Source organism: Bactrocera tryoni, unplaced genomic scaffold (assembly GCF_016617805.1).
Source record: "Bactrocera tryoni isolate S06 unplaced genomic scaffold, CSIRO_BtryS06_freeze2 scaffold_11, whole genome shotgun sequence".
NCBI lineage: Eukaryota > Metazoa > Arthropoda > Insecta > Diptera > Tephritidae > Bactrocera > Bactrocera tryoni.
This window is the reverse complement of record NW_024395824.1, coordinates 12450693-12594871: the sequence shown is the minus strand read 5'-3', so window position 1 is coordinate 12594871 and position 144179 is coordinate 12450693. Positions and strand designations below refer to the sequence as shown.

Sequence of the window (144179 nt, the reverse complement as noted above, 5' to 3'; positions counted from 1 at the left end):
ATCCGCTATTGGATCAGATGGTCTTTTGCCAACTTCAAAGCGAGGTCGGTTCATGTGATTGACCATTTTCGTTTGTTTACTGCGGTCCACGTCCATAGGTTCTGGACGAGGCAGTGGTTTTTGAGCCGTAAGCTTAGGTGGGGTCTGGTATTGGTATTGTCTATTTGAGACTGGTTGTCGAGGTGCGCCAGTAGGTTGGAAATTGTTAAAGTTCTGTCTTGGTTGTGCGATTGGTGGTTGTAGTCCATATTGTTGATATTGGTAAAGTTTTGGTGGGACTGGAGGTTGTTGTCCATTTTGTTGGTATTGGTAGGGTCTTGGTGGGACTGATTGTTGTCTATTTGTAAATTGTATGTTGCGTGCAGCAGCTATAGGTTTGGAATTCGAATTCCTGAAGTTGCTTGTTTGTCCTTTGTTTGCTGCGTGGTTTGCACGAAATGGTTTGTTCTATTGGTTCTTTAATTCCTAATAGGCGAGGTAAGTCACCTCGCAACCCTCGTACAAAAGTGTCTAGAGCTTTGTCTCTGTACGTTTTTGTCATTAGTTGTCCTGCTTCTCTACCTAACCCCATACAACTAATTTTATTCAAAATTAGGGATAAGTGCTTGTAAACTGTCTGGTAGAATTCCTCTACTGATTGATTAGAGTCTTGGACTAACAGAGCCATTCGGTATTCTAAAGTATTTATGTCGCGTTTGTCCGCATAATGTAATGTCAGACATTTGGAAATGGCTAACCAATTAAGTGGGGTATTATAGGATTCCAATGCCATATCGGCATGTCCTATTATCTTATTCCATATGGTGTGCAAGATGCCATAGTATTTTGGTGTACCTTGATAAGCACTATATGCTTCTAGGATACGATCTACTCCCTTTTTCCATGAACTGAGTTCTGATGGGTCACCTAAAAACTCACGTATTGTTTTCACTATGTCCGGTACCCTATCTAAGTCACCTAGACTCCTGACATGTTCTGGGGCGATCACATGATCGGCTACATTGACGAATTCCTCCGGTGAACTCTGTCGCCTTAATAATTCCGGTAATTGCTGCGCTATAATTTCACTAATCGTGGCTGCAAGTACAGCTCGGTCAACGTTTTCAACCATAATTCTGTTTTGTGTTGTGGATGCGTTAAGTCTTGAAGGCCTGACTAGGTTGTTTGCATTGGCCATAAAATAATCACGCAAATGTCAATTTAATTACGGTTCAGAAAATGAGTAAATTGTTTAAAAGTAATAACAAATCTCAATTTAATTACGGTTTAGAAAATGAGTAAATGGTTTCAAAGCACTAACAAATTTTATGCAAATTTCGGAAATAGTGCCCTAATTTTTTTGTTGAAATCATGCAATTTTCGAGTTTAATTATAACCAGTTGGCTGTTTACAAAAATCGTAACGTTTGAATTTTTTTTTTATATCAATTTCCAATTGATTTCAATAATAATTAATAATTTAATTAATTTTTTAATAATAATAATAATAATAATAATAATAATAATAGTTTGTAGTAATAAATTTAATTAACATTAATGCTACAATACTAGAGTTAATGGTGCGCCTCCTCCCTTCGACGATCCGGATTTCTTCTCTTTTATAACCTTCCTGTTATTACTGAGGCTCCTGCGATGCGTACCTTCTTGGGGGTGTCCTGCGGCTTTGCCTACAAGACTTGGAGACCGTGATCGTAGTTTTAAATCGATTAAAACTCTTAAGGGTTTTTACTTTGTGTTTTATTTATTGTTGTAAAACTGTTACTTATTTATAAAACATTTATAAAACATATTGGTATACAACATTTTTGGTTTTTCCACCTGGCGCGTAAATGAACAAGCACCTTGGTGTTGCCACTCTCGAGCATGCGACAAACAATTGGCCGTGGGAGAAGCACGGTTCTTCCAAATTGACGCCGCACACTTGAAACGTTTGGCCTTGCGATTTGTTGATGGCCATCGCAAAGGCAAGACGTACTGGGAACTGCAAGCGCTTAAATACAAACGGCATGTCCGTTGGAATCATGGGAATGCGTGGTAAGAGTACAACTTCACCTGCAGCCTTGCCATTTATTATTGTTGCTTCAATCAAATTTGGCCACAATTTTGTGCCATTACACAAAGTCGGTGGCTTCAGATTTCGTAGAAGTATAATGGGTGAACCGACTTTCAGGACCAAACGATGCGGTGGCAGACCGGGGGATCCAAAGAATTCAAGAATTCAGTTGGATAATTGACTACTTCATCTTGATTTAAAACGCTATCAATCGATGTACATATATGTTGTAGCTTCTCCGGGCAGTTTTTCTTGAATGGCAAAATTGATTTCGTTGACGTGTACATTTTTCTGTGCCAATATTGCGTGTTCGCTTAAATAATCATGGCGTTGATAGTGTTGAACAATATTCGGAAATACACTTTCAATCAATTTTTCTTTCGATTGTAAAAGTGTACAAAAGTCGTTCGGCAATGTGATCAAACCAGTATCATCGATTGGTATTTTGCCTTCGCCAATGTCCAACAACTGCATCGAAAACGCCGCTGCGGATCGATCATTTTGCAATTGGACTCGCATGTTGATGGTAAGAGTCAGCCTTTGAACATGTCTCCACAAAACTGACGATTTTAAACATATGTTTATTTCGTCGGCAGGAGTTGATCGAGGAATGACTGACAAAGGTTGCCGAAAATAGCCGGATAATAAGACTAATGTTCCGCCAAAAATTTGTTGCTTTTGGCGTAAATCTTGCATTGTTCTATTGAATGCTTCTAATAACTTTTTGTTAGCCATTGGGCACTCATCCCATAGAACTATTCCAGCTCCTCGCAAAACTTTTGCCATAGTTGAATTCCTCGATATGTTGCACGTTTGTGTTTCAACGACTTGGTTGTTAAACGGTAATTTCAACGCAGAATGTGCTGTTCGGCCGCCATCAAGTAGAGTAGCAGCGATGCCTGACGAAGCAATTGCCAGCGCAATTTTCTGCTGTGACCGTATAGTAGCAAGAATCAAAGAGATCAGAAACCTTTTCCCTGTACCACCGGGCGCATCCAGAAAGTAGAATCCACCGGCGTTATTGTCAACGGCTCGTATAATCTTATCATAAGCATTTTTCTGCTGAATATTCAATTTGGTAATGTTAGCTTGTATGAAAGCACGCAATTCATTGCAATCGTATTGTTGTTCACGTTGAAGCTCATGGTCAATGACTGGGCGCAGTAATGCCAAGTTGCGCTAATGCCTTATTCGCAGTTGTAAGACACAGATCTTCAACCAATATCAAAGCAGAATTATACATTTGTAATGTATATAGCAAGTCTGCGTCCGATGCTCGATTACGCGCCAAAATTAATAAGTCCTCGGTCATGCAGTCTGTGTACTTATTCCACAGTTATTGCGGATTTGACGGAAGGCATGTAGATATTATTATGGCGAATAGTACGCGTATTTGTTTTGGATGAGATGTGAGTGATGTGTCATGAAGTGCGGTGTCCCAATGCATATCATCTTCTAACAAATGCAATCGCTGACATGCTTCACGATACGTCGCACACAACTGACCGTCAACAGTTTTCATATCATCAAATGATCTTGGTCCGCGCACGTTGACTAATAGCAACGTGACTAATAGCAGACGCAAATAAAAACATTCGGCGTTGTTCGGATGGATGCTGTAAATGCGTCTTATGGCATCGGTTTTACGGGCATTTGGATAACCGTCAACACGCTCCCCTTGCTTTCGTCGTTGAAATGTTTTCGATGATGGATTCCAAGTGAAATATTGTGGTATTTCGGAATATAGCAATGTTCTTCCAAATTCATCGTTTTCAGACAACTCGAAAAAGGTAGTTAGTGTTGTCCCCGGTGGTCGTGCTAGAGTATGCATATTTGAAGTACATAAATAAAAATGGAAAAATTAACCTAAAACTACATCTTAAAGTATGTATTTTACCCACACACGCATATGCAAAAAGACCCACCAACAGTGTATTTGCGAACCGCATGGAAGCACTTACGAAACAATAACAATACTAACTTGCTTTGTCTGTGTTGCACGGTCAGCAGAAAACACAAAATCGGTTCGAATAAATGTAGCAAATCGATGGAATTAAATCTGGAAAAAACACACAATGTTGAAACACTTTTTTTTACACACACCGCGCATTTTCAAGCTACAATCGAACAGCATGGCATCACATATGAAACAACAACAATACTCACTTGCTTTGTATTGTACGCAGAATGTTAATCACGTTGAAATCTGAGAAAAATGCACACAATGTTGAAACATTTTTTTTGATACACTCATGCATTCGGAACACTTACGTTCTGTATGTCTTGTTAGCTTGACAGTCATCCATAGAAAGAACGAATGACAGGCAAAAACGATCAACATGCGATGTCAATGTTTTTTATTAATTGTAAACATCCGCCAGTTGTTTCGTTTTTTGTTTTTTTTTTTTTGCACAACGTGCAATGATACATACATTAAATTTCTTATGTGCACCCTCCAAACAGACCCCAATCACCCCTGAAAATTTCATTGAAATCGGGCAAGCCGTCTAGGAGGAGTATGCGAACAGGAAGTTTTGCCACTTAATTTTATATATATAGATATAGATTTAATTTTAGCGAGTTGTGCCTTTTTTTTTTACACTCGCGATTTGACCGGTTGCTGCAAATTTTATTGCAAGCCGCGAACTTACTGAAACGTTTAGACGTATTGTTCCGCGCACCGGTCCCTGCTCGGGCGCCAGTTATTTTTTAACAAACTTTATTTATATAACTAATTGATAATAAAATAATTAAATTTTATTTATAATTTCAAATTCAATTTTGTAAGGCACAATTGAAGAAAAAATGGCGTTAGCTGTTCTGTAGCACTCGAACTGTACAAGCGAAGCCTTCCGAAAATGAATGTCTCGAAAAAATGAGCTTTACCCGACATTCCGTAATTCAGCTTGGGTAATCCACAGGGGATGTCCGAAAAGGGGTATTTTACAACACCGAATTGGTGTTGCCTGATTTGGTGTGTCCCCACAGTTGAATACAATGTTTTATTTTTTAATTTAAATGTACGTTGCTTCAAGATAAAGTTCATCAAACTTCGTAACTGTTGTTTGAAAAGTCGTGCTGTGACATCGTGACGATTGCTTGCTGACTGACCGCTATCCATAATTCCGCACGTATGTCATCGCGTCCTGGGAGTACTCGGTCATGGCCTTGGGCTGCCAATGTATGTTGATGCCAAAAAGAACGCCGACGGATATTAGCGCGTCCTCTTCGTGGCATCGTAAGAAATTTCAATCTGTAATTGATCACTTTGTGTGAAACACACATAACGTTTTCACTGAAAAATTTTTAATAACCTATGTTTTGAATTGCCGGAATAAAGAAAGCAAACGAGAAGTTTGAACGATTCAAATAATTGATAAACAAAACAAAAAAAAAATGGAAAAAAAATGTTGTATGAAAAAATGTTACTTTTTGGAATTGTCCAATTTTCCGCCTTTTCCTCACGGAAAGCATACGGTTATTTTTATATCTAAACCAAGATTCGCACCCGCCTCTGTGCAGCAAAAAAGGCACGACAACAAACACAGGTTCGACGTCGAGAAGCTGCAATCACAACAGACAGCCGAACGATTTTCTTCTCGGCTTGCACTCCTGTTCTCCAAGAGCACTCATCAACAACTCGGTATAAGGGAACTGTTGGATGGTATTTCAAGCTCTTACGTATATCTCCAATCGAAACCATTGGTTTTCAGAAAATGCAAAAGAACAGCTGGTACGACGAGGAGTGTCGTATCGCAGCGGAAAGAAAACAGACTGCCTACAATGCAACGGGATCGGATAGATACCGAGAGTTGAAGAGAGAAGCGAGACGCATTTACAGACAGAAAAAGAAAGCCGCCGAAATGCGTGGGTATGAATAGCTTGACAAGCTGGCCGACAGGAGTAATCTTCGAAAATTATAAGAATAAATACGGCGGCTAACAGAAGATTTCAAGACCGGAGCAAACTCTTGTAGAACTCCCAAAGGTGACCGATGTCCAGAGCATACTACGAGGTGCGTTCGAAAGTAAATACGACTTAAAAAAAAACACAGAACAAAAAGGTTTTCGGCAAAATCAATTTATTTTATTCAAAATAGTCTCCTTCTGCTTTATCACAGGTTTTTGCACGCTCCAAAAGTATGTCGAAGGACTGTCACAAGCGCCGATCGATGAGACAAGTTTTTGGTCGTCAGTCAATTTGTGCGGAACAACCCGTGCACCCACCTTTCGTAAGCCCAAATTTTTTGTCAAAATGAGATAACTCGATGTGTTGGAGATTTTCAATTGCATTTCCATGAATTTCAATAATTATTTCGGCTGATTTTTGATGAATTCACGCACAGTTTCGATGGAGTTTTCGGTGATGACAGATTTTGATTGGCCTACATGTTGATCATCATTTATGTCCTCACGACCACTTTGAAAACGTTGAAATCATTCATGCACTCTACTACGGGATAGGCAATCATCCCCATAAACTTGTTTCATCAATTGAAACGTTTCAGTAAAAGTTTTACCAATTTTAAAACAAAATTTAATGTTGGCTCTTTGTTCGAAGCTCATTTTCGCACCGATAACACAAACGTGCTGACACTTAAAACACTATAGCTTCACTTTCTATTGATGAAATGTCATGAAATTCTCACTGAACAATCGATAAAGATAGCAGATTTTAACGTACCAGTCGACATATAGATGGTACTGCCAGGAGGCGCTAGATTCAAAAAGTGCTGTTTACTTTGGAACGCACCTTGTAAAATTATGGAGGGAATAGTGAAAGTATAACGTCAGGAGAAGGCGAACCAGATTCCCCAATCGATGACGATGGAGCAGATGTTCCATTTCCCGACCACGAAGAAGTTCGAATAGCAATTACCCGTCTGAAGAAAAACGAAGCGGCGGGGGTCGATGGATTGCCGGGCGAGCTTTTCAAACACGGCGGCGAAGAACTGATAAGGAGTATGCATCAGCTTCTTTGTAAACTATGCTCGGACAAAAGCATGCCCAACGATTGGAATTTAAGTGTGCTCTTCCCAATGCACAAAAAGGGAGACCCCACAATCTGGGCCAACTACCGTGGGATAAGTCTCCTCAACATCGCGTATAAGGTTCTATCGAGCGTATTGTGTGAAAGATTAAATCCCATCGTCAACAAACTGATTGGACCTTATCAGTGTGGCTTTAGACCTGGCAAATCAACAACCGACCAGATATTCACCATGCGCCAAATCTTGGAAAAGACCCGTGAAAGAAGAATCGACACACATCACCTCTTCGTCGATTTCAAAGCAGCTTTCGACAGTACGAAAAGGAGCTGCCTTTATGCCGCTATGTCTGAATTTGGTATCCCCACAAAACTAATACGCCTGTGTTAGTTGACGTTGAGTAACACCAAATGGATCGGGAAGGACCTCTCCGAGCCGTTCGATACCAAACGAGGTTTCAGACAAGGCGACGCACGTTCATGTCATTTCTTTAATATACTTCTGGAGAAAATAATTCGTGCTGCAGAGCTTAATCGAGCAGGTACAATCTTTTATATGAATGTACAGCTGTTGGCGTATGCCGATGATATTGATATCAAACTGTCATAACTTTGAAGTCGTAGATAATTTCGTATATCTTGGAACCAGTATAAACACTACTAACAATGTCAGCCTGGAAATCCAACGCAGAATAACTCTTGCCAACAGGTGCTACTTCGGGCTGAGTAGGCTTTTGAGAAGTAAAGTCCTCTCTTGACGAACAGAAACCAAACTCTATAAGTCACTCATAATTCCCGCCTTGTGCGAAAAGTTCTGCGAAAGATTTATGGTCCTTTGCGCGTTGGCCACGGCGAATATCGCATTCGAAGGAACGATGAGCTGTATGAGATGTACGGATATACGACGACATTGCCATAGTTCAATGAATTAAAAAATGGCGGAAACATGCCAGGTCTAAAAGTATTCGAGGCAGTACCCGCCGGGGGAAGCAGAGAAAGAGGAAGACCTCCACTTCATTGGAAGGACCAAGTGGAGAAGGACATGCCTTCGCTTGGTATATCCAATTGGCACCAGTAAAGAAGAAGATGTGCCGATTTTGGAGCTATTTTATTCTAAAAATCCTACATATGCGAAACACATAATATTTTTGTTTTAAAATGAGGTGTACTTAGGTTCTTATTGAAAAATTTAAGGGCGAAAAATATACGAATCCTAAGATATAATGTTAAATTAGCATTACTGTCGCTATTACTACAACATTTATAAGGACTGACATGCTTCATCTTATCGACTAATAACTGCCCTGCGCCTATCCTGTGACAAATGCAATCAAATTCCTTAACCCTTCTGTTACCTAAAGGTCATCTCGTGACCTTTTTATGCTATTTTTGCTTATATTTCAAAAAATACACAAAATTTTGGGATTTCCTTCGATATAACTCCTGCATAGAGTTATATCGTTTTGAAAGTGCAAAATATTTTTTATAATATAAAGTGGCAAAAGGAAGTTTCGCGCCATTTTCGCCAATTACTTTTTGTGTAAAACGACAGACATTGTAGGTATTTTATAAAATGAAACGTAACCGAGCATCGGTGAGTAATTTGGTTGATTTGAAAGGAGTATTATCTGATTCAGCAAATTTGTCGTCTGACAGAAACCCAAACAATAATGGAAGACATTGTGGATATTGATAAGTATAGTGATTTTGAGTGCGATGAGAATGTATTGGAAGAATTGCCAGATGGCGAATCTTCTGAAAAGTATGGTACATTGCTAGTGAAGAAGAAGACAGTATTGCTGAAGCTGATATAAGTAACATTCCCGTGTACTTTTCACCGACAGCAACCAATAGCACTAGAGCCAGAACAGAAAATATAATTCGACGACACCCCGGTTACAGTATATTCAGTTCACCGAATATCAAATATAAAGAAACATTTGACATGTGCTAGAGTTCACCAACATCGAGGGCACTAAAAAATTGGAGAGAAGTATAAACCAATTGATGAAATAGATTTTTAATGGATTTTTGGGTATTTTGATATTAGGAGGTACTTCAAATGGCATATTTATACAATATGTACTTGCTAAAATACATATAATTTAGAAACAGGCGTTAATCGGTCGTACGGAGAAAGTCTCTGCATTCTTTAAGATGAAGTTCATGGTCGACAAATATTTTGCGTTGTAATGTCTTTTAGAAGTAACTTGTGTGCTGAGGTTGGTTAACAGAGATAATCGCAGAGCGATAGTATATGATAAACTTTGCTACAATTCGGGATTTTTACTAGAAAAGGGGAGCTAACGTACCCCTACTGTTTGTTCCCTATGAGAACGTAACAGTCGATGAGATTTCTTTTAGAGGCATGCCAAGCAAGTCAAGTAAATACGGGATAAAGGCGTTGATAGCTGCGGATTTGCGAACAAAATTTTGCCTAAATAAAAATAAGAAATAAAATATTTTTATAATTCTAAAAAATCTGGAGTAGTCACAATTGACCAATTAGTAGAAAGATATACGTGCAAGAGACAAACCAATCGTTGGCCCTTAGCTGTCTTCTCGAATGTTGTAGATGTTTCGGAACTAAATGCCTAACTTTTATGGACAGAAATTCACTCTAATTGGAATGCCTCGAAAACATATAAGCACAAGATTTTCTCGAAAAACGTGTCCAATACCTTGTTCAGGGTGAGTTAACTCGTAGAAAACGCGTACCTAAAAAAACAGTTGTCGGCCGGTATTGTCAGGAATGTCTGGGCAGAAGCAGAATAGACAAGTACTTCGACGGATGTTGCTCTAAAAAAGAGAAAATTCATAAAATCTAAGAAATGTTAAGAACAAAATAAAATTATAACAAAACAACTGTGAAATGTTAAATTCAAACTTAATTTGTTGTCAGTAAAATTAAGAAATATTAGAAAAAAACTAAAATCATAAGGTTTTTATAGGATACCATTACAAAACTCCGACTAGGTCATTCCGTGACCTTAATCACATGTGCAACTTTTTACTAACATAACAGAAGGGTTAACAAAAATTGTTTCAATTGCCTTTAAGTAACACAAAAATCCCTGAGACAGCTTAATTAAATTGCACCTTTCCTGCGTAAAGAGGTATTCGACTGAAATGTCACATCCCACGTAGGGTAAGGGTTGAGAGCAAGAGTGTGTCCTAAATATTGTTAAATATAAATAGCCACTAAAATATGCAAATGCATTGTCTTTAAAAAAATCTACCTCGAGGTTGCTGTCTAATCCTAGCCTATTGAAGGAATGTTCAGGTCGTGGAAGCTTTTGTTGGGAGTTGTCGGTTCTCAGTTTTTGTTAGTTACCAAGTTGGCGTAACGCAACCCCCATGATTTTTCAAATAAATTGCAAAACATGTAAGGTTTTTCCCTTACACATCTAACACCGCCCCTTCTTATTTGACCAAAATAATTTTCAAGATTTTCCAGACATAACCGTTTCGTCTGTAGGTGTTGAAAACCTGAGCGTGACAAGAATCACCACAATCGTTTTAAACTATTTATATTAAGGATCCAATCCTGAAGGTAGTTGAAAGATGAAGTGATGTCAGCCCCGATGTCATCGTTAACCCTAATCGCCTTTAAAAGTTTAAGAGCGTCGTCAAAAAGTTGCAACTGTTTGAATGTTGCCGAAAAAACTTTTTTGTTAGACAAAATAGCTTCAAAATTACGAATGCGATTTTCATTGCCGTATTCCTCAACTCCTACAATTTTATCAAATTTAGCTACTGCTATTACATCCTGGATCGTGGGGCCATTCCGAAATAAACTCGTCCAGAGTCTTCTCATCTCATCATAAGCTAAAGGTGATAAGAAGTATTCACCTAAAGCCAGTGTTTTAAAATAATTGTCGTATCTACGACCTTTGGGATTTAGGCGCTTATCTGTTGAGGAAAATTACTATAAAAGTGGCCTATTAAATCGAAACCTTCCTCTTTCTCTTTTAATTCCTTCTTTATTCTTTTATATTCCAGTACTAAATCTTCTATCTAATATTTTAAGTAATTAATTTCCCTTTCCTTTTCTTCTAATTTATTTTTCAAACACAAATTTTCCTCCACCAATTTCTGTTCCCTAAGAGCTCCTGATACCAAAATTAAATTTGTTTGACTTTATATTTCCCTGGAATAAGCTATCCCTAAAAAACCCTATAAGAAAAATCTTCTGTACCCATTTCAATGGTTGAATTTGGGCAAAAAAATTTTTTATAATTAAAACTGGGTTCCGGTGCATTTGGTAAATGTGTGTCCGGAACAGCATAAAACCTTAACTTTTTTCCCACTTAATTTTTAAGGAAAATACCGATCACAGGCAAACAGACTTTTTATATTGGTTTGTCCTACACCCAACCGACTCAGCCAAATTAAATATCTAATAAAAATACAAATAAAGAAACCCTACACTTTATAACCAAAATCTTATTTATATTTCTTTTAATTGAAGCAAATACTCTTATAGCTACACTTTTCTACTAAATAATTAAATTATCATGAAATTTTAAATTTTTTAAAAAGTTGGCGTAGCCGCCCTCCAAATGAGTTTAATGTACATGTATACACCAAATGAGTTTAATGTACATGAATAACGTTTACAAATTGTTAAACTTTAATACGAAAACTCACGTTCTGTAAAGAATGTGTTTTGCGCGCTTCCCTCAACTTATGATCAACATAATCGGTCTACTAGACCCAGCATTCAGTATTGGATAATATTCGACCAACTAGACCACGTCCACCATGCAATGAAGAAAATATAACAAGTGTAGCTGAGAGTGTACACTAAGACCGTGGAGAACCGATTCGGGGACGTTCGCAGCAACTCGGACTGACGCATGGAACAACTAGGCGCATTTTATGTCGTGATCTTAAATTGAAATCATACAAAATACAGCTTGTGCAAGATTTGAAGTCGCTCTACCTTCCCAAGCAACATCGTTTCGCTCTATGGTTCCTGAAAAGTTCCAAGAAGATCAGACGTTTTGGAGCAAAATTATGTTCAGCAAGGCTGATTTCTGGCTCAATGAACGAAGAAGAACCCGAAGAGATTCAAGAGCTGCCATCCTGCAGAAAAAACAACGGTTTGGTGAAGTTTGTAGACCGGTGGAACCTTCTTCAAAAAAGGATGACACATGAAATTGAAGTTCGTGATGTCGGCGACATTTGGTATTAACAAGACGGCACTTCTTCCCTCGCATCGCATCAATCATAGGATTTATTGATAAAACATTTCGGTGAGCAGATAATTTCACGTTTTAGGTCGGTCGATTGGCCACCAAGATCGTGTGATATCACATCGCTAGACTTTTTCCTGTTGGAAAATTTAATGTCTAAAGCCTATACGAACAATTCCGCTTCGATTCAGATCTTGGACCAAAGCATCAAGCGAATCATTCGCCGTAAATTGAGTTCGGATGGATCATCTGAGTCGTAGCCGCAGCCAAGACTTCAAAGATCTGGTCTACAAAAAATAAATGCCAAAGAATAATGCCAGGAATAAACATTCCGCATTAAATTTGAAGTTTCTGTGTTTTTCCTTAAAAAAGTATGGAAACTCGAAATTAATCACCCTTTTTATTTCGGGATTAGAGAACAACAACAAATTTTAATCATCGAAAATCGATATATATATTTTTTTTTATATTCTCCATTAAGATCTATGTACTTTTGCATGCGCTGGAACCAATTATAAAATAATTTCTGTCATTCTGACTGAGGTATCTGAATGGTTCTGAAGACATCAACCGCCTCTTCCGGTGTCGAAAAATGTTGACCTCTTTACGTGGAGGAATTCATTCGGTGCCAAGTCAGGGCTATACGTTGGATGTCACATCAATACGATGTTTTAAGTACTCAAAAATGCAGTTGTTACAACCGATGTCAGAATTTTTTTTTTCCAAAACACAGGCGATCATTTGTTAGGAAGTGCTTTGTTCGTGAACAACTTTTATTGGATTCGTCCTATCTTGATATTTACTTGAAACATGGATATTATTATATTAAATTTAGTAGTCTATATACAGTTTAGTATGATGGTGGAAAAATTTCAAATCAACCTTCATATCAAATCCTATCAAATAAATCTATCCAATATTTCTCTAAAAATGCGCGTTTTAAAATCTTTGCCAATTGGATCTAACAGAGAAAATATCACCCATTTCCTCCTCTGAATTCGACACTGAACTAATATATTCGAGTCTCACTGTTCGACTCTGATTAAGTGCTATCGTTTTTTCTGTAGGGGAATTTATCACATTATCACAGCTGATTTAGGTACTAAAAACTGTCAAAGCGAAAAAAAATTATATAAACTTATAAAATAGTTAAAAAAAAAAATTAAATCAGTATCAAATAAACAAATGAAAATGGTAAAAAATAATATCAGAAACTAACGAAGCCGATCTAATAGAGTAGTGGCGAGAAAAAATGTCACCCCTTCGATCGGCTAATCAAACCCTATTTTATAAATCTCCAAGATCTTTTTAGTTTTTAATATTAATCAGTGTACAAATTAAGCCTTTAAACTAAAACGTATGTACATATATCTTAAAAAGTATTCGATCAGCTTCAAACAAATTTCGTTCATAACATTATCCTGATCCATTTATGCTACACAATTAAAAGTCTTATATTATAATAATAAATTCCTATTCACGATTCCTTCACAATAAAGCTTAGTACGCAGCTCTCAAGAAACGTAAAAACTTCATATAAAAAAACGCTTAAGAAACGGTCAAGAAACTTTCCTGCGATAAATTTACTTGTGCTAGTACGCAGCTCTCAAGAAATCTAGTACTAATTTTTGACACTTTTTTCAGTAAAATGTGAATATGGCAAACCTGGTTTTGCGAAGAAACATCAAATCAACAATTGTTTCTTGAAGGAAATTCGAAGTAATCGTCAAATTCATCCTAAATTAGTTGAAATCATTATTATGAAGCATATTCCATTTTGAAATGTTGTATAAAACCTACCAATCATCAACAACATTTCTTAAATCTCAATGAAAATATTTATGTTACTATACACATACACACATACATATTACGCACAAAGTTTGTTTTCTTTTTTTATTCTCTCTTGCTCTTCTAATGTAGATCATGCCAAAATTACTTGAGGAATAATGTATTTTTTTTCTTGAGCAATTACTTGAGAGCTGCGTACCAACCTTAAAGCAGCAATGAAGTTATCGGAATTTTGCACAAGAAGTTACTTTAAATCAGTACTCGTCAATTCAATGTGAAGTGCAAGTGATCAACTAACCGGCATTTGCGCTATTAAAGCGCTAATTTATATCCATTTACAATACAAAATAAAAAACTTATTTATTACATTAATTCTTAATCGAACAGAAAAAGAGTTGAAACTAGAATACAGCTCTGTGAGTTGTTGGCCACACTCAGTGGCGTAGCTACAACTTCGGGCGCCAAGGATGTTCTGCCGCCCCCCTTTATCTACCTACCTACAAGTTCCATGCGGTGGTTCGAACAAAAGTGAATTTTTACAAAATATCTTCGATAATACGTATATAAAATTTTGGAACTAGAAGCCACGCAAATTCTGAAGTTCCAAAATTCTCACAATACGGTTTTTGAGGACATTGATAGTAAATTTACAAGACATCTTATTAAAAGCCGTAGAAAAAACCCATTTTCGCCCTATTTCTTGTACACTTTTGACACAATTTGCAGGAATTTTTGCCCGAATTGGAGTTTTTAAATACCATTTTTGAAAATTTGGAGAGTGTACAACTCTTTATCTTTTATAATAAATTTTGTAAAAAAATTTGTTTAAGTATTTTTCTGAATATTAAAAAACAGCGAAGATCGTTTTGCCGCCCCCAAGATGTTGCGCCCGGGGCGACAGCCCCCTTGGCCCACCATTAGCTACGCCACTGGCCACACTGTAAATTTGACTGTACTTAACTCTGCCGGTTGTTGCCCAGGTTGTAGATTTGGTAGAGTGTATTGATAAAATAGCAATGATCTGATGAATTTTATTCATTATAAAAAAACAATATGTAGAACACAGGCATATACGAAAGGCAAAAACTGGTTTCTCAATTATAAACTTAATGTGCTCATATAATTTTGCTGCACGAAAAGGCTATTATGCTCTATTTTGTTGTATTTCTTGAGTATTTTTCGGTTTCCACTCCACAGAAAAGTATAGATAGTCAACAAAATTAGTGCTTTTTATTCAGTCATCTGAATTAAATAAAAGTTTAAGCCGAGATCACAAGCTTCAATTTCATGCATAAAGTAGTTTGTTATCATGGCGCGATAACGATCGCCATTGATGGTTACGTTTTCACCGTCATCACTTTTTGAAGAAATATGGACTGAAGATTCCACCGGTCTACAAACAACACGAAACCGTTGTTCTCTCTAAAAACGAGCTTCAACGCTGAACAAAACTTTGCTCAAAAACGTCTAATCTTCTTGGGACTCTTCAGGAGAAGTAGAGCGAAGCGATGTCGCTTGGGAAGGATGATTTTTTACAGAACGTGTATTTTCGTAAAAACGTTTAACAATTAGTAAACGTCGTTGTTCACCTTCTTTACTGGCGTAGACGTAAGCGATTATAGCCGAGTTAACAACAATTGGAGATTCCAAGCGATGCCAATTCCTTCTCCACCCGGTCTTTCCAACGGAGTGAAGGTCTTCCCTTTCCTCTGCTTTCCCCGACGGGTACTGCCTCGAATACTTTCAGACTTTAAGTGTTTCCACTATTTTTTAATTCGTTGAAATATGTGCATGTCGTCGTATATCCGCATATATCATACAGCTCATCGTTCCATCGAACGCGATATTCGCCGTGGCCAACGCGCAGGACTTCAAAGTTATAACTGTCAACAGTAACGTTAGAGCCAAGTCGCGAGTACGACGACTGTTTGTTTAATGACAGATGATATATCCTCTTGGCCTCGTTCATCACCAGACCAATTTGCTTTGCCTCCTTGTCCAGTCTGCAAAAAGCAGAACTAACCGTGCGAGTGTTAAGGCCGATGCTATCAATATCATCGGCATACGCCAGCAGCTGTACACTCATATAAAAGATTGTACATGCTCGATTAAGTTCTGCAGCTCGAATTATTTTCTCCAGAAGTAGATTGAAGAAATGACATAAACGCGAGTCGCCTTGTCTGAAACCTCATTTGGTATCGAACGGCTCGGAGAGGTCTTTCCCCATCCTGGAAGAGCTTTTGGCATTGCTCAACGTCAGCTTACACATCCGTATTAGTTTTTCGTGTTGTCAAAAGCAGCTTTAAAATCAAAGAAGAGGTGGTGTGTGTCGAATCTATTCTCATGGGTCTTTTCTAAAATTTGGCTCATGGCGAATATTTGGACGGTTGTTGATTTTCCAGGTCTAAAGCCACACTGATAAGGTCCAATCAGTTTGTTGACGGTGGGCTTTAATCTTTCACACAATATGCTCGATAAAACCTTATATGCGATGTTTACGTAGTTGGCACAGATTGTGGGGTCTCCCTTTTTGTGGACTTGGAAGAGCACACTTAAATTCCAATCGTTGGGCGAGCTTTTGTCCGACCATAGTTTACGAAGAAGCTGATGCATGCACCTAATCAGTTCTTCGCCTCCGTGTTTGAATAGCTCGGCCTGTAATCCATCGACCGCCGCTTCGTTTTTCTTCAGACGGGTAACTGCTATGCGAACTTCTTTATAGTCGGGCAATAGAACGTCTGTTTCCCCGTCATCGATTAGGGAGTCGGGTTCGCTTCTCCTGGCGTTGTAAGTTCACTGCCATTCAGCATGCTGGAGAAGTGTTCCCTCCATAATTTAAGTATGCTCCGGGCATCGGTGAATAGAGCACCTTTGGGGGTTCTACAAAAATATGCTCCAGACTTGAAACCTTCTGTAAGCCGCCGCATTTTTTCATAGAATTTTCGAGCATTACCCCTGTCCGCCAGGTTATCAAGCTCTTCATTCATTTCGGCTTCTTTCTTTTTCTATCTGCAAATGCGTCTCGCTTTCTTCTTCAACTCTTCGTATCTATCCCATCCCGCTCCTGTTGTGGTTGATTGTAACGTTGCGAGGTAGGCAGTTTGCTTTCTCTCCGCTGCGACACGGCACTTCTCATCTTACCAGCTGATCTTTTGCATTTTCCGAAAACCAATGTCTGTTGTGATTGCAGCTTCTCGACGTCGCACCTGTGTTTGTTGACGTGAGTTTTTTGCTGCACAGAGGCGGATGCGAATCTTGGCTGCAACAAGGTAGTGAACCGAATCGATGTTAGGACCTCGGAGCGTACGCACGTCTAGAACACTGAAGACGTGTCTTCCGTCTATCACAACATGATCGATCTGGTTGGTGGCATTTCGATCCGTAGACAGCCAGGTAGCTTGATGTATTTTCTTGTGCTGGAATCTAGTACTCCAGATAACCATATTTTGGGCCCCGGCGAAGTCGATCAGCCTTAATCCATTTCGGGATGTTTCATCGTGGAGGCTGAATTAACCGACCGTATTGCCAAAGATACCTTCTTTGCCCACCCTGGCGTTAAAGTCGCCAAGCACGATTTTAATATCGTGGCGGGGGAAGCTCTCATAGAATCGCTTCATGCGCTCATAGAAGGCATCTTTGGTCACATCGTCCTTCTCTTCCGTCGAGGCGTGGGCGCAAATCAGCGATACGTTTAAGAACTTCGCTTTGATGTGGATTGTGGCTAGACCTTCATCCACCGGGTGAATGATAGTACTAGGCGACGGAGTCTCTCTCTCACCACGAATCCCATACCAAATTTGCGCTCCTCTATATGGCCACTGTAGTAAATGCCACAAGGACCTATTCGTCTCAGTCCTTGCCCCGTCCGTCGGATTTCTTGGACGGCAGTGATGTCAGCCTTCACTCTTCACTTCACGAGGATATCAACCAGCTGTACAGCGGCACCTTTCCAATTAAGGCACCGAACATTCCAGGTTCATGCCCTCAAAACGTATTCTTTAATTCGTTTGCCATGGTCGTAACCAAAAGGGGGGTCATTTCATCCGAGGCTTGTTGTACTTTTTCATTGGGTGCGTTTTTTACGTGGCGGGTCCCAAACCCAGCGCACAACCATACGGAGGAGATGTTTCGCCTTCTCAGTTTAGCTCGCCTTCAAACGAATGTTCTTAGGCTACCCAGAGGATATTTGGTCAAACACCCAAAGTCGTGAGCTGCTTGAGCCATATGTAAAAGAATCGTTTCTGGCCACTCCCAAGTGAATGACGATCAGAGAACTTTCCTCACGAAGAAGGCATCTTTGGCACTACGGTCGGTAAATTCAGCCTCCACGACGAAACATCCCCAAATGGGTTGAGGCTGATTGACTTCGCCGGGGCCCGAAATATGGTTATCTGTGGCACTTGATTCCAGCACAAGAAGATACCTCAAGCCTCCAGGCTGTCTCCTATCTTGTTGCAGCCAAGATTCGCACCCTCCTCTGTGCAGAAAAAAGCGCACGTCAACAAACACAAGGAAGGTTCGACGTCGAGAAGCTGCAATCACAACAGACACCAGAATGATTTGCTACTCGGCTTGCACTCCTGCTCTTTGAGAGCAGTCGTCAACAACTCGGTATAAGGAAACTGTGGGACGGCATTTCAAACTGCAAAAGAACAGCTGGTACGACGAGGAGTGCCGTGTCGCAGCGGAGGGAAAACAAACTGCCTACCTCGCACGTTACGATCGACCACAACACGTGCGGGATGGGTTAGATACCGAGAGGTGGAGAGGGAAGCGAGGCGCATTTGCAGACAGAAAAAGAAAAAGGCCGAAATGCGTGAGTACGAAGAGCTTGATAAGTTGGTCGACAGGGGTAATGCTCGAAAATTATTCGAAAAAATGCGGCGCCTTACAGAAGGTTTCAAGACCGGAGCATACTCTTATAGAAACCCCAAAGGTGATCTAGTCGCCGATGCCCAGAGCATACTTAAATTATGGAGGGAACACTTCTCCATCCTGCTGAATGCCAGTGAACGTACAACGCCGGGAGAAGGCGAACCAGATTCTCCAATCGATGAGGATGGAATAGACGTTCCATTGCCCGACCATGAAGAAGGTCGAATAGCAATTACCCGCCTGAAGAAAAACAAACCGGCAGGGGCCGATGTATTTCCGGCCGAACTATTCAAACACGGAGGCGAAGAGCTGATAAGGAGCATGCATCAGCTTCTTCGTAAAATATGGTCCGACGAAAGCATGCCCAACGATTGGAATTTAAGTGTGCTTTGCCCAATCCATACAAAAGGAGACCCCACAATCTGCGCCAACTACCGTGTGATAAGCCTCCTCACCATCGCATATAAGGTTCTATTGAGCGTATTGTGTGAAAGATTAAAGGCCACTGTCAACAAACTGATTGGATCTTATAAGTGTGGCTTTAGACCTGGCAAATAAACAACCGACCAAATATTCACCACGCGCTAAATCTTGGAAAAGACCCGTGAAAGGAGAATCGACACACACCACCTCTTCGTCGATTTCAAAGCTGCTTTCGACAGCACGAAAAAAAGCTGCCTTTATGCCGCGATGTCTGAATTTGGTATCCCCGCAAAACTAATACGGTTGTGTAAACTGACGTTGAGCAACACCAAAAGCTCCGTCAGGATCGGGAAGGACCTCTCCCAGCCGTTCGATACCAAACGAGGTTTCAAACAAGGCGACTCCCTATCGTACGACTTCTTCAACCTGCTGCTGGAGAAAATAATTCGAGCTGCAGAACTTAATAGAGAAGGTACCATCTTTTATAAGAGTGTACAGCTGCTGGCGTATGCCGATGATATTGATATCATCGGCCTCAACACCCGCGCCGTTAGTTCTGCTTTCTCCAGACTGGACAAGGAAGCAAAACAAATGGGTCTGGCAGTGAACGAGGGCAAGACGAAATATCTCCTGTCATCAAACAAACAGTCGCCGCACTCGCGACTTGGCTCTCACGTCACTGTTGACAGTTAAAACTTTGAAGTTGTAGATAATTTTGTCTATCTTGGAACCAGCGTAAACACTGGAAATTCAACGTAGGGTAACTCTTGCCAACAGGTGCTATTTCGGACTGAGTAGGCAATTAAGAAGTAAAGTCCTTTCTCGACGAACAAAAACCTTACTTGCTAATTTCAAATTCTATAAGTCACTCATAATTCCCGTCCTGCTATATGGTGCAGAGGCTTGGACGATGACAACAACTGATGAGTCGACGTTGCGAGTTTTCGAGAGAAAAGTTCTGCGAAAGATTTATGGTCCTTTGCGCGTTGGCCACGGTGAATATCGCATTCGATGGAACGATGAGCTGTATGAGATATATGACGACATTGATATAGTTCAGCGAATTAAAAGACAGCGGCTACGCTGGCTAGGTCATGTTGTCCGAATGGACGAAAACACTCCAGCTCTGAAAGTATTCGACGCAGTACCCGCCGCGGGAAGCAGAGGAAGAGGAAGACCTCCACTCCGTTGGAAGGACCAGGTGGAGAAAGACCTGGCTACACTTGGAATATCCAATTGGCGCCACGTAGCGAAAAGAAGAAACGACTGGCGCGCTGTTGTTAACTCGGCTATAATCGCGTAAGCCGTGTCTACGCCAATTAAGAAGAAGAAGAAGTAGGATAATCTACTCAACAGCCGAAATCGTGTGATTATGTGTCGGTCTGAACATGGCATTAGGGTGCTTCCTTGGCTTTGATTCTTCCAAGTTGCAAGAGTACAAAATGTTTGGTTGCCCCCTAGCTTAGCTTTTCCGTACTTGTTAAAATTGATTTTGATATAAAAAAGGTTAAATTTTTAACATTTTGTTGGGTTTAATTATTGAAAACTTATATTTCCAACTAAAAATTCGCAACCCTGAATAACACTAATAAATTGACCGATTTGTTTGGGGTCTATTATATGTATATTGTGAATTTAATAAAATATATTGTAAATAATTCTCATTAAACGTGTCGAACTTTGTGGGCACAACGCTGTTAACGCTTAATAGCGGTATTGCCATAACCAAAACAATAGCTATTAACTAAAATTTAGTTTTCAAACACAACTAAAAATAAATTGTTGTTGAGTTTTTGCATTCGCAACAAATGTGTTCTATTTTGTGCACTAATTTTTTTTTACACTTTTTCGTTAATCATATATTTGAATGGTTGACTAATCTGCTCTGCTAACACTGCGAATGAACCGATAACGAATGAATGCATACATACTATATGTGAAAGTTACGCAATGAACACTAAATTAGCGCACTTCCACCCTTGCAATACAGCAACCATGTTCACGCATATCCGTAGTACTTAGGCAATCAGTCAACGTTTGAAACAAGTAGTAAAATAACTAACATTATACCGATTCAGTGAAACAAGGAGTAGGCTTGGTAAAAACAAATCAAATTGATGTGATAGTATTTATTAGTCAGTGAGCAATATCCAAGCAATGCTGTTGTTATTGTGGTATTTTTGTGAATTCATATAAAAGTATAGTATACTACTTGCTAATCGCCGATGCAGTGCTATATTTTCTAAATATAAAATAAAAGTATGAAACAAAAGTAATTCAACAAATCTTAATTGCTGATTCGTATTTATTTTGAAACCTTAAATAGTGACACTGAATATATTTCTTCTGCTTATATATGTCGGGAATATTGTTAATTTTTTGAGGCACCAAAAACAAACGTGTATATTTCATAATACAACAAATCCATGCAATGGTGATTAGCAAACAAAAAAAACAATTTATACGACAACGAGGAAGAGACCTATAAAAGCCTTAATATTAATTGACCAAATGCACAATGCTTATTAGCCAAAAAAAATTTAAATATATACAGCTGTATACACACGGAATAATGTACACGGGTAAACCGGCGCATGCGCTATTTCTACGTTCATTCAGGCAATCCTGAATAGGAGATTGTCACGTAAAAACGGAGCTGCCATGTCTAAAATGAATAATGTTATATATATAATGTTTACTTGAATGTAAACGTTTTGAATAATTTAATAATTAAAATAAATTAATTTAATTAATCGCACTATTGCTTTCCCCGTATAAAAACAATTTTTAAAGTAATCTATTTTTTCATTTATATTTCTAAATGCAATTTTATTGAAAATATTTTAAACGGTTAATATCAAATTTGATACAATATACCATACACCATCAAATTGCATTAATTTTTCCTTAATTATCGAATATCTCCGTGAACCAAGAGTCAGTTCAATAGTGGTAGTCTTGGTTCTGTTGTTATCATAAATTACACAGCTATACAAAAAAAAAATATTTTTCTTGTTGTCCTGAATATTTTAGCAGATGTTGTAGTTTTCAAATGTCTAAGTTACGGATTTATTCATCAAAGTGTTGAATATGTTGTTGATTGTTAAATATCTCATATTTTAATCAATTATCGGCTTATTATCAATAAAAATTAAAATTTTCAGTCATGATTAGAGTTCTCAGCACCTCAGGCTGCTTACAGAAAATATACGAAAAATTATGCAAAAAATCTTAAGGTTTTAATAAAAATCAAACGTGAAGCTATCAATACTTACAGTCAACAAAATGTAATTTTTACCCAAAGAATATCTCGTGGTCGTTGCAAACGTAATTCACATGCTCTCAGAAGCAATGATGTGGCGAAATTCTTAGAAATCGGTGAAGTATACCAGTAGAAGTGAATGGAAGGCTAAAACATCTACTTACATTTACTAACACAAAGATTTTCTAACTTCCGACTGACTTTAAACCGCTTATATCGGTCAATAAGTAGTAATCTTAATGAAATTCAAATAATATATCTTTCCGGTAACAGTGTTTCTTTAGAAACTGAGTCTAGTACAAAAGAAGCTTCTCCGTTCTTCGAAGTGCCTTCAAAGTTCGAAAATGAGTTTATTTTAAACACCAATGTTAATTATAGTATTTAAATGACTAAAAAATCGAAAAAATGTAAACATAGTCTACCTTATGAGAGACGCTTTAAGAATTCATAGTTGGATCTTCGAAAAAGTAAAAACTTAATATTTCGAATTATTATTCATATCGTTGTAAAAGTGATGGAGTGGATTAATACTTTGGTTTTTCTTCATATTTTGTAAGCTCCAGATTTGCAGTTTTTTTATTTAAATAAACGCAGTTTTTAAATTGTTTATAGTTGTCACCGTTAGCCATTTCAGTTGATTTGAAAAATATTTGCCTTTAGTGTTAGGTGTAGTCCCTTATCACCTTTTCAAGGGCAAGCTTGAATAGTGGGTACGAAAACTCATCCCCTTGTGGTAGGCGGGTTTTTAAAATAAATTCAGTTAATATGGAGTCTCAAATTCGTACCAAAACTCTCTTTCGTCAGTGTGGCTTTAATAAGATTTATTTTTTATGTCGGCCAAACTCATATAAGCTCTCATCCGCCTAGAAATCTATTAACAGATGAAATGTCGTTATACTATTTTCCTGAATTTTTTTTCAAGAATTTATGTTACTATAAATATCTGTTCGATGGTGCCTCTTCCAGTTATAAATCATGATCGTTAGTCACCCATAATTTGGTTTATGAATGGGTGTAACCGTTCTTGCAGAATCATCAGATGTACATAATTGCAAAATCGACCGCTAAAACTTAGATAGTAGTAGACATTAGAAAACACAAACTAGATCGGTGCCGTTTACCAAAAATATTGCATTGTTCTGTGAAATGCTTCGAGAATATTTGTTAGCTATTGTGTACTCATTTCAAATTATGATTCGACTGTTGTTCCGTAACAACAATTAGTATAATCCATATATGCACATGCGTAAACAAAAATTACTGTACCCTGGCAGTGGATGTGTGATGTTGTTTTGTTTTTTCAAGTAAAAAAAAATATTCAAATGATTCTTACATGAATATTGAATACAGCTAATGATAAGAAATATAATATTTTATACATGAATTGTTTTGACTTCTAACAAAAAACGATGAAAAGTAGCCTATGCCTGTCCCGAGGATCTAACCTGACCAATTCGGTTTTTCTTGAGTTATAAATGTATACATATATTGCAAAATCGACGCTGACCTACGTTAGGAGCTTCTGCAGGACTAAAAGAATAACTTTTCACATCTTTCTGTGTCAAGGTTCGGACGCAATGCGGGCACATAACGAAATTGCGTTTCATTTTTATAAATTGAATATGTAGCGATGTAATCGGTCTATAGTGTTTTTCATTGGAGTTTGTCTACTTTTTTGAACAGTAGGCGTATTATTCCGATTTCCCATTGCTATGGCATGCTTAATTGTTGCCACACCTGTTGAACAACATAAAAATATGACGGAGGGAAAAATGGTCCATGTGCTTATACAGTTGTGCAGGCATCTCATTACATGAGCTTCATCGAACCGTGTTTTTCTGTATTTGCATTTTGCCTAGTACATCAAGGGATGTTTTTTGAATAATATTCTCTGTATAGCCCAGATCTTCGTCAGATTTCGCACTCATCCAAGTAATTCAGTTTTTTGTTTAATTGCGTTTGGAAAGCCTTTTCGGCGATTGGCTCGTTTAGCTTTATTATTTATTATTCCATTTTATTATCAAAATAATCCTTCTCCAATTGCAACTTTTCGTGCGCTTTTACCATTTTAAGGTCGTAATAATCGCCCACCTGTGCTGTGACTAATTTTTGATGGCCGCAATTGGAAGAAGTTGATCTTGACAACATCCAACAAGACGGGGCTACGTGCTACACAGCACGTGCAAAAAACCAAATTATTGCGAGAAAAGTTTGGAGATTCGATTATTTCAAAAAATTGTGACGTTGTGAGTTCTGATTTAACACCATTAGACTACTTCTTGTGGGGTTATTTGTTGTCATTGGCCTTTAGCAATAAACCAGACTCTCTATAATATTGAATGTGATATTCAGCCTTACGACAACATTTAGTGGAAAAAGTACTCGAAAATTGGGTAAATCGAATTCGTTCTTGCAAAAAAAGTTTTGAGGCCATTTGAATGATATTATATTCATAACTTAATTGTTTTTCACATTAAATAAAAATTTCCTTAAGGGGTTATATACAGGAAAATTTCATATCGCTTCGGTAAGTATTTTCGAAGGTACACCCAAATTTTAAAAGACGTTTCAGAATGCTTGGAAGCACTAAGTCGAAGATTTTTTCTCACCGATATATATTTTTATAAACAATTTAAGGCCGAAATTTCAGTAAAAATCAATTTTTGTTTAAGAAGCCGCCATTTTATCAAAAATTTTGTTGTGCTTATTCCTTCGACTTGCTGTACTAGATTTAACATTACTTTCATGAAATTTATTTGGCCTTCTAACTTCCAGGTCAGAGATATAGTGGTCACCGCAAAACGTCTTTTTTGAGAGGAGCTCCAAATAAATATGTTTACTAATACTAATACCAGTTCTGAAAAACTCGCCTTTTTTGGGCTTCTAACTGTATATGACCCCTTAAAAACTAGTGTATTTTTTCCTAAAGAAATGATATCAGTCTTATTGCAAAGCCTTGTACTTAATTGACTAATAGAGCGGACATTGTATTGGGAATGATGGCAAAGCATATTATTACTACATGTTGCAGTGGCTTTTGTGTTCATTTGCAAGCTCACAAGGATTCAATCTTGTATCCTTTCAAAAACATTTATTCAGTACTAGTCTAAACCTGTGGCTCCGCTCGCTCCTTGTTGTCAAGGATATCATTTATCGTGATAACAATATAACGGAACAGTTAAATTGGTAATCTACATTATTTATTGATTTCATACATATGTAGGATGTAACAACATCTTCACAGTCTCTGTAACTTCATCGTATATCATTACACATATATGGGCCATTCCTTCAATTGGCGACATGGTTTTGTACCCGTATTCCGATTAAACAAAAAAATTACAATTTCTTTTATCTTTTAACGACCTGAAAATTGAGTGCAAAAAATTTTGATGTTATACAATTTTATGTAGAAAACTCGCAGCTTTCAGATAAAAATATTTTCTAAATCCAAAAAAAATTCAAAATCCAAAAAAATCATTTTTTTTTCCAAAAAAACAGTGTTTTTGTGTTTTTCCACCAACTTTTTTTCACCGTGTTTTTGCCGTGAGGACCTTCTTCAGGACTAAAGGAATACCCGTGCAAATTTTCACGTCTTTCCGTGCTGTGGTTCGGGCGTAATGCGTGAACATACAAAAAAGGCGTTTCATTTTTATATATAAGATTTCCCATAATATTGAGTGGAACTGTCTTCTGCTTAATATTTTTGTGTTTTCTTCTAAAGAGTTATGAAAAATATGTCACAAAATGTATAAAGCTTTCATTATCAATCATATTTCATACGTTAAGTTAGTTTAAGTAATCCGATATTCGTAAAGCCATTAATGATCCGACATAGGCAGCTAGAAACACGCATACGCAACAAAGCACCTCGAGGCTGAAAAAAATTTGTTTACGCAGCAAATATCAAATTCAACTTCTGAGTCTGGTCCATTTGGACAGTGGAAGATGTATTCGTAGGACCGAATGAACCCATAGTTTTTTACTTTTATTTATTAAATCGCTTATATCACTGAATGGTTTGTATAATCCTGCAACATGTTGCTAAAAAGTATATGGTTTTTTTCATCTAACGGTTATACGTGTCACCTAAAACTAAGCGAGAAGTATAGGATTATGTTATAGGTATACAACGACAATAAATGCTCAGGATGACGAGAAAAGTTGAAATCCAGGTGACTGTCTGTCTGTCCGTCCGTCCGTGCAAGCTGAATAAAATTTGAGATATCTTGATGAAACTTGTCACATATGTTCCTTGACAAAAATGTAAGCCATAGTAGAAGGGAGTGATCCGGCCACTGCCACGCCCGCAGCGCTCTTAAGGGAAAACTCATAAAGTGCCATAACTAGGTACTAAAATAAGATATAGAACTGTAATTTTTTTAATGTACATATCTTCTAGACCACTACAGCTACAAAAGCCCAATTCACTAAGAACAATTCCTATAATATTTAACTACTACTAACGGTATTGATGAAATCGGATTATAACTCTGGCCACTCCCCATAAAACGGTTCTGTTGAAAACTACTTAAGGCGCGATAAATCAATAACTAAATACAACAGGGACATTAAACTTCACCCCCAAGGTCATATAATAGGGCTTTAAAGGAGCCGGTGTAAAAAGGGACAACTGTTAGGTAAAATCACACCGATAGATAATGTAAGAGAGATAATGTAAGAGATCTTTAAAGGAGCTGGTGTAAAAGTTTGACAACTGTTAGGTAAACTCATATATTACATGATCTGCTCTACCGATTTCAACCAATTTCGGTAAATAAAATATTTCTAACATTCCTGCTTAACACAACCACTTCCTATATAACTTAATTTTAAATTTCTAGTATTCCATCTTAAGACCAAAAATTGTTCAAATTCAACAAAAACTGTTAAAGCCCTTAGGTACCGAATATTTGTACCCCAGTACCTGTAGTTGACTTTTTACCGCAAATATCGGTCAAGGTGTGAGATATATAATTTAAATTCAGGGAAATTTTTTCCTTACAATGATATGCCTGTGTGTCGAAAATGGGTTGAACTGTGTCAATACTTCCTTTAGCTCCTTAACACAAGGACCTATTCCCAGGTGCTTTTATACCGCTATCTCAGTGTTGTTTCTAAATGATACTTTAGATTCTCTAAGGGATTTAAATCTGAACTTTGACTTTAATTACCTCAATTGTATAAAAGTCAAAACTTTGTATTTAGTGCGGGAGAACCGTGGCATTTGTTTTGGCGGTCGACCACAGAACAATTTATGGCAATTTATAGTAGTATATAGTTTTAAAAAGTGCCGCATGTAGACTTTTCTGTGTTTTGAAATACATATTTTTACAATATTAGATGGCCCGGTAAACTTCTAATCACATATCCTAACTTTTTTGTTTAAACTGTATTTAGTTTATTTCATATTACACACATTTTTGTTCCATTTTACATAAACCGACACACACACTTACACATTCAGCATACATTCTTCTGCTTATTAAACAAAGCTTGCTAGCAATTCAAATGAATACAAAACTTAAATACATATATCTATGTGGAAGGGTATGACGAAAAGCACCTTGTAACAGAGCAATGGCTTCTCCAAAAATGCATTTGAATGAATGTATTTGTAGATTCCTCGCCATTGCGATGTTATTGGTTAGGAACGTTGAACATGCCAACCCTATAGTTCATCCGGAATTCTTTCGGATTTGAAAGAAAACATGTCGATATTACATTTGCAAACAATGTGCTCAAATTTGTTTGAGTGATGATTAAAATATAAACATTCGACAACCAACTGGCGACCGAATTTTTTTCAAGAGATATATTTCAATTAGAGAGATACATATTGAGTGTGCTCGCGCCTTGTAGCGGTTGCGGGAGAACTCTATTTTAAAATAAATTTGTAAGGCGTTATAAATGATGTAATGTATAAATATAAATATTTATGACAACATAATTTTGTTTCAATAATGTTATTTTACCGATAATAATTAGATAGTTCGAAAGAGAAAATCCGTCTGGCGTCTACCGTGTACTTTCAACTTATGTTTTGTTTTTGTTATGTAATATTGTTTATCTTGTTACAAAAAATATATTTACAAAGGATATACTTTATAATAATTGACCCATAAGAAATTATGATGAAAAGATGACTGTTTGAATGTACAAATACGTTTTCTACAAGAGATCTCAAATTCATTTCATTTACAAACGTTTATACCTTTGTTTTTCTATAGTTTCCAAATGAGTTCGAAAAAACTAGTGCCATTGTTTAGTTTTGTATTTCATCCACAATACGTAGCTTTTTGAAACATGTAAATATTGTTTCTCGTTTGGTTTTTAAAAGCATTTTTCCGAAAAATGTAAAACTGTGAAATTCGGACGGTTTTTTCGCATAGGCACCTTTATTTGGCCCGGCACTGAAAGGGTTAACAACAATGACAACCTTTAAAAATATTATTATTATGTATTTTTTTTTTTTTTGATTTATGTTACCAACTCAAATAAAAGTTTTATATTCTTATATGCCTCTCAGTTTTTCCATATATTTTTGAAGCCTTTCTAGGCTTATATATCATAAACATTTCAAATCACTTATAGATGGTCCAGCTTTTTTCGCGTTTTAGCGAGAAAAACGAATGACAGTTAATTTTATAATACATATACTATATTTTTAAAAATATTTAAAAGATACATACATGTAACACTGAGTAAATTGGTAGACGAGCAATCTTAGGATACTTAGTTAACCTTTTCTTAATTCCGATATATAACAAAAATAAAAATCCAGGACATGGCAGTGTTCGTTTCTGTGCGTTACATTAAAATAATACATTAATAATAAACAAGAAATTGCTGTGTTCATATTGTGGTGATATAACAATTTAAAGTGGTTTTTGAATTAAAATTTTGAAGACTAAAAGAAGTTTTTGGAAACCTCTAAAGTGCTCCAGTTTTAGATTAAGTATAATTTTACAAATACGGCACTTCGCAAAAGAAAGTGGTGACGTAATAATATGGAAATGGACTCTGTGGGATTTATGGTACACAGCAAATACCTTCACACATGCTAAGGCGTATAGATGCATATAAATATAATGGCGTTTTCTTTTCTCTAAAAATAGTTGCATTTATTCTGCCCTATTCTTGGGCCTTATTCTTGGGCTGTCATTTGCATTTTACTTTGTTAACTTTTCTCGTTTTTTATAGTTATTTTTTTAAATCCAAACTTTTTACTAATTATAATGAAAAAGCCAACATTTTCGTTGAGAAGAGAAAACGCTATAAGTGTTCGGTGAAATTAAATTAAAGTTGACTAATTATAGTTTGCTAAGGCTCCATTCAAATTTTAAAAAGTAAGACTATAAGTACTTAGAAGTAGGAACCGTTTTGTCATGTCTCTAATCAATTCAACTACAAAAACAGCAAATGATGAAAACATTGGTAATGATGAACATTATAATATTGCCGAAGACAAAAATCCACAACAAGATCAGCAGCAGAAATGCGAAGTACAACTAAAGACGCCCAATCGTTATCCGGAGCAGCGTCAAAAGCTTAGAGTTTATAACAACGTAGCGTCAGATTACATTGTACCAACAAACTTCCGTGGTGTGACATCAACAAATGTGAATGACGCTATGTCTGTCTCACATAAGCAACAGAAAAAAATGGAGCAAAAGTACGACAAAATACCGTCAATAACCCAGTCTGGACAGCAATCGCCACCATTACATAAAGAGTTACTAAAAATTAAACCATCACCACTACACCAACAGCAGGAACAAAAGTTCCAACTTTATGATACAAATGACAACTATCGCAGTTGCGACTTTAATTTTAATAGTAAAAAAAATTCCACACACATTTGCAGCACTAGCAACAATACGAACTATGATAAAAATGGTGACTGCTTTGGTATCTTAAGTGAAACCAACAAAGCTTACATTGATGAGAACTTTAGCAATAGCATCAGTGAACGACTCGATAATATCGGGATTGAATCTGTCCAAGTTGGCGCAGGGCCTAACTTAAGTGCAAATAATTTATCATTAAATGGCGTCAGTAAATCTTTGAGAGCACTCGATTCTGCACCACAAACCGATAGTATGGCATCTATCACCAGCGAGCAGCAACTTTGTCAGTTGTACAATTCACAGCAGCATTCCGATTATATAATATCAGATTATATGGAAAAGATAGCGACGCGTATTAATTTATTAGATACAGAGTTAAAATTTGCTTGGCGTGCACTCGATTTGTTATCTGGTGAGTATGGTAAAATCTGGGCGCGGTTGGAAAAACTCGAGAAGATCTCGTTTGAACAGCAGTCAGTTGTAAACAATTTAATAGGTTTAATAGCACTTAAACATGAACAGCAAGAACAAAATGAACAACAATCTGATTGTGTGACACATTTAAGCTTTCTTGATACCTCAAAATCTACCGAGAAAAAAAAGCTTACACCGTTCGATTACTTGCTGCAAGGTGAACAATTATCGATGTCTAATTTGGTTGAAGCCGAACAACAGGCAATTGTCTTGAATAATTCAGCTGCTATACTATTGCAAGATATTGATACGGAATGCACTTCCAAACAATATAATAACTTGTTACAAGAGCTGAAGAACGATACATTAGATGCGCTGGATGCCGTACGAATAAACAGCGAATTGGAAGCGCTTGACAAGTTATTGCAGCAACAAACAAATAATATATACAATTCTGGTGAAATAAATGCCATACATCAGCACTTGCGAAATGAAAACAAAATCGGCCATAATAACCATTTCCAGTTATCAGCAGTTCGGCGTGATCGCCAACGTAAATATGAGCACAAACTCGCTGTAATGGTTGATGACGCTAATTTGTCGCTGAAAAAACTATCTGATTGCAATGTAAACAGCTCGTTAGTAACGTTGAACTCATTAAACCGACAATGTCTAAAAAATCAGCAAGTATCAGATATATTATCGGAAGAAACCAAGTCACATCAAGAGCCAAGTTCCCATTTAAGCTGGCTTAACTCTACGAAAGTAACAGATTCCGATCTTTTACAATATTATCAACAACAACTGTTGGCAAACGATGCCAAAAGTGAACTGTCTCAAGAATTTCTGTGTAACCGTAAACTTTTGGGGAAACTTACACAGACAGAAAGTTTTAACAGTTTAGGTGAGTTTGAAGGCAGTTGTAATGAAGCCACTAATATAACAGGAAGTATGCAGAATTTGCCGAAGTTAGATGATGGTATATTCGCTGTGGCACTGCCGACAACAGCAATTGAGACAAATGCATCAGTATCGAATACACGCTCAACGCACATCAGCCCGGAAATTTATTGTGATTCGACTAGTAGTATACGCGAAAAGAAAGATTTTGTGACAAGAGATATGGATATGAATGATTTTATTAGGAAGGATAAGTTTTTTCAACAAGTGGCCTCTAAGCAAGGCGAACTCTTGCAAGCGGCTGTGCCAATAGAAGACACGGGTGGAACAATAATATCAGTCGATATTAGACACAATAGTGAAGTGACCGAAGACTTTTATAAAACACTTAATGAGGCGTATCGTGATGACACTCTGAATACAGAAATTTCCAATGTGGAAAATTTATTGCAACATAGTGAAGCCACAAATGAACATATACTGAGCAGTTTGGGCACGCGTAGCAATTCAGCTTTGGATATAATATGCGAAGACAATGAGGAGAGTGGTATTGGCGCTGTACTTTCAAAACATTCCGATATAGCTAAATCTCAGTTAGTTTCAAAAATAGAAGTTTCATCAGCACAAGCTTTTAAGGCTTGCACAACGACAACGGCAACAAACACAAAAACCACAACAATAGTCGCAAGAAGAACGAAAGATGCTAAAAAACATAAAAAGAAAAAGCATCACAATGACGAGATGGAAATGCTCAACAATCTGAAAAGCGCGCTTGCCCAAGCTGCTGCCGTTCATACATCCCGTCCTGTATTACCTAAAAAAACGCCAATGTATTCCAGTTTTGCGTTCACCGAAGAACAATATGTCCAAAATAACTCAAATAATGGTGAGTACTATTCAACTGCTTCATCTTCGGAGGACGAATACAGAGCTAAAAAAGTTCACGGAGCTCAGGATCATTATTGTAATCAACTGAATGAAGACAAAACCATACTCCTCGACAGCACTGGAGAGATATTGCTAATGGAAATAAATAAAATACAAGATCTTCAAGTATTAAACTCCGCACAAATTCTCACACTACGCACACTGGTTAAAAAAGAGCATAATTTTTTTGAAAAAATACACCAAGTTAATAAGAATCTTTTATTACTGCTTCTGAATCCGATAACAATGGGCGAGGAGCTTCGTACACTTGGAAATGATAAAATACGAAAGTTCGAAAGAGTTATGAAAACCTTGGAACGTAATATAGACACGCTGAAAAAATTAGTTGGCAGCTCCTTTGACGACTATACACGGATGTACTTAACCGATGATGAATTGGTGCTGATAAAAAAAACAGAAAATAATCTGGCTGATGATAATGAAGCTGTGTCGAATATCATGACAACAAAAAATAAAAAACTAAAAAATTCTAAGAAAAAACAAACAGAAAGGAAAGAAAATCTAATTGGCGATCTTGCAGATACACATCGGACACAAACAATAATTGATATAGATAAAATTACACCTGTCACAAATAGTTCCATCGATTGTGATAAGGCACACTTTGACTATAGCGCTCATTTACTTCGAAACAATTCCAATTTGGACGAACAACTAAAAATTTTAGAAACTCAAGAACATGAGATGCGTCTTAAAAAATTGCATGATTCTACCATAAGCCCTACAACCAGCAACAATGATATTATAAACAATAAAAGTGGTCTCGGACAGAAACCACAATGCAATTATTTGGCTGGCATGGATATGGAGTCGGAGCATATGCTGTTACAAACAACAAAAGCAACACCTAATAGTCAAGATAAAACATCGAGTCGCGCTACTTCGGTAGCAACACTTTACAATAATGATGAGTATATAAAGTCGCTAAAGAGAAGCCTGGAGCGACACAATAGCATGCTTTTTCTTTTACATTTACAACATCCGGAATACCAAAGCAAAACCAAAGCATATCAAGACATTTTGGCTTTGGACATTGATGGCATACTCTTAGCTGATGTTGGTGGGACTCAAAGCCCACCACCGCCAGCGCCCTACGATGACGATGATGCAAATGCAGCCATTGATAGCAATAACGATGATGCTCAAAAAAAGGCGACTTTGCAGTTGGTAAATGATGACACCGTTGCAGGTATAGCTAACCTATCGGTACCATCAATAAACGCCTTAAATCCATTTCATACACATAGCGCTTCATATGATAATGCACAATTAGAATTGTTAAATACGGGACCAAAACAAACGAAATCGAATTCTGGCCTTTCATCTAAAAACCGTTTGTCAAGCTGGGAGAAGTCCCTCAACTCTACGCTATACGGAGTTGGCGTTGTTAGTACGAACGCTGATAAAAACAATCCATTTCTTAATAAGCGTATGAGTTTGCAGATACTAATGTCTGAAGATTTGGAATCAGTAAATAGTAGTGCCACTAATTTGTGTAGTTCGAGGTTGAATTCAAAGGCTTGGATGGCGGCAGATCTGGATTCGGATAATGGTGATTTGAGTTTAAATGATACTAGCTTTACTGAAGCAGAACTGGAGATCACAACACGTGCCGTTACCATAGCGACTGCTAATTCTGTTATTCCAACGATTATTAGTACAACTAATGCCACCTTTTCCAACACTGGCGATAAAATAAAGCAAAAAAATAATTTAATGCCCATACAGCAAGCAACATTATCGACGGAAAATAATTACCTGTTGAATGAAGAAAATTTGAACTATATATGTGAGTTGTCTAAAAATATGCCCATTTGTTCCGTCTACGAGAGCAAATCCATTTTCAATAAACTCAAAGTTGGCACCATGGATGAGCATGTACGTACTGTCGATGAAGTCCTTGAGTGGGGTCATCGGCAGCGACAACGGCAGACACCAAAGAGACAGCAAAATGTAGCAAATATGTTAGGTGATCACAACCGGCGTATGCCGGATCTTTTGCGCAGACCTACATATACAACTACGCTTGGAGGGGTCGGAAGTGCCACTTCCGATAGCACAAGTATACAGTCTGAGGGTAGGTGTGAATCATCCCAAACACTAAAAGGACAACTTACTGATCGTCTCGTTTATTATCCAACATCTAATGATATTAAAGATTATAATAGCTGCAATAATCTAAATTTTTTGGGTAAGAAACATTTGGAGTACCCTTACCAACATCAACCTCATCAGCAAATGTCATATAACCATGGTTTAAGCTGCTTAGCTCCCACCAATTTTTCTAATTTGTCAATAAAAAAGGCAGTAAACACACATCACCAACATTACATGCTACATCGTTCTTCACTAGCCGACAATGAACAAAGCAATCGGATTTTAAAACAGAATAATTTTAACGGTTCTCGAAATTATGTATTTCAATCCAAACAGCACAAGAATGCAGAGTTGTCCACTCCCTATGTTTTACACGGAGCGCATTATGATGCCGAATCAGCACAAGATATTGACATAGTAGCATCTTCAACGTCTGCCGACATAGTTGGTTTATCCGGTAGTGAAACAACATCAAGCACTACATTTAAAGTTTGGAATAAGTTTACTAATTTTTTGCCGGACAATTTAAAATTGAAGCGATCTTTACGATATGGTCGTTCTCGGTCATTGCCTACGGGCTATGACAATTACTCGGAAGATAGAGCACCTTTTCAAACAAGCCAAGATGATTGTTACCCTTTAGTTGCTGGTCACTTGGCATCATTCAATGTGTCTCGTGAGAACATGGGACATAATCGTAATGTGTCATTGCATAAAGTGGCTACGGAGCCAACAACAAGATGGCAGCAACAGCAGCGTGGCAATAAACATTCGCGTAGCAGTTTTGATTTTTCGAAACGTTTCTATAAACTACCCACAAAGCTGGTGCAGCATGCTACTCATCCTGGTGCAGTCCCCGTTGCTAGCACAAGTACATCAGACATAATTGCTGCCCGCAATTTAAATTGCGGTGATACAACTAACAAGACTGTAGCTGGTAACCAAAAAAAACGTTCAAGGTTTTCAGCGACTGTAAATAATTTAATGCAGAAAGCCAAAACTGGATACAGGCGTCACAGTTTTGTAGCTCGTGGAATAACGGATTCTCGTGCTGCGGCTATAGTATATAGTGTATCAGATACAGAGGCGGATGTACCCAGTTTTAATTCTTCGGATAATGAGGGCTCTATAGTTAGTGATATTGGAAATTTTAGTACATTTTCAGTGGATACTGACGGACGTGATGATGGATGCAATACTGAAATATATGAGGCAAATAAACCTCAACTTCAATCATACGGTATAAAGTTGTTTAGTAAAGAGATTGGAGTCAGAGAAGATGATGACGGAGACAACTATAAGGGAGTTGTGTCTTCCGATGTAAAAGATAGTGGGCTGAGTGATGTTAAGGATAATGAAGAAGCTGGCCACATATTTGGGCAGAATGAAATTAAGGAAAATGAAATGCGTGATTTAACCGTCAAAGTGACTCCTTCGAATACATATATAAGTCACAAAGAAACGGTTACGGCAGATATAAAGGAAAACAAAGTTCTTGATTTACAGTCAAAAGTATTGAAACCACCAGATCAATATATAATTACGATTACGGGAGGATTTAAAAGTCTGCAAAATCAAGTTGAAACCAAATTACATAGTGCAAATAAATTAGTTTTAACAAAAAATAATTCAAAGGCGATGGATAATTTTCACGTCTTGCTGGACTGTGTAAGAACTCATAATCAAATGACTTCGTCTACTGTCGTGGATAAGGAAGAAGGGAAATATAATAATGATGGTGTTTTAAATGAAACAGAAGTACCATCAATAGCTGTGACATCAGCTGATAACTCACATCCACCACTATTACTGATAGCAGAACCGATAACAAGTGAGTTTGCTAATCGAAGTTTGGCAGCACAACAGTCGCTTGATGGCTCTCTAGGTTTAATTGAAGAAGATGACAATCGCAGTCAGCATTCTTTCCGCACGCTGTCGTCATCACGTCGTCAAAGCACTGAGGATAGCATTGATACAGATGATGAATACTTTTGTTATGAGCTAAGGCAGTTGGAAAAATTGGAACGGCAACGAAAAGCTGAATACCTAGATGAAAGTGATAAGAAGTCAACAGTAGGCATATCCCTGGTTGATAATGTACGATTGTTTTCACAAATCGATCAATTGACTCTAAGAAGTACCAATTGCTATAATAATTCCCAACATATAAATACATATGCTACATTTGATAATGACAATAAAGTTGTCAATAATACCGGGTTGCAATTTTCCGCTGAAAACGAACCAGACGAAGCTATTAAACAGCTTATGTGTGAAATCTGTAAAGAATTGAAATGTGTTGTCAAGGAAATACCAGCAATAGACAACGTGAAAGCGGAGTCACCATTTAAAGTAGTGACGACGCAATCTTCACAAAATCGCTGCTTTTCCACGAAATCAACTGTCTCAAGTAACTTTGAACGTGTGACAAAAGTTACTGATTTGCATAGCGCATGGCAAGATATTAATGGAGATGATTCGCAACATGGGTATTTTGATATGGATGCTAAGGAACATGCTCTGGAGGAAACTGGTAGCAGTGAAACTATGGATGAAGGCAGTTCGATGAATATATTCGAATGCGCTGATAATGCAGCACGCAATAAATTCGCAAAATGTCATAACCTTCATCAGCAACAACCAGAACAGAAAACACAGCATATAAGTAGTGAACGTGTAGCTCAACATAAGCGTTTTCGCAAACGACGTGATCGCCGACGAATGGCCGATAATAACAACGATAAGGATAATGAAGCAACTAATCATGATCCGCAGCATCAACATATCACTACATTTTCATATTCATCTGAAGAGGAAGTGGCCAGCGGAATCAAACTTTATAAAGAGAAGACAAAAACGAGTCAAGGGGGTGGTAGCAATAGCTGCGATAAGCATAAACAGGCAACCATATCTAGAATTATACCAAATGAAAATGAAAGTTCTAGCAAACCAACGCAAAATGACCTGTTGCTAAATTCTGCTACGAAAGAAAATGTGATGGATGAAGATATATATGTTGATTTTAACGAGGATGATGATGTAAATAATGTGAGTATGTCATCCAGTGCCACACTTGGTCCAGATACACCAGCTGAACTAAGTGAGGAACTGGAAGGCGACCAGAATATTTATAAGACCGTTCCAAGCTATCAAGCATTTAAAAGCAATCAAGAAAGTATTGAAGTATCTAACGGACGTGTGAGGGTGGAACAAAATTTTGCTGATGCTGAGGACGAAAATACCGTGTTAGAAATTAATCATAGAACCGCTCCAACTGTTCACAAGATTCATGAGCATTTAATAAAACGTGAAAAAGGAACACAAGACGACACAAAAATGGAAATACATCTATTAAGTCATGATTCTAGTGCTGAAGTTAGTGGGACGCAAGGTACAAATATCAATACATCAGTACTTGGGAGTAGCAAATGGAAACTCCTGAAAACTCTCAAAGAACGGAAAATCGAAGAAAAAAATTATCAAGTTAAAGCTAAAGACGAGGAATGTAGTAAAGATCGTGAAAAGGTAAGCATTCCAATATTAACACAGAATCTCAGCTTGTAAGACGGTTAATCTTAAACTATCATACAGCAGTCCAGTAGGTAAAAGCAATCCCTTTTGAAATCAAGAACTTCAAGTGAATGAATAAAAAGGGTAACTGATGTAATTTATCTACTTCTGGTAATCCAGCACAGTCATTTGCTTCGAATGGAGAATATTTTTTTATTCTATTTTATTTACATTAGTGAGACTTCTAACACTGCTATTTCTTGATGTTGAATCTGCTGCGCACTGAAAGTCGTAAATGAGAATCTTTGCTCTCTAGGGAATTCATCTTTTCTTTCCTCCAAAAGCCGATTTCAAGCCGTGAATTTTAGACCTTTAATTCAAATTATCTAAATAAGTTCTTTGACAGTTTACAGTAAATGCTGGGTACTGGTAGTGCGACTCAAATAAATTCTTTTCACCAACCTAACATGCTGCAACATACAAGGTCTGTCGCAAAAGCAACAGGACTGTTAAAAAAACAACAAAAAATTAATATTTTACAAAAGTTATATTTTTTTATTCAAAGTAGTTTCCTTGTGCTTCGATACAGCGTTTAGCCCGGTCAATTAGCATTTCAAATGAGTGTTTAAGGTAATTTTTCGGAATGTCCTGAAACCAGTGTCCTTTCATGGGCAAATGAAGTTTTTCAAATTGGTAAAAATCACAGGGTGCCAGATCAGGTGAGTAGGGTGAGTGATTAATGGTTAATATGGAGTTTTTTGTCAAAAAATCAGAGACAAGCGTCGACCGATGACACGGCTCATTATCGTGCAACAGGCGCCAGGACCCCGCCTCACGGTATTGTGGTCGAGCACGACGAATGCGTGACAAAAGACGCTTCATAACTCCAAGGTCAAACACAGCAATAATCGTTTGGCCAGGTGGGATGAACTCTCGGTGTACAATACCCTCGGAATCGTAAAAACAAATCAGCATTGTCTTTATTTTTGACTTCTGAAGACGACCGACTTCTGATTGTCACAGAAGTCCTCACGACCTTCTTGGAATCGCTTAAATCACTCATGCACACTACTACGGGATAGGCACTGATCACCATAAACTTTTTTCATCATTTGAAATGTTTGAGACGTTCGCGCGTACGGTCAACAGTAAAGTGTGCTCTTCAATTTCTTGTAATATACGTGAAATCCCGGCTGGGGAAATTCGTAAGCAGATTCACCGGAGGACCTTAACATCGTTGGCACCACGCGGTATATCAATTTACTCGAAATTTCTACAAAAATAGTTAAAAACATAAGTAATTTATCATATAACTTTTGGGAATTTAAAACAATAACAAAAAATAATTAAAAACACTCAATTAATTTTCGCGCAAAAATTCTCCTCCTAAAGTGGGTATCAGCTGTTTCTGTCGCACGGCAAACCAGCTGTCTACGCAGAGTTGTAGGTAGCCAGGGACACTACATTATCTGCACGTGCAGTCGGTAAAGCAGTTGATAAGGCAGTTTCTCTTACTTAACTCTGCCTCCCGGTGGGGGTACACAATGTAACCAAATAGGTATGTTGCTCGAACGCATTAAAAAAATAGAAACGTTGAATATTGAATTGGAAAACGAAAACGCGGCACTTAAACTTCAAAATGAAGACTTAAAGAAATCGCTAACCATATATGCAAATGAAACGTCTTCTTCTCCATCAAAATCGACCTTTGCAGCCGAAACAGACGAAGAAGAGATTGAAAAAGAAACAAATTGGCTATTAAAAAAGAAAAAAAGTAGGGAAAGTAAGAAACGCAAAGCAGATTCTTCACCGGATGTAACATTGAATTCTCCGATTCCTGATGGAACAGCAGCAGATAAAACAGATACAAAAGTAAGCCATCGCCCTCCGCTAATTATAATATCGGAAAATTTTAACCAACCCTTGATGCGTTCCTTGATTATCGCAGATGTAAAAAAATCTTACACACTCAAGCTCACTGGCCCAAATTCCTGTAAAGTAAATCTTTCAGATAGTTCCGACTACAGAATACTTACAAGGAAATTAAACGACTCGAAAATTCCTTGGTACTCGTACGAAGACAAACAATCGCGTGATATACGCGTAATGGTAAAAGACCTTCATCACTCATGTGAACCTGAAAGTATTATCACAGACCTTCAAAAGCAAGGGTTTAAAGTTACGAAAGTCTTAAACATACTTCAATATAAAACAAAAAACCCGTTAAATATGTTTATTGTATGTTTTGAACCAGAGGACATTAAGAAAATTTACGAAATCAAACATATTCTAAATTCTGTCGTTAAACTCGAGCCCATCAAGCCATCGAATCTTTTGCCGCAGTGTAAATCCTGTCAGGCGTTCGGTCACACTAGAAACTATTGTTGTAAACCACCGCAGTGTGTAAAGTGCGCCGGAAATCATTCAACACTAAGCTGCACAAACCTGTCGAACTACCGCCAAAATGCTGTAACTGTAGTCAAAATCACCCTTCGAACTATAGGGGATGTGAAGTGGCAAAGCAACTTCAAAAAATTAAAAACGCGACTGGGAAAAATAAAGAGCATAATTGTGAACCAAAACGCTTAAGTACAACCACTTCCACTGCTCCTCAGAAAGAAGACACTAATGTAAATCATCAATCTGGAAAGCCCTCATTTGCCAGCATAACTAAAGGTGCTAATAAAGCTCAACAATGTCTGTCTGAAAATCAAACAAATGCGAATGTCACTGGTGATATTACTGGTAATTTTTCGTTCATTCTCAACAAGCTTAATAAGCTAGAAGAGCAAAATAGACTAACCCACGAACGTCTTACTACTCGTAGACTAGAGAGACAGCACAGCGAAAATAAAGCGCAAAAATGAAACCGATGAAAACTATGACCTGGAATGCAAATGGCTTGCCCAAACGTAGTAAAGAATTAGAGACATTACTCCATGTTGAAAAAATTGATATTTGTCTTATATCAGAAACTCATTTTACAAATGAAACTTTTGTTAGATTCAAAAACTACAAGACGTATTGCTCGAACCATCCAAATAACAATGCGAGAGGGGGGAGTGCCATAATTATCAGAGATAATATTCCCCACTACGAAGAAATTAATATAAGTATCCCAAAATTCCAAACTACGCCCATACATATCGGTTGAATCTAGTTTCGGAGAAATAGGCATTACCGCAATATATAGTCCACCTAGACACAATATTAAAATGGACTTGTACACAGAACTTATTTTAAAACACCATGGGAAATTCATCATGGGTGGTGATTTTTACGCAAAACACTCACAATGGGGTTCAAGAGTTACGACACCGAAGGGGAGAGAGCTATTTAAAGCTGTTACGGCTACTGGATGCGACTTCATGTCTACTGGCAAGCCGACTTACTGGCCTTCCGACACAAGGAAATTACCTGACTTGATCGATTTTTTCATCACTCGACAAATATCCAAGACATTCATTACTATTGAAAATGGATTGGACTTAAATTCGGACCACTCGCCAGTATATCTAATCCTAAATTGCCATCTAAAAGAAATCGACAAACCGCCTTATCTCTCTAATAGACATACGGATTGGGAGTATTTCAAAGTGATGCTCGACAAAAATATTGATTTTGAAGTAAATATAACAACTCAAGATATCTTAGAAGATGAAGTTCATACGTTTACCAAAGCTATTCAGGCATCGGCTTGGAAAAATACTCCTGTTCCTAGACAAAAAAACTTTTATATTAAATATCCATCGGACATTTTAGATCTCATAAAGAAAAAGAGAAAACTACGCAAAAAATGGCAAATCACGCGATTTCCCCAATATAAAACAGAACTCAACAATGTAACCAAGCTTCTCAGTACTAAAATAAAGTTATTCACGAATCAAAATATTTCTAATTATATTGAGAAATTAACGCCAAACAAACAATCCGATTATTCTCTTTGGAAAGCAGTAAAAAATGCTAGGAAACAAATGCACCCCTCAAAAAGCCAAACGGATCCTGGGCCAAAAGCGACGAAGAAAAAGCGGAAGTTTTTTCAGAGAAACTCACTAAAACGTTTAGTCCTATTCTGTTTCATGGAACTTTACCTCAGATGGAAGGATCGCAATGCGTAGAAGAAATCCAACCAGCAACAATTAAAGAAGTGGAAAATATAATTAAAAGTAGATTTTAACCAAGAAAAGCTCCAGGTTTCGACTTGGTGACTGCTGAGGTACTGAAGAATCTAACGCGGAAAGCATTAGAAAAACTTACATCGATAATAAACGCTTGCTTAAATCTCAGATACATTCCATTGTCATGGAAGGTATCTGAAATCATTATGGTACAAAAACCCGGAAAAAGCGCACAATAAGCATCATCATATCGTCCAATCTCACTGTTGCCTATTTTGTCCAAACTACTTGGAGTTGTAATTATAAAAAGACTTCAGAACATAATTGAAGAAAATGACCTTATACCAATTCATCAACTTAGATTTAGATCGCAACATTCTACAATCGATCAAGTTCATCGAATAACAGATATAATTGAGGATGAGATGGAAAAAAAGCAAATTTGCGCGGCTGTTTTTCTTGATGTATCTCAGGCGTTTGACAGAGTATGGCACCATGGCTTACTTCATAAATTAAGACTTATCTTCACACAGCATCTAACTGAGCTACTTGCCTCTTACCTGAGCAACCGCTACTTCAGAATCAAGCAGGGACAATCATATACTAAGCTACAGCCGATAAAAACAGGCGTGCCCCAAGGAAACGTCCTGGGACCACGCTTATACATTTTGTTTACTAGCGATATGCCTACGCCGCCAAACAGTACAATCGCAACATTTGCAGATGATACGTGCATCATTACTACTGGTAAAAATGTAGTAGAGTCGTCGAACAAAATGCAGTCTTCAATCAACCTAATTGTAGAATGGGCACAAAAATGGAATATTACTCTCAACGAGTTGAAGTCAATACATATAAACTTCACTAACAAAACTGATACGTATATCCACTTATATATTGGGAATGAAGTAATTCCCTACTCCACCTCGGCGAAATATCTTGGTTTGACGTTGGATGCAAAGTTAAAGTGGAAGGAGCATATACAAAGAAAAGTTGCGGAACTCAAACTAAAATAAAACAAAATAAATTGGTTAATCGGCAAGAAATCACCTCGAACAACCTCAAATAAAATTTTAGTCTACAATCAAACGTTAAATCCCATTTGGACATACGGAATTCAGCTATAACGCTGCACCGTTATACATCGAAATGGTGCAAAGATTCCAAAATAAAGTCCTGCGAAAAATTGTAAATGCCCCGTGGTACATACGGAACTCAGATCTACATCGTGATCTTCACATAAAAATTTTTCGAGAAGTCATTCGCAAAACGGCATCGAAACATGCCAGGTTGCAACATCATGTAAACGCTGAAGCCCGACAACTAGGAGAGGCTAGAAATAGCAGGCGCAGATTGAAAAGAACAACGTTCCATGACCTTTTAAGCAAATAAAAAATATTATAATATTTAGTTTAATACAAAGTTTAGTTTTGAAAAAGTTTCTTAATAGAGCTTTTATTGTTTTAACGTATAAGTTATGAAAAATATTGCTGGTTAGTACATTTGTCACTAGTTGCAATTCGAATGAAATGTAAAACCATATCTTGTTACGTTTCAATAAAAAAAAAAATTGAAATGTTTCAGTAAACGTTTTCCCAAGTTTAAAAAAAAATTTAATATTTGCTCTTTGCACTTTACGACCGATGACCACTTTTTGATCGATACCATCGATTGTAGTTATCCAATTGTCTTAAAATTTTTATGAAATGTCAACAAGAGATCATACATTTCATTTACCCACCAATAGGTGGCCATTAGAAACAGTTATATTTAAAAAGTTCTGTTTCTTTTGCGACAGACCTTGTATTTCCCTGTTCAAGATATTTCTACCGAATTTAGATACAAAATATGAAAATTTACGATTTCATTTCCATCACCAAAAGTAATAATTGATTTAAATACATCAGATCGACAAAATTGTTGTATTTGGAAATTAATTTCGTCAACACCTACATTTGTGTCCGCTAATGTAACACGATTACGTAGTCAGGTATGATCCAAATAGTTAATTTTTTTCTTGAAAATTACTCTCAATAATTTTTTTTTCGTGAACAGCACTGATGCACAAATTTGGCAATTTATTGCGTTTCTTATTTAGTTGCAGTCTATTCTACGTTCCTAATATCTTGCAATTGTTCAGAATATGTTGGTGCTGATGAATCAATTTGAAATTGTTCGCGTATATTTATGGCGAATACAAATGTTTTAACACAAAAATAGCTATAGTTTAAATATTCGTTAATTTAATTGGCTAAAGTAATGCAAAGAATGACCGGTCTGTCGGAAATCACCCGACAGTAGTAACACAGCAAAATCGAAAAGGTAGTCATTGCCGTTTAAATCTTGAATTTTTGTGACCAATGCTTTGAGAATATTTCTGAGCCATTATGCACTCATCTCAAATTATGATTGAACTTTTTCTCAATACTGCATCTTTTCCACCATTTTTATACTCTCGCAACAAAGTTGCTAAGGAGAGTATTATAATTTTGTTCACATAACGGTTGTTTGTAAGTCCTAAAACTAAAAGAGTCAGATATAGGGTTATATATACCTAAGTGATCAGGGTGATGAGTAGAGTTGATATCCGGATGTCTGTCTGTCCGTCCGTCCGTCCGTGCAAACTGTAACTTGAGTAAAAATTGAGATATCATGCTGAAACTTGGTACACGTATTTCTTGGTTCCATTAGAAGGTTAAGTTCGAAGATGGGCAAAATCGGCCCACTGCCACGCCCACAAAATGGCGGAAACCGAAAACCTATAAAGTGTCTTAACTAAGCCATAAATAAAGATATTAAAATGAAATTTGGCACAAAGGATTGCATTAGCAAGGGGCATATTTTGACGTAATTTTTTTGGAAAAGTGGGGGTGGCCCCGCCCCCTACTAAGTTTTTTGTACATATCTCGGAAACTACTATAGCTATGTCAACCAAACTCTATAGAGTCGTTTCCTTCAGGCATTTCCATATACAGTTCAAAAATGGAAGAAAGCGGATAATAACCACGCCCACCTCCCATACAAAGGTTATGTTGCAAAAGGAAGCTGCACCCAGACTATTTTTAAAAATTGAAAATGGGCATGGCGTCGCCCACTTATGGACCAAAAACCATATCTCAGGAACTACTATACGGATTTCAATGAAATTCGGTACATAATATTTTCTTAACACCCTGATGACATGTACGAAATATGGGTGAAATCGGTTCACAACCACGCCTTCTTCCAATATAACGCTATTTTGAATTATTTCTGATAAATGACGGATAATGAAATCTCGATTATCACTTTATCATGCGAGAGTATAAAATGTTCGGTGACACCCGAACTTAGCCTTTCCTTACTTGTTTAATTACAATTTTATTAGTTTCTATGTAGCGTTTGGTTTGTCATAAGTGCTTGTGCGTTCTACACCCGTCATCTAGTAAAGTAGCCGAAACGTCTGTTGATGCAATTACCAATGCGATTTATTCTTGTGATATTAGAAATGTTTTACCGATTCCACATGGTGCGTCCAACAAAAAACCGCCTTGTTCAGCAGCAGCAATCAGTATAATCCTAATCTTACTATATATGTATCACTACATAGTATGGAATAAAGTCGTATGCCACTATGTATGCTTAAATCTTTAAAACTACGCAACGGATTTTGATGCGGGTTTTTCTTTTAGTAGATAGAGTGATTGAAGAGAAAGGTTTATATGTATTATATCATCCATTAAATAGTGGAGAAATACTGTTATTTTTAAGATTTCTAATGTGATGTCTAAAATAATTATCCGCTTACATTGAAAACGCTGGCTGAACCCTATGAGTTTATTAAAATAATGTACTAAGTATTGTACTCATTGGGAAAGTCTATAAAAAACACCCCGATGGTATATGTTCATCTCGTATGGATATCCCACAATAATTTTTTTTTGTTATTTTCTACTACAAATAATGGGTAATTTTCGAAGCGATTTTAACCAATTCAGCATTCATTCTTAACCAATTAAATATCTTAAATACATTGTTGATTCAATATAGATCTATATGGCCTTTTACAGCATATGAATATGAATAAATATTTTCGAAGATATTACAGATTTAAAAATTGCGGGACGTAGCGTTTGGGGCGGTATCGATATAAATAGCCCGTCGAATCACTTTGAATTTAGAAGCAATCGGGCGCGTTTATTATCGGAGCTCTCTAGCAAGCGCTCTATTTAAACAGAAACGATGAAGTATATGCGACGCTAAAACTCGGTTCGATTACGATTAAAGAGCACTCACTGTTGGATTCATAACCTCCGAGGCACACATTTTGGTCAGAGCTTTCGCCTCTTTAGGGCGTCATTGTCCTCCGTGCTTATTTCGCCTCTTTCCAATTTAGCAAATCTCTATTCAACGGTGGATTTCCCTGGTGAAGAATCCAAATTCAACAGTATTTTTTCACCAAAAAGCAATGCTTTATTAACACACGAAATGCTTTATGATCCATTTTTTTGTAAACTAACAAAAGTTCCTTCACAAAAATGCTACATCTAATCAAATAGATCGTAGTAGTAGTATTATCTATGTGTCAGCCACAGTAAAGCGTGGACGGGTACTCTAGTATAAAAATAAGTTGGGTTTTAGTCTGTTCGCTAAACCTGACTAAACCGTTGCATGAAATGAAAAATAGCCTGAACCACTTTGAAGGTAATCCAATGAGGATGGTTTGTATAAAAAAAATTCAGAAAATGTTAATTTTTAACCGACTTACGAGCGTAAATTAAAAAAAAAATCATTGATTACTTATAACAAATAATGTTAGATTTAGACAGGGAATGTTATTCAGCATTTACCTAAGCTGCAATTTACTGATAAGAGCGAATTATAGCGTGAATAACAACAAAACAACAGCAACAGGCACTGTCAAGACGTTTCTTGCAAATTTAATACTTGCTAAAATAAGACAATCAGGGAAGATAACGATAACAGTTGCTTCGTCAGGAATTGCAGAACTCTTCTAAGGAATGGAAAAATTGCTCATTCATTTTTTAAACTTCCGTTATCCATAAATCTTGATCAACAATCAATATGTTCTATCCGCAAAAATAGGCCTCTTGGTTAACTATCGCAAGACGCCTCATTCATTATATGGGATGAGTGCCCCATGAGCCATAAAGCACATATAGAGGATGTACAGAACATTAAAAGACCTTAGAAACTCTTCTGCTCTCATGGGTGGGATTACTTTCGTATTTGCAGGAGATTTCCGACAAACTCTACCCGTCATTAACAGAGGTACACGAGCAGATATCATCAAAGCATGCTTAATATCATCGTCCTTATGGACTTGAAAATATAAAATTGCGGGCGAAGAGCTTATCTTCATGGAATCACTGATGATGATTTTCCACAGCAAATGCTTAAACTTGGGGAAAGAATTTTTCCCACTCCAAATTTAAATGGTAATTGTAATATTCTTCTAATATTCTTTTGGATGAGTATTTAGGCCAAACACCTGTAGTAAATAGTTTAGAAACTTTATTAGATGCAGTATACATCGATAATTTGTACGAAAAGGAATTTCATTGGTTGTGTTCCAGGGCAATAGTGGAATGATAGTGTCAACGAAATAAACGATCTAATTATTCAAAAAGTTTCCGGAGAAAAAAAAATAATACAAATCGATAGACACCGTGACTAATATCGAAGACGCAGTCCATTAATCACAGGAGTTTTTGAATTCATTAAACCCTTCTGGACTGCCACCACTTGAATTAGCTTTAAAAATTGGAATTCCAATTATAGTTTTGAGTAATTTAAGTTCTCCAAACATGTGCAATCGGACAAGACTGCTTATTAAGGAATTGAAGGACAATTTAATTGTAGCAACTATTATCGCCGGCTCAGCATCTGGTCAACTAGCTCATACACCGAGGATTCCGATGATCTCAAGTGATCTGCCATTCCCATTTAAACGGCTTCAATTTCCGTTGAAAACATCTTTCGCCCAAACGAGTCCCAAGGCCAAACATTAAACATTAAAACGAGAAAGTTTGTGTGAGAGAGTGTGCGCAAAACTATAACTTTTGAAATGATTGTTTAATACTCGTGTGTAGTTGTACGTTTCCAATTGCTGTGTTGTTATTTTATTTTTGAAGTATGTAAATATCTAAATTTGAATTTTGAACTCATGTTTATTATTTGAAATTTTTATTATATTTATGAATTCATTGGACTTTTAACATAATAATCTTAACACATTGTGATAAGTGAGATGAACATAAATTCGGTTCAGTAGTTTGGGAGTTTAGCCCGGACAAACAGTTGCGTCTGTTACGTTTCGTTATACCACGAGAACGGAATAAAGATTCTATGTCCAAACGCACCGAAATGTGTTCTCTCGTTATTGAGTTATACTATAAATGGTGTAATAAACACGACTTTATTTTATATGTATACATGGATTAAATTGACAAATTGTGTAAAACTTTCTCACAAGAGTTCCTTTACTTATAAGTTTTGACTACAAAAGATCACTAAAAATTTAATAACGAATGTAATATGCGTGCGATATGTTGCTTCCGAATATCCTTTGCATTATATTACTACTGTGATATTTTCGTCCTTTCGACAAATTGCCGACGTTGGTTAGTTTTCATACCCTGAACAGGGTATAATTACTTTGCCAAGAAGTTTGTAACACCCAGAAGGAATCGTTGATGATATATAAATTATTATCGTGATGAGCTTAGTTAATATAGCCAAATCCGTCTGTCTGCATATACGAACTAGTCCCAGAGTTTTTGATCTGAAATTTTGCACACGTCCACCATCGTTATCGAACCGCTAAAGAATATAGCTGACATACGAATTAAACGATCAAAATACAGTTTTTGTATGGAAAACTTTTATATTTAACTAGATATCTCCAAAATATTTGAGGTAAATTATTATCGAATGCAATAATACGAGTACAATCTGCGAATAACTTTTTTAGATCGGACCATTTATGTACTACAATGATTTTTCGAATGTCAAGAATCGATTCTTAATCGACTTCGACTTCTGAAGATCGATTCTGAAAAATCGATTATTTTACGAGAAAACTCGATTTCCGAGTAGAATCGGAATCGAGTTTACCATCCCAACTGGCAGCCATCGCATGCACATATAATAACCTCCGCAGAATAACCACCACAAAAAAAAACGATTTTTTTTCCATGTAATTTATATGGAAAACAGAAACTTTGAAAGAGGCATCTTTTGAGTGACTTTTTTTTTACACATTTCGAAAGTTTTGAGCCTGTTTTTCAGTTGAAAAAAAAGGTTGCCTCAAAATCTCACACCCTAATGTACATGTTTGTATGGAAACCTTTTTTATTAGTGAAGTGTACTCCAGCTTCGATACTTCTTCTTCTTAATTGGCGTAGACACCTCTTACGCGATTATAGCCGAGTTAAAAATAGCGCGCCAGTCGTTTCTTCTTTTCGCTACGTGGCGCCAATTGGATATTCCAAACGTCTCCACCTGGTCCTTCCATCGGAGAAGAGGTCTTTCTCTGCTTCTCCCGCCGGGTACTGCGTCGAATACTTTCAGAGCTTGAGTGTTTTCGTCCATTCGGACAACATGACCTAGCCAGCGTAGCCGCTGTATATTAATTCGCTGATCTATGTCAATGTCGTCGTATATCTCGTACAGCTCATAGTTCCATCGAATGCGACATTCGCCGTGGCCAACGCGCAAAGGATCATAAATCTTTCGCAGAACTTTTCTCTCGAAAGCTCACAACGTCGACTCATCAGTTGTTGTCATCGTCCAAGCATCTGCACCATATAGCAGGACGGGAATTATGAGTGACTTATAGAGTTTGGTTTTTGTTCGTCGAGAGAGGATTTTGCTTCTCAATTGCCTACACAGTCCGAAGTAGAACCTGTTGGCAAGAGTTATCCTGCGTTGGATTTCCAGGCTGACATTATTGGGGGTGTTTACGCTGGTTCCAAGATAGATGAAATTATCTACAACTTCAAAGTTATGACTGTCAACAGTGACGTGAGACCCAAGTCGCGAGTGCGACGACTGTTTGTTTGATTACAGGAGATATTTTGTCTTGCCCTCTTTCCCTGCTAGACTCATTTGTTTTGCTTCCCTGTCCAGTCTGGAGAAAGCAGAACTAACGGCGCGGGTGTTGAGGCCGATGATATCAATATCATCGGCATACGCCAGCTGCTGTACACTCATATAAAAGATTGTACCTGTTCGATTAAGTTCTGCAGCTCTAATTATTTTCTCCAGCAGCAGGGAGAAGAAGTCGCACGATAGGGAGTCGCCTTGTCTGAAAAGTCGTTTGGTATCAAACGGCTCGGAGAGGTCCTTCCCGATCCTGACGGAGCTTTCGGTGTTGCTAAACGTCACTTTACACAGCCGTATTAGTTTTGCGGGGATACCAAATTCAGACATCGCGGCATAAAGGCAGCTCCTTTTCGTGCTTTCGAAAGAAGCTTTGAAATCGACGAAGAGGTGGAGTATGTCGATTCTCCTTTCACGGGTCTTTTTTAAATTTGGCGCATGGTGAATATCTGGTCGGTTCTTGATTTTCCAGGTCTAAAGCCACACTGATAAGGTCCAATCAGTCTGTTGACGGTGGGCTTTAATCTTTCACACAATGCGCTCCATAGAACCTTATACGCGATGTTAAGGAGGCTTATCCCACGGTAGTTGGCGCAGATTGTGGAGTCTCCTTTATTATGCATTGAGCAGAGCACATTTAAATTCCAATCATTGGGCATGCTCCATAGGCCCCCGCCGCTTTGTTGTTCTTCAGGCGGGTAATTGCTATTCGAACTTCTTCATGGTGGGGCAATGGAACGTCTGCTCCGTCGTCATCGATTGGAGAATCGGGATCGCCTTCTCCTGGAATTGTACGTTTACTGCCATTCAGCAGGCTGGAGAAGTGTTCCCTCCATAATTTAAGTATGCTCTGGGTAACGGTGAATAGATCACCTTTGGGGGTTCTATAAGAGTATGCTCCGGATTCTAAACCTTTTGTAAGCCGCCGCATTTCTTCGTAGAATTTTCGAGCATTACCCCTGTCGCCGAGCTTATCAAGCTCTTCATACTCACGCATTTCGGCCTCTTTCATTTTCTGTCTGCAAATGCGTCTCGCTTCCCTCTCCACCTTTAGGTATCTATCCCAACACGCACGTGTTGTGGTCGATCGTAACGTTGCGAGGTAGGCAGTCTGTTTTCTCTTCGCTGCGACACGGCACTCCTCGTCGTACCAGCTGTTCTTTTGCACTTACTGAAAACCAATGGTTTCGGTTGCAGCTGTACGTAGGGAGTTTGAAATGCCGTCCCACAGTTCCCTTATACCGAGTTGTTGATGAGTGCTCTCAGAGAGCAGAGCTTCTCGACGTCGAACCGTCGCAGCAACAAAATAGTGGTCCGAATCGATGTGAGGTAGCTTGATGTATCTTCTTGTGCTGGAATCTAGTACCACAGATAACCATATTTCGGGCCCCGGCGAAGTCAATCAGCCTCAACCCATTCGTCGTGGAGGCTGAATTTACCGACCGTAGTACCAAAGATACCTTCTTTGCCCTCCCAGGCGTTAAAGTCGCCAAGCACGGTTTTGACATCGTGGCGGGGGCAGTTCGAGGCTGGTTGCTTCTTTGCATTGGGGGTGATTTTTTTACGTGGCGGGTCCCGAACACAGCGCACAACCCTATGTAGGAGATGTTTTCCCTTCTCACTTTAGCTCGTCTTCAAACGGGTGTTCTTAGGCTACCCACAGGATACTTGGTCAAAGACCCGAAGTCGTGAGCTGCTTGAGTCATATATAAAAGGATCGTTTCTGGCCACTCCCAAGTGAATGGCGATCAGAGAACTTTCCTCACTTGTGTGAACTTCTACACATGACTCCATCCTCCAGCTTCGATACAGCTGAAGTAAAATTTGTTTCTGGCTAGAATTATTTTCTTCTGTTTTTGATAATATTGGATTGATACTAGCTTAAAGGGTTATATACCTTCTTTGTCGAAGAAAAAAAGGAAAGTTTGGATTTTTTTTTAGGTAGCAATTATTTCATTACACGAATGTTTTCATTTTTTGATAGGACACTTTATTAACAATGTTTGTGCGAAATTTCGTGGAAAAATATCAAATAGTTTTTAAGGGGTGTCTGTTTCCCTTAGAAGCCTTTTTTTGGCAGAGCCCTGCGGTGACAATTCCCCAGGTAGAACAAGTCAGCTGAAACCATAAAAGTAAACAAATTTCATTAGTTTAGTGTAATTCCTTGTGCTTGAACGATCGTTTTTATGAGTTTTTTTTTGGTGCACACGGGAACGTTTTATGCAAAAAATGAACTTTTTGGTCACTAGAAATTTGAATGAATTTTATCATATCGGCGAAAAAAAATTTTGTGCGTAAAAAGTCGATTGTTCAAGCACAGAAAAATTTAATTACGAACATTTTAAAAAAATTTGAAAAAAGTCGGTTCAGCAGTTTTCCGCCAATTCATGTCATCGCAAAGTCATTTTTCAAAAAACACCATTTCGAGTGCTGTAACTTTTTTCTACTGCTCGAATCTCTATGAAAATGTTCTCAAAGAGTTGTTCTTTAAGATAAAGCAATACAAAAATTTCGATTTTTTGAAATTTAAAAAGGTATGTAACCCCTTAATGAAACTATAATAACGAACTTCAAAAATCAAAAAATATTAAAAAAAAAAATATTTTTTTTTTACCCAACTCCTCTTAACATTTCAAAGAAACTCGCGCTTGTTTTAACTTTTTTTATGCAGCTCAATAACTACTATTTTAATACAAAACAAATGATTCTATAAACGACATGATGATATAAAAAAATTATAACAATAGTTTTCAAAATATATTGATACAATACTAAGGAAACTTCACTTATCTTCCATACAATAAAGAATGGCAGTGGACCTGGTGATATTGGCATACGGGGTAGCGGGCACCCGGGAGACAATCCATTCTACAGTAACATTGACAGCATGCCAGATATACGTCCTCGTCGGAAATCCATTCCACTCGTTTCAGAACTTGTAAGTAGTATGTTTTTACATTTAAATCATCTATACATAATAACTTCATTGTATTATACTTTTATAATAAGTATATTTATATATCTATGTACATAACATTACAGTTGTACAAATCACTAAAAACGTATGTGGGATACATATAAAAATCATTGTGCTGTGTTTTTACGTTCATATACAGACATACTCACCTATGTAGTCGAGAAATAAAAAATAATTTGTTTGGCACTTACATGTTCTTTAAATAAATAAATGAACACATATGTACATATATTTATACACTAGGGTGGGTAAAAAAACGATGGTGTTTTTCGCTTCGTTCTCTGAAAAATTGGTGAATAGGCAACTGTGTGAAAAGCTCTCCAGGTACGACCTCTTAATTGTATTGTTTTTGTTTTAATAATAAAATAATATAACAAATAAACGTTGTTCTTACGTATATCTTTCTATGATGAGATTTTAAATATTATTGGAAGATCCGATAAATAGGGCTGTATATACATAAATGTTCAGGATGACGAGACGAGTTGAAAATCGACTGACTGTCTGTCCGTCCGGAAAAAGGGGACCAGTTCGTAGATAAATATAATCGGACCACTGTCATACCCACAAAACGCCATCAAGAGAAAATCTATAAAAAGTCATAACACTATATTAAAAATAACATAACAAAAAAATAACACTTAAAATTAAGAAAAAAATAGTAGTGGTTTAATGTACATATCGCCTAAACCACTTAGAGTGAAATATCCAAATTTGGTCAGGACAAATCACTTGAGCACCCCAATCGACACTGTAAAAAGAGATGAAATCGGTGATAACCCCGCCCACTTCCCATATATCGGATCCGTCAAAAGCTACTAGAAGCGCGAAAAATCAATAAGTAAATACTTCAGATCCGAGGCAAAATTTTCTTTTAACTAATAAAATTTTAATCGTTAACGGTTAGGCTAACGAAAAAATTTTTTTCGACTACCTTTTTTAAGGACACCTACCACACATTGTCACTCAAACAAGTGTTCACATGTTTGCAATGTGGTTTCGTTGGACTGCATTTAAACTAAACTAAAAAGGAACTGGTAGGCAACTTTAATCATTCTAGTTTCCTCTGAACAGATCCATAAAAGTTTCTTGTGTTATTATATCCTATTGTTAAACTGAAGTATACTTGTATAATACAATGAAATGACGTGAAAACTTTTTGGTGTTTATTATAAACAGTCTTATTTTTAATTTCAATATTACGGCCTGAATACGACGTGGCATACTGTCAACAACAGCTTTGGATATTTTTGGTTTGATAGCTTTCTATGCAGATCACATTTTTGACCACAAATCATCAAAGTTTCCATTATCCCCTGCAATTCCTATTGTCAGAACAACCCAGAGATGTTCTATAGGATTAAGATCGAGAGATTCTGGAGGCCAAAAAATCACTTTATATCCGCTGTCATGCAGCCATTTAGTGGTACCTTTAGCCGTATATTTGGGGTCGATGTTTTGTTGGAATACAAAGCTCTCCTTATGTAAACCAAACTTATTCCGCTCAAAATGTCAATATAATATTGGGACTACCACCACCAAACTTAAGAGTTGGTTTAACATGGTGAAGCTAAATTCTGGAACCGGGTTGTTTACATGACCATTAACGGTCGCCAGACCCCACAACGATTAATTTTGGATTCATTTGGCCGAATTACATTCGCCCGTTTATTTTCGGTCCAATTCGCATGTTACTTAACAAACCACAGTTGTGTCTGGCAGTGAGCAGTGGCTCTTTTACTTTTTCTTTTCATTTTAAACTTTTGTTTTTGGTTTAACTGCGGATCTTAAAGTATTACGTGCAGTGTCAACAGAAACATTAATATTATTGTTCTCAATTCACGACATACTTATGTATTTTAAACTCCTCAAATATCACAAAAGGAACAACTGCCATAATTAACATTTGGTAGAACAGACGTGTTATTGTATACGTTGGCCACTGGTCCCACTGACGCATCCAGTTGTGAAGCAATTCCACGATATCTTTTATCTTTTTTTAAAAGTTGCCGAATTTCCGATTTACATTTTTGGCAAAAGATAGGTAATTTTAAACATCTACATGAAATACAATTTTTTTTATTGTGAATGATATTTGGAAAATGTAAGTTTAGCACTCAGATTTAATATACAAAAAATAAATACATATTTATCCCGCTAGAAATATTTCAATTTTATACCTATTTTCTTGCTCACGTGTTTCGCTGATCAAATAGAGAACAATGATAATGTTGTAAAACCATATGAACACTTGTTTGAGTAACTGTATATAGGATATACATATTATACTAAAATTAGGAACATTTCCGATATGAACGTCGTATGAAATCATATTTGTCAGAAAAAACTAAGTTTTACAAAATTATGCTACACTCCTATGCAAGAGTTAAATTAGCCAATTGTTCATTGAAAGCGAACGGTTAACAGCTGTCTTTGATTCGCCATATTGCTCGTCGTTATCTTTGCGGGCTGCTCTCTTGCCAAAGAATAATGTGTTAAACCAACAACGAGAAAAGATGAGTTCTCCACCAAAGAAAGAATCGCAACATAGTTGCAGAAGATATGTTAGCGAAGGATTCGACCACAAATGCTGTCCGTTTTTCTGAACATTTGGTTTGGTTTGTTCGGTTCACTACTCTCTATTGCTTGCCGAATCGAAGGCAGCTATTGAAAATGCGCGATGACTACATATACGAGTACATACATATACATATATGTATGTATTCACTAATGTACATATTTTTCTTTTATAAACATGAACGTTAAGACAGTCAAAAGCCATATATGTACATACATCCATGTAGTTTTAATATACTCGTAATGTACAAATAATAAGGATAAGGTTTTGTGTTTCTATATGGATTCTCTTTATTTGTTTCAAAATATTCTACTTCTCTTTTAAACACATATACATACTTATTTAGACCTAAAACTCTGTTAAATCGTAGTATATTCAATTTATATATTTATTGTTTACGATAATTACATTTGTACTTGTACAATCCATATTTGTTAATTACTTCATTTAAATAAGATTTTATTTCTTAATATCATTATTATTTTTTTTTGTATGGGTCAAGTAATAAAATACTATACTCGTAAGCAAATATGAGTTGTAATTTTTGTATTAATCCACAAATATTTCTTGCTTGCATCTTCTACTTCTAAATCAATGTTTATGTAAAAACAACTGCAACAAAAAATTTAAAATAAAACCGAAAATAAATCGACCAATATAATATCAATATGCTGTATTTGCAAATATGGATCAAAAGGTGCTCAAGGTATATGAACTAATTCAATTAACATAATGATATAATAATTCATATATATAATTTGAAGAAAGTAACTGCTTTATTTTCTGGATAAAACTATTCATTGCTATATAGTAGCGTTAATTAGAACATTTACAACCAAAAGACCTGTTAAAATTACTCTAATTAATTACACAGTTTGCACAATACTTCTGTTTAATGGTTCAATTTTCTACTTGCTAGCACTTGAATGAATGACATATACAAACAAATTATGTAGTGATGATAACGTTTTTTTTATTTCTGTGCGAAGCCAAAGTGGTATAGAATTTGTTTTGATTTTGTTTAAATGATCACTTTTTTTTCTGCCAGATGTCAAAATTACACAGAATTTCTATTTTTTATATAGCTTTATATGAAACAGGCTGTATCATTTGTATATATGTTAAAGTGTTCTTTTAATACCCCGTTAAATTTACGATTTATTCCGATATTAAATAATGGGTTGAAAAGTTGCTCATATTAGGAATGTTAGTAAGTTAAATATAAAAAGTGTCCGGCTTTAAAATTACATAGCAATAATTAGAGTTCAACACTTCTCTTTATGCTCTGGATAATCGCCAAGTTATCTTTCGTTTGCCCTTTATTGAGAACTGATAGAAACTTTCTAAATCTTAATAATTATTTGAATAATAATGTCAAAAATGCAGAACTTGTGAAGCTTATTACCAATTAAATCAAAATTAGGAAATGCTCTTTTAATCTGTAGAATATGTTGCGAAAGTATAAAAACATTCGCACTACACGCTGTTTGGAAATGATCACAATATTTTGAACTCCACCCGATTTTAATACCCTGAACATGGTATATTGACTTTTACCACGATGTTTGTAACATAACAAAGAAACGTCGGTTATCATATAATGGTTGTCAAAATAGTCTTGCGGTATTTTTATTGAATTTTTTTTTTTTTATTGAAATTGAAATGAATTTTTGATGACTCATGCCAAGCTCTTGACCGATGCTACGGCTGCTACTATGCCGGTCTCTTTCGACCAATTCAGCGATTTTATCGCAATTTTCGACGACAGGCCTTCCGGAGCGTGGCGCATCTTCGACCACCTCTACACCAGAACGAAAACGTTGAAACCATAGTTGTGCGGTGGAAATGGAAACTGTATCGCGTCCATAAACTGCACAAATTTTATTGGCGGCTTGAGATGCATTTTTGCCTTTATCGTAGTAGTACTGTAAAATATGCCGTATTTTCTCTTTATTTTGCTCCATGTTTGCGACGCTATAAATCACGAATGACTTAAAAGAAACGACAATCAATCAAACACGTATTAGCGCGTGAAATGAGCTTTCCAAAAAAGTATAGCATGACCCGATGCGATGAATAAAACTAGAACTACGCGCTTTCAGCGCCAACTAGCGAAAATACCGCAAGACTTTTTTGACAACCTATATATAATTGTTTTGTTCACCTAAAGGTTGTTTTTGTTTCTTAAAACTAATCGAGACAGATATGGAGATAAATGACATATGTATATATGTATGTATATAAATGATCGGGGTGACAAGACGAGTTGAAATCCAGGTGACTGTCTGTCCGCCCGTCTGTCTATGCAAGCGATAACTTGAGTAAAAAATGAGATACATATCTTGACGAAACTTGCTACAAATGTTCGTTGGCACACAAAAGCGTTCTAAAATCAAGATACAAAATAATTTGGTACAGGAGATTGCAATAGCGAGGAACACCTGTGGGCTAAGCTATTTTTACAAGTGGGTGTGGCCCCGCCATTTAAATGAGTAAATGTATATATCTTTCAAGAAGCAAAAGCTAACTCAACCAAGCTTGCTAAAAAGAAGTTATAGTAATTAGAACCTCTCCATATACTGTGAAAATCGCTGAGATTGGATGATAACTACGCTCATTCCCCGGTTATGTTGAAAAATATTAAAGGTGCGATAATTCACTGAGTAAGTGCGCCCTAAGCTTTAAATTGCAAAACCAAGATGGTGGCGACGGGCTTTATAGGAGCCGGTGTTTCAATTAGCGTGTCATTGCCCTCTTTTTGGTGAAATCCTATCAACCAGGTACTATTTGATATGTTTCCACCAAATTAGATGTACGATTATCCAAACATTCCTATGATACTGTGAAAATGGGCGAAATCGGATGACAATCATAATTTCCATCTGATTATTTCACTTTCCATTATACAAATCACATATCATTGAAGTTATCAGATTAAAAAGATATATTTTTTGTCGGAAATGTTTAAGTGGTACAAAATTAAATAAAGCTACAAAAATCAGTTACAAAAATTGGAGTTTATCCAACGTACATTGTTCGATAGTTACCGTATTTTAGTTCTTAAAATCCGTAAAGAGCACGGTAAATATCAAGAGTTTTTTTGAAAAAAAAATTCTAATTTAACTCCATAGCTAATCAGCTGTATTCATTGCTTACGCTTTTTGTAGCAGCCACTAAAGTTAAACAAGTTTTTATGAGCCTATTTTCGTTTGTTTGTCTAGAGAAATGGATCAAAGAATTTGTTCGTGAAGTCTTGGCCAAAAGCAATACTGTAACGATTTAACTTAATATTCGCCAGACATGGCTCCATGCGACCTTTTCTATTTCCAAAATAAAGGCCGTTGTTTTACAAGCTTAGACGACATGGTTGAAAGAGCCAAAGGCTAACCCCAAAAATCGAGTTTGAATTGGAAGAAGCGCTGGCATACATATGTATGTGCATAATATTACATGGGGACTATTTTGAAGGCGATTTCATTAATGTAGACAATGTAATAAATATATTTTTCAAAAAACGAAAATTTGTTTTTGAACACCTCGTATAGCTGCCATATAAACTGACCGATCAAAATCAAGTTATATAACTATATAGTTTTATTTGACAAAACATTTTCACTAAATTCGGCAAGGATTATTTTTGAAGACAACGCTACAATCTTCGAATCGGATAATACCACCGTAGCCATGTAAGCAGGTAAAGATATGACGTATGTATGTATGTATATGACGAATATTTCAGCTGAAATTAAACTGAACATCCATCTGGCACTACTAAAGACCTGTATGTCTATGTATGGCGTGGCAGTTAGCCAGTATAACATCTCTGAACGGTTTTATAGCTTCGGTGCAGCCGAATACCATTTTTATAGCTTTTGTGTTAAATGCAATATCGCAAATTATGGAGAACAAATTCTGATTTTACAGAGTTTTCATGAAGATCATACAGCTATGGATGTTTGCTTTTTCCTTATTCGCATGAAATTTTTTTTTAGTTTGGCTTAACTATAAAATGATGTGTACACAATAATATTGGGTAATCGAAAAAGTCTTTTCGAATTTTGTCAATAGATAGATAGAATTATGGAAAATATTGAACAGGACCGTCACATAAGCAGCCATGCCATCGCTAAGGAACTTAACATTAAGCATCAAATGGTTTTGAATCATTTAAAAAAGGCTGGCTACCACAATAAGCTCGATGTGTGGGTACCACATGAATTGTCTGTGAACATTTTAATGGACGGAATTAACATCTGCGATTCTTTGCTGAAACGAAATGAAATCGAACCATTTCTGAAGCGAATGATAACAGGAGACGAAAAGTGGATCAAATACGACAATAATGTGCCAAAAAGATCATGGTCCAAGCGTGGTGAAACTCAACAAATGGTCGCAAAGCGAGGATTGACGCCTAGAAAGGTTATGTTGAGTTCTGATTGGAAAGGAACATCCACTATGAGCTGTTCTAGCTAGACTACACATCTTTTATGACTCGGCAAAAACTAGGAGAGCTTGGCTGGGAAGTTTTGATGCATCCACCATATAGCCCTGACGCCGAGAAACCAGAAAAGTTTTACACTGATGGAATAATGTCTCTACCGAAAAAATGGCAAAAAGTGGTCGACTAAAATGGTACATATTTGGTTCATTAAAGTTCATTATAAATATAAAAAAAATAAGTTAAAGTTTGATTAGACATGCGAAAAGACTTTTTCGACTACACTACAATAGTTGTAGTTGGTAACTTTTTTTTTATCATCCAAACTTATATTAGATACTTTTCATACTCTCGCAACAAGTTACTTAAAGTCCTAAACGTAGTTGATAATCCAAAGAACTATTCGAGGTAGATTTAGTGCTATGTATGTAGAAATAGAACAGGATGAAACGAATTGATACTCGGATCTCGCTCCGTTCGTTTGTCCGTACAGCAGCATGGCGAGCTTGTGAAATACTTTTATGAAATTAATTGTTTCCCAACCACAATGTAGTTTGGTGCTGAAAATGGTTCAATATAATGATTTGGACTATTGTAGTTGACCTCAAACAGTATTGGAACGTACATCGGTCGCGCAATGCCTAGCACGATCTTGGAAATTAATATTTGTGAAGAAGGCACAATAGAACACAGGTCGTAGTGCATAATTTTTCTCAATATCTGAGACATCTCACACTCTGATATACAGGGATAGCATATTACTTGCTGAAGAATAACTTAAGAAGGGATATTGAAGTAAAGTGCGATGATGTGGTAGTGATTTGTGAAGATTTACATTGGTTGATTTTAAAATAGATATTTCGGAAGTTATGTTAGATATGTATAGTAGAAACCCGATATGAACACATGACCTGTAGTATGATCTGAAGAAAATGAAGAAAATCAATTGAAAGTAAAAACGAATATCTAATGATGAATGAATGAAACAGTTCACATATCTTAAGTTATTACAAATTGCGTGAGTATTAAGAGTTCGGCTGCTCTCGAACTTTGATCTTCCTTACTTATTTATATCCTTCTTTAATTTTTTGGATGTTTAAAATAATTGGTTTTTTATTTGTGTGCATTTAATGGTCTGATCCTTTGCAATAAAAATTTTACATATGCATTCAGTGACTGGTATATATGTATGTTAGGGTGGGTAAAAAAATAATATTTTTTCGATTGCTACTCTGAAAAATAGGGTAGACAACTCTACGAAAATCTCTTCAATTTTTCCGTAAACTTAATTATTTAAAAGTTATAAACAAATTTTTGTTCTTTTGATTTTTGTAACTTAATTATCATTCAATGAATCACTTTGAATAGCAAAACTCATAGTTTTGTGGGAAATTTACTGCTCAGTACCAATAAAAGAATTGTTTTTTTTTTACCCATCCTTATAATTATACATACGTAGTTCGACAAGCAATTCATTTGTATACTTCTCATATTTTAATTGACACGACATTTTCACATTAGAACATGTTTTAAAATATGAAATATAATTGAAAAATTCTTAAACTAATGTTTGATATACATACATAAATAATTAACGTTTAATGGCCAACCAAACAAACTAACACCGTATTATAGACAATGGCAGCCACCAAGCGCAATGCCGGATTAACATCAGCCGTACCGCGAGCCACTTTGAATGACGAAGAACTGGTAGGTATATATACAATTTTTCTTGTTAATATTTTAATAACAAAGGACCTTCAACTATATAGATTTATTGCAAAATATGTCAATAATGCTATTCCAAACTTTAGAAATATTTGAGTAGGAACGGAAATACTACTTAGTCTTGCCATAAATTTTGTTACAAAGCTTTCAATGCATGCAGCGAATGGAAGTTCTTAGAAAAAGGTGTCATGATTTTTTATTATAATTTATATGCAGTGCCATCAGAACAGAGATTGCTTTTGTCTATTAACAGCGGAGTGGGGAGCTAAAGAAAATCATAAAAAATCAACAGAAGTGGGGAAAAAGCGCAAGTGAATTTTATGAGTTTCATCAAAAAATTAATATTTTTTGATTGTTTGTTTACTGCACTATTGATCTTTTTTCCTAAGCATCTACAGTTGTTGACCGAAATACACACGTGGCTACGCAAACCTTACCACTTAAAATTTTCATGCGGTATAAAAATTTTTTATTTAGAAATAAGTTAATGACATGTTATTAATTAAAATATTAAAAATTAAAAACAAAACACATTCAGCTATAGATCAATTCAAAGATAGTGAGCTTTACAAAATGAGCTCGAAATGTAAGAGACTGACATCCGATGAAAAAATTATATTTTTTATTTTTTTAATTTAATTTCATTTACACTATAATTGAAATTAATATATTATTTTATTTTTTTTTTAGTTGAAACACGAAGTTTAGTCGGTGAATTACTTTAAAAACAATAAAATCGGCAGCTTTTGTATAAGCACAGAAAAGCTAATTTGTGTTTTACTCATTACACGTAATAAATTAAAAACTATAATTTTAATTAGATAATATAATTTAGTTTCCTTATGCTTACTAAAAAAATAAAAAACAAAATTGAAGAAAATCCCGAATGAACGAAAAAGACCGAAAAAAATTTAAGAAAGGATAGTGGTAAGGTTTGCGTGGCCACGAGTGTAGAAGTAGTTTCCCTCGCGTGTTTCGAACTAATTTAGCCACTCTTTGAAAACAGGAAATAATGTCAAGGGAAATGGATATATCGACCTCATCTATGTCAAGACTTATCCGAGATGTTCTCCCCATAAAATCCTACCGTCGACCATCTTTTGACAATGCCCTTGAAGCAAATTAGGGTCAACAGATGCAAGCTACGGCTTCAGTGGCACATGGTACTTTTTACAGATAAAAAAATTTTGACTGTTTATAACAAACAGAACAAACTACTCAAAAACTGCCGAAGATGTAAAATACAATAGGGAAATTCTCTTGCTCTTACAAAACCCTTGCACGGTGCACGAATTACAGAATTTTCCTCTTGATGCAACGGCACAACAACAAACAAACGCAGAAAATTATTTGCAATGCCTATAAAATATGTCAGACCAAAACTCATGTTTATTTTCGTGCAATGACACGTAAAAAAATAATTGCAAACCTGTTTTAGCTGTCATTTTACATAAAGACATATTTCGCCGTTAAATTGTTGAGGAAGGTAAGTTTTAAATATATTCTATAATTGCAATTTAAATTATAAAGATTTGTTACAGTTTTTTGTTAAGAATGAATGCAGAAAGTGCGCTAATTCACAACAGTCATTCTCAATAAATTGACCGAATCAGCTGTTCCTATAAATATCAATAGATTCTGCAATGGGTGCTCTCTTGGCCTTGAATATTTCGGTATAGGATTTTTGCATCGTGCTATCTTGCAAGAGCAAGATAATCCTCCTAATATGTTTTTCCATGGGTTCAACGTGGTCACCATTCAGCTGCTGGAATGTTTTGGTGGCAGTCTCCTGTAAATGCGTTTCCCTCTTCACTTTGGTGTAAAAAAGTTAAAAGCGGGGCAAAAGTGTACCAAAAGGATGTTCTAGAATGTGTGGGTAAGGGATCGTCTCAGTGTGACCTTTCGAAAAAGTACTTATTTTCGAAATTTTTTTATGTTTAAATTAACTAATCGGTCCGGTTTTTTTTATAAATAAACACATTCATGACTAATACAGAATGATTTTTTTATGTTCATTGATTGGGTGTATAATAGTTAAATAAATTGTAGAAATTACACTTAAAAAAAAAGGTCCTGTACGATGTCCACGATTGCGGCCGCAATTTTGATCTAAATTTCAAAAAGATTATTAATCTGTAGAAAAGTAGCTATCGCGTTATGGAGTGTTTTTTTTTTGAAATCTGACAAAATGGCGGCGGTTTGAACAAAAAGTATCGAATTTGGCCCTTTCTTTGGGCAATCTTAGAAAAAATAGGAATATTTAAAAAAAAAAAGATTTTCATAGCGCGATAGATAATGATGTTAAAAATGTTCTCTCCAATTTGGAACTAGATATTTGCAAAACTCTTTTTTTGAGAGTGAGTGAGTGAGTGAGAAACACCATTCTGAGAAAAACGTGTTTAAAGATTAGAGTCGCTCCATTACGGACTCTGTTTCCTTTCTACAAGAAACGCTATAGCGACCGTAATATTTTGAATTTCGATTTCAAAATTTGAGAGAATGCTTATTACAGTGTATACTATCCGATATTGTAACAAAAAAAATGATTTTTTCGAAAATTTCACACTGAGAAGATCCCTTAATTTACGCGCAGTGAAATATTTGACTCGAAAACTCGAACGTAGTAAGGTTTTCTTACAGAGGATAGCTGTCAGCAACAGCCTCGTAAGGATTTTATTTTACAAATGGTCTAGTCAATATTTTCCGGCGTTTTAGACTCCGTATTAGTAGTAATTCAAGTACAAGCCTGCCATCAGTGGATAAACATGAGTATTAAGGCGGAAGTGAATATATGCCGACCGTGTTTTATTAAATTAATCAGTTGTATTAAAATTTATCTAAGGAATTCTTAATTAAAATATGGTTTTGAAGTAATTCAAGGATATGTGTTTCAATATTAAGAAACTCCGATTGAATATAGAATCTGTAATTCATCGCACTTGATTAGGAATATATTTTTGAACTGACGGTATATTCTTCCCAATCTTGAATAAGATACTGACGCAAAAAATTCACATAAATATCTACTATGGCAACGTTTATTTATAAAAATCTGTCGATTTTACATAGAGTTAGAGTTAAAAGTTTTGAAACAAGACAACATTAAAAGATTTGTTAAAATTAACTTGTATAAATAATTTGTAATTAAGAGATATAGTTTACTAATTTACGTTTGTCCAACATTAGAAAATGCACGTTTACAAAAAGGCTCTACAAGCGCTTATTTATCCAATTTCGTCAACAACCCCACATAATTTCGTACTGTGGACTGCAACATCGCCAACTTACTGCTACGAATGTGAAGGACTGCTATGGGGCATCGCACGACAGGGAGTTCGGTGTACAGAATGTGGCGTGAAATGCCATGAAAAATGCAAGGATCTCTTAAACGCTGACTGCTTGCAAAGTACGTATATTTTCTAAAAATATTATACATAGAAATATAACATTTGAAGTTATGGAAGAAATATCTGTTTATAACTATGCGCACTATCCATTTATATACTATACTCCAACATATAATATAGTATCCATATGTATGTATGTTAGTTTAAACTGTGTCATAAATAACTGCGAACAAAAAACGTTCAACTCGTGTCGTTTTTCATGTGAAGGGTTTTTTTTAGACAAGTGGTTTTCAATGAGATAATACTTTTTTCAGTGTTGGTCTTATTAACAGCTGTTACTCATTATGGTTTGCCATTTCAATGAACAGGATTATTACGGAACAAGTTTGCAAATCCTACAAATTTATTACCAAAATATTGGTTTGGCCCAGGGGACGTATCGTGCGTTGCGTCCTACATTCGATGAAGGTCACTTTTGGTTGAATGGATACGTTAGTAAAAATATACGCATTAGAAGAGATTATAATTCACAAGTCATTGTTGCGACGCCGTTTCATCCTCGAAAAGTTACTATTTGGTCTCAGAGGTTCGCATTTCTTTAAAAATGAAGCCTGCCATAATGAATTACTGTGAATGCTTAACGTGTGTGGATACCTTTGGAATCAACTTATTGAGGGAGACTTTTGGTGAGCGTATTATCTCGCGACGTGACCTCCAAGAACGATTTAGTCGCTTGTTTACACAGATAACCCCGTGGCGATTTACGACTTGAAAGAGATATTCGGCGCGTTATTGCTGACATAAGGCCCCCAATTGCTGCAAAAAGTGGTAGAAAATTTGGCCTCTCGGCAGGATTTTATTTTATTGCGTAGACTAATTTTTAAAACATAATGACTAATCCTTATCTTTAAATAAAGCTAAATACTTTGCCATAACTTAAATTATGTGCGCTTTATTTTTCTATTTCCACATGCATAAAAAGCACCTATTATGTACATACTTCTATACTATCAAGCTGCAAACTCGCTACACTGTGAAAGCAGATTATAAATTTATGTCACCTTTTGAAGGTTATAAATAGTTGAAGCAAATCAATTGTTCCCCTAAAAATTTAAGTAAAAGGCATAAAAAGTTTTAATATTTTAAATAGATGTTTTTTGTCGTTTTTTCAATCGTGCTAAATAAAAAACAAAATCCCAGTGAATTTATGGAATATAAACCAATAAAAAGTCTTAAAAAATAAAATATTCTATGGTTTTGAGGTCTTATTTTGTGAAATCATGTAAAAATTTTGTAAAAGTCATCTTATGCGTTCCAAGATTGGATTTTAACTTCAAATAACTTTTGAATGAGTCGACTTAGTGAAAAATTCCTATTGGACTTCCGTACAAATATACATTTTTACTTGACAATAGTTTGTTCAAATCCATCAAATCCGGGTCCATTTTTTTCTACAAAATCTATATCGTAAATGTTCTACGGATCATTCTGAGCAACTTACCTCAAGAGACTATGATTCTAAAACGAGTTTCGACCTAGCGATTTTTAAGACGAATAAATTTATAATCCCTAAAAAACATCGCTGGCTCGAACCCGATTTAAGACCCATTATCCGAGGAACATTTCCCGCATACGCGATTTTTCCATTTTTTGACTCCCCATAAATCCCGTGTGTTCTGTAGTGTGTTTCGGTTTTGTGTGGATCGATGTGTGGTGTTCTCGAGAATTTGAGGAGGAGGTGTAACTCATTTAGACAATACCTATGTTATTAATAGTGTGGTATATGTATTTAGAATCATCCAAGCATATTAGCGCAAAAAACGATATATCAGAAAAGTCTCTTTTAAATTTTTACTTTTTAATAAAAAAGGAGCCGCCGAAAAAAGCTCAAAGCATGGAGCTGAAGATAAGGCGAATTCAATTATAACAGCAATGAAGGATCGCATGAAGCAGCGTGAACGTGAAAAGCCCGAAATTTTCGAATTAATCCGGTAAGCTCCATAGGTTTAAGTTATAAAATTATTTGAATATAGTGCCGTTCAAACAAACGGCAAAGATACACACACTCACAGTTATATATACATAATATATATATATATATATATGCTGTTGCGTCGTTCGTCGTTCGTCCACCATTTGACAAAGTAGTTGCAATGCAATTGTGACCATTTCTTTTGTTGTAGATGGCGCAATATACTAAAAGCAGTGTGTAATTTACATAACACGGTCATCTGTTAAAACCTTATGGATAATTATACTCTTTTGATATATATTTGTATAATAAGCAAATAATTTGCAATACAAAAATTTCGCGACTTTAAGTTAAGGTTCAAAGTACTCTATCTTTTAAGATCTATCAAAATTGCAAGTATGGTCAACTTTATTAAAATCGGTAGTTTATCTCGTACAAACAAGGTGACACGTAATAGTTATATGCATTTATAGTATAGTATCCATTAGAACTGAAGAAACATACCAAACCTAATATAAAACGTGTTTTTTCTAAATAGAACGCAAAAAAGCCAAAATGCCAAAAAAATTTAATATTAATTTAAACTATCCAAACATTTTTGTGTTGCTGTGTGTGTTGGGTTCTATTGCTAACCACCAAGAAAGCACATTATTATGATTTAAAAAATTGTAATAATTCTTTGTAGCATTGCCAACTAAGGTTGTTTCAAAACTTATTTTAAATGTAGTTTCATAAATGCTTCACATAGTTACATAGAACACTTTTTCAATAATTTTACAGTTTTAGCTTTTTATTGTCCCATCACAGTTTTTTAAAGAAACTATACGAAATTGAGATCGATATTGTGCAGGCCATTGAAAAACTATGATATGAACTAGTCAAACTAAGACGCATATTTTGAATCGATACTGTGCTGGCATATCCGTTTTAGTGGCATATTCTTTTCTTGGCGTGGCAGCAAAATTCTATCTAGGAGAATAAATGCAAATCACTTCAAAACTATTAATTTGCCTACACAATTATCTTTTGATATACCATGGACTTAAACTTTGTCCTTATAGTTTGAGTACTTGCTTCAATCATCATATAAAAAAGTGTGTTACTTGTATGCACGAATTGTATGTTATTATCGAAATACGAAAAAGGTGAAATAATTATTTTATAATTTTTTACCTGTACTTATAAAAATTTAATGATTTATTTGTGGACACAGTACATGTATATATATGTACATATATAGTTATATATTAGGGTGGGTCAAAAACAACAATTGTGTTTTCGAAAGCTTCTCCATGTATGATCTCTTAATTGTAATGGGGAGGTCTTCCGCCGAACGGTTTTTTATTTTTTCTTATTGTCAGTTAAAAAACTCAAAACTCTCTTCAAACAACTTAAAAAAATTGTTTAATTGGTTAATCATATTTTTCTATTCATAGAAACTCAAAATTGTGTAAATTTTCCTGAAATTCACAAAATAAATTGAAATTTTTCGACCTTTCTATAAAATCAACTTAAATAAACTAAAATAGACAAATTTCAATATTTATTACTATCTTCTAAACGATTAGGCTTATGATAAAATTGTTAGAGAACTTTTTCGAAGAGCTTCAATGACCTACAAAATCATTAAGCTATTTTTTTGAAGTGGTTGAAGCGAGCTATGAATTTTTTTATATTTTATATATATTTATATATAGATATATATGTATGTATATCTGTGAGTGCTAATATACAAAACTATGAAGATATAACAAAAAAAAAACTGTTTAAAAATACAATGATTTTACCATTACATTTTAATAAAAATAAACTTCACTTGGTTTCAATTAATAAGTTCATACATGTATTTATTTTATCATTTATGTTTATTACGATTATTTTACTTAAAAAATATAATTTACTATTAGATATCGTACGTATCGTCGTTTTCGTGCAAATACTAGTAATATAAGACAGGTATATTTCTGCATTGAACTCGTTTGATAAATGGGTACTACGTATATAATGTTTAAAAGCAAAAACGCTTTGACGGCATGTTAATTATACAAGATATTAATGAATAATACGTTTGGTCTGGTGTAGTTCGTTGGTTTATAACAAAGCTCTTGTACTACAGGGTTTTGGTCGGATGCATTATTTTTAAGAAAGTATTGAAATGTCAACACAGGGCTTGCAGAAGGGTATTAGACGGTATTAATAATAACACATGCAATTGTGTTCATTAACTTCGATATATTTATAAATTTCATTTCTTATAGTCTAAGTTTAGCTACGAGTTTTATTTGTCGAATCAATAAGTTTTTGCTTAGTCGTTTCATCACGAGGCCTAGTCAATCCGAGTGTGTCACTCAAACCATTAGAACATGACACTTGTAACTGAAAGCTTCTTAAAAAAGGTTGAGCGGGGTAATCTTGGTATTAAACAACTGAAAATACTAATAGCGCAACTTTCCATTGTGTTAATAAATGGGAAATGATAAGTACTAAAAATCGTTTTGTTAATTCATTCTCATTTTTCTAGTTACTTAATAAGTTTTCTTTTTAGAGTAAAGTAAAGTATGACAAATAATAAGATGTGTTATTTTACCAAATAGAATCTATGTATATTACTTTAGTTATTAACAGTTCTTGCATATCAATTCCTTCAATGGAAAACTTTTTTATTTGAAATATGACGAAATTTGGCATAGATTACGCTGGTCTGCAGTGGTTTTGTTGCCCTAGATATACTATAAGATCGGTTTTGGATGCATTTCTGCTTACAATTCATGACACTATCTTATTTTGCAGGATTTTCTCTCGTTTATTTTTAAATCTTTATTTTCATTTTACTTGACAAAAATCAGAAAATATGCAACAGAAATGTTTTTAATTTCATTTGTATCTTGGAAATGTTTTTCATAATTTGTTGCCTTGCGGTTATCTAGGAAAATTTCCATTATCTACACTAATCTTATCCAAGTTACATTTTCCACAATATTCATGACTTTGATAAAATCGGTATCTTTCAGAAGTCGTCATATTTGAGGAACAACAAATATTACAACTTTTCCATAGTAACAGAAATTTCTACAAATGTCACTTAAACAATACCCTTCCTTGTTCAATGCTTTTAAAAACAGTTCTATCATTCCTATCTTAATCACGTATTAAATAACTGAGTTTCTTTTGAGAGTAAAACTTTGATTCACATCTCCCTCTTATACATATACTTTAGTATCTGGATATCATTGTTTCTGAGTAGTCTATGCAAATTACATTTGAAATGTAAGCGAAATTTCCATTGAGTAAAACCAGACATTTTGCAAACTGTAATTTAAAACACCTCCATCTTTGATTTTTAGTAAATTTCGAAAATGTTTTCACAGATTTACGGTAAGAAGTTTGAGAAAAATGATCACGAGATGTTTGCATGCATGAAAAAAACGTAGCACCTTAATCATCACTAAAAACCTAATTTTATAACTTCTTTATTCGTCTTTACTGGCGTAGACACCGCCGTGGCTAATGAGCAATAGACCATCGAAACGCCGAGTCATTAGATCTTGTCATCGTCCATACCCTGCACCATATAGCAGGACAAAAATAATGAGTGATTTATAGAGTTTGGTTTTTGTTCGTCGAGAGAGGACTTTACTTCTCAATTGTCTACTCAGTCCAAAGTAGCACCTGTTAGCAAGAGTTATTTTGCGTTGGATTTCGAGGAGCTTAAAATACCGCCCGACAGTTCCCTTATACCGATTTGCTGATGAGTACTCTCAGAAAGCAGGAGTGCAAGTCGAGTAGAAAACCTTTCGGCTGTCTCTTGTGATTGCAGCTTCTCGTGTTTGTTGACATGCGTTTTTTGCTGCACCGGTTGCGTATCTTGGCTGCAACAAGATAGTGTTCCGAGTCGATGTTTGGACCTCGGAGCGTACGCACGTTTAAAACACTGGAGATCGAACATGATAGATCTGGTTAGTGGCATTTCGATCAGGGGGCAGCCAAAGAACGTGGTGAATTTTTCTATGCTGGAATCTAGTACTACAGATAACCATATTTCGGGCCACGTCGAAGTTGAGCAGCCTCAACCCATTTGGGAATGTTTCCCCGTGGGAGCTGAATTTACCGACTGTTGTGCCAAAGACACCTTCTTTGCTCAACCTAGCGTTGAAATCACCAAGCACGATTTTGACATCGTGGCGGAGGCAGTTCTCATAGGTGCGCTCCAAGCACTCACAGAAAGCATCTTTAGTTACATCCTCCTTCTCTTCCGTCGGTGCGTGGGTGCAAATCAGCGGTATGTCGCCTTGATGCAGATTGTGGCTAGACGTTCATCCAAAGGGGTGAATGACAGTACTTGGCGACGGAGTCTCACTCCCACCACGAATCCCACACCGAACTTGTGCTCCTTTATATTGCCACTGTAGTAAATGCTACAAGGACCTACTCGCCTCAGTTTCCTCACTCGCGCAAACTTCGCACATGACTCCATCCTCCTTTTATTACTAGCAAGCCCAAATTTATCAAAATATTAGATATGCAATTATCTTGAAAACAAAAGCTCATCCAATATATATTATTTTATAAACCAGGCCGTGACCTGGTCTCTGGAAAGTATCAAAATTTGTTTAGATATCCAGGGCAACAAAAAACATTGTTATTATCTAAGGTATCGCTTTAATCTCTGATGAAATTTTTCAGGTCGAAACACTACAGCAAACTAATCGAACAAGATCGTGATCTAGTATGAAAAATTGTTTGATTTAAAATCTATAATCTTCGCAAAAATGGTTCATATCGAACAACTACAGCATTTAGCTGACAAACAAACTGACTGATCAAAATCAAGTTCATATATGGAATCTTTTGTATTTGTGAAGAGTATTATAGATTCAATGCAACCGAAGGAAACATTTTGTCTTGTTATTTTGTAAGTTATGTTTCCCCTGTTTGGTAGTAATAGAAATATTATTCAATAACTGAGACAGGTTTTTCTTTCATTTGGTTGCTAAAAAGTCAAATTTGTACATTTATTATAAAGTATCGACACCATTGACACCAAAAGCAAAATATAAAGTGAATAATGTTGTTCAATAAGCACTACTGTAAACTGAATTCCGACATATGTTAAACGTTAGAAATTTTGAACCAATACCTCCCTCAACTTTACAGAATGTAATTCTTTTACTTTAAGCTTTCAATTACGCGTTCTTTTGTATTAATATTATTAACAACAGGTTCATATGTTATTTCAAAATATGAAAAAATATTATACTTTTATCTTAACCAGTTGTAACTATTCAATGCATTTTATTATTAAATAATTCTTGCTTTATCAGTAGGGGTTTTCCAGCAGATAATTATTATTATGATAAAAAATGTAATAAGATTATGCTCTTAAAAACATCATAACTAATAGTGTAGCAAAGGCAGCACAACACAAATTTTAAGTTTTTTTAAAGCATTTCAAATGAGAGAACGACGTTTTGTAGTTTAATTTTTTTAGTATTTGTTGGCAGGAAAGAGATTAAATAAGAAATATCAAAATCACAGGTCGAAGTTAGTTATTTAGTTTCCATTTTGGAAAATATATACAATTTTTGTGATGCGCATGCTTCAAATGTAATCAACAACCAACAGAAACAATGAACAACAATTACAATTAATGTAAGATGCTAATCATAATGGGCTTACATAGCGGAGTTCCAAAAGATACCCCAATATTTTTAGAATTTACCAATACATTAAGTATTTGCTGTCATAACGTGATTTATTATTTATTTAGTTTTGTTATGTGTGTAGCATTATTTTTTCTATAATTAAGGAAAACTTGTTTCTAAAATTCATGCTCGCCCTAAACAGGTTAATTAGAAAACAATATGTTTTCTAGACCATAACAATTAAATCATGATATGTATCTACGCATAGCCATCTACTTATAGTCTATTAAAACCTATCAATATGTATATGTACCTATCGTTTAACAACCTAAATATTAACCTACTATCTACAACAACTACTCCAATAACTGTGCACGTGCGCAGTGCGGTATTCAGCGTAGAAGAGAAAAGTCACACAGGTCACATGAAAGCTGTTAAGCAAAGCGTTTTGGACGGTACTAGCAAATGGTCTGCTAAAATTGCAATTACAGGTTTGCATATTTTAAACTATGAATCAAGTATTTTGTTAGTAACTTGTTTTATGCACAAATACCAAACACAAATGCCAATACACATGTTTGTACATATATATATATATATATACGTATACATGCGCATAATCTAAAAATAGATACAAACCTACATTAATAAATACTATGATATGTGAATTATAATAATGATACTTAATACAAATGTACATTTAAAGCCTTACCGGCACACATAAACACGCATACACGAACATGATACACTCATTTAACAGGGCGCTCAAGCTGAATAAACACATACAATTCTACAGACAGACATTGTTATAACTTCTTTTTTATTAGTATAATTTAAAATTAATTTCTGAACAACCATAACGATACCATATATTTATTATATATAAAAGAAATTGCTGTTATTTCAAGTGTAATAATTATGCATATAAATATGTAAGTGTTTTCTAAGGACTTATATGGTTACATATAACTTTTTACCAAGTATATATGCCCTGTAAGAAAAACTTGCCAATATGTGTTGACTCAATAAAGAATGTAATTTATTATACTTCATTGACACCAAATACTGATATCAGGCTGATACTGATTTAGACAAGAAACCTACACATAAATGATGCATTTAAGAGTTTCTCGCAGGGTGCATATAAAATAAAAATAAACAATTAATGTTGTATTTAAAATGTGTTGTAATTTATATATGTTAATGCACTTATAAAATTGTAAAAACAGCCATTGGTAGAACCAATAAGGACATTTATGATAGCAATGGTTGGACAAAAATATGGTTTACTATTAAGTTAACATAATTAGAGAGTTAGTTTGTACTGAGTTTACGAAATGACATGCATATATATTTTTAACTTTTTTGTGTAATTCCATTACCCCAATTTATATTAATTACGGCGTCTTCTATAGTACATACTATACTACCAAATGCGCTATCGTATAGCAATTTTTTTAATCAACGTTCTCTCTCAACTCTTGAAACGAACCTACTTGTAGAATGCTACAAGTAAAGTAAAGTTGTAGTGGTATCACTAATTTTTAACAGCTTTAAGACATATGTATATGAATCTACTATATATTTATACTTCTGTACCCATTATATTTTATAATGAAACGCTATTCCTCGCAGAACGTCCGGACCTCAGCACGGAAAGTCGTATACAGTCATTCGTTTATTTCCACAGAAGGTCTTTTTTTGCAAAATCACCGTCGATTATGCAATTGTATTCGATGAAATAAAATTCAATTCAATATGTGTTTGCAAAATACATTTCAAAATTGAAAAGATTATTTCGGCAGATATGATTGTTTGTCGAGTAACGTCAAAATCGAGGTTCCAAGCTACATCCTCACCAATTGTCAGCCTAACGGTTCAGCCGATACTGAGTTATAAATATATACATATATTGCAAAAAAAAGGGCTTCTGTAAGGACTTCTGCACTACTACGAGTACTAATGGAATACCTGTACAAATTTCCACGTATTTCGTGCTGCGGCTCGAACGTTATGCCGGCGCATAACGAAATAGCGTTTCATTTTTATATATAAGATATAACATATATGTGTATATATATATATTATATACAAGGTCTGTCGCAAAAGAAACAGAACTTTTTAAACATAACTGTTTCTGGTGGCGAAACCTATTGGTGGGTATATGAAGTAAAAAGTTTGATTTCTTGTTGACATTTCGTAAAAATTTTAAGACAATTGGATAACTACAATCGATGTTATCGATCAAAAAGTGATATCAGCTTTTGGTCATCGGTCGTAAAATGCAAAGGGCAAATATTAAATTTTGTTTTAAACTAGGGAAATCGTTTACTGAAACATTTCAAATGATGAAAAAAATTTATGGTGATCAGTTCCTATCCCGTAGTAATGTGCATGAGTGGTTTAAGCGATTCCAAGAATGTTGGAGGACCTCTGTGACGATCAGAAGTCGGTCGTCTTCAGAAGTCAAAAATAAAGACTGATTTGTTTTTACGATTCCGAGGGTATTGTACACCGAGAGTTCATCCCACCTGGCCAAACGATTAATGCTGTGTTTTACCTAGGTTTATGAAGCGTCTTTTGTCACGCAATCGTCGTGCTCGACCACAATACCGCGAGGCAGGGTCCTGGCGCCTGTTGCACGATAATGCGTCGTGTGATTTTTTGACAAAAAACTCCATATTAACCATTAATCATTCACTCTACTCACCTGAGCTGGCACCCTGTGATATCCTATTTGGGAAACTTCATTTGCCCATGAAAGGACACTGGTTTCAGGACATTTTAGCTATCCAAGAGGCGACGATCGATATTCTCAAGAGCATTCCGAAAAATTACCTTAAACACTCATTTGAAATGCTAATTGACCGGGCTAAACGCTGTAGCGAAGCACAAGGAAACTACTTTGAATAAAAAAATATAACTTTTAAAAATATTAATTTTTTGTTGTTTTTTTAACAGTCCTGTTTCTTTTGCGACAGAGCTTGTATATTATTACCTGGTATTGTTAATAATCTTTGATAATTATTCAAGCGATAAATGCGAGCATAGCCGCGGAAAAAAAATATTTAAAATAAAAACAATGTTTAGGAGATTTATTGAGATAAAATTAGAAATATTGAGATTGCATATTCATACTGAGGCTGTAAATGATAATACCTGTCAATTTCGTTCACGTATTGCTCTGTTCTAAGTAATATACTCGTATTTTGTCCAGTTACGCTGACTGCGGAAGCAAAGGCAATATTAGGCGTGTTTTATTTGAGCAGCTTATTTTGTATTGAAGACAAATTGGCGTACCTAAGAAAAATTCGTTGATCGGCGGATATTTTGCCGCGCAGCGTAAACGCCGACACGGCATCTCTAAATAAAGTGGGAAATTTATGATAAAATTCTCGCTGAAATTTTAAAATTATACAAAAGAAATGAAAACGAAAAATTAATTACGAACGTTAATCTATGGACATGAGGAACTTTTGACAGTTATTTGGTCCTGCCGCTGTTATGTAGGGACGGCAGTTAGTTATTAACTTGTATATTGAACTCAGTTCATCATTTTTTTTTCATTCAATAATAATAAATCTTATTTTGACAGATGAAGATGTAATCTAACCAAAATTACACATTTTTTAGATGGGTAAGACAAATATGAACACTTTTTCAGTTTTTTGTATTCTAGACCTCAATGGGACATTATATTTGGGAAATATATTTGTATCACAAATTAATATTCCATACACAAATTTGAAATTGAAACTAACATTCTCTGCAAGTCAAAAAATTTGAATTAAAGTGAATATCGGGTGACAGTCTGTTGACAGTTGCCCGCATTGCCAACACAGTTCGTTTTTAAGCGAAAATATGGAATAAGCTTTTTATTTGTCAACTATTTAGCTATTAGCTAATGACGGTCAATTAAAACACGCTTAATATATTTAAAATAAGATACTTTTTATGCATCCCAAATATTTTTTTCTTTGTATTTTTTATTTTCAAAGCTGTTGTTCGAATGTCAAGAATCGATTCTTAATCGACTTCGACTACTGAAGATCGATTCCGAAAAATCGATTATTTTACGAGAAAACTCGATTTTCGAGTAGAATCGGAACCGAGTTTACCATCCCTACTGGCACCCATCGCGTGCACATATATTAACCTCCGCATAATAACCGCCACAAAAAAAATGATTTTTTTTTCATGTAATTTATATGGAAAACAGAAAATTAGAAATAGGCACCTCCAAATATTAATATTAAGAGCTCATCTTTTGATTGACTTTCTTTTTCACATTTTCGAAAGTTTTTAGCCTGTTTTTCAGTTGAAAAAAAAGGTTGCCTCAGAATGACACATATATATCTTCCTCTAGCTTCTGATTTATTTCCCTTTGATAAATAAATCATGAAATTTCTCGGTTGTTCGAAACGCTTTATATTAAGAACCGAAAGTGGAAACGCGTGACCGGAAGCCAGAAATGTCACTAAAAATGATAGCTCGCTTAATATCGCTCGACATGCAAAGCAAGCACACTTACGCCAGCAAAACTAAGACAAAAAACTAAAACTAACTAAAAACTAAGATAGAGGGTAGTGTAGAGACAGGTCGCCTGCGAGAGAATAAATTAAATAATCGCAGCCTTAGGGCACACGTATAGCGGACGCTTAAAGCCGTTTACGCAACACGCGAATTTACACTCAGCTCGGCTTTGAGCGTCCACTCTGCGGGCACCCTTGGGAAAGTACCGCTTCTCAGTACAAAACTTGTAGCTAAGCACATGCTCTTTGCGAAATTTCGCTTAGATTGGCTAGCTGAGAGGTAGCGAATCTTTCTTTGGACTGACGATAGGAAGATCGTTTTGTTTAGTGGCCGAGGATTCTCTTGTTATGTTAGAACTAGAGGACCCGACCACGCTTCACTTTGGCTGATACATAGAAAGTACTACCATATGATTTATATTAGTTGGATTGCAACTATTAGTTAATGAAATAGAGCATTTTTGTAAAGCAACTTGTGTTAGTTTACAAAAAAATTGAGCATAAAACATTTTGTGTGTTAACAAAGCATTGCTTTTTGGAGGAAAATACTACTGAATTTGGGCTCAGGGAAATTCACCGTTGAAAAGATATTTGATAAGCTGGAAACAGGCGACATGAAGAGGCGAAAGCTCTGTACACAGTTAGTGCCTCGCAAGGTCATAATCCAACAAAAACAATGAATGACTGATTCGGAGAAGTGTTTGAGTGCTCTTTAATCGTAATAAAACCGAATTTTTGCGTCGGTGTGTAACAATAGAAACGCAGTTCTTGAGTTATAAATGGTGTAACTAACACGACTTTCTTTTATGTATATAGACGTGAGGTGCTTTTAATGTTTTGCTAATGTTAATTTTTTATTGTTACTGATGTTAAAATTTAATACAACTCATAAATACAAAAATTATATTTCAAATCATAAGCATTTGTTCAAAATTCACGTTTTTAGGAAAAAATTATTAACATTTTTTTTTTGAAGAAATGAAATTCTCAAATGATTCCTAAAAACGTGAATTTTGAACAAATGCTTATGATTTGAAATATAATTTTTGTATTTATGAGTTGTATTAAATTTTAACATAAAGAGATAAAATGTATCCTATGGTCTTAGCCTGGTTCTAAGCTACCTCTTCACCAATTTTCAGCCAAATCGGTCAAGCCGTTTTCATGTTATGTCGTGACAACGGAAAACGGGTTTCATTTTTATATATATAGATATATAGTACATGTACGGAAATACATATGTATATATACCACAAAAATAATAAAGTGCGGCGGTCTCATTATTATGGTTTGGGTGTGCTTTTCTTACTAAGGTTTGGCCCGTTTGGTCATTGGATTAAAACTACGATGTCTCCAATTGAAGGAAGAACGACTGGAGCACTGTTGTAAACTCGGCTATAACAGGGTAAAAGTGGCCGTACACGACACACATGTGCACATCTGTATGAAATCGTTTCGCCATACACGACATACAACTCCATTTTGCGTTCTTCTTCAAACAGTGAATATGTGTGACAATCAAGCGGAAAATTGTTCGTCCGCGATCTTTCCCATTCGGCGACACGAGAAAAATGAGATTTTCACCCCTTTTCTGTGCACTTAACAAATTCAACATATTTCTAATTTGTCAAAATTTGAAATTTATCAAGCATTTCGTAATCTGTGTCTGAAATAAAAAGCTCTCTTCTTTATAAGTTGTTAAGATGTCAAATGCTCTTGACAGTGCTCGTTATGAATTAAATATCTGATTGTGCATCTTGTTGTGAAAATGGAAGATATTTTGCTTTTGTTATTATTGTTAAACGAAGATGAAAATTGTGAGAATAGGAATCGCACGCGGCTTTTAAAATGTTTACGCGACGATAGCAATCCATTTTTTTAAGCGAGAATACCTTTGGGCGAAATTTTCGATTTTCGATAGCCCCACAGGATAATCAAAAAATGTCACTTTAACTGTAATGGATCTAGCAGCTTGGAACTTCTTTGGACGCGGCTCATATCAGGAAATGTGTAGGTAATAACGTCAACTTGCCCATGAGTCAGTCGTCCCTTTCGAGAAGTGTGCGGGCTGTAGCAAAACTTATTGTGAAGGTGAAGGGAGGAGAAATAAAGTTTCCCAGTTCAAAAGATGAAGAAACTTTTATAAAAACGGGGCAAGTATTATTGTAATACAAACAATAATATACTAATTTAAGGTAATTTATTTGATATATTCCAGATTTTTTCAGAAAATTTGGAATAAAAAGCACCATAGGAGCAATTGACTGCACGCATGTTGCTCTCAATATAATTTGAAAAAAAATGCTGTTTTTATTTCCATTATTTTGTTCACCACACGTGTGGGGTAAAACATTGCGAATTGAAGCTTTTACTTTTATCAAGATTGTCACAGAATACCAAAATATTTCTTGCTTGATAAATATTTGAGTTAATTTTCAATATTTTACTAATTTGTCAAGTGCACAGAATAGGGGTGTTTGTGTACACGACATACATGTGTGCACACCGATCGTAAAAAATCAAACATTTTCGCGAACATGGATTGGTGTGCGCACAAGCCCATACACGAGGAAATCGCAATCGCACACATACCGATCGAACGCACATGTGTGCCGTGTATGCGCACTTTAAGCGGTGTCTACGCCAATAAAGAAGAAGCAAATCAAAAATGGTCTATTCGTAAAATAGCAGAATAAATACATTTTAACGAAAGCTCCGTTTGACATTTTTTTGGAATAATATCGTAAAACTTGCGAACTAAAAATGAAGACAACTTAAGGAAGAATAAGAAGCACTAGTTTATAAGAAGCCCATGCGCAAGTTTACGTGTTAAAAACGCAGCTGAGATTAAAGCAGAGTTGCAGAAATTATTTCTTATGATATTTTAACTCAACCCGTTCAAAATCGGCTTAACAACATGGGAATATTAAGAAGAAAGCCTGTAAAAAGACAGAAATTTTAAAGAAAAGCGTTTAAGTTGTGTTAAAAATAAAATAAACTAGGCGCAAGCCAAGTGAAAATCTGTAATGTTTTCTGAATAGTCATAGTTTAACTTTATTGCACCTGATGGCTATCAAGCAGTTCGTCGCAGACTTGGTGACGGATTCGCAGATAATTGCATAGGTCCTACTGCAAAACATTACCCTTATATAAAGGAGCGGAATGCATTTCCAAGTACAACTCAGAATCAGTTTAATACTAGAGGTCTGAATGAACGCTGAAAAATGTAAAAAATGATATAGAAGGGGTGGTTCCTAGCTTGTTGTCCCTAACCAAAAATGATACATATAAACCCTACTTCATATGATAATTCTTGAGATTTGTTGAGATTAATTTGAGATTGGTAAATTAAAGGAAGATATGGGTATTACTTCATTGGATTGGTCATTAAGCGCTCCGATTTCAATAGAAAATCTAAGGGTTCTGATAAACGCTAGAACCTACAAAAATAAGCCCAAAACAATGGTTGAATTAAGGCAAACAATAGAAAAAGTGTAATTAAAAGCAATAATCGCCGAATATTTAAGGGCTTTATACAATTCATCCCAAAAAGAGTTATAAACGCTAAAGGCGGTGACAAATTAAGTAAAATGTCCATGGTTTTCAGAATGAAGTATTATTACAAAAAGTTGCATTAAAAATAATTTTTAGTAAAATATTAATGTCGTCACTAATAGTTTGAAAAAAATTTTGAAGGGACTGAATTCAACACTATGATGTAATGATTTTTCATATACACCCGTGGTCATGCAAACCTTACCACTATATTTTCTTAAATTTTTGTTCGGTCTTTTTCGTTCATTCGGGATTTTCTTCAATTTTGTTTTTTTATTTTTTTAGTAAGCATAAGTAAACTAAATTTTATTATCTAATTATAATTATAGTTTTTACACAAATTAGCTTTTCTGTGCATATACAAAACCGGCCGATTTTATTGTTTTAAAAGTAATACACCAGCTAAACTTCGTGTTTCAATAAAAAAAAAAAATTAAATAATATATTACTTTCAATTATAGTGTAAATAAAATTAAATTAAAAAAATAAAAAATATAACTTTTTCATCGGATGTCAGTCTCTTACATCTCGAGGTCATTTTGTAATTGATTTATCTATAGCTGAATGTGTTTTGTTTTTAATTTTTAATATTTTTAATTAATAACATGTCATTAACTTACTTCTAAATAAAAAATTTCTATACCGCAAAAAATACCGCTACAAAATGTAGTCAAATATGCACAACACTTGAAAATTTTGATTGGTAAGGTTTACGTGGCGAGTAAAAAACTTAGAGATCTTTACGTATACCACGTTTCTGATTTGGGATAAAATCGGCTTTTGGCAACACATTTATGGAGAATACTGAATAGTGAAATTTCACTAACAGATGTTTCTTCAGTAAATAATATATACACATATATGTTATTATACATACATATATATACAACAGTTAAGAGTAGTAAACTATTACAAAGATTATGGAAAGTTTATATATTGGGTTTTTTACATATATTTATACAAGTGGCTTACATACCGTGCTTTATTTTATTATTAAATAAATCAATTTACAATAAATTACTGAAATTACTGTCAAACGTGCTGTAAGCTGCTCGTCTTCTGTGCTCAAATATCCGCCATCGTAGAGATTTACTATCTAACGAATTCCATGCAGGTGTACAATATTTTATCAGCGCGAATTCTTACAATGAAGAAAGTACATATTATTCATATTTTTGCTTGAGATTTTGAGTAATTATGTATATCTACACATTTGTTTTCTTTTAGGTCTGTACCATGACAAAGAGTATGTTTTTAATATATATGGTTCTTTTTGTTTCATATTCAAGCATATTTTTTGATATTTTGTTGTGGGCTATTTATATTGTACTGCCTCCTGAGAACTGCTATCCAATGCCTTTAAAGGTTTAATATTTTTTACACCGCACAGAAATGTTAGAAATAATTTTATTATATTTTTATCTTTGCAATGATTTTGCTCTGCTCTTAGGTTTATACATTATGCCCAGGTTTTTATTACCTTCTCAGATTGAAATCAATTGAAAACGTAATTTAAAAAATCCATCACCAATATTTTATTTACTTATACTGGTTATTTAAAAAAATCCAATTTATAAATACTTATGATTTTTGAAGGATGACATTTGGTGTGGATCCAGATACACACATAGATTCATTAGAACAAGCCGAACTCGCAACTGTTGAGGGAACATCCAAATGGTCATGCAAGTTAACAATTACAGGTACACACAAAGCAAACAAAAACATATGGTATGGACATTTATATTTATTTATTTAAAAGTAGCACAACATGGTGTTTAAGAGGGAAATATAATCCAAAAATTGCAGTACTTAATTGAACCCGTAAAGTCCTTATAACTAATACCTAAATTACCCTGCCACTAAACCAACCATTAAACACATTTGTACCAGTCATCCGAAATGTACTAATATACCAGTTTATCATCAAGTCGATTTCTACAAAAAAAAAACAAGTTTCCTATACTAGAAGAAACGTTGATTTTATACAACTTATTTCTCGAGAATTTTTACTTTCTATATTCATTTAATTTGTATATGTATATAATGTTGGAGTAAGAATGTATAAATATATACTTTGATTATACTCAAAAAAGTTTGAAAATGGCTACCACAATGCAATGCTCACCTTCACACACCTAAGTATATCGTTTTTTCTGAGAGATCTTACCTTTTGGAACAATTTCAAGTTTCTTTAAGTACACAGGAACTAATGTCTATATTTTCGGTTTCACAGAACTATCTCGAACCGGTTGTTGTTTTGAGCATTTTTACTACTTACGTAAATCGATCTCATGCACTTTCCCTCTTTGCCCATCTTACTACCTAATAACCTTATAAAAATAATCTTAATCTTTTTCACAAAATATTCGCAAAAGGAAAACTTTTTGCAAAATAAGTGTAAGGATTCTATATTGTAATTCACCATGTATGTTATATATGTATGTTATAAAACATACACAGCGTCACACTAACCATCCTTTACTGAGCATAAATGTGTTTTTCAGCTATCACTGTAACGCTTTGTAGTTAGCAAATATGAGAGTAGGCCAAAATCGTCCTCAAAAATTATTGTTATAAAACCAGAGATATGACCAATTCACATAGAAATTTTGCTTCGCTTTGGGTCAGAGATTTGATTTGACAGAGAAGTTCGATATACGCTTTTGTATGAGTACATACGTTGTCAATATCTGACTGTTTTTTCCTGGCATATAAACGGTTTATGGGGCGTATGACATTAGGTGATTTACTATTATCTTTCTAAAATCTTTGTTCCAAAGTTATATTGTCCTTCATACAGGCATGACCTCCGAGAAAACTTTGTAAAAGCGGTATCATCCTCCATACCTAAAACCTCTTCTTGCGACAGATTTTCCATGACAAAGTCATCATAACTGAATATGTTGAAAATATTTCAGATGCTCGAAAACCGCTTAGAATATTTCTCGAGAAAAATAATTTTAGAAAGGCTCAGTAGGGCAATAAAAAAGTGCTTTTTGATGTCATTCTAGTTTATTGAAGAGCGATTGGCCTTTTTTGTAGTTTCGCACCATTGCCTGTAATTATAGAAAATATTATAAAAATAATAATTAAAGGAATATTATTGCATTTTAAAAGCTATGTAGTTTCCTTAGTAAAGAGTTATGGGCCACATTAAGTAGGGTGACATTTTTATAAAAATCGTATGTTTTTTAAGTATAAATCGAAAATCTTAACAAATTTTGTAAACCATTAATCAATGTTTAAATCAAATTATTGACTTGAAGTTCATTTAAAATTAGCTCTATAGGTTCTTTACGCACTTACATGTCGAAATTACAACAACCTGCTAAAACTCTTTAAACACGTGCTGATCTTTTCATTTTCGCAACAAAAGTGCCCAACATTATCAAAATATATATAGTTGACCAATGGTAACCATTAAGCTAGTAATTTTCCATCATATCAAAAACGGTTTTTTTCGAATTTGTCCCAAAGACGAATCTGCCCCAGTTTACCTTATGCGTACATTTTATACGCGTTGTCAAGCAACAGTCGCCATTTTTATTAGAGGGAAACATGGAAAGCTATGTGTTCATTGTGGTATACACTTCGTTGTTTCAGTATGAACTGTCACTCAAAGCGAGGAAAGTTGTATGTGTTGTATGTGAATGAGCCTATAAAGAGATGCCCAACTCATCTGTTATTTGAAATGAGAGAGCAATTACCAAACGTTAAAACCTTCTGAACTCAGTCAACTGTCAAAGTTCAGGAGATTTTGACGTTTAGCAGGGGGAAAATAAAACAATAAATGATGAAATCTTTTGTAATATCATGCTTTGTAGTAATAGTTTTAAATTTCGAATGATAAAAAGCATTTTTAATTAGGAGAAAGTACATTTAATTCTCTTTATTAACTCTTGAAAGTTCAAAAATCAGTTGTTTTAATATATCACAAAATCACAAAAAAGGGTTTAATTAATTGCTCTATATGTTGACCGGATATATATATATACATACATATATACATACATATATACAGTGGCGGATTTAGAGGGGGGAATTGGGGGGAAATTTCCTTCACCCAAAGGCTAAATGGCTTATTAATAATTTTACTACTCTGTAAAAATTTAAAGCAACAGAAATAGGATCGCCATTTTATTTCAAAAACCAAATTAAAGACCATTTTTGAATATAATAAATAATGCTAAGATACCACTGAAGTTACAAAGTGTATTTTTGGAATTTTTTGCCTATGTGATATATTATCTCTAACTCATTCACTCAGTGTGATTCTTCAGAACGAATCGATCGTGGCATCAAATTTGAGGAACATTTTGGATCCGTTTATTCAGACACAAAAAAATGGTGGCAGGACTGAAAGTTGACGAAGAAAAACCAAGAATCTGCGGCCGACAAACAAAACGCGAAAATTTCTGCATGAGAACTTGTGCAGAATACTATAAGGTCTCAGTGTACAGTCCTTTATTGAATACAATCGGCGAAGATTTAAAGACGCGTTTTTCTAGAGAAGTATTGAATGAATTTCAACTGAGTTTGCTGCTTCCAGAAAAGCATGTACTTTGAAAGCCAAAGAAATGGAAAATCTTATTGACTGTTTGATAGATAGATTCAAAAAACTTTTTGATAATGACACGAGCGACGTTTGAGACTCAAAGGTGAACTTGTTTACTGGCAGTGCTATTGGGGGCAGAAGCAAAAGTTAAAAGACTACCAGTTACCAACTACTGCATTGGAAACGTTGAAGAACTGCGATGTAGACCTATACCCCATAATTCCTAGTTTTCTTTTTTCGCCGTATGAAAACGTGGCTGAGGACGAACGTACTTCAAGATAAATTGATTGGCCTGGCGTTGCTGCAAAAGTATCATGACATTGAAGTCACTACAGAAGAAGTTCTCGAAATATTCTCAAAGCTTGACCCACATCGTTTTGTTTTGCGAAATTTTTCTATTCAATACATGAACTGACTACAGTATTATACATTGCAATAAATTATGCCACCCGCACGTCTACGATTAATAATGTGTTTTTTTTCAATTTAGTAGTATTTGATATTAAAAGGTCGATTTGAAATTTTTCCACCATGACATTAAACTGTATGTAAACTACTATATTTATTATAATAACCTTCATATTTCAAGTTTATTTATTACCCTAAAACCAAGACGCTCTCACACTGGAATGAGTTGGGCATTCCTTTATCTCTGATAAAACTCTCAGTGTACGTAGACGACCATAATATATGATTTATACCAAAGTCATTTCATGAACTCTGTCTCCACTGAATTTTCCAAATTATAAATATATTTTTTACATTTTTCAAGCCTTTTCTATCGTGAAATTGTCATTACAGCAAGCCTGCTTAGTCTTTTATATTTTTTATATAAATACTTTGGGTATAAAATAACCTAAGCTAGAGGTGCCGAATTCGTGCTTTTAAAACTTTCCTCGGGAACTTTTCTGATCTTCACGAATCTTGATTTTAATGTACAAGTATATTGTATAAATCAATCACATGAAGATATAATAAGCAGCAAATCACTTTGCAATCTTTCGTAAAATACATTTTTGTTAATATGTTTTAATGATAATGTGGTGTCACACTCTTACATTTTTCTACAAAATGTATCCTGGCATCTTTTATTTGAGTCGCAACAAAACTTTGAAATTTTGCTACAAAATTTACTTATTGTTTATTCTTAAAATAAAATAAGTTTTGTTCAGTAGTTTGTTACCAAAGTACAAGCTAAATTCGATTATATAAAATTGCTTATGCAAAAAACAAAAAAAAAATATACATTTATTTATTTAATAGCCAACCGGATATTAGAAACTTTCTCGAGGCACCGTTAACAAAAACGAATGTACGTGTTCGCTTAGCTCTGCTCTTCCAATCTGACATTATATAAAATTGCTTATCGCTAAATTCAAACAATAACAATTCGATAAATGGGCAACGGACATTTCTGTTTAAAAACGATCAGCTCTTATTTGTGTATGATCTGATAAGTTATTAATGTTACGTAGTTTTCATTATATGCTACAAACCTGTCTTAACTATAAAATCTGAAAACTTTCTTCTCACAAAAGCAATTTGAAGTGCATAAATATCAAATATTCAGAATGAATAGATAATTTGTATAATCAGTTTACAATATACTTATGACGTAAGTTTGACAGCTTAATCGTGTTCTTCTAAATATCCTTAATTGCCTCTGGTTACACCTTTTATTGCTATATAACTCTAATTCGATATACATATATACGTAGCTGTTTTTGTTTTGCTCATACTTGGCTTATGTTTAAATTATTTTGGATGACACATACACAAACATATTTTATGAAAATAATAAAAAATATTTAATGGCATTAATATACATACATACGTAGCTGTTTTTGTTTTGCTCATACTTGACTTATGTTTAAATTATTTTGGATGACACATACACAAACATATTTTATGAAAATAATAAAAAATATTTAATGGCCTGACTAAAACATCTATATATGTACATATGTTCTAAATGCTGAATGAATGTGGTAATGAAATTGATATTTAAACTTATTTATTTTTTAGTACGACCAAATGTTCTTTATTAAATTAACTCTAACTACGTTTATTATCACTGATTCCTAAGCAACACTAACATACCACTCACATACCGATCATATGCAAAAAGCATCTCATTTTTACTTGCAATACCAGAATATACATATGTATATATGCTCCCACATTTTACGATATATAATATATATGCCTAATGTTTATAATATATAATAAAAATTATTTTTTGTAATATTTATTTACCGTCTGTCCGTGTACTTATAAAATGAAAAATTATAAATAATCCTTCAGATACGTTATGAATCATTTTCAGCAGCCTTTAATAATTCCTATTAAATTATTGAAGTTTAATTCATTTACTAGCATTTTTTCTATTTTTAGTTAAGAATGGGAAAGGGCTGCTAAATTCTTATCACATAATTACTTGTTTTTAAATGTGTATAAATCAAAATAAATTAAAGCAAATAAATTCGGTATTCTTTTCAATGACAATTAACATCATATAAGTGTTTTATAAATTTTAAGTAATCAGCCATCCACTATAATTCACTGAGAAATCTAGACCAACTCCATAGAAAATATGTTATTACTACGTAGTAATAATATTCCTGAAGTCGAGACATGGTGCCGAATTGGCAGTCCTTGGCCGGATAAAAATCCGGGTCCTTTCCGATTCTTAGGCCTGACTGTCGTGGGAACGGATTAAAATTGTTTTACGCTGCAGTTACACAAGCAAGAACTTTTTTCAAGTTGATCACTAAAACAACTTTTCAAAATTGATAACCATGACGTGGGCTGCAAGCAACTTGATGAACAATAATCGTTTCAAGATGCCATCGTCATGGAAACCACTTAAAAGTCGTGAAAGTTTTGAACGAAATGAATAATTTAATAACAAGATGGAATGGGAATGAAGAGATGAAGTGAGTGGTTCGAAAGCAACTTTAGAGTATATTGCAAATTATTTTTTTTTCTGCCATTCGAGGGACATAGACATTTCAATTTCTGCAGAAATTGATTGATATACTTATATATTGATATCAATCCATGAATGTAAGAAAATAAAATAGAGAAATTGATTGATATATTTATATTTTGATATCAATCCATGAATGTAAGAAAATATTCATATTCTCGACAATTGCATGAAATTTTTTCGAACAAATTTCGATCAGCTGTGTTAACTTTATCGTCAAGTAGTCCCAATTCAAGTTCGTAAAATGTGAGTGCTACTTGAAATCAGTTTTTTAATCGAGCATTGTTATATAATTATTCACAAATCATTTATGCTCAAGTAGGTGATGAAATTTACTGCCGAAGTCATGTCGTTATATAGATTCAGTTCTTATATAAGATTTACTTCCGACTTTTACTTCGTGGCGAAAGGACGGACAGCCTGTTTGACGAAAATCAAAGTATTGATATTCGCCAATTTGATATTATTATAAATTGATATATAAATATTTTTCGTTATTATGTTGGCATAATAACCGTGTTGGGGAAAACGAGAATAACAATTAGTAACTCATATGTAGTTGCATTTCACGATGAAATTTGCTTTAAATTATGACAAATAATTTTATCATTTATACATATGTATATCGTACAATGTTTAGTGTATCCTGGTATGAAGTATAAAACTTCTTAAGGTTTTCTAAACATTTATTGTTGTAAGAATATTCAATTGGCTATATTTTTAATTTTATACAATTGGTAAATAAATAAATATAAATAAAAATAAGTGAAACAAATTGAAAGACATTCTGGGAATCGATGCAGATATTTATCGTCTTTATTTAACATTTAAGTTCTTTGAAGTGTAGTACAAAATTTAATTTGTTTAATTTTTTCTTTGGAAAAACTCAGCTTACTTTAGACATTTTTCGAAAATAAAAGTTATTTTTACAGCAATAAGAAAACTTTATTCTATTTAAAAAGATAAAAAAGCATATCTAGAGAGATTGCTTCCGTTTTTTTCTTCTTCTTTCTCCCTTGAAATACCGATTTTTTGATAAATGAAAACAACGTAGAAAATGCACTTACAAATTATGTGTGGCTCACTTCGTTTCTTATCAAATCGAATATTTATACCACAAGTATTGAATATGCATATACATATATGTATGTAGGTATAAATAAATCGTAATATATACGTATGTATACCTACATTACTGTAGAGTAACGCTAAGGCTTATGTATTGTATCATGTATTGAAATTTGTAATTCCTTCAAAATATTATAAATAAGATATTTGTAGAATTTGCATTAATCACTTGCGAAATTTCTGTACTTGAATCAAAGGCTTTATTAGTATGTTATCGTTTAATTCGATTATTGGATGATTACCTATCCTGCAGTGGACCAACAATTTTCACGTGTTTCAGTTCCTGTCTGTAATCTAACTTAACAGCAAAACATCGGTCTTAAAACATACAAGGTGGTTTTCTTAAAGTTATCATTTCAGTTTGTCTTTCAGTTTAATTCTGGTTAAAAAAAGGTTCTTTCCCGAAAGAAGGAGTCTTGGCTAATTAACCAAAACTGAATTAACAGATGGCTGCGAATGATACATTGGGAAAACGATCTTTACGAAATAATTTTCTAATAAATATATCATTGACTGCTCCACATTCCAACTAGACTGTGTTCAAAATATCAAAATTATCGTCATGAGACATCAAAATTAAAAAATACCAATAGTTTGTTTGAAAAAGTACAGCTGATTATTTGCTTTAACGTAGTTTATTGACTGAAGGAAACAAAATAATGTTACATACACATATGTTTACATAGTTACATGCTAGGAATGTTAAAATTTCCGTTACTTTTTGAACACACCTCGTACATGCATACAAATACACTGCACATGATATTGAGAGAATCTACCCAAGGGGGGAAACGGTCAAAATTCTAAAATCAAAATTCTGAAGTCAAAATTCCGGAATCAACATTCTGGGTGGACCAAATTCTGGAAATCGGAATTCCGCAATTTGCTTTTTTTGGCTGCATTTCAAAATTCTGGTTTTTCATAATTCCGGAATTTACGTTTTCCAGAATTAATTCTGGAAATTTTTTCCCCAAAATTTGAGCCAAATCGTGTATCTTATATAAATTTGCTTATACATACATAATAATATAACATAAACAAAACATAACCTCCAAAATGATTCCAAAATTCAAACATGTTTATCAGAAAGACAAAAAACAACATTATTAACAAATAAAGACCAAATAGATTCATTTCTTGTTTTTTCGTATAACATGTTCACAGCCATCGAATTGTGTGACAATACGCACGGTAAATTTGTTTTTAATTCGTTCAGAACAAGTCCAGTTAAATGTTTTCTTATTTTTTCGTTCCAAATACATAGAAGAAGTAGCCGTCGACGTTTAACATGTCTTTTCCTTTATTGGACTTCACCACAGTTATATTTTCCATCATTTCACAAAAATATTTAGCACGTTTTTATTAATGAAATTGCAGTAACACATTGCTTAGTCAGTACATATATGTATGTATATGTAGGTACATAGTAAACTAAATCATTATGGTAGTACAAAAAGTAAATGAAGAACAACAAACAAAGCAATAGCAATAACAAATACAATCATGGTAGTACAAAAAAGTAAATGAACAACAACAAACAAAGGAATAACAATAACAAATACAATCATGCAATTGTAAAAAACTACTTACTAGGCAATAAAACATATGATTACAGAATGGCAAAATTCTGTAATTAATGATTAAAAACGCAATTTTAATCACTAATTACAGACTTTTGCCATTCAGAATTTTGCAATTCAGAATTTTGCAATTTAGAATTTCGTTATCCAGAATTTTGAATTCCAGAATATTGACTTCCATAACTTTGATTCCCGGTGTTCCGACTTCCGGAATTATGAATGCAGAATTTCCAAAAAAGCAGAATTTTGACCCCAACCCACCCAAGGGTGCAAAAAAAATATTATTATTGTTCAAATTATTTGACAACGTAGGGAAATATCAGGAAAAATAACTTTTAATTTTATAGCCAGAATTTAATTTTTACAATTTTGGAGGCATAGTTTATACATAACATTATAAGTGCCAAATCCATAATTTCTTCCTTTTATCTTTCCAACATAATTTTAATATTGGTGTTACTTCGTAAATTCTTCTGAATTTGAGTTAAAATCCCCGATTTCGAGGGGCTTTGAGATAATTTTAAATTCTTGGAAAACCTCAAATGTATTTTGTAATGAATTTTTTTGGGAAGGGATTTTATACATCAAAACACACTCGTTGCACAAACTTAAACCTGACCCAAACTAACATACGCAATTAACTCCTGGGACAGCTACGGCGAGATTTGCTAAGAATTCGGGGCGCCATGACACCATTTCAGTTCATTCCATATACCTAATTTTATTATTAAAAAAATATGTTGAACCTTAAAAATCTTAACTTTGTTGTGTTTAAATAACCACAAAAAGTGCTTTTAAACAAAAATAGCTTAATTAAGAGTGTAAATAAACGTATGAAATGAACTAGCAAAATTGTGTTATGAAATGCGAACCACTGATCTAATGTGTTTACTTATGTAAAATTGCCACGTACATTTTTATCGGCATTTTGAGCATAATCCACTACTCTATAACATAAACTACTACTAAACTTGATAGTCAAATCGCATTACGCCATTTCTTTCCGTAATATTGGTTAGGAAGCATCGAACCCAGTCAGTGTCAGTGTTGAACCTTAACCTCGGTACCACTGCCAGGTATCATCAGGAATCATGGGATGCCCAACTTATTCCAGTTTGAGAGCGCCTCAAAATAAGCGTTTTTTTATAACATTTTCCATTATGGCCAGATCGTACAAAATAACAATTTTTGGGCATTTATTAACCCAACACCCAACATTTAGTATGTATAAAAATTATTATTTATTATATGGAGAAACTATTTAAATCTTTTTAAAGAATATTAGAACAACTGACTTTTGCCCTTTCAATACCCAATAAAAGGATTTAAGCTTGTTAGCTCTCAATCATTAAATGTTTTTAATCATTTTCCATTGAAAATAAAACTATGATGCTTCAAATTACAAAACGTTTCATAAAATATCTTTAAATTTCACAAATTTATTTAATATTCATTGTTTTAGATTTTTCATAAGAGGTCTTGAACGATGCAACAAATCCCTCCGTTTATATATTTTTTTGGTAAAATTTCAATCTGGCCATCGCTCGTTTCCAATTGCTAAACGTCAAAACCTCCCCAATCCAGTCAACTGTCAAAGTGAGAGAGGAGTTGGGCATCCCATTATTCCTGAGTATCACGACGGGAGAATGTTTTGAGCAATGCTCATACGATGGCGATGGCCTTAATGCATTCAGCAGAGATAAAGAGATCCCTAACTCTCCTGTCACTGGAAATGTGAGAACCGCTCACCTACCGAACTATAATAGTTGACTGGATTGGGCAGGTTTTGACGTTTTGCAATTGGAATGACTGGAACGGCCAGATTGAAATTATACCAAAAATATATGTATGTGAACGGAGGAATTTGTTGCCGCCGTTCAAGATCGCTAATAAAAATTTAAAACAATGAAAATCAAAGAAAATTCGAAATTTAAATATATTTCATGTAACGTTTTGCAATGTGATGCATAAAATAATTAATTTTCAATTACAAATGATTAAAAACATTTATTAATTAAGAACTAACAGGCTTAATTCACCTTATTGAGTAGTGAAATATCAAAAGTCAGTTGTTTTAATATATCATAAAATCATAAAAAAGGATTTAAGTAGTTTCGTCATATATTAAAAGTCCAGTATATAACAATTTGCAATGGTAATAAATGTTGGGTGTTTTAATTTAAATGCCCAAAAATTCTTATTTTGTTCGATGTGGCCACTGGAACGCGTATTTTGAGGCGCTCTCACACTGGAATAAGTTGGGCATCCCATTATCCCTGGCATTCAGTGTCAAGTTGCATTTAATTGGCCCCACATCTGTTGTCCTTTGAACCCCTCGTGCAATGTTTGTTACCAAACCCTTCCTATATGCTCTAGACATTCTGATATGCGTTTGTTTGGTCCGCGTTCTAGGGTCCGTATGCCTTTAAAGTTCCTCTTTCTGCTGCTATATGCAATTTTTAGCTTTTACATTTCGTCTTATAGAAAATTATGAAAAACAGAGACAATAATTTTAAAGTTGGCTTACAAAATGTAATCTAGACATAGTTAAACCACCCGCAAATATAAATAATAGAGTGGTTTTTAAAATAAAAAATATACACCTTTAGAAACAACACACCCATTATTATAAATGTATGTATGTATTTTCCACAATTTGCAGACTAACGGGGCATCTCGACAGGATAAAATTTATAGCATAATAACTGTATTGCCGTGCCTATTGCCTGTGGAGACTCCACATTACTTATTGCTTACAATATATGGAATACTAATTAGTTTGCCATATATTGTAAGCTATAAGCTGTCACTTCAGCAGTTTGACAGCGCAGTTTTCATTTCTATGAAAATTTCGAAGAGGCAACATATCCCATTTGCGCATACATATGTCGACGGCATTTTCATTTCGGTAATATGAAATTTAGAAGAGCGAGTATTAAGACGGTTGTGTTATATTATAAAAATAAAGTACATTTTCAAAATAACATTTTTTCAAAAAATTAATATTTAGTTTAATATTGTTAATTTACAGAAAATTATGCAAATTGGGTTTGGAATGAGCGAAGTCTTAAATTTAATAAACTTATACAAGCATAAATCAAAATATTATTGCTCATTTTAAATTTATTATTTTAATTGGTATATAAAATTTAAGCCTCAATTATTATATAGTAGTCCAAAAATATGACTTCTTATTTTTCCAGAAATACGTTTGTGAAAAAAGAATCTTTATCCTTTTTTTATTTTCCAAATAAAAGATTTAAGGAGTTCAAGAGCTCAAAACGTGCGCTATATCAGCCAACTACTCGACGGCATTTCGCAAATGATAAAATAAATTTTTCAAGAGCTCAAAGCATGCGCTACATCAGCTCGAACTTACCTACCCTACGCCTTTGAGCAAATGATTATATTATGATAGCAAATGCCCACATACAGATTTGGCAATGGCAATAGCAATACGTTTGACAGTTAGTATGCTATAAGTTTTATCCTCAATCTCTGATTAGCAGCCATATGTCAGTTATGTTCTGGTTAAAAAAAGGTTATTTACCGAAAGAATTAGTCGTGGCTAAGTTAACCAAAACTTAACTGACTGATGTCTGATAATCAGACATAGAGAAAACGGTTCGAAGTCGGTGCAAATAAATAAATACATTTAATATATTTTTTTGCTATTTAATGTTTATAATACAAATGTATATACATTGTAAGAGTAAACATATTATAAGCAAGTCCTTTGAGGAGATTGGCGGTGGGAACATACATATGTCTGATAATGCAATCCTATATATTTACGTAATTATAGTACGTCCGTAATGTTCCCAGTAAGGAATGCAAGCATTACAAATTGAGTTAAAGGTGCATGCGGGAAATACCGTTGTTATACTATATTACATGATTTTATATAGCATGATACCGTACCGTCTAATCGTTTTCTCCAAACTCATCGTATTTCAGCAAGCTCATTAATATCATATTTTCCCACTTCGATTATTCATCATATAGATAAATACTAACTAAATAGTTATATCACATGCATATAAACATACTAGAAATTCATATTCATCGGAAAATATTCACCACAACACAATTTTCACCACCATCAAACTTAAATAACACTTACATATAAGGGGTATTCTCTTGCTCTTGCAAAACCCTTGCACGGTGCAAGAATTGCATATATTTCCTCTTGGTGCACCGGCACAATAACAAACACACGCAGAAAATTATTTGCACTATCTGTAAAATATGTGAGACCAAAACCCATGTATATTTGCGTGCAATGTCACACAAAAATATAATTGCAACCCTGTTTTAGCTGTCATTTTACATAAAGACATATTACGTCGTAAAATTGTTGAGGAAGGTAAGTTTTAAATAAATTTCATAATATCTATTTTGTTACAGTTTTTTTTGTTAAAAATGTATGCAGAAAGTGCGCCAATTCACAATAGCCATGCATAATAGTCATTCACAATAAATTGACCGAATCAGCCGTTCATATATCACTTTGCAATCTGCAATCTTGCAAGAGCAAGCGAATACCCCTATACTACTTATTAGTACATACTCTTATTTTATAAATCTGCAGACATACTATACACCTATTTAGATGTATTTAAATAAACGTACAAATATAATTTTAATTTTCGATTTTTGATAATGAAACGAAAACGTGTATCCACAAGTAATAAATTTTGACAAAAAAAGATTTAAATTAAAAAATATGTATATGTAATTCTACAGTGATTTGTGCTCAAGGCCTGATAGCGAAGGATAAAAGCGGTACCAGTGATCCCTATGTGACGGTGCAAGTTAGCAAGGTGAAAAAGCGTACACGTACAATGCCGCAGGAGTTAAATCCTGTGTGGAATGAGAAGTTTCACTTGTGAGTACATAATGTCTGTCTGTTTACCTTACTACCTGTATGTCAGTAAAATATCCTTGAATGTTAACGTGTATGCCTGCGAATTTTTATTTAAATTATATGTATGTATCATTATTACATGTTTTTTTATCAAATACATATACTATATTGCTATATTACGTATGTATAAATATGTATCAGTGATCTGCATGGGTGTAATCAGAATACACAATTTATTCACGCCATCGCACTTACGCACATTCATTATAACATGCATTAAAACCGAAAAAATTCGAGTGATCTTCTAAGTGCATTTTATAATAAGTGCAGTTCTATTCTTGTGAAGGTTTTCGGACAACTGGCAATACCTTATCGTAATTAACCAGCAAGAAAGGACTAAGTTCAGGTGTAACCGAACATTTTATAGTTTTACGTAATTTACAATTTTAAAAACGTGTATGCATTACAATCATTTTTGGTACCTTACTAACATATCGCATATTAAATACATAAGCTTCACAACTCGAAAACTGGCAAATGTTGCAAAACAGAGTCGTTGTAAGAAATATTGAAATTTTAAATTTCAAATATAATTGGTTTTCTAATTCAACAGAGAAATTAGGAAACATTTTTGAGTTAAAACATCCAATAACAGTGTGAAAATTTCCATAAACATTGGGAAAATTCAGGGCCGGCCTGAGGATATTTTTCGCCTTAATCTAATGCCAAATTCTGTGCCCCTTCTAAGTCTATTTTGCCTTTAGACAAAAAACAAATTTATAATTTTTAAAAATTCTTCAGGTAATTTTAATAATTATTAAAAAAAACATTATAATTAGTAGTTTAAATATTTTCGTGCCTTTAATTTGGAAAAATCATGCACAACTGTTTTAAGAGTTTTTGCCACTTCACTTTCAATTGATAATGTTGCGAAGCCTGTCAGTCTTTCTTCACACATTGTCTTAAATAAATTCTGTAGGATATTATTATCTTAATTCGTTTGAACAAATATAACAAAGTTCAGTGGGGAACTTTTATGAGCGATTGTTCAGTTAACAGCTCGTTGCATAAATCTTTTGCATCTGCTTATATTCTTCAATCCAACGTGAATTAATGACATTTATATTTTTTTACAATGTACAAAAATGACATTATATGTAAAAGTTTGAAACTGATCAACATTAAATAAAATTCCCCAAAGTTTAAGAATATGCTTCAACAAATCATATCTTTCATTGCAATATCAATAATGGCAAAACTAAAGTAGAAATTAATATCAAAATTTTGCTTCGAATGTACTTACCTTTGTTTAAACCCATAAGTAACCAAACTAACGGCCAAAAATAGGCATGAGTACGGATAGTCTAATATTCAAATGGCTCAAAAAATACTCAAATCTGCTGTAGTGTGTTACCGTGTTATATTTCAAATATTTTTCAATTATTAAAATTATTTAAGATTTAAACACGTAGTTTTGATCAAAATACTATATGTTATATCAAAACATTATTAAATGTTCACAATACTACGGTGATCAAATTGAAAGGTGAATTTTTAATTTATACTTGGTGTGTTTTTCGAATCTGTAAATTCTGTAAGTTGGTAGTACTGTTAGTGACAGCTATGCTAAATTTCACGTCAAAATATTTATTAGTATTTGAGATACGCGTCGTTTTGTGAGACTCTAAAAGTGAATTCTTCCATTTTCCATCTCATATTGCTTTGGTTATTCATGATAATTTCGCCACATTTTCAGCTAATATCGTGCCGCAACCAACGCATTCGCCTGATTTACTTTCGTGTAACTTTTGGCTATTCAGCAAATTCACGTGACCACTCCGAGGACACCCTTTTGACTCAATTGGGGATATAAAAGCTGAATTGAAGAAGGCTTTTTCCAAGTGCTATGATGACTGGAAAATTCGTTGGCATAAGTGTATTGCAGCGGGAGGGGATTAGTTTGAAGGAGATGAAATGGACAAAGTTAACCTTTCAATTTGATCACAGTAGTACATATAGAAATGGAGGCAAATGTGAATACATACATATAGATGAAATTAGCTGTCTGCATAAAAATGCTTTCGTAAAATTTTGCGCCTACTTGTATTATAAATATTATAGACAGCATACATATGTATTTAATGGCAATGCCAAGATTTTATGCTAATACCAATAATAAGATTTCTTCTCTGCCCTTCAGAAAGGCAATAAAGTAATTGCCAAGTAGTAAACCCCTCTTGTATTGTATATTTTCAATGAAAAATCAAAGATATTTATAATCAACATTTTGTACTTCTTCTTCCCACAGCATAGCATTTTCCCAAATAGAAAATTTGGAATGTCTTATAAATATTATTTATTATACTAGTTTGATCATTATTATTGTTGTGCCTGAATAGTATCTGATTTTATATATTCAATTCTATACTATTCTTAAAAGTCTTTCCTAATATTTTCCATTAACACATAATACCTTTTCAGCAAAAAAGTTATTATACTACACTCCTTGTATTTGAAATTACAGGGAAACCATATCACTCTTTGATTAATTAAATGCCCGTGCAATGATATATGTAAATAAAATTTGTAATAGAATGCGACAATATGAAACTACAATTTATGTATATTATAAAAAATTAAATAAAATAAATAAAGTACTTTTGTAAATCTTATATACAAGAAGTAAGGAAGGACATGGTTCAGGTGTAACAGAAAATTTTATACTCTTGCAACTTACAGGAATCAAAGTCCAAGAAATTCGTTCATGAAAATATGGGAGTAGAGGGTAGTATTTATTTTATCTATTTTTGCCAGTAACACATACTATTAACATGCCACATACTAAAAAATATTTTCCTGGGTTTGATTAAGGTACATCACATATAATTTGGATTAAAGTCAGTCAGTTGTTCGATACTTCTGCTATTAGTTAAATAAGGGCTAGGTCAAATTTTCGCCTAATTTTATCTATTTTAGGCACACAGATACACTGTAATGAGTACAGTGCATATTGACCGATATATGCGGTATAAAGTCACCCGGTGGATCAAAAATATTTATGTTAAGTATATGACGACTCAGAGAAGTATTGTCCCGATTTATCTCATTTTTGACACACAGATACTATTATCAGGGGAGATTTTCTATATATTGACCTAAATTTCTTGGTATTTGGGGGATTGAACAGGTTAAGTTGGTTCTTGACAGTTTTTGGTCATAAGGTGGCGTAATTTAAAAGAATTATTAGTGCAAAGTTTCATCCCGTTATAGCAAATGCTTCTTGTGTACTGAAAGTGAAGAAGCAAGTGGAATTATAAATTGTGCTATATGAGAAGTAGACGAGTTTTCGCATAGTATTTGTTCTAAGCGAATTTAGTAATTGCAGCTTTAGCGGAGATATATACGTTAAATATATTAGAGGGCGGGGCTATGAACACTTTTTTTTAATTTTTGCTCACCGGTGCCCCTTACTATTGCGATCCCCTATGCCAAATTAGAGTTTTACCGGATTTCAGCTCGTCTCGTCATCCTGATTATACCTTATATCTATTTCGCTTAGGTTTAGGCGATACATACAACCGTTCGGTGAACAAAACTATTTTGTTTTGTAGGAACATGTAGCAAGAGTATAAAAATGAAACACTATTTAATTACATATGTATGTGCCCGCATATCGTCCGAACCGCAGCACAGCAATACGACTTAAAAATCGCTGACTCGAAACCGGTTTTAGACCAATAGTCTCTTAGACAAAGTTATTCAGAAGGATCCATAGAACATTTCCTGCGTACGCAAATATGCCTTGCAAATCAACCCGTTCCAGTATAAACTGTTAAGCCCACTGAAAGTTTAGTTAGACCTTATATTAGGTTTATGGGGCTAGGTGTAGTTTCGACGCTATTTTGTTCATTTATCCAATATGTTCAATTATACCTTACAGATTAATTGATACTCTCGGTAATAAAAGGTGATCTTAAAAAGTGATAGTCCGATTTCAAGTATTTTTGAAGATGGAACACTTCACGGACACAATTTATGCAAAGTGTTATTTAAATAATTTCAATAGTGCTTCATTTATATTCTGTGAAGTTATCGAGTCATATGGAATTTACAATTTTGATATAAGGAATGAAGGCGTGATTTCGCCAATTGTTAATACATAATATAGAAGTTAGATTACATTATGATTCTATGGACAAATTCAAATTGTATATCTAAATTTATAGATCAGTAATAGCACTTTGAATGTTTTAGTTTAACAGAACCTACCTTGGGTGCCACAAAATACGTGTACCAAGTAAGATTGGGATATTCCAATTTTTGTGGAAAATATCGCTTGTTTGGATGGACGGACGGACAAATGTGCTGTGTTTGCCGACTATCCAATGAGATCCGCTCATTCATTTATTGCGGGTGTCATATAGTATTTCAGGTCAATGCTTATTGAATGTTTGCTGCTAGTATCGTATTTCATGTCAACAATCTCGAGACGGTTGACTTTAGTAAACTTATACGAGTATATAGGCATATATAAGTATTCTTCTAAATCGATAAGTTCTAGACGTTAGGTGAACAAAACTATTATACTTTGTAGCAATATATTGCGATGCATAAAAAGGGAAGTTATAAAATCTTCATCGGTCGTAGATCTTGTGAAGAAAAATGTGCACCCTTGCAGTATAAAGGTTTTGTTCACCTAACATATGCGTTGACACCTCAAAATAATCAAGATATAGATTGGCGAGAGCAGTATACTAAGGCTATAACTTAGAAATAGGTGTTTCCGCTTCATAATCACACCCACTTTCCAGCAAATGTTATGTTTGAGACTACCAAATGCCTATGAAACGTTCGTTTAATGACAAGGATAAATAGCAGGTTTACATGTGGATCAGTTGGAAAATTGTGAATTGTGAAAAATGTGAAAATTGTGAAATTAAGCTACTAAACTGAAAATTGGTACAAAGAATCACAAGAAAAAGCTGAAACCGTGATGAACTATTTGTTAAAAACAGCCCGCCGTCTACAAGCTTTTATGTATGTATGTACAACGAACTACTGCAGCCATCTTAGTCACCTTCGTTGTAAACATTTACCTCTAATTCTTCATTATATAAGGGTAGAAAAATTAACATTCTGCCAACGAACGACAAAATATTAACCAGCTCAAAGATAGGTAAAATTTTCACAACTTATGCAAATGTAATTAAAGTAGCTAAATTGTATTTAGTAGGGATTATTTATATTTTTTATTTAAAGGGAATCATGAAGAAAAGCTAACATTAATCATGAAGAGATAATAAAAGTGTAGGAGTTAGCTTTATTTACATTTAAAAATCATTAATGTAGGTCATGGTTTTTATTAAATTTTTTAAAGGTGCTGGAAGAGATCCTTATGTACAGATATAATTTTTGGATGAAGGCAAAAATTATCCTCAAAAATTCGTTCAAATCTTTATATAATGGTACATACCGGTATGTACAAATGATTGCATAGTATATCAAATGCAAGTATCATAAAAGAAAGCTAGCACGTTTTCTAAAGTTCCTAATTACTAATAAAACCATAAAGGAATGCAATTTTCTACCGTTTGGCTTAGTGTGAAAATGGCGGCAATACATAGATAGGTTATGTTGAAAACTAAGAAAATTGCGTTTACTCATAAAGATGGTTCTACAAGCCAGTATCTGACTTGGTGTGGAACTTGGGCAATGCGGCATCGAACTTTTTTAGGTAAAACCCTATACCTTTGCAAACACTCGGCAAATCTTAAATCCAAATTTATTGTGTATCATTATCTTAGTACGAGTATCACTAGAGTACATACTATTTTTATGCTTTATTTCTACACGGTTATATTCTACATTGATAAAGCCTATAATGTCATACTATAAACGGCAAATATTCCACTCGAGTTGAACAAAGGAACTGCCGCAGCTACATATTAAAGTGCACTTATTTTATATTTCGCTGACTAATTTTTTTCACATCGACTTTAATTAGTTGGAATTTAAAGTATAGCGAAAACTTTTATAAATTAGGGTAAACTTTTTGATAAATAATTACGTTTTTGACAAATTCGGGAGACCTGTTTGAATCAGCTTAAACGCAAATCTGCTCTTTAATGTCTTCTGAATAGAAAGAAAATTTAAATTTTATAATTTTTTTTTAAATATGTGCAAAACAGGCAGTAAATGCGTATAGATAAAATATGGGAAACGGTCAAAATTCTAAATTAAAATTGTGAAGTCAAAATTCCGGAATCAAAATTCTGGGTCGACAAAATTCTGGAAATCGGATATCCGCAATTTGCTTTTTTTGGCTGCATTTCAAAATTCTGGTTTTTCATAATTCCGGAATTTACGTTTTCCAGAATTAATTCTGGAAATTTTTTCCCCAAAATTTGAGCCAAATCGTGTATCTTATATAAATTTGCTTATACATATGTACATAATAATATAACATAAACAAAACATAACCTACAAAATAATTCCAAAATTCAAACATGTTTATCGGAAAGACAAAAAACAACATTATTAACAAATAAGGATCAAGTAGATACTACATTAATGGATCATGAGAATGTTCATTTCTTTTTTTTCGTATAACATGTTCACAGCCACCGAATTGTGTGACAATACGCACGGTACATTTGTTTTTAATTCGTTCAGAACAAGTCCAGTTAAATGTTCTCTTATTTTTTCGTTCCAAATACATAGAAGAAGTAGCCGTCGACGTTTAACATGTAGATATTTTCCTTTATTGGACTTCACCACAGTTATATTTTCCATCATTTCACAAAAATATTTCGCACGTTTTTAATAAAGAAATTGCAGTAACACATTGCTTAGTCAGTACATATATGTATGTATATGTAGGTACATAGTAAACTAAATCATTATGGTAGTACAAAAAGTAAATGAAGAACAACAAACAAAGCAATAACAATAACAAATACAATCATGGTAGTACAAAAAAGTAAATGAACAAAAACAAACAAAGAAATAACAATAACAAATACATTCATGCAATTGTAAAAAAATACTTACTAGGCAATAAAACATATGATTACAGAATTTTGCCATTCAGAATTTTGCAATTTAGAATTTCGTTATCCAGAATTTTGAATTCCAGAATATTGATTTATTATGAACACGGGTAAAACGCTTTCACTTTCCTTGTTTATTACACAGGTCCACAAAAAATAGTTCAGGGTTTCCTTTCACCAAACCTGGTGTAGTGTAAGAATAAAAAAACAGACCGATCTAAACGGGGTTAGATCTCCGAAATAACACTCTTTGGCCGAACAAAATCCGGATCAATTCCGGTAACGTAGAGCCGCTTGTTTTGGAAATCGGTACAGTTTAAGTTTTTGGGATCGCTAAGTTCGAATCCGAATTCCATTGTGTCCATGGTGGTGGATTTCGAGTGGCAAACACAATTAATATCATCGGCCTCAACACTCGCGCCGTTAGTTCTGCTTTCTCCAGGCTGGACAAGGAAGCAAAAGAAATGGGTCTGGCAGTGAACGAGGGCAAGACGAAATATCTCCTGTCATCAAACAAATAGTCGTCGCACTCGCGACTTGGCACTCACGTCACTGTTGACAGTCATAACTTTGAAGTTGCAGATTATTTCGTCTATCTTGGAACCAGCGTAAACACCACCAACAATGCCAGCCTGGAAATCCAACGCAGAATAACTCTTGCCAACAGATGCTACTTCGGACTGAGTAGGCAATTGAGAAGCAAAGTCCTCTCTCGACAAACAAAAACCATACTCTATAAGTCACTCATAATTCCCGTCCTGCTATATGGTGCAGAGGCGTGGACGATGTCAACAACGGATGAGTCGACGTTGCGAGTTTTCGAGAGGAAAGTTCTGCGAAAGATTTATGGTCCTTTGCGCGTTAGCCACGGCGAATATCGCATTAGATGGAATGATGAGCTGTACGAGATATACGACGACATCGGCATAGTTCAGCGAATTAAAAAAGAGCGGCTACGCTGGCTAGGTCATGTTGTCCGAATGGACGAAAACACTCCAGCTCTGAAAGTATTCGACGCAGTACCCGCCGGGGGAAGCAGAGGAAGACCTCCACTCCGTTGGAAGGACCAGGTGGAGAAAAACCTGCGCCAATTAAAAAGAAGAAGAAGAACACAACTTTTTACACATTTTTAAGTATTGACGAATTTCCTTGAAACTACTCGGGGTTTTTTGGGGTTTCTGATTACGAATTGGATATAAGATATTCTAAATTAATATCCAATATATGATCAAGACGTCTTTTATATTGCAAGTACCTACATTCAGCTATACCCTGGACGTAGCAGGCTTCTGATCAAGTAATTTTATAAATACATATACTATATATAACTCATATACTGACAGACATATACATAAGATTTCTTAGAAAAACGAAAATCCGTATACATATTATATGTAGTATATCTTATCTATAATATTATCATGCCACATACTAAAAAAAATTTCCCTGGGTTTCTTTGAGATACCTCACATATAATTTCCATTATACAAGATGGATTCCGAAGTAAACAGGACTTAAAATAACAGAACAAATGGTTTTTTCGGCAAAATCAATTTATTTTATTCAAAATAGTCTCCTTCTGCTTCAATACAGCTTTTTGCACAGTCCAAAAGCATGTCGAACGAGTGTTTTAGCTCGTTGGCCGGTATGGCCGCTAGTATGCCGGTGCAAGCCTTTTGAATGGCCTCTACGTCTGCATATCGCTTTCCTTTCATGGGCAAATGCATTTTTCCGAAAAGGAAGAAGTCGCACGGTGCCATATCAGGTGAATACAGGGAGTGGTTAATGGTTAAAATGTGATTTTTGTCAAATAATCGGTCACAATGATGTCCTTCGAATGTTGGATTCTGAGTAAATTTTAGTCGTTAGTCAATTTGTGCGGAACAAACCGTGCACACACCTTTCGTAAGCCCAAATGTTTGGTCAAGATGCGATAAATTGATATTTTCGAGATGTTCAATTCCATTTCCATGAATTTCAATGATGATTTCGGCTGATTTTTGATGAATTCTCGCACAGTTTCGATGGAATTTTCGGTGATCACAGATTTTGATTGGCTCACATGTTGATCGTCATTTATGTCCTCACGACCACTTTGAAAACGTTGAAACCACTCGTGCACTCTGCTACGGGATAGGCAATCATCGTTATAAACTTGCTTCATCAATTGAAACGTTTCGGTAAAAGTTTTACCAATTTCAAAACAAAATTTAATGTTGGCTCTTTGTTCGAAGCTCATTTTCGCACCGATAACACAAACATACTGATACTTAAAACGCAATAACTTCACTTCCAATCAATAAAATGTCATGAAATTCTCCGTGGACAATCCATAAAGATACCAGATTTTAATGTACCAATCGAGATATAGATGGTACCACCAGGGGGTGCTGTTTTCAAAAAGTCCTTTTTATTTTGGAAACCACCTTGTATATGGAGATAACTCACATACTGACCGATATATGTGGTATAAAGTCGCCTGGAAGTTCGAAAATCTTTATATTAGGTATATGGGGGCTCAGGGAAATATTAACCCGATTCAACCCATTTTTAATATACAGACAAACCATTATATGAGGAGGATAATCCTTTAATTTAAGTTGAATATATCACACATTGACCGACATTTTCGATCAAAAGTCAACTATAGGTACCGGGGTCTAAATATTCGGTACCTAGGGGCTTGAACAGTTTTTATTGGATTTAAATCAATTTTTGGTCATAAGGTGGCACACACTAAAGACATTATTCGTGCAAAGTTTTATCCCGTTATATTAATATTGTGCTATATGGGAAATAGGCGTGGTTGTTGCCCGAATTCGTCCATTTTCACAAAGTGATATAAGGATGAAAGAAGAATGTCACGTACCAAATACGTACGTACGAAATAGGCTGGCCAAGTCCCGAGATAGAGGTTTTCACCAAAAAGTGCTACGCCCATCGTTCAGACCAGCTCCCATAAGATTCCCTCATACCATCTCGGTGGTAAAATTTAATGGCTGGCGTATTTAGTTATTGATTTATCGCGCTTTTAGTAGTTTTAACCAATACCCTTATAAGCGAGGTTATCCTCCGATTTAATCCATTTTCGCACTGTCGGTAGAAGTTTTCATAAGATTTTTACACAGAAAGAATTTGATTGTTGTAGGTTAAGTGGTTGATATATAATACTAGAGGACCCGTCCACGCTTCACTGTGGCTGATATACCATCTACATGATTTCTATTAGTTGGATTATAACTATTTGTTAATGAGATATAGCATTTTCGTAAAACTACTTGTGTTAGTTTACAAAAAATGGATCATAAAGCATTTCGTGTGTTAATAAAGCACTGCTTTTTTTGGGGAAAATACTGTTGATTTTGGGCTTAAGGTAATCCACCGATGAAAAGATATTTGCTAAGCTTAAAGTGGCGAAAGCACTGTGCAAAGTGGGTGCCTCGCAAGTTCGTAATCCAACCAAAACAACGAATAACTGATTCTGAGAAGTATTTGAGTGCTCTTTAATCGTAATAAAACCGAAATTTTTCGTCAGTGATAGAAACATAGCTCCATCATTTCCCACTGGAGCCCAATCGACAGTCATTCTAGTGGACTCCTCAGGCGTGGAAACGAAAAAGGCGGCTGAAAAAGTTATGACATCAGTCTTTTGGGATGCACGTGGTATATTACATACTCAACGACTGATTACTGAGCCAGTTATACTCCATTTCACTGCGTAGTTGGTTGCAGTTCTTTTCTTCTATTCCAAATATTTAGCAATTGTATTATTTTTAAGAAGATTCTGTTTAAAATTGTACACATAGATTCAAATAATTCCTACAAACATGAATTTTGAAAAAATGCTTATGATTTAAAATATAATTTTTGTATTTATGAGTTGTATTAAATTTTGCCATAAAGAGATAGAAGGTATCCTATGTATTCTAGTTATAAATGGTGTAATTAACAACAACTTTCTTTTATATGTATAGATGTGAGGTTTTTTTATTGTTCTTATTATTGTTTTTGTTATTGTCTTTTCTTTTTGAAGAAATGAAATATTCAACTTTTGAAAAAATGCTTATTATTTCAAACATAATTTTTGTATTTATGAGTTGTATTAAATTTTCACATAAAGAGATAAAAGGTATCCTATGTCCTTACCCTGGTACTAAGCTACCTCCCATCCAACTTTCAGCCAAATCGGCTTAGCCGTTCTTCAGTTATAAATGGTGTAACTAACAACAACTTTCTTTCATATATATAGATGTAAGTTTTTTTATTCTTTTTATTATTGTTTTTGTTATTGTTTTTGTTTTTTGCTCAACGTTTAGACCTACCCTGGACTACGACAAACATTTTAAAACCAAAATCAGCTCAATCGGTCGTTCTCGAGTTTTAATCAGACTAACGAACAACAATTCATTTTTATTTATATAGATAGATAGAAAGATATTAAACTTGTTACAGAGCGGGGCCAAGCCCACCTTTTCAAGAAATTTTGCTCACAGGTGCCCCTTGCAGCTGGAATCCTCTGTAGCATAATTACAGCTTTATATCTTAATTTATTGCTTAGTTATGGCACTTTATATGTTTTCAGTTAATTGCGATTTGTGGGCGTGGCAGTGGTCCGATTATGCCCATCTACGAACTTTTATTTTTACTAAGGAACCCACATACCAAATTTCATCTCAATTTTACTCAAACTGCAGCTTGCACGGATGGACTTTTCTCGTTATTCTGTTCATTTATATATATGTACATATATGTATGTATATACTATCCCTATATAATATAACCCTATATCTATCTCGCTTAGTTTTAGATGATACGTACAACCGTTAGGTGAACAAAACTATACTTTGTAGGAAATGGTTGCAAGAGTATAATTATATGCCTTGACTCAGTTATAACGACTTCTTTTAGATCATTTCTTAGTGCTTTTCTCTTCTCGTTTCCCCTTTTCAATCTCTTAAATCCTACTGCATTCTTTCGCCCTGCTCTTCCCTAGTCACCCATTTTCAGGAAAATATTCAAATGTGAATAAAGGTAATGTAATTCATTACGCATTCCAATGCTTGAAAACTTTTTACCTTTTGGTAAACAATACTTGTTTAATTAGCTTCTTCATCAAAAACTTCTCCATGCTATTTTCTCCACCGTAGTCTTTCTTTCTTGAAATTCAGTGTCTGTGGCCCATTCAAAATGCTTTCTTTTACTTTCGCTTCTGACAATTTGGAAATTTTTTCGAAGAGGTACTTAAAAGATTTGCGTTCCGTATTTCTTATTGCTTCATTCAATTGTTTTACAAGACCCAATTTTATATGGAGTAGTGAAAAAATTGATATACATTCTGGCATTCGGCTCTTTTTTATGACATTTTTAGAACCTGGAGCTAAAGTTTTCATAAGCCTCCAATCTTTTTGCACATAATGCTTGCCGTGGGCTTGACTACCCCACTCACATAATTGTCGTTATCTTTAATTCACCACACAAGTGCCATCTGTGTTTATCATATTTAACACTAGAACTACCACACCAGTCATATATTTTCTCCTTCATGTTACATTTTTTTTCTCACAACAATGTCTGACTTTTCCAGCGATAACTTAAGAAATAGTATTATAAATAGCAATTTTTCTCTTATTCAACGAATACAAAATAATTTCGAATCATGAGTACTTATACCAGCACCAGTCAAAATGACTGCTTGCAGTTGATACATATGTAAAATCATGCTGCGATTTGCTTACCGATCACGAATCAACAAGATTACTCGTTTTGTATAACTACAGAGTGTTTCTTAGAACTTTTTAGAATTTCTTAAAATTTTGTGTCATTCAGTATGATGATGATAATTATCAGGAAAAATCTTGATCGGTCGTAATTCTAATGCAAAACCTAATGCATTCGTGCCAACATTTTCGAAAATATATTTAGTCGTTCATTTAAATCTGGAGACGTTGAATGTGTTATGATATAGAATAGTTATATAATTTATAATAAACGGCATTTTTTCATGTAGTATAAGGTGAGGAAAATTATTACAAATATAATCTTTATGTAAGCATTATTTGATATTTTAATTTCATAAGCCCTAAAAATGACAAAACTTTTAAAAATATCTGAAATTTTGGAAAATCTGAACGATATAGCAATGGAATTCTCTGATATTGAAGATGATGAACTCTATGACAGTTATCAAGAAATTGAAAATGAAGTATGCGGTACCCAAGAAGAAATTTTTGTGAGTGAAAATTGTGACAATGAGGTTTTGGACGAAGAAAATATTCAGGACTCCTCAGAAAGTGACAGTGAATTTGAAAATATTTTGAATTCTCGTAAAATAAGATGTATTCAAGTGCGTTCTAGTTCTGAAGATGAAAATAAAAGTACATGAAGAATTAGAAGCATCTCGAGTCTTGGGTAAAAAATGGAACCTAACAGCAACAAAATTGAAAGCTTTCTTTGGAGTTTTATATGGACGGGGAGCATACGAAGCAAAAAATTTAAAAGTTTCATAGCTATGGAACGAAAAATGGGGACCAAACTTCTTTGCAAACACCATGAGTAGAAATGATTTTACGGAAATATTGAGATTTATTCGCTTTGATAAAAAAAGTGAGAGAAGTCAACGTCTTCAAAGCGATAAATTTGCTTTAGTATCAGAAGTATGGGATAGATTCATCAAAAATAGTATGCAATGCTACAAACCATGACAAAATATTACAATAGATGAACAACTCTTGTCAACAAAAGCCAGATGCAGATTCACCCAATATTTGCCGAATAACACGACAAGTTTGGGATAAAATTTTGGCTAGCATCTGATGTTCAAACTAAGTATATTGTGAATGGGTTTCCTTATTTATGAAAAGATGAGACACGAGTAAGATCACAGCCTCTGAGTGAATCTGTTGTGCTACAACTTATCGAACCATTCACTATGAAGGGAAGAAATACCGACAACTTTTTCACAAGCTTACCGCTGGCATCTAAATTGCTGGCCAAAAAAACAACATTGGGTGGCACTATACGCGGAAGCAAAAGGGAAATGCCTAAAATTTTTAAAACAAAGATGGATACTATGGTTCGACTTTCTTCATTACTGTATAAATCAAGTGGATGCGTTCTTACAATCTGTAAAAGTAAACCGAAGAAAAAGTTTGCATATTGAGTTCGAATCATAAATCCGTCAAAGTTCATAAAAGTAACAAGCTATTACCTGGAACAGTTGAGTTTTATAATAAAACTAAGTTTGGCGTAGATATTACAGACCAAATGGCAAAGAAATATAGTGTAAAATCAGGATCAAGAAGATGGCCACTCCAAGTATTTTTTAATATTTTAGACTTTGCGGGCATAAATGCCTGGATCTTATTTAGAGAAACAACAGGTGAAAAGATTTCCAAAAAAGATTTTCTTTTTCAATTAGCAGATGAACTTGCCATTGAAAATACCGAGAAAAATGTTAAACCTGGAATGGAATCACGAAAAACTATTGTACCTACAACTTTGTTCACGCAAATGGTGTCAAATTGGGTACTGTAATAATAATAAAACTAGCACCATTTGTAATATCTGTAAAAATTTTGTATGCGGAAAATGCACTCAAAAGAAAATCTATGTTTGTAGGAAATGTGACAAATTATAAATATACCAAATAATTTACCTTTTACTATAAAATTAACTTAAATTTAATATGAGAATTTATTTTAATTTTTTTAAACCAAATCATATTTTCTTTATTATACTTATTATTCTTATTATTGTTTAAGTGATGAAATTTAAGAATATTTATTTAGGGATCATGGCCCCACGTACTACACAGCACAAAATTCCTTTTGTAAGCAACCAATCTTGTAACAAATAAATAAACTATTATATAAGCTTTACTATTACGTATTTTTTAAAGACCAGTAATTTTGACTGGTTTTGGTAGAAATAGCTTCGACAAAGGTGTGGTAGTTCTAGTGTTAAGTTTTTCGTGTAAGAATTCGAGGTTTCAGTATTCCTCTTTTCTACTATTGATTGAGCAACTAGTAAAGAAGCATATTGGTTGCCATTGTGTAGCAAGACTGCTTTTAAACATCATGTTGAAGAATCAACAAATATGTGGCAGTCTTTAGCTTCATATGAAATATCCTAATCGTTTATTAATCCATCAATATCGCAGTATCCGTAGTAAGCTAAATTGTTGATATCTATGAAATATTTTCTGAACCACCAGGATTTATTATTATTACTAGTCTCATAACCTGAGTATTTTGATATTTAATCATTCACATCTATTTCCTTAGTGTCAACAGGAACTTGAACCTCGTCAGTAGAAATAATACTCACTGATTCGTCAGAAGCGTAAAAGAAGGAATATTATGTGTTTGAGTTGTGCCCAAAAGTACTCGTTAAACAGAAATGATTGCTATTGTTGCTCAATGATTTTTTTTTGGTTTACCCCAGATAATTGGAGAAGCAAACGTTCGTTTTTTATGTCCAATCCTTGAGCATCTATACTGAAAAATTCCGTGTATCTTGATTTAAGTATAATTGTTTTTTCGTTATTTCTGAACAACATATTTTCCACAAATGAAACAGAAATTATCTATTTCCTTATTGCAAACTGGGGTTCCTACTCCCTGGATCATACTTCCTTTCATGTGTCTGTCATGGCGTCGTGAAGGTGGTCTACTATATAATCTATATAATAGACACTACGTTATGTGCACAATGTGCACTGCACATATGTTATACATTACACGGAACGTGTCAATGCTAATTGACATTAATTATAATTTATAAAGAACTTGCCGCGTAACTTTATAGGTTCACGAATAGTAAAGCCCACAGCGACTCTCCATGAGGATCCATTGACTTCGCCGGTTTACGGAATAACTCCTTTGCTCACTGATTCGTAATAATCGACCCCCAAAAGCCCCCGAGTAACAAGTTTCAATCGCATCCGACCAATTTTTAATTTTTCTTTCGCCATATTGGTTCCGCCAATCCGAATTTTTAGAATCTAAGTTCAAGTCAATGACCCCAAAAACGGTTCAGTAACAAGTTTGAGGCAAATTTAAAACTCAAAATCCGCCATAATTTTTGAGGTTAGAAAAAAATCATGACGGTATTTGACAAAACGGAATTCGGATTCGAGATGAGCCACCCTAAAAACATATAATACACCAGGTTTGGGTAAAGGAACCTCCCAACGATTTTTTGTGGACCTGTGTTATGAGTGTTTTGGCCTCAGTTGTTCGAAAACTCATAGTACGAGTATCCATTGTTTTAACAGAGATAAAGAGATGTCTAACTCATCTCCTATTGGAAGTGAGAGAGCAATTGCTAAACGTCAAAAGCTCCTGAACTTTGACAGCTGACAGCTGTTTTGACGTTTAACAATTGGAAACGTGGGATGGCCAGATTGAAATCTTAACCAAAAAATTTGTTGCCTCGCTCTAGACCCTTACATAAAATGTGAAACAACCATAATTAAAGAAAACACGAAATATAAATGTATTTGATGAAATGTTTTGTCTTGTGATGCATCATAGTATTAATTTTCAATGGAAAATTATTAAAAACTTTTTCTAGTTGAGAGCTTAATGCCATTATTAATTGTTGGATATTTAAAAGTCAGTTGTTTTAGTATAGCATAACATACTTAAATCATTTCTCCATATATTAAATGACCACTATATAGTAATTTTCAATTGTAACAAATTTTGGGTGCTTTAATTTAAATGCCCAAAAATTATTATTTTGTTCGATCTGGCTAAAATGGAAAATGTTATAAAAAACGCTAATCTTGAGGCACTCTCACACGGGAATACGCTGGACATCCCTTTATCTTCTTTTTTTTATTTTGCTGCACTACATGAAATCGGTTGTTTTTTCATTTACCATGTTGTACTGGGAAAAGGTTAGCCTATGGTAGTTGTGTTGTGGCGTTGTTTCTCTCTCCACTCGCTTTCTGCGCGCATAGAAAAGTTTGATTTTGCTGAATTTTTATCGGTTGCAGCTGAATCCACTTATAAAACAAAATTATTGAAGTTAATGAATAAACGGTAGCAATGCACCCAAAAAGAAAATTAAAACAAATATTTAGATTATATTTTTAAAGACACTGATCCAGTTTCCAAAACCATACATGGTTGTAAGGACTTTTACGGAAACTGGCTAATATTATATTAATTGGCGTAGACACTGCTTACGCGATTATAGCCGAGTTAACTTCGATATTCCAAGCGTAGCCAGGTCCTTCTCCACCTGGTCCTTCCAACGGAGTGGAAGTCTTCCTCTTCCTCTGCTTAACCCGGCCGGTACTGTGCCGAATACTTTCAGAGCTGGAGTGTTTTCGTCCAGACGGACAACATGACCTAGCCAGCGTGGCCGCTGTCTTTTAATTCGCTGAACTATGTCAATGTCGTCGTATATCTCGTACATCTAATCGTTCCATCGAATGCGATATTCGCCGTGGTCAACGCGCAAAGGACCATTAATCTTTCGCAGAACTTTTCTCTCGAAAACTCGCAACGTCGACTCATCCGTTGTTGACATCGTCCAAGCCTCTGCACCATATAGCAGGACGGGAATTATGAGTGACTTATGGAGTTTGGTTTTTGTTTGTCGAGAGAGGACTTTGCTTCTCAATCGCCTACTCAGTCCGAAGTAGCACCTGTTGGCAAGATTTATCCTGCGTTGGATTTCTAGGCTGACATTGTTGGTGGTGTTTACGCTGGTTCCAAGATAGACGAAATTATTTACAACTTCAAAGTTATGACTGTCAACAGTGACGTGAGTGCCAAGTCGCGAGTGTGATGACTGTTTGTTTGAGATATTTCGTCTTGCCCTCGTTCACTGCCAGATCCATTTCTTTTGCTTCCTTGTCCAGTCACGATAGGAAATCACCTTGTCTGAAACCTCGTTTGGTACCGAACGGCTCGGAGAGGTCCTTCCCGATTCTGACGGAGCTTTTCGTGTTACTCAACGTCAGTTTACACAGCCGTATTCGTTTTGCGGGGATACGAAATTCAGACATCGCGGCTTAAAGGCAGCTCCTTTTCGTGCTGTCGAAAGTAGCTTTGAAATTGACGAAGAGGTGGTGTGTGTCGATTTTTCTTTCACGCGTCTTTTCCAAGATTTGGCGCATGGCGAATATTTGGTCGGTTGTTGATTTTTCAGGTCTAAAGCCACACTGATAAGGTCCAATCAGTTTGTTGACGGTGGACTTTAATCTTTCACACAATACGCTCGATAGAGCCTTATAAGCGATGTTGAGGAGGCTAATCCCACGGTAGTTGGCGCAGATTGTGGGGTCTCTTTTTTTATGGATTGGGCATAGCACACTTAAATTCCAATCGTTGGGTATGCTTTCGTCCGACCATATTTTACAAAGAAGCTGATGCATGCTCCTTATCAGTTCTTCGCCGCCGTGTTTGAATAGCTCGGCTCAGGCGGGAAATTGCTATTCGAACTTCTTCATGGTCGGGTAATGGAACGTCTGCTCCATCGTCATCGATTGGGGAATCGGGTTCGCCTTCTCCTGGTGTTGTGCGTTCACTGCCATTCAGCAGGCTGGAGAAGTGTTCCCTCCATAATCTAAGTATGCTCTGGACATCGGTGACTAGATCACCTTTGGGGGTTCTACAAGAACCCTACAGATAGTTTTATACTACTATATAGCTACTGAAGATTTTGTTATTGAAAATATGGATTTAAGTAAACTTTTTCTGAAAATATGAGATAGCGTTTAAGTTACGTAGAATGTTTTTTAGCCTTAGTTATGTTATCTATACAATATGGTGCTAAGATTTCTATTATTTTGATAACACATTGCAATATTTCCATGGAAAAGTTTAAAATTCAATTTTCAAATGACAGTTTCTTACTTAGTTTAAACTTCAGAAGTTGAGATATCTTACAAAAATATGAGTATTTACTAACTACAAAACTATCGTATATAGGAGCGCAGGTTTAAAATTTATAAAAAATAATTGCAGCTAAATTGAGAAATATCGACTTAGACAAAAAACAATGTAATTCAAATAGATAATTATACACATGTTGTGCAATTTTCTGCGACCAACAAAATGATATTTTATAATATATTAAATTTTTACGTCTGTCAATTTTCTGCATTTATTTGCATCTTTCATATTAATTTCTCATGCTCTTGTACTCCTCATTAACGAGCACAAAAATATTTTTCATTGGCTAATTTTTATTCTTATTCACCTTTTTTAAAAGATTTATATATTATGCATATTCTTATACACCTTTTTTAAATGATTTATAAATTATACATATTTACATATTGTATTACATAATAACATTCACTTCATCGAAGTTATTTGAAACTGATCCACTCTAAGTCTCTCGGTGCAACTCTGATTTTGCGCCATCTACTTGTCAGTTCTGGAAATCTATTACATTATCACAGCTGATTTAAACACTGCATCAAGAAAAAAATGTAAACAAATGAATTAAAAGCAATGGATCTGTATTCACCTGAAAATCGACTTCCCAAATAAAAAAATGCTTCCATTATTTTCATTATATGGAAAATATTTAAAAGAAGACCGCTTTTATATTTATTTATTAAGCGATGTGAATTCTTGAATGGCAAAAACATCTGTCCAACGGCAGTGAAAACGCTGAAATTAGTGAAGAGATTAAATGTAATCTAATCACTTAAAATTTTTGGTGGGAACATAGTATTGGTCTGTTGAGTAGATTATCTCACTAATATACTGGATTTAGCAAGAATTCGCCCTTAAAAAATTACACTTGAAAATCGCGTCACCGAGGTGATTTGAATCTAATCTACGTGAAGTTTCCCTTTGCGACTTGCCATCTGTTTGTCCGAAGGGAAATGTATCACATTATCACAGTTGATTTGGACATCACAAAGAAGTAAATATTATCAAATAAATAAATTAAAGAATGCATTTGAATTCTTCATGCAATCGACTTCCCAAATCGAAAAATGCGGCCATTTTTTCAATTAAATGGAAAATATTTCAAACAAGACGACTTTTATAGCAAAGTACGACACTACAATGTTTTCTTTTAATAAATATCAAACGATGTACATTTTTTAGTGTCAAAATAATCTGTTTTATAAATTTCCAACGGCAGTCAGGACAATCTAGATTCTTTTTCTTCTTTACTGGTGTGGTTCACCTCGTCCTTCCAACAGAGTGGAGGTCTTCCTCTTCCTCTGCTTCCCCCGGCGGGTACGGCGTCGAATACTTTCAAAGCTGGAATGTTTTCGTCCATTCGGCCGACATGACCTAGTCAGTGTAGCCGCTGTCTTTTAATTCGCTGAACTATGTCGATGTCGTCGTATATCTCATACAGCTCATCGTTCCATCGAAAGCGATATTCGCCGTGGCCAACGCGTAAAGGAAAGATTAGTGAACAGATTAAATGTAATGGACTCATTTCAAATTTTTGCTCGGAACATGGTATTACTGTTTATTTGGAACTGAGCGCAATTGCAATCATTTAAATGAAGAGAAATGCCCAATTACGTAGCAGCGAAGTAAACGAACAAGAACACAAAACATGTTCCCGAACACGAACTGGAGTTACTGAAACAAACATTTTTATACTCTCGCAACAAAGTTGCTAAGGAGAGTATTATAGTTTTGTTCACATAACAGTTGTTTGTAAGTTCTAAAACTAAAAGAGTCAGATAAAGGGTTACGAGTAGAGTTGAAATCCGGATGTCTGTCTGTCCGTGCGTGCAAGCTGTAACATGAGTAAAAATTGAGACATCATGATGAAACTTGGCTCCATAAGAAGGTTAAGTTCGAAGATAAGCAAAATCGGCCCAATGCCACGCCCACAAAATGGCGAAAACCGAAAATCTATAAAGTTTCATAACTAAGCCATAAATAAAGATATTAAAGTGAAATTTGGCACAAAGAATCGCATTAGAGAGGGGCATATTTGGACTTAATTTTTTTGGAAAAGTGGGCCCCGCCCCCTACTAAGTTTTTTGGACATATCTCGGAAACTACTATAGCTATGTCAACCAATCTCTATAGAGCCGTTTCCTTCAGGCATTTTCATATACAGTTCAAAAATGAAAATCGGAATCAAAAATAGAAATCGGATAATAACTACGCCCGCCTCCCATACAAAGGTTGTGTTGAAAATCACTAAAAGTGCGTTAACCGATTAACAAAAAACGTCAGAAACACTAAATTTTACGGAAGAAGGAAGCTGCACCCAGGCTTTTTTTTTAAATTGAATATGGGCGTGGCGTCGCCCACTTATGGACCAAAAACTATATCTCAGGAACTACTAATCTTATTAATTTTACAGCAAAATAAAAAAATATGTAAATGACGGATAATGAAATTTCGATTATCACTTTATCATGCGAGAGAATTAAATGTGACACCCGAACTTAGCCCTTCCTTACTTGTTATAGTATATACATGAACATTAGGACAGTAAAATTACAATACATAGCAATGGACCTTGTTATAGACACAAAAGAAACAAATAACACAATACTGATATGATTTTCAATATTTTCTCACAGCTGAGGTAATCTGATTGAAATATATCGTTTTTCTGATAACAAGTTTTAAACAAAGGGCTTTAACTTTAAAATATTTTTTAATGGATGTATTAATAGATTATTTTATTTAATAGATATTATATTTGAAACTAATGTCGAAAAATGGCCCAGTCATATGGCCGCCAAGATCATGCGATTTAAGGCCTCAGTGCAAGTGAATTGTCTTTGCAATTACCAAACGGGATGTCCATGGAACTTGCTGTGTGATTAGGCTTGAACCATAGTTTCAAGAAGCATGCCAGAAGAAAGTTTGAGTCATGCGAGGACTGCATGGAGGACATACGTTTAGCATGCCGAGATCAATTTTGGATATGTTAAGATTTTAATTCAGAATGATTTTGTGTAAAGTGTTCTATGTCATCGACGAATTGAACAAATGTTTTATTGATGTTTTTGTGAGATACCTTCCCTCCAACGAGGTTCTTTAATTGCAAACATACGGCCCTCGTTGTGTTGGTGTTTGTTGAGAGACATAAAAAGATATCCTACTATTGTCCGGGATGTAGTGTTCTGACCAGTCTTAAACATCTTCATCTGCGTCCTGCTGCTTCCAGAAAACCCCTCCACGGCAAGTCCATGGTTTTTGAGTAACGCCACAAGTTATCTAGATGTTGTCTGTGCACTTTAAGGATGTCTCGTCCATTAATTGGTTTTCTGTGGTTCATTAACAAACATCTTAATTTCGGGACTAGCAAGTCCTCAAACTCTATTTACTTGGAAACCACTCTTGTAGATTTTCTACATATCGATTTTGTGAAGAGTACAGAGACGTATCGTGAACCTTGGTGAGATATTTTACTCCCAACGAGCCTAGATTCTTTAGCATCAATATGTTTATGTCGACTGGGGCGATGGCGATGGATCACTAAATGATGCTATATAAGTTGCTGCTAATCGGGTTCGAGAAGGCATGTCCTACGAATTGAACTTCCACATATCTCCTCGGATTAAACAGGGGGTTTGACTTCAAAGCATATTCCACCGCCAGAGATATTGCAAGGTTTCAAATTATTAGTCATATTAATGAAAATTTTCAAAAGGTTCTCCCCGAGAAGTAACAACCCGAGGCAAAATATAGCCGGGGAAAACGTTAAATCCTGTACAACTCAGAACATCTGAGCTACTGTTTAGCATGCTTTCTTAGACGGCAGCTATCATTATGCTTTCCCAAATATAAACCAAACTAACTTCACGATCTTACTCAACAAATAAATTAATTTAAAATATGTATTTTGGACTAAAGTTCCTTTTCTTTGATTATATCTGATTTTGAAACTAAACATTTGTTACTGTATTAAGAAAAATTTAGCAAACAAGAAACATGGGAAAGCTCTCTAGCCAAAAATATCCATATATTCGCCTAAACTCAATAAACTAATTATAAGGATATTCATTGTCTGACAACTTCTTCTTCTCTTCTTTACTGGGGGAGACACTGCTTACGCGGTTATAGCCGAGTTAACAACAACGCGCCAGTCATTCCTTCTTTTCGCAAAGTGGCGCCAATTGGAAATACTTAGCGGAACCAAATCCTTCTCCACCTGGTCTTTCCAACGGACTGGAGGTCTTCCTCTTGCTCTGCTTCCCTCGGCGGACATTGTGTCAGAGCTCGAATGTTTTCGTCCACACGTACGACATGACCTCCCCAGCGCAGCCGCTGTCTCTTAATTCGCTGAACTATGTCAATGTCTTCGTATATCTCCCACAGCTTATCGTTCCATCGAATCCGATATTCCCCGTGGTCAACACGCAAAGACCATAAATCTTTCGTAGAACCTTTCTCCCGAAAACTCGTAACGTCAACTCATCAGATGTTGTCATCGTCCATGCCTCTGCACCATACAGAAGGACGGGAATAATGAGTGACTTATACAGTTTGGTTTTTGTTCGTCGAGAGAGGACTTTACTTCTTAATTGGCTACTCAGTCCGAAGAAGCACCTGTTGGCAAGATTATACTGCGTTGGATTACGAGGCTGACATTATTGTTGATGTTGATACTGGTTCCCAGATAAACGAAATTATCCCCTACTTCGATGTTATGACTTGCAATAGTAACGTGGGAGCCTAGTTGCGAGTGCGACGACTGTTTGTTTGAAGACAGGAGATATTTCATCTTGCCCTCATTCACTACCAGACCCATTTGTTTTGCTTCTTTATCTAGTCAGGAAAAATCAGAACTAACGGCGGGGTTGCTGAGGCCAATGACATCAATATCATTGGCATACGCCAGCAGTTGTACGCTCTGATAGAAGATAGTACTTTGCCTATTTAGTTCTGCAGCTCGAATTATTTTCTCCAGCAGCAGATGGAAGAAGTCGCACGATAGGGTGTCGTCTTGTCTGAAGCCTCGCTCGGTATCGAATGGTTCGGAAAGGTCATACCCGATCCTGACGGAGCTTTTAGTGATGCTCAACGTGAGTTTACACAACCGTATTCGTTTTTCGGGGATACCAAATTCAGACTTCGCGGAATTAAGACAGCTCCTTTTTGTGCTGTCAACAGCAGCTTTAAAATCGACGACGAGATGGTGTATGTCGATCCTCTTTTCACGGGTCTTTTCCAAGACATGGCGCGTGGTGAATATCTGGTCGGTCGTTGATTTCCCAGGTCTAAAGCCACACTGATAAGGTCCAATTAGATTTTTGACGGTGGGCTTTAATCTTTCACACAATATGCTCGATAAAACCTTATATGCGATGTTTAGGCAGTTGGCACAGAATGTGTGGTCTCCCTTTTTGTGGATTAGGCAGAGCACACTTAAATTCCAATCGTTGGGCAAGCTTTTTTCCGACCATATTTTATGAAGAAGCTGATGCATGCTCCTTATCAGTTCTTCGCCGCCGTGTTTGAATAGCTCGGCCGGCAATCCATCGACCCCCGCCGCTTTGTTGTTCTTCAGACGGGTAACTGCTATTCGTACTTCTTCATGGTCGGGCAATGGAAGATCTGTTTCACCGTCATCGATTGGGGAATCGGGTTCGCCTTCTCCTTGCATTATGTTTTCACTGCCCTTGAGCTGGATAGAAAAGTTTTCTCTCCATAATTTTAGTATGCTCTGAGCATCGGTTACTCCTTCTCACCTCCTTGGTAGATTGAAAAATTTTTTATGCTGGAGTCTAGTACTACAGATAACCATATTTCGGGCCCCGGCGAAGTCGATCAGCTTCAACCCATTTGGGGATGTTTTCTCGTGAAGGCTTAATTTACCGACTGTTGTACCAAACGAGGTTTCAGACAAGGCGACTTCCTTTCGTGCGACTTCTTCAACCTGCTGCTGGAGAAAATGATTCGAGCTGCAGAACTTAATCGAGCAAGTACAATATTTTATAAGAGTGTACAGCTGCTGACGTATACCGATGATATTAAAATCATCGGCCTCAACACCCGCGCCGTTAGTTCTGCTTTCTCCAGACTGGACAAGGAAGCAAAGCAAATGGGTCTGGCAGTGAACGAGGACAAGACAAAATATCCCTGTCATCAAACAAACAGTCGTCGCATAAGGAACATCCGATAAATAAAACTACCTTTTTTATTACATATACATAAGTACATATATTAAGACACATTCGTATGTTGGAGGCTTTCTACTGTGTGGAACAAAGTTCGAATGACTTTTAACTCACCTAAATAAAATTCTGAAATATTTTAGTTTGTATATACGTTAACGATGCACCGTGTTTTTTGACATCTTCTTAATAGTTTCAGTAAACGTCATCGAATTTTGAAATCACGGCGAGTAAAAAATTTGCTGAACATGTATTTATCCAATAATTTTTGTTCATATGCATTCTTAATTCCGTTTAATGACATTTATCAGTTTCGTTTTTGTTTTATTGCTTATGGTTTGTGTCTTGGCTCTCACGTCGCTGTTAACAGTCATAACTTTGAAGTTGTATGTAGATAGATTCGTATATTTGCGAATGTCAGCCTGGAGATCCATCGCAGGATAACTCTTGCCAACAGTTGCTACTCCTCGGACTACGTAGGCAATTGAGAAGTTAAATTCTCTCTCGACGAACAAAAACCAAACTCTATAAGTCATATGGTGCAGAGGCTTGGACGATGACAACAACTGATAAGTTGACGTTGCGAGTTTTCGAGAGAAAAGTTCTGCGAAAGATTTGCGGTCCTTTGCGCGTTGACAGTGGAGAATATCACATTTAATGGAACGATGAGCTGTATGAGATATATGACGACATTGACATAGTTCAGCGAATTAAAAGACAGCGGCTTCGCTGGCTAGGTCATGTTGTTCAAATGGACGAAAACACTCCAGCTCTGAATGTATTCGACACCGTATGCGCCGGGGGAAGCAGAGGAGGAGGAAGACTTCCACTCCGTTGGAAGGACCAGGTGGAGAAGGACCTGGCTACGCTTGGAATATCCAATTGGCGCCACGTAGAAAAGAAGAAACGACTGGCGCGCTGTTGTTAACTCGGCTACAATCGCGTAAGCGGTGTCTACGCCAATTAAGAAGAAGAAGAAGTTGTGCCAAAGATACCTTCCTTGGCCACCCTAGCGTTAAAGTCGACAAGCACGATTATGACATCGTGGCGGGAGCAGCACTCATAGGTGCGTTCGAAGAATGTGGTTTCATACCAAAAATAGAGGAAATGGCAAGACGTGACGTAATTTTCAATATGTTGATGCTAATAGTTTACATATACTTGTAAACCATATATTTCCATACGCTAAGGGCGAAATGCCACTGAATTGGATCAAGAAAATAGAAAATAATTAACACTTATTTAAAAAAGCAGCAAAGAATAGGATAGCTAAGTGACTAACATAACCACCAGTTTTTAATCCTATGAGAAGTTATGCATTCATTTTGAAAACACCATTTATTAGAAAAAAAACTGTCGCGTTCTTGAGCACTACATGATGGATGCCCAGATTCTTTTGTTCTATCAAAATTTTTGCTACAGACTTTCTGAATATTAATATTTTTTAACATTTAAATTTTTTGAATGAAATTACTCCATACACTTACTTAAAGTAGTTTGGCAGCCATTTCTGAAATAATCCTTTTATTTTTATGCAATATAATAGTTTACAAATTATTCACATATTAACTTACTATTTTTCAAATGAGAACTTACTCTATTTTAGCGCACATGCTTCCGACACGACATCTGGTGAAAATTTTGCTTAACTTTATTAAAGATTTGTTTTTTGTTTCTTTAGCGCTCACAGAGTTTGCCTATACTTACCTATATATGTATGTATGTGTAACCCTAGGGCACTTAATTAAATAATTGTTAATGTCATAAATAGGATATTTGTATTATTTACATATAATTAATGCTAAAATTTTTAACCATATATTTGTGGAAAAATAAATATGTATCAGGTTTATAAAACCACAATATATATGTCTGTGTGTATGTATATATATTTTATACACATGTAAATATTAATTAAAATTACTTCTTCTATGTTCATAATCGGCTCACTAAACGTGAATAATTGTGTCACTAATTGCAATATCGTCAACTACCGAAAACAAAACCACACTCAATTAACGATTTTTAGCGAGTGTCACAACTCATCAGATAGGATAAAAGTTCGTGTTTGGGATGAAGACAATGATCTGAAATCCAAATTGCGTCAGAAGTTAACTCGAGAATCTGATGACTTTTTGGGTCAGACAATCATCGAAGTACGCACCCTTTCAGGTGAAATGGATGTTTGGTATAATTTAGAGAAGCGTACGGACAAATCAGCGGTATCTGGAGCCATACGTTTACATATTTCAGTGGAAATCAAGGGAGAGGAAAAAGTCGCTCCATACCATGTACAATACACATGTTTGCATGAAAATATTTTTCATTATTTATGCGAAGAAAATTGCGGTATGGTGAGTACACAATTACAATTATAGATTGCAAGCTTTGCTTCTAATTAGCCAAGTCAACAACCTTTGTGTACATCATTTGTTTAGATTTAGCCGAATGTCCCATTTTTTAATATTTTATGAAGTCAATTACCCCTTTGTTTACATTTTTTGTTCACATTGTTTACATATCACTTTGTTTATATTTTATGGGGTCAATGACGCTTTTTTATCGTTAGTCAAGTCAACAACCTTTCTTTATAATTAGTCAAGTCAACCACCAATATATGATAAATTTCAAAAAGATATATAGTGAAATAAAAAAGTTTTTCATACAAGCAATTGATTTCGATCGTTCAGTTTGTATGATCTTTATATGCTATTGTGGTCTGATATCGGCAGTTCCGACAAGTAATCAGCTTCTTAAGAAGAAAAGAACATGTGCAAAATTTCATATCGATATCACAAAAAGTGATGGATTAAGTTTTGTATATACAAACAGACAGACGGGCTAACTCAGCTCATTATAGTCATCGTTTACATATAATGGTTTGTCAAAAAAGTCTTGCGGTATTTTTATTGAATTTTTTTTTTATTGAAATTGAAATGAATTTTTGATGACTCATGCCCAGCTCTTGACCGATGCTACAGCTGCTCCGATGCCGGTCTCTTTCGACCAATTCAGCGATTTTATCGCAATTTTCGACGACAGGCCTTCCGGAGCGTGGCGCATCTTCGACCACCTCTACACCAGAACGAAAACGTTGAAACCATAGTTGTGCAGTGGAAATGGAAACTGTATCGGGTCCATAAACTGCACAAATTTTATTGGCGGCTTGAGATGCATTTTTGCCTTTATCGTAGTAGTACTGTAAAATATGCCGTATTTTCTCTTTATTTTGCTCCATGTTTGCGACGCTATAACTCACGAACGACTTAAAAGAAACGACAATCAATCAAACACTTGTTAGTGTGTGAAATGAGCCTTCCGAAAAGTTATAGCATGACCCGATGCGACGAATAAAACTAGAACTACGCGCTTACAGCGCCAACTAGCGAAATTACCGCAAGACTTTTTTGACAACCTATTATACATATATGTATATATATAGGGTCTGCGACGTTTCCTACTGTGTGTTAAAAACTTCATTACAAACTTAATGGGCATAAACTGTTCAGTGTATAAAAAAAAAATTAAATATAAAGGATCATAATTTATGCCAACCGGACTATTTTAAACCTTTAATTTTAACCAACTTGATCTTTTCAAATACTTAGGTTAAACTACCACAGCAGAAGGGAGATGATGCGTGGAAGCTTTATTTTGACGAAATTCCCGAGGAGATCGTTGACGAGTTCGCTATGCGATATGGCATTGAAAATATATACCAAGCAATGACTCACTTTCACTGCCTGTCTACCAAATATTTATGCCCTGGAGTTCCGGCTGTAATGAGTACGTTATTAGCAAACATCAACGCATATTATGCGCATACAACAGCATCGTCAGCCGTATCCGCAAGTGATCGTTTTGCCGCTAGTAACTTTGGTGTAAGTATAGACAATAGAGGGATTCTCGTGCAAGATAACAAACAGAAAAATACTGGCTAACCAACCTAATGTATTCAAGAAAAACAATACTCTATAAAGTGAATACTCTGCTTTCGCCAAATATTATAGGATAATGGACGTGTGCTTCTCTAATAGATTTTTATCGATCTGTAATGAAATTGTACATATATTTGACTCTTACAGAAAGAAAAATTCGTAAAACTATTAGATCAACTACACAATTCACTACGAATTGATCTATCTATGTATCGCAACAATTTCCCAGCGTCCAGTCAAGAAAAACTAATGGACCTCAAATCAACCGTGGATTTGTTGACCAGTATCACATTTTTTCGTATGAAGGTAACTATATTTTTTTATCTGATTGTTTTTTTGTACGAACCGTTCATTTCAGGTTCAAGAACTCTCTAGTCCACCACGAGCGAGTACAGTTGTCAAGGATTGCGTGAAGGCTTGTCTTAGATCCACCTATCAATTCCTGTTCGAAAATTGTTATGAACTCTATAATAGGGAATTTCAGGTAATTAAATTATCCTTATTACAAGTAGATATCGTAGCCAACTATCAAATTTATTACTGGTTTCAAGGTGGATCCAAATGAAGCAAAACGTGACTCTGACGACCACGGCCCTAAATTGGATAACGTTGACTTCTGGCATAAGCTAATCGCATTAATTGTGTCCGTGATCGACGAAGATAAAAACAGTTATGGTACCGTACTGAACCAGTTTCCACAGGAATTGAATATTGGGCAGGTAAGCTGCTTACAGTAGGAGATTTCTTCTTACATTGTATGCAATTTCTAGTTGCTAAATCGGAAATTAAAGTTTCGTATTGAATCTCAAAACCAGAATTATAAATTTCGAAATAAATGTTGAATATGGTGGGTCTGTGCGAATTCTAGTTCAAAATAGTACAACATAAACTACGCAAGCCCGAAAAATGTTAATTTAAAAACATTTTAATTTTAATTATAAACTTGGGAATAACATTTTTATATGTATATAATGTATAATGTATAAGCTCAATATGTAATTTAAAATTGTGTTATATGGAAAGTAAAGTTCGAAAGGTGGTATTATCCTAACATTTATGGTCGAAATTTCATTGAAATCTGTGGAGTAGCTCTTGAGATATAGCTTTTCACCTAAGGGGAAGGATGACTAAATGAGCCTAACCTTACCCCTCGTAATTCATAACTTCATCGCCTATTCATACCATTATTTTCGAAATAAAATGGCACACTCTAATAGAACACCCAACAACTGGGAACACCATAATGATATCACACCACATACGACCACCCCAAGATTACACAACGCACGATGCGCCCTATACATCCACCTAGATGTCCGAGGACTCTCACTCTTATTTCGATTGAGCCCGTTCCGCCCTTAAATTAAGCTAATGTGAATATAGTGTGGCAGCTTTATAAATATGTAAATTATATATTCTGGGAACATTATTTATCTGTAAATTTAATATGTATGTATCTAATTATAAATAAAAGGGGGTGGCAGCAATATATGCGGCCATATTGTGGACAAAGTAAGGCGAGTGCGTAATCATTTAAAAAGCGTCCAATATAATAAAATAGTTTAAAATATCAGAAGTTTAGTTTGTACACCTTCGAGCAACTAAAATCATGGTTGCGTTTGATCGGGCATAAAACAGCAGGTAATAAAGCCGAACTAATTGTTCGCCTACCACAAATTCCTGATGAGCTTCATGGAAATTTTCGAAATTCGAAGGTTGACGCTGGCGCAGACGTTGACGCTGATGCTATATTTACAAAAGCCACCATTCCTGACGAAATCAACGAAGGAACGAGCAAAACAAACTTTACCAACGAATGTGGTGAATTTAACAACGGTATTGTACCACAAATCGACGCAAGGAGAGATGCAAACGAGTGGCGTCTTTTAAAAATCGAACTAGAATTGTTGAAGCGTGAATGTGAACTAAAGAAGATGGGAAATGAACTTTTAAAGAGAGAAAAAGAACAGTTGAGAAATAGTGATGATCAAACAAGAAACATTTCCAATGAGCAAAAGTTCGCACATGTAAAAGAACTTATTTCTGACTTTTCTGGTAGTGGTTAAGATGTTAAACTATGGCAAGCACAACTAAAAAAACCAGAGTGTTTACAAACTTGATGATAACAACATAATAGCACTAATTGCAAATAAATTAAAAAACAATTTCTAAAGTCATACTTACACATTCTCGAGGTGATTTGATTGCAATGCCTATTGACAAGTTTTTAATAGAAATGAGATCTCTCTTTGCAGAAAAAACAAGCAATTTTATGCTAAAGGAAAAGTTTGAAACCAGGCAGTGGTTGGCTACCGAATCCTTTCGAAAATATTTCCACGAAAAGTTGATTCTGGCAAAAAAAAGTCTAATTGGAGAAGATGAACTGGTTGAATATCTAATTGAGGGTATTCCGGATAACCCTTTACGTTCGCAAGCTAAAATGCAACGATTTCATAACAAATATGAATTGTTAGAATCTTTTCGACATTTAGCAAATGTATGCCGAAAACCCATACGAGAGCTTGGTGTTTGCCATGTATGCACAGAAATTGGCCATTTTGCAGCAAATTGTCCTCAAAGGAAGAGCCGCCCTGTACAACATGTTACCGAATTGATGGAAGGCGATGAATTTGTAAGGTTTCTAAATTATTTATTTATTAATTCTAAATTTAGTTATAAAACTTTATTAGAATCGTTAATTGACACGGGAAGCCCCATTAGTTTTGTGAACAGTTCGTACCAGATACAGAAATAAACAGAAGAAACAATGTATTCTTAAAATATAGTGGTATAAACGAAGGTCCATTATCCATTGTCAAAAATGTAAACAGTTTTATTTTATTCAAAAATAAAAGAATTGAAGCAACAATTTTAGTTGTAACAAATGAAACAATGACTTATTCAATCATTTTAGGAAGAGACTTTTTAGGTAAATCTAATTTAAAATTAGAATGTAAACTGAAAGATTCGAATTTCGAAGTCTGAAATAATACATTTGATGAAGAGTATAATAGATTAATGAAAATTGAAGCAAAAAATCCTAATATTTATATAAAATGATAAATTAAGTGTATGTGCAAAACAAAAATTTGTACAAATATTTCAAGATTATTATATGTGTTGTAAGCGCCCCGATACTCCAAAAATTAGATGTGAGATGAAACTGTTGTTGAGTACAGAAAAACCTTTAATTGTCCTCCGAGAAGACTGAAAAACAACAAGTTAGGGTTGTTTATGATGACTTAATGCAAAACAAGATAATTAGACCGAGTTAGTCAGAGAATTCTTGCCCCATTGTTTTAGTAAGGAAAAAGACAGGTGATATAAGGCTATGTGTGGATTTGTAGTTTGAATAAGATAACATTGAAAGATGATTATCCTTCGCCTCTTATTGATGATCTGCTAGATAGACTAGCAAATAAATGTATTTTTTCGTTATTGGATCTAAAGAGTGTGTTCTATCACGTAGACATGGTTGAAGACAGTGGCGGATTAAGTATTTTGCCGCCCTAGGCCCTGTCTGATTAGCCGCCCTTTTTAGAGGATGAAAATTTATTTCTTTGAGTCCATTCATATTATTAAGATACAATATTTATTTCATAAAAGTATAATTGTTAATTGTGTGTTGTTACAACACAAATAAATATTAATTTATGTTGTCAGTCAGTAGTCTGTACAGTCAGTTTTCTTAAATATATAATATAACTTAATTTTTAAATATCTTCTTTCTGGCTTTCGTCTGAGCAAAATAATCAATTATGTCGTTGTAATCAATTTCTTGAACTAGTTGGGCTTCAATTGACAGTAGTGCTAAAGCATTGAGTCTCTCTTGGCCCATACTTGCGCGTAAATACGTTTTGACTCTTTTCAAGGAAGAAAAAGATCTTTCTCCTGAACAGTTCGTAGCCGGAATACTCAAAAAAATACGTAGAGCAATGTCTACATTTGGATAAACATCTTGAAGATTTTGAGAATGCAAAAAATTGTATATTCCTTGCGCGGAACGAATATCTTTTGTGTTCATTAGAGAATCTTTGAGTTGACAGTGCAAATGAATACATTCATTCGCGAAAGTATCTTCCAAATCATCAGAATACTTAGTAACTAATTCATCTGCGCGAATTTTTAATTCATTGGTATCTATTTCATACAAATTGTCAAAAAAAATTAAATTTTTCGTAAAGATTATGATAAGCACTTTTACGTCCTGTCAATTGTACACTTGAAGTATCTAAAATTAGATAGTAAACGTTGGTTCGAAAATTTTCTTCTCCAGATAAAGCTGTTCTTTCATTTTCCCGTGACTCCTCAGCCTGAAGTTTTCGGGTTTTTTTACGACGGGTGTCATAGTGGTAATAATTCTGAACTCCCGATAGTGCTTTGGCTTTTTTTTCATAATCAGAAAATTGTTTTTCTCTCATATCTTGGAGAAATAATGCCAAAGAACTATATATTCTTATCACAGATGATAAATCAGCTTGAGAATTCTGAAGCTTCTTACTCGCAGCATTAAAGCGATTCAAAATTGCATTCCAAACATTTACTAGAATTGCTATTTCTAGATGTTGTAATTTTTGCTGCAGTCCCTTAGCTTCAGCTCGCGTAGTAGGTTTTTCATCTTTGTTTTCACCAATAAAGTTTAGTGCAACAATTATTCCAGTCCACTCTTTTTCTAATGTGTAGCATGCATCATGTCGAGCCGACCAACGAGTTTAAGAAAGGCTTTTAAGTCTTAAACTTGTATGCTGTCTTAAAATTTCCCAACGATGTGTCGAAACGGTAAAAAAATTATATAATTCTTGCAAAGTAGAAAAAAAGTCAACTGCTTTGGTAACAGATTCAGCTGCACAAGTTCCCACTAAATTTAAAGAGTGACCAGCACAAGGAACATATTCAGCTAATGGATTAGTTGTTTTGATTCGTGCTTGCACTCCTGAATATAAACCTGACATGTTGCTTGCATTATCGTAAGATTGACCACGACAATTCATTATATTTAAACCATTATCCTCAAGAGATTTTAACAAAGAATCTTCAATATCTTTAGCCTTATGGCCAGTATTTGGAATGAATTCAGAAATCTTTCGACAATTTTACCATTGTTACGTACATATCTAATAATTATCGTGAGTTGGTCAACATGAGACAATATCAGGCGTGGAATCCACAATTACACCAAAATACTTAGCGGATTGCACTTCTTTAGAAATATGTTGCAATACTTTATTTTGAATTAATAATATAATTTCTTCGTAGATTGTCTTAGATAAATACGAAGTATTTCCACGGCCAGGGTGCGCATATAATTTTAAATGTTCTGATAAAAACGGATCAAATTTGGCAAGAAGCTCGACTGAACCTAAAAAATTTCCATTATGGGGATCTCCAATTCGTTCTGAATGTCCTCTAAATGACAGCCCTCTTATTGCGAGAGATTTAATTATCACAATTAATCGATGAAAAACTTTTTTCCAGTATAAAATTTCTTCAGCGAGCTGCACCATTAAACGTGATCAACACGGCCTTGAATGACAGCTCGAGCTTTGAAGTGACTAATGTTAGTTTTGTGAAAGTCAGAATTTTCATGAGCTTCAATGCGCGCTTTTGAGTTTTTCCAATCTCTAAAGCCTTGACCAGTAAAAGCGTTTACTTCACCACTCTTACCAAATAGTAAACATAGAGCACAAAATACTGATCCTTTACTTTCTGAATAAATTAACCACTCACGATGTTGAATTTCTCCGTTCTTTAAATTACGTTGGAATAAGCTTTTAGAACAAAATCTCGTTTTATCATTATAAAAATTTCGTGAATTTTTAAAATCCGTTACATTATTTTGTGGTAAACCGTTTATAGTTATAAAATCTCGTGTTTCATCATTTATATTCCATAGAAAAGGATCACCACTCAATTGAAACATATCATTTGTTGATTGACTTTCTTCCGCATTTTCTAATGAAAGAAATGTTGACGACGTTTTGTTTGTATTTGTATCTTGCTATAAAGCAGAATTCGATTGTATTTGTTTGGTATCTTGTGCTGAAGTGTCATCTAATCCCGGCTAAAAACCAAAAAATCTTTTAGACATTAATTCATTCATATTTGAAATTAAAATTTTCCCTGATTAGACAAAAAGATTAAAAAAAAATCAATTCTCAATATTTCAAATACTTACTTTCTCTAAAAGTTCAATTTATGAAAATTTATTTTTAATCTTTTTTTAGAGTTATATTAAAAAAAAAAAAACACTTGCAAGTGTATCAAAATACTTACGTCCGATGAACCTGATGCTTGCTGATCTTCACTTACAAGTTTTTCTGATCTCGTTATAAAATTAGATATTTTTGGAATTTGATTCAGTAAAGTTTCTTGTTTTGATGATTTTTCTGATTTCCTTTTACGATATTCCGCACCGCTCAATCTTTTTCGATAATCACTCATTGCCCATAAAAAAATTCAGAGAACCTCGACAACTTAGTTAAAAAAATGGGTAACTCAAAGTAATAATTGAATATTATGAGACTTTTACACTTGAACGGCTTTCATAAAACTGAAATAATTTATGCTTTGTATTATGCGTAAAACAAAGCAAAGTCAAACCTCTGTCAATACATACTGCGCGCAGCGCTCTTGTTTTCTGTGCGACTCGCGAAATACGTATTTATTTGCGAAAAACGGAACTTTTTTTGAACTGTTTTTTTTTTTTACTTAATCTGTCTAGTTCAGCGTTGTCCACGGCCTATGCGCACAATAGCGCACGGACAGTGCCAGACACCTCACACCAACATGTCGCGACAAGTGCCTGTGAAAGCACGATTGTGCTACTGTATTCAACTTCGTAGGCAAGCAAAGCAGAATTTTGCGATCAGTTGACGCTAGAATAACCAACACAAGCATAACGTGCACACAGTCACGTTGGACAACACTGGTCTAGTCATAAGTACTGTTCAATAAGTTCCGTTATTTCGCAGCGCGTGGTTTTTGTATCAGTTTGTTGAAATATTGCATTCTTTAGAGGTGGTCATTCAAATGGCACATTTTTTGAAAGTGAATATTTGTTTGCAAAAAAAAATATCAGACGTGACTTTTTATTACGAATTAATGAATTGTCGTTACATTATATCAGATTTAAAATTTTGACATTCTGAAAAATTTGCCGCCCCCCAAATAGTGCCGCCCTAGGCCCGGGCCTCACGGGCCTAGGCGGTAATCCATCTCTGGTTGAAGAATCGGTTAAATACACTTCTTTTGTAACACCAATGGAGCAGTAGGAGTTTTTGAAAATTCCTTTCGGTCTGAAAAATGCCCCTTCAACTTTCCAGCGTTTTGTTAGCAATGTTTTCGATGTTCTGATTCGATCAGAAAAAATTGCTATTTTTTAGGCGATACAAGTAATGAAGAAGAGCATTTGGACATTTTTCAGGAAGTTTTTGATAAGTTAATTCTAAACAAATTATAATTGAGACTATTGCCATTTTATGGAGTCAGACATACGCTATTTAGAATGTAACATTTCGAGTAAAGGGATTCGACCGGATGAAAAGAATATAGAAGCTATAGTAAACTTTCCTATACCCAGCAACACAAAAGCTGTACATAGTTTTTTGGGCTTATGCTCATACTTTAAAAGATTCATTAAGGATTTTTCACGAGAAGCTCAGCATCTATACAAACTTAAAAAAACGTTAAATTTACATTTGGAGAAGACGAGTTACAGTGTTTTGAGAAACTTAAAAATAAATTAATTGGGTTTCCTATCTTAGCGATTTACTACCCAAGGGATGACACATAGCTGCATTGCGATGCCAGCTCTCGGGGATTTGGTGTAACATATTATACTTACAAAAAAAGAGCGACGAAAAATTTCACCCAGTCTTTTATTTTTCAAAACATACCACAGCTTTGAGCTGGAAACACTTGCGATTATTTATGCACTTCGGAGACTTCGGGTATATCTGCAAGGATTGAAGTGTAGGATAGTCACTGATTGCAATTCAAACTTAAACTTAACTAGCTTTAAATAAAGCTTAGTATCCAGCTCTCAAGAAATGTAAGAACTTCATATAAAAAAACGCTTAAGAAATGGTTAAAAAAATTTCCTGCAGTAGTAAATTTTCTTGTGCTGGTATGCAGCTCTAAAGAAATCGAGGGGTAAAATTTAGAATAGCATCCCCGGATTTCGGGGATAAAATGGGTATCAATGGAAAGGTGACGTTCTCCAGATCACGAAAATATATATATATAGTTGTAGTTTATTTACAACAAATATTAAAAAAAATTAATATACCGAAACGTTATAGTGAAGTGTTAGTAAGTGGAAAGTGCACAATATAAGTGAAAAAGTTACTCACAATACACAAATTATCAATGTAAAAGTTGTCAATTTTTCAACTTTAAATGCAAATATCTTTAAAACTATAAGTCAGCGGCAACTATATATTTTCGTGATCTGGAGAACGTCACCTTTCCAGTGATACCCATTTTATTCCCGAAATCCGGGGATGCTATTCTAAATCCCAGCCAAATCGAGCACTAATTTTTAATATATTTTTTCAATAAAATGCGAATATGGCAAACCTGGTTTTGCGAAGAAACATGAAATCAACAATTGTTTCTTGAAGGAAATTCAAAGTAATCGTTAAATTCGTCCTAAATTAGTTAAAATCATTATTATAAAGTCTATTTCACTTTGAAATGTTGTATAAAACTTACCAATCATCTACAATATTCCTTAAATCGCAAGGAAAATATTTATGTTACTATACACATATATACATACATATTACGCACAAAGTTTATTTTCTTTGTTTATTCTCTCTTGTTCTTCCAATGTCGATCATTCACAATGCGTAACTCGCTGTCAAAATTACTTGAAGAAATAATGTATTTCTTTTTTTTTGAGCAATTACTTAAGAGATGGATACGGACCTTAAGGTTGGTACGCAGCTCTCAAGTAATTGCTCAAGAAAAACAATACATTATTTCTCAAGTAATTTTGGCAGCTGGTTACGCATTGTGAATGATCTACATTAGAAGAGCAAGAGAGAATAAACAAAGAAAACAAACTTTGTGCGTAATATGTATGTGTGTATGTGTATGGTAACATAAATATTTTTATTGAGATTTAAGAAATGTTGTTGATGTTTGGTAGGTTTTATACAACATTTCAAAATGGAATATATGTACTTCATAATAATGATTTCAACTAATTTAGGATGAATTTGACGATTACTTCGATTTTCCTTCAAGAAACAATTGTTGATTTGATGTTTCTTCGCAAAACAAGGTTTGCCATATTCACATTTTACTGAAAAAAGTATCAAAAATTGGTACTAGATTTCTTGAGAGCTGCGTACTAGCACAAGTAAGTTTGTCGCAGGAAAGAATCTTGACCGTTTCTTAAGCGTTTTTTTATATGAAGTTTTTACGTTTCTTGAGAGCTGCGTACTAAGCTTTAAGAAGGAAGAATAGCCAGATGGGCACTTGAATTGCAAAATTTCAGTATGTTCTCGAGCATCGTAATGGAAACAGAATGATCGATGTGGATGCACTTAGTCGCACTTCAAATATCCTTGTTCTTGAAGAAAACACGTTTGAGCAAAATATGTCAATTTGCCAAAATCGGGATAGAAAAATTATTGGGATCCGGAGAGAGTTGGAAAATAGGGAAATGGTGTTTTTGAAAATCGTAATGGCTTAGTTTATAGAAAAAACGGGCAAAATATAGTATTTTATATACCAATTGAGATGGAAGAACATTTATTGAGAAAGTTTCACGATGAAATGGGTCATATGGGAAGTGACAAAGATTTCAGTGCTATAATAAAATCATATTGGTTTGCCAAAATGAAGGAAAAAATAAAACAATATATCTCAAATTGCCTGAAGTGTATTGCCTTTTCTCCGAAGAGTGGGAAACATGAGGACCTTTTACATAATATACACAAAGGAATCGTACCTTTCGAAAGTATTCATGTGGATCACTTCAGTCCAGTGTCATTTAAACATTCTAAGAAAAAATATAAGGGTATTCTCTTACTCTTGCAAAATCCTTGCACGGTGCACGAAATGCAGAATTTTCCTCTTGGTGCAACGGCACAACAACAAACACAAGCAGAAAATTATTTGCAATGCCTGTAAAATACGTCAGACCAAAACCCATGTTTATTTTCATGCAATGCCACGTAAAAATATAATTCCAACCCTGTTTTTGCTGTCATTTTGCTTAAACAAATATTTTACCGTAAAATAGTTGGAGAAGGTAAGTTTTAAATAGATTCTACAATTGCAATTTATATTATAAAGATTTGTTACATTTTTTGTTAAGAATTAGTGCAGAAGGTACGCCAATTCACAATACTAGTCAATTACAATAAATTGACCGAATCAGCAGTTTGCAGTGCGTTTACATGAAAAGATTTTGAAAATGTTTTAGAAACAAATAACCTAAAACATGTCAAAATTGCGACAGGATCGCCACAAGCCAATGGATAGGTGGATCGCGTTAATCGTGGTCTTGCACCAATAGGTGTGTTTTATTTGACCAACAATTTAAGCTATTAGCTTATTTTGTATGGAAGACTCAGCCAACATAATTATGTTGACTTGTCATAAGCTATCATAGCTTTTATATTGAACTAGAGGCATTGCCAGTTCATCGCTTTTTTCATTCACAATAGCTATGATTATTCCAAAAAAAGGAGTTGGCAATAACGATAAAGTTAATTTTGACAGATGAAAATGTAAACAAATCAAAATTACAAAATTTTGTATTTTGTTTAAGTTAAAATTAATACAAATATGAACCTTTTTTATTTTTTTTTTTGTATTAATATCATCAAATGAACCAAGTAAATATATTTATATAGTAATTTAATAACCTGTTTACAAATTGAAGAATTCAAACTAACTTTTTCTTCACATCAGACATTTAGAAACAAATTTAATATCAGCTGATTATTCCCGCCCGTATTGCCAACACACTTCGTTTTTAAGCGCAAATATGAAATTAGCTAAATGAGTTTTATTTATCCATGATTTAGCTATTAGCTTATGATGGTCAAATAAAACACTGCTAATGATAGCAAAACTAACCAGCGGTGGCTCTAATTGTAGCTTAGACAATGCAACGTAGTATAGGCACAACTCCAAGCGAACTACTTTTCGGAGTTTAATAAAGGGGAATGTCGTTGACTTTTTTAGAGAAAGACTAGAAGAAAATGTTTAAAACGAAAATGAACGTAACTTAGCAGAAATTAGGGATAAGGCAGCAGAAAATATTTCAAAGTCTCAAAATATAATAAATTGCTGAAAGATAAACACTGGACGCAAAGAAAGTATATGTTATGGTACAAAATTATATAAGTACTCCAGGTGTATGTAAAAAGATTGCCCCCAAGTTTAAAGGTCCCTATAGAGTTTGCAAAATACTTCCTAATTACAGGTATTTACTGAGAAACATCGAGGGTTTTCAACTGAACCAAATTCCTTATGAAGGAATATGGGAAGTAGCAAACCTTGGTTAAACCATAGTCTCTCTAATCAAAGCGTCATCGGGACGATTACAAGTCAGGATGGTCGAACTGTGGCAGCTTTATAAATATGTAAATTATATATTCTGGCAACATTATAAATCTGTAAATTTACCGTGCGATTCTGTAACATGAGACAGTCTCAAGTCTCTAAATTTGAGATTTTAAGTTAGAGCCAATTCTTGAGACTTCAGATGATTAGCGGGATTCTGTAACCAGTCTCTAGCCTCTATTTGAGACATTTTGAGGCAAAGTCTCAATTTGAGGCTAGTTACTATTCACTAAACAGTCTCTAGCGTTAGTCTCAAAATATTGAGACCTGGTAGTTAGCAGGTCACAAAACTAAAAAGAACTCTTGTCTGCCATTTTGAATATACTGAATAGAGATCATCATAGATTTTAATCGATTGTCGTTTCTTTATATTTTGTAAGCTATTCTGTAAGTGACAGTCACAAAATCTATTACATTTCATTATTCAGAGATGTTTTTACACTTGAATGAAAATAAATATGTCGATAACAAATAATTAATTTTCTATAACATAGTCAAAAAACATAATTATCAATGAAAATAAAAATATATGTTGACTTTGTTTCATAATATTTACGAAATTTATGTAAAATTGATTTATTTTTAACCTTTTCGCGTTTGAGTTGCTTACAAAATATAAAGAAACGACAAACGATTAATATCTATGATGATCTCTATTCAGTATATTCAAAATGGCAGACAAGAGTTCTTTTTAGTTTTGTGACCTGCTAACTACCAGGTCTCAATATTTTGAGACTAACGCTAGAGACTGTTTAGTGAATAGTAACTAGTCTCAAATTGAGACTTTGCCTCAAAATGTCTCAAATAGAGACTAGAGACTGGTTACAGAATCCCGCTATTAATATGTATCTAATTATAAATAAAATGGGATGGCAACAATATGTGCGGCCATATTGTGAACAAAGTAAGGCGAGTGCGTAATCATTTAAATAGCGTCCAATATAATAAATTTTTTTTAAAATAGTATGAAATTTACTTTCCAGAAGAATATACGGAAGATATACTTCCACAATTAATATATAATGTTTTTTAATTTATCAGCTATCTGCAGCTACGATGTGGAGTCTATTCGCTGTTGATATGAAGTATGCATTAGAAGAACACGAACAGCATCGCCTTTGTAAATCATCAGCATATATGAATCTACATTTTCGCGTAAAATGGCTCTATAGTAATTATGTTAAAGAGGTCCCACCATATAAGGGTGCAGTTCCCGAATATCCAGCCTGGTTTGAGCCTTTCGTCATGCAATGGTTAAATGAAAATGATGACGTGTCCTTAGAATACTTGCATGGTGCATTCAACCGCGATAAGAAAGATGGGGTGAATAACGAAAAATACATATTAATATTAATAATTACTTTGTTTCTAATTACAGTTCCAAAAGAGTAGCGAGCATGCGTTATTTTCCAACTCAGTTGTTGATGTATTTACACAATTAACACAGTGTTTCGATGTTGTTAGCAAACTCGAGTGTCCGGATCCAGAAATCTGGAAGCGTTACATGAGGCGTTTTGCTAAAACTATCGTAAAAGTACTGATTGCATATGCCGATATCGTCAAGAAAGAGTTTCCTGTTCATATGAAAGATGAAAGAATTGTAGGTAACACTGGTTTATGGATACTATTAAATTAAGTAATAAGAATATTTAACAGGCATGCATACTCATGAATAATATACAGCAACTGAGAGTTCAATTAGAAAAAATGTTCGAATCAATGGGGGGAGATAAGCTAGAAGAAGATGCTGCGAATATACTAAAAGAATTACAACAAAACCTAAATCTGGCTTTAGATGACTTGGCATCACAGTTTGCTGTCAGGTGTGTAAGTGGTTATCTCTATCCTTATGTTATAGGAAAATTTAACATTTGAAATAAATGTTAATTATAGTGAAATTGAAAATGCCATATTGGATAATATTTCACAAGTTCCTTACACATTTAACATTTTCTCTTTCTTTAAGTGTACGTTTTTTTCTTGTATCCAAGCCCTATTTTATTTTCTCTATGTTCATGAATTCTTACACTTTCCTCTGTTATAGCCTTGAGCCACGTATAACACAGTCCGTTCGAGAGTTAGGAGATCTACTGCTCTCTGTTAAAGGAGGTAACAATATGAATTTCAATCAAACTGCACAAGGAAATGTTGTTGCAGTTGAAGCTGATGAGGTCCTCCGACCACTGATGGATTTGCTGGATGGTTCATTAACACTTTATGCTCAATCCTGCGAAAAAACTGTACTTAAACGGTTGCTGAAAGAGCTATGGAAAATTGTTATGCGTATATTGGAGAAGACGATCGTGTTACCTCCAATGACTGATAAAAGCGTGAGCTCAAATCAAAATGTTATACTAACGATTGTACCTAAATCCTATTTTAAATTTACAGATGATGTTTAAACATCTAACGGATAATGCCAAGAACCTTGCTTCGAATGCTAAAATTGAAGATATGGGAAGATTGTTTAAAAGTCATATGTCTGGCAAACAAGATGTTAAGAGTGCTCTTAGCGGTGTTATGGATATTTCCAAGGAGGTCGAAAAAAATTTGTCACCTAAACAATGTGCTGTATTAGATGTTGCCTTAGATACCATCAAGCAATATTTCCATGCTGCTGGTAATGGACTGAAAAAAACATTCCTTGAGAAGTCGCCAGAATTACAAAGTTTACGATACGCTTTAAGCTTATACACCCAAATGACAGACACGCTTATCAAAACTTTTATCTCCAGTCAAGTACATGAAAGTGAGTAAATATTTTTAAATTAGCGTAAAAGTTCATTTGTACATACAAGTACATTTAAATATCTTATGACATATGATATTTATATCATATTCTTTTAAAAAAGTTCTTAAATGTCGCTTGAGGAATAAAAAACAATAGACAAACGTGTGTTCTTTACTACTTTTTCCAGTTGATCCGGAAAATCAAGAGGAAAGTGTTGGTGAAATATCAGTACAAATTGATCTTTTCTCACATCCCGGTACTGGCGAGCACAAAGTTAATGTAAAAGGTAAAAAAGTAATGCAAGTAATAAAAAAATTCAGCACGAAAACACTATAAATTTATCAAAATATACTTATTAGGGTGTGTCAATCTGAGGCAACCTTTTTTTCAACTGAAAAACAGGCTAAAAACATTCGAAAATGTGAAAAAGAAAGTCACTCAAAAGATGAGCTCTTAATATTAATATTAAGAGGTGCCTCTTTCAAATTTTCTGTTTTCCATATAAATAACATAGAAAAAAATAATTTTTTTTGTGGTGGTTATTGTGCGGAGGTTATTATATGTGCACGCGATGGCTGCCAGTAGGGATGGTAAACTCGATTCCGATTCTACTCGAGAATCGAGTTTTCTCGTAAAATAATCGATTTTTCGAATGTCAAAAATCGATTCTTAATCGACTTCGACTACTGAAGATCGATTCCGAAAAATCGATTATGTTACGAGAAAATTCGATTCTCGAGTAGGATCGGAATCGAGTATACCATCCCCACTGGCAGCCATCGCGTGCCCATATAATAACCTTCGCACAATAACCACCACAAAAAAAAATTATTTTTTTCCATGTTATTTATATGGAAAACAGAAAATTTGAAAGAGGCACCTCTTAATATTAATATTAGGAGCTCATCTTTTGAGTGACTTTCTTTTTCACATTTTCGAAAGTTTTTAGCCTGTTTTTCAGTTGAAAAAGAAGGTTGACTCAGAATGACACACCCTAATACTTATATATAATGTTAATGGTTAATGATAAGCCTTATGCGTTCATTCATTCGCTATTTCCAGTTGTCGCTGCAAATGATATAAAATGGCAAATAGCTACAGGAATGTTTCGTCCATTTATTGAAATTAATTTGATCGGACCACATTTACAGGATAGGAAACGAAAATTTGCAACAAAGTCCAAGTCGAACAATTGGTCGCCAAAATATAATGAAACATTTAATTTGTAAGAACTAATTTATATTTTTTCAACTATTGTTTTTATATGTATAAAACGCATATTTAACCCTGATATACGCAGCACGATTGGCAACGAGGAGCAGTTGGAGTTCTTTGAATTACATATCTGTGTTAAAGACTACTGCTTTGCTAGAGAAGATCGCTTAGTTGGTGTTGCAGTTATACCATTAAAAGACATATCGGAAAAGGTAAAAATTTGATAATCTATTTCATTTCAATTTTATTTTTTGATAATATCTTCTATATTTTTCCACTGCAATTACATTGTTGTACTAATTATTTTTACTGTAATAGGTTTAGTTAGAACCGATTGCAAAGTTTTTCTGCTCTCTCACTATGCATAAACGCTTTCTTCACCTAACGGTTGCTTGTCACCCCTAAAACTAATCGATATAAATGTGGATTAAATATTATTTTTTCAGGACGATTTACCCACAATTTCGTTGAATATTGAATTCAAGTCCAACAGTTTTTAGTATAAAGTTGTCCCAACAATTAAAAATATGCACACGGGTTTATCCTTATAAGTTGTGAAAGTACAAAATCTTCATTCCACACGAACATAGTCCTTACTAACTTCTTTCTTGCTAATTTACAGACACTAAGGAAAACATCTCCAGTTAACTTATTAAAATATTTCGTGCACCAGCCGATAGTCTTGATCAATTATGTTTCGTTTTAAAACTTTCAGGGTTCGGTTGCTTGTTGGCTACCCCTGCAGCGTCGTATACAGATGGATGAGACAGGTTGGACGATTTTACGCATTTTATCACAACGTAATAATGATGAAGTCGCCAAAGAGTTTGTGAAACTTAAATCAGAAATACGCCAAGAACCTCTTGTTGGGACATAACTCAGTTTTAATAACCAGAAAACTAATTAAAATAAATATTTATTTAATTAGGTAAGCTGAAGGATAGCATTCAATGTAAAAATATTAATTATTGTACATGCATATGTATAATTATAAAAATAATGAAAATAAATAGTATGAAATATTGCTGCAAATAAAAACCAAGTATTATATAATAACTTAAAAAATAATAAATGACTTATAGTATCTGCCTATTTACAAATTATCACTTAATAACTCTACCCGCGGCTTCGCTCGTATTGAAAAGCTTAACAAAATTAGATCATTATCAAAACATAATAACTAAATACATAGTGTGTACATGAAAACCATACCGCGTTGATCTTTTGATCCGTGGTGGTGGTGGCAACCAGAAAAACACAATTTTGTCTAATATAACACGTTGACGCATTTTTGTTTTGTTATATTTTAAAATTTTGTTACAAACAATCATATCTGCAATATTAAAATTTATCATAATCCCCAAAAAATAGTTTTTTTTTGTTAATAATAAGAATCGTATGTATTTTCGATAAGCCGGGATAAGCCTCCTTAACAACGCGTATAAGGTTCTATCGAGCGTATTGTGTGAAAGATTAAAACCTACCGTCAACAAACTGATTGGACCTTATCAGTGTGGCTTTAGACCTGGAAAACCAACAACCAACCCTTGAAAGGAGAATCGACACACACCACCTCTTCGTCGATTTCAAAGCTGCTTTCGACGGCACGAAAAGAAGCTGCTCTATGCCGCGATGTCTGAATTTGGTATCCCTGCAAAACTAATACGGCTGTGTAAACTGACGTTGAGCAATACCAAAAGCTCCGTCAGGATCGGGAAGGACCTCTCCGAGCCGTTCGATACCAAACGAGGTTTCAGACAAGGTGATTTCCTATCGTGCGATTTCTTCAACCTCCTTCTGGAGAGAATAGTTCGAGCTACAGAACTAAATAGAGAAGGTACCATCTTTTATAAGAGTGTACAGCTGCTGGCGTATACCGATGATATTGATATCATCGGCCTCAACACCCGCGCCGTTAGTTCTGTTTTCTCCACACTGGACAAGGAAGCAAAGCAAATGGGTCTGGCAATGAACGAGGGCAAGACAAAATATCTCCTGTCATCAAACAAACAGTCGCCGCACTCGCGACTTGGCTCTCACGTCACTGTTGACAGTCATAACTTTGAAGTCGTAGATAATTTCGTCTATCTTGGAACCAGCGTAAGCACCACCAACAATTTCAGCCGGGAAATTCAACGTAGGGTAACTCTTGCCAACAGGTGCTATTTCGGACTGAGTAGGCAATTAAGAAGTAAAGTCCTTTCTCGACGAACAAAAACCTTACTAACTTCTTTATTGCTAATTTCAAATTCTATAAGTCACTCATAATTCCCGTCCTGCTATATGGTGCAGAGGCTTGGACGATGACAACAACTGATGAGTCGATGTTGCGAGTTTTCGAGAGAAATTTCTGCACAAGACTTATGGTCCTTTGCACGTTGGCCACGGCGAATATCGCATTCGATGGAACAATGAGCTATATGAGATATACTATATGACGACATTGACATAGTTCAGCGAATTAAAAGATAGTGGCTACGCTGGCTAGGTCATGTTGTTCGAATGGACGAAAACACTCCAGCTCTGAAAGTATTCGACGCAGTACCCGCCGAGGGCAGCAGAGGAAGAGGAAGACCTCCACTCCGTTGGAAGGACCAGGTGGAGAATGGCCTGGCTACGCTTGGAATAACCAATTGGCGCTACAAAGCGAAAAGAAAAAACGACTGGCGCGCTGTTGTTAACTCGGCTATAATCGCGTAAGCGGTGTCTACGCCAATTAAGAAGAAGAAGATGGAGTATTTGTATAAAGGCTTTCGGCGAGAATGCGTAAAAAACCAACTAACATTCACATACAATAAGGGATTGTAAAGTATTAGACATAAATTAATCTTCAGCTCTATGTGCTGTTGTTCAGGTTTTGTTTATATTAAAACCAAATTAAACTGTTCTAATATAAATTTTTTATTCAGCACTATGTGCTGTTGTTAAACTCTGAAATACAACTGAAACTTAAAAATAGAAGCCCTGCCTGATTTCCCCACACTTGGCACAATTTTGGCATTACTGCTGCTACTGCACCTGATGCTGTTGTTGTTGTTTGGACAACATGTGATTTGCTGCTAGCGCGCTGATGTTGTTGTAGCGAAGAGTTTGCCAGCTGATGGGAAAATGATGACTCAGGCTATTCCCGCGCTTACAGGCTGGCGTGGAGTAGTTCTAAAAA

The 144179-nt window shown here is 34.9% G+C and overlaps 1 protein-coding gene across 7 annotated transcripts; it reads left to right on the top strand.

The window, feature by feature from the left end:
* Positions 1-29922: 29922 nt before the first annotated feature.
* Positions 29923-142108, top strand: LOC120779452. 7 transcript variants are annotated; one of them, XM_040111707.1, is made up of 22 exons: positions 29961-38321; positions 53334-53465; positions 56780-56788; positions 62156-62230; positions 65435-65654; positions 67466-67586; positions 82893-82999; positions 96298-96439; positions 123579-123903; positions 125158-125430; positions 125635-125793; positions 125846-125971; positions 126039-126206; positions 138112-138393; positions 138449-138670; positions 138727-138893; positions 139115-139400; positions 139462-139819; positions 139989-140087; positions 140864-141026; positions 141102-141228; positions 141732-142108. In XM_040111707.1, the coding sequence occupies exons 1-22, from the start codon at positions 29976-29978 to the stop codon at positions 141891-141893; spliced, it is 12069 nt and encodes a 4022-aa protein (XP_039967641.1). In that variant the 5' UTR covers positions 29961-29975; the 3' UTR covers positions 141894-142108. The 7 variants fall into 7 exon arrangements, with proteins under 7 accessions (XP_039967647.1, XP_039967641.1, XP_039967640.1 ...); XM_040111706.1 differs by lacking the exon at positions 82893-82999 and adding an exon at positions 73594-73700; XM_040111708.1 differs by lacking the exons at positions 56780-56788; positions 82893-82999 and adding an exon at positions 73594-73700.
* The last annotated feature ends 2071 nt before the right edge of the window (positions 142109-144179 follow it).

What these genes read in the sequence shown, in the direction of transcription:
- LOC120779452 (XM_040111707.1), top strand. Translation starts at nt 29,976, where the DNA reads ATGTCTCTAATCAATTCAACTACAAAAACAGCAAATGATGAAAACATT. An exon ending in GAAATTTTCGAATTAATCCG is followed by an intron (nt 67,587 to 82,892) that starts GTAAGCTCCATA and finishes TGATTTTTGAAG; the next exon opens with GATGACATTTGGTGTGGATC. An exon ending in TGGAATGAGAAGTTTCACTT is followed by an intron (nt 96,440 to 123,578) that starts GTGAGTACATAA and finishes AACGATTTTTAG; the next exon opens with CGAGTGTCACAACTCATCAG.